Below are 119559 nucleotides of genomic sequence, written 5' to 3'. Positions count from 1 at the left end.
TCTGCACAAAGGCAGGCTCACAAACAAGAACACAGGCTGGAGACCCACTCAGGAATAAGCAGGAAACGGGTTATCTGTTCCTAGCAGATTCCTAGCATTCCTTTCCCCTCCCCCTGCTCCCTTTGTCTAGCCGGCAAAGCACACTTGTGGGTCTGTGCTCTTTCCCCGAGCCACAGCTTGTTAATCAGGATTAGAGGCACATCATGGAGAGAAGAGGATGAATAAGCAGGAACTAGATATTCTTCCAAAAATACAGCTTTGATCTCACACTGGAATGGAGCTTGGTTACATCAGGAATTTTCAAGTAGACTGTGAGACCCTTTTGAGGCTAAATCCACACAAAGATGAAGAGCTAGTCTGATGCAATTCAAAGTCTTTTTTTTAAGTAAAATTTCTTTTTTAACTTATTTTGATTTTCATCCCTATCTTGTTACAAAGGCTTACGCATCCACAAAAGGGGAAAAATATTTCCACATTTACAGTTAAAGTGGAAAAATGATTGCAGACATTGTTAGGAGAGAAAGTTGATGCGAATTACTCACCTCTCTTCTCCTTGCCCCCTTACCTTCTTCCCTATGCCCTTATGATTATGTGAAATGACTTATTAAATCCGACCATTTGGTCCATCTAGATCAGTACTGTCTGCTCTGATGGGCAGTAGCTTTCTAGAGGATCTGAAGGAGGTTTTTCCAGGATGGGATCCATTTTTTTTTTAAATTTACTTTTTAATTAAGCTTTATAACATACAACAAATAGAAATCAACAATGAACATCAACTGTAACACAACAACTAATCAATAATAGTTTACAAGTTTTGAAGAATATGAACATTACAATAACTTTTAAACAAAGCATACATAATATTACCAAATATCAGAAAACTGAGTCAACGTCTGAGCAATTCTTATTTTGGGATGTAAATCGTGCATGTCTATAAATTCAAGAGAAGGGAACCATTTCTCATAGAAATTGGAACTGGCGGGAAAGCTTTCAGCATTGAGAATATTATCATTAATTTTATCCAGGATGAAATGTTCCCATATCTTAGAGAGCCACATCTCTTTAGTTGGCACTTTCTTCAGATTCCAGACTGAAGCTATCGCTGATTTCGCTGCAACTAAAAATATTGCTATAAGATTCCTGATAGCTTTTGGGATCTGTGGAATATTCCATTGGTCTAGAAATATAATTGAAGGTGATAATGGAGTATCGTAATTCGTTATCTGTTGGATCCATTTTTTGAGCTTGCAGGTGTTCTGCTACTGAGCTAGAGCCCCACCTAGCACTCTGATGCCACGTCCATTTAGACCGTATGCAAAGCCTGACTTGAATATGCAGGTCTGGGGTGATGCATGTTGTCATCCTGCAAGGGTTGTCAACCTCCAGGTGAGGCCTGGAGACCTCCTGGAATTACATCTGATCCCCAGACTACAGAGATCAGTTCCTCGGGGGGGGGGGGGGGAATGGCTGATTTGAAGGGTGGCCTCTGCAGCATTACACACTGCAGAGGTCCTTCCTCAGGCGCCTCCAAACCTCTAGAAATTTCCCAATCCAAAGTTGGCAACCTAGGCGTTCATGGTTCAAAAGATACACATCAGGCTTCCTGGCCATGTCTCAACAAACGCCTGGCTGCATGTAATTGTGCACGACCCATAAATTGTTCCCCAGCACCTTGGGCTGGAAGCACTCCCTCTCATTGCATCTGGAGTTACAGACACAGAAGGAATCATTGATAGAGCAGAATCTCTTGGATATACAGAATTTTCTCCTCGGGGTTCACAGATAAAAAGCAAACTGGAAATAAGAAAAATACACAGGGCAAGTGAGACTTCAGCTTTATGATGTTAATGTTTATAGTGTGAGAGGCAAGTTTTTCAGGTGTTATTGATCAAGAAAAAGGAAAGTGTCATCGTAGGGGTGAGATTTACTTTGCTGTATGTTATCAGAACAACAAAAATGCAAGCAGGGCTTGATTTGGCTCATCCCAAGAACACATGTGCTCAGGCTGCCATCCTGAAAAGAGAGCTTCTGAGCATGGGGGGAGTGCATTTCCTTCGCCTGTGTATAATAACCATTCCATGACCCACAGATCTGGAATTAGGGAGATTCCAGAATGGTTGGAATCTGAACACCTCTTCTTTTACAATTTAGCAACCAGAAGCATGAAGCAAATATTTAGGCAATATTGCAATAACTTGGTCTTATTGATGAAATTCAAGTTGGAGATTTAGGACTGCCGAGGGCACTCTCCACTACCACTCTGGCTCAGTAAATTCCCGGATGTTTGGGGGTGGAGCCTGGGGAGGGACCTCCACAGGGTATAATGCCAGAGTCCACCCTCTAAAGCTCCCATTTTCTCCAGGGGAACTTTTGTAGTCTGGAGATCATTTGTATTTCCAGATCATCTCTACACCCCTCTTGTAGATGGCATCCCTAGATGCATTGTTCCCCCTGCCATTTTATTCTCACAGGTAGTCTACTGTGACAGTTCCAGAATCTATTGCGGCACCTGAAATACTAACCAAGTTTATTTCCGCAAAAGTGCTTGTGAGGCCTCACTTTTTGAGGTGCAGAAAATCTTTTACAGAGATTTTGATAACCAGCATTGCAGAAAGTGGGCAGGGAGAAAGAGGAGTTGTATCAGAGAGAAACCTGTTGTAATTCTGAGGGGTGAGAGTGCTTGTGTAAGGGACTGGCACAAATTTGGTTAAAGAAATCTCTGTAAAAGGATTTCCCACACAACTTGCTTCTGATGAAGTGAGTCCTGACTCATGACAGCTTCAAAGTGTCACTGGACTTCTATTTTATTCAACTATCCGATGAGATAGGTTAGGCTAAGAAATTGGATTAAGATCACCCAGTTGCATGGTAAAGTGAGCATTTGGGCCCAGGTCTCCCTTTATCTTACCTACTAAGCCCTATACCACACTAGTTCTCCATTTTATGCTACAGCAGGCAGGAAAGCAGCAGGAAAACCACCTATTTGCAAATCTCAGTGTACTTACATATATACAAATAACAGCTCTTGTTGACTATCACAGGGAAGAGGAAGAGAAATATGTGCTGATTTAAATGTGAACCAGGGACCTTGCTCTCACAGGAGTGGCAAAAGAATTTGCTAGTAAACAGGATGATAGCACTCGAGCACCCTGGCCTTGCTACCAGATGTCTGACAAAAGGACTTTATTTGATGGCCAGTCCATCGATACCCATCTTGACACTATATTTCCCTTATCCAAAAGCACTGCAAAGTTGATTTCTTTTGAAAATTAACCTGTCTTGGGGGTAAGGGCTGCCAAACTCCAGGGTGGGGAAGTTCTCCTGGAATTACAACTGATCTCCAAAATACAGAGATCAATTCCTCTGGAAGAAATGGCAGCTTCAAAGGGTGGACTGTGTTGGTATCACATCCCCATTGGACTCCTTCCCTTGCTCTCTCCAAATCTCCAGGAATTTCTCAAGCCAGAGTTGGCAACCCTGCTTGGGGGATGTAGTCATATGAACTTCCCAGATTCTAATTTCAGATTTAAACACTACCAGTTTATCTTTCTAGGAGCAAAAATAATGTGGCTTAAGATAACCCCTTGTGGACATTACTCCTGCCTCTGTGAAAGCCAGTGAAGTGCAGTAGTTGAAGTAGTACACTAGTATGGACTGAATCCCCATTCAGCTATGAAGCGTACTGAGCCTTGGAGTAGTTACTCTCTCACACCCCAAGGTTTAAGGGGAGAACTGTGTACATTCGTCAGAGCTCCTTGGAAGAAGGTCAGGAGCAAAGCCAGATAACAGAGAGTGTCCCATCTCCTCCACGCAATCTTTCCCACCTGTAACACAGGCAAGTAGGAGTAACTTAAGAACAGCCACAGTAACGGAGCTGAGATGTAATAGACTTGGCATTTTTCATCTAAGTGCTGTCAGCCACAGTCCTCTTAAGTGCTATCAAAAGCACTTACTTGTTAGGCATCGTAAGAAAGGAACCTTTAGTGCTCACAGCTAGACAGAACTTCCATGCTCTGGGGCAGTATATCAGTTGCTGAGGAGCAACAGTGGGCTGCTTCCTCCATGACCTGCCTGTGAGCTTCCTCCATGCATCTGGTTGGCCACCATGGGAAACAGGATGCTGGATGAGTTTGACATTTGGCCCAATGCAGCAAGGCTGCTCTTATGTTCTTATCAGCTGCTACGAGATATGGCAAGGGAGCACTCCTCTCCTCTCCTTCCCCCCCCCCAATCTGTTCCCAGAAATCAACACAGTGGAAGCAGTTACAGCTTGTTTGTGAAAAAGCAAATGGAAGTGTCTCTTGGCTCTTCGCTGGCTTTTCCCTGAGGGCGGCTATTCTGGGAACACCCGCTCATAGCCACCCTGAGGAAGCCCACAGAAGAACAGCCCAATGGCTGAAGAAAAGAGCGGTTGTTTGAGCCAGTGAGGTGAAGTCACTAGAGTGACAGAGCAGGATGCAGGCGACTCAGGTTCAAGTCCCCACTCTGCCATGGAAGTTTGCTGGATACTTGGGGCAGTCACAGACTCTCGGCGTAACCTACCTTGCAGGATTATTGTGAGGAAAAAATGGGAGGAAAGCACAATGATGTAAGCTCCTTTGGTCCCCATTGGGGAGAAGGGCAGGGTATAAATGAAGTGAAAATAAAAAAAACAAAAATATGTAAAATCCTGTGCTGATTTAGGGCATCTTTTCTCAAGGTGGGAGCCCCCCCCCCTCCGCCCCAGGTCTTAGCCCAGCAATTTCTTGACCTGGTTGTGATGCTGCTTCCCTCTCTGCCAAGCAATACTTTGCGGGAAACATTCTCTAGAGGGGCTCTCACTATGCTGTAGGGTTGCCAACCTCCAGGTGGGGTCTGGAAATCTGGAATTACAAGTAATCTCTGGACAACAGACATAAGTTCCCCTGGAGAAAAAGGCCTCTGTGGAGGGTGATCTCTATGGCATTATACCTCACTGAGTTCCTTCCCAAACCTCACTGTCTCCAGGCTCTACCCCCCAAATCTCCAAAAATTTCTCAACCCTAAGCTGGCAACCCTACGCAGGTACAGACATTTGAGGACCCAACCTGCCCAGCCCCTTGTTCTGGAACTCCAGGGAGTTTGTAAAAAAAACCTTCTTTATACAGCTGATAAGAGAATGCCTAGCAGTTACCCTGGGGGGAGAGAGAGTTGTTTAGCAAGAAAAAAAACTTTAGACAATGATTGCAGAGCTCAAAGGCTGGCTTGTTAGTGCAAGCCAAGAGTGCCAGCCCCAGGAAGACAGGGAGGGAGATGATTAGTTCAAGGCTGAGATCCACCTCCCATTGCAAAGAGGATAAAAGCTTCTTTGTCCTCCAGCCTACAGTGGGAAGTTACCCAACATTACATTTGTCACCAGCTGCCCTGCTGCCTCTTTTCCACTAACGTTATCACAGACAAAGTTACAACTGGCCAAAGTGACGCTAATGCTCCAGCCCTTCTAGACTGTGTTCAGTAGACCTGCGTCCTTGCAGTCCCTATTGAGAAGCAGAATTGGGTCTGCTTGTAAAGGTTTTGCAGGTGCCGCGGCTCCTATTCAGGCTGCATCTGCCAATGTGCAATTTGATATCACACACACACAAATGGATGAAGTTGCCTTACACTGAGTCAGAACACAGGTCTGCTCCAGTTGCCTGTGGCTCTGCAGACACAGAAAGATCTTGCTCACCCCTGCAACCTGATATCTTTGTAACTGGAAACTCTGGGGACTGAACCTGGGACTTTCTACATGCAAATCCAGTGTTGCCATCCCACTAGATCAATATCAGTTTCCTCACCACGCCTACCAATGCCTGATGCGCTCTGACTGAATCTGTTCCAAACACTGGAGTTAATTAGTTGGCAGCATTGATTTGGCTAGCACAATATAGCCAGCCATACTGTCAGGAGGCCTATTGGTCTGCATGACTTGGCTCCACCAGAGCATTTAGGAGGAGGGAAAGATTTCCACCCACAGAGCACAACTTTCTTGGTCATCTCCAGACGGCCCATGAGAAGGTCAATCTGTTTGGGCTGACAAATTCTTATGAATGATTCTTGTCTATCCTACAAATACTTTCTTCTTTCAAAAGTTAAGATGTAGGGCCAACGGAAAGCTTTAAAAATAAAGCATGATCATTTTTTAAAAAGAGTGGTGAAAATTGGGCAGTATAGAGGAAATTATATGGGGAGATAAACATGAAGTTTTGCTCTAGTTTTCATTCTTCAAATGTACATCCATGCTAAGGTTGTCCCTTTTAGACTCCTCACTCCCTGCTTGATGGTTCTCATTTCATGAGACGATTTTAAGATGATTTTAATGGCATGGTATTAAGAGCATAGGGAGTTAGCGCTCTGGTAGGTTAAGCATCAGCCAGGTCATGTTCAGTCTACATTTTTGTTGGCCTTTCCTCTATTCCACCTTCTGAACAGACAAATCAGCCTTCTTTCTCTCTCCCTTCCAATATCTTGATAGGAATGTGGTTTCTTAAATTCTGTAAACCAAGTGGCATGAAGCAACGAACAGATTCCCTCCTGTTGTATCACCCTGCCTAATTTATCAGTGCTTTGCTAAAAATCTGCAGGTTGATTAACATGTGAATATTCGCCAGCCTATGTCTGGCATTTGTGAGCCAGCCACTGCAGCTAAACCTTAACAAACAGAATTTGCCTTTCTAATCCAAACACAATGACTAAGCCTGTTGATATTGCCACTATTTTCACCAATTGATGCCTTTTGTGATAAGAACCAGAGAAAAGATAATGATTTTATAACATACCAAGACATGATAAACCCTCAAGGAAAGATAAAATCATGGCAAGAAATTCAAGATGAAGGGGGAAAAAATGCAATGGCTGATATATTTTCAGGCAGTTTCCAGAATACAAGAAGCCCAGAAGGAACTCAGAGGACAGTTAAGGAATCTTACCGACTTTGAGAAAATAATCATGCAGAAAAAGGAACACATCTTGGGTCTAATATATAAACTTTTACTCTAATATGATACCAAATAAGAAAAAGTTAGAGTGTGCATGATAATGTGGATGCAAAATTTTGGAGAAGAAATAACATTTCAACAGTGGGAGAGTTGATACAAGATGTTCTTTAGATGGTACATTACACCAAAAGACACTGAGAAAATGGACAAGAAATATGGGGGGTTATGTTGGAAATGTAAAGAAGCAGATGGTTCCTTCTATCACATGTGGTGGACTTGCTCAAAAGCAAATATTTCTGGAAAGAAATACATGCTGAGATGCAAAAGATTTTAAAATACTACCAGAAAAGATTTTAGAATACTACCAAAAAATGCAGACAGAAAATTACTCAAACTATTTAGATATTTATTGACGGCAGCAAGGGTGGTATTTGCTACCAGATGGAAGGAAGAAGAATGCCCAACTAGGGAAACCTGGAGAGATAAGATGGCAGAATACGTAGCGATGGCAAAACTAACAAGCTATTTAAACAGAAGACCAATGAGAGAATTCGAAGAGAAATGGGGGAATTACTTTACTTACAAAGGATAACATGCATAAAATGTCTTAGTTTTAGAAACCTGAATAAGATGGTATACTGATATATTGTAACAGATTGAATATAAGGTTAGGATCTGATGAGAATGGTTAAATATTAGTGATGAGGTAGAATGTATGAATGGAAACTTTGGCATAACAGTTAAGTTAAATAGAAATGATCTGTATAGAAGCATTAGATCATATTAAGATATAGCAGTAAGAATGTATATGGAGACTGCTTGTTTTGACCTTTAGTTGATCTAAAATTGAATACTGTGTAGGAAAAAGATTGTATTTAGTTTGAGAAGATACACAGGAGTTGGAATAGGTGATGTAATATTGATGAACTCTGATTAAGATATGTCTTGGAACTCTGTATTTTATCATAACAACTGTTGTAGTGCAAAATATTATTGTTCCTTTGACGCTATTATCCCTTCTTTTTCCTGTATCCCTCTTTGCTTTGAAAAAGGGGAGAAAGATTTTTTAAAAAACACAATGACCTAGTTCAGATGGAACACCAAATCATGGATGACCTTTATGTGAACAAACAAGCCAGAGGCACTTCCATATTCCCCTCCTCCATAACCTAATTAAATATTTCTGTTTTTGTGGCAAACTATCATTTGCCACCAAGTGTGGCTTGTTCTGGCCTTGAAAACCAGGATTCTAAACCAGGATTAAACAACGGTTTGTAATCCTAAATTGCAGGGCAGTCACAAACCATAGTTTTGAAGTTCCAACATGATGACAAAATAATGATTTACTGCAATAGCTGAAGTCTTATATCTTAAAACAGGAGAGGAAATAGACTCTGTGCTCCTGAGTATCCCCCAAGCTCATTCATGTAGTGGTATACTATGACTGTTAAATTTGGAACATGCTGCTAATATTTTTCAGTGCAGGCAGTTCATGGAGTATATCTGCATGTGTGAAGGGGTCAAGCTGCTTGGATCACCTGTGCCTGGAACTGAGAACGTGGCTCGTCTCTGAAGCTTTCCAACACCCCAATCCTAAGGATGATTGCACCAGCAAAAACTGTGGATAGGGTGAACTGCTGAAGTACTGATGCGGAGAGAGTGCCACACTGATAGTGCAGTGCTAGTACTAACACCCATCTGCAGACAGGGTTGCCAACCTCCAGGTGGTGGCTGGTGATCTCCTGGAATTACAAACAATCTCCTGGCCACAGAAATCAGTTCCCCTGGAGGGTAGACCCTATACTCTACTGAGGACCTACCCCTCCCTCAATCCCACCCTCTCCAGGCTCCACCCTCAAAATCTCCAAGAATTTCCCAATCTGCAGCTGATAGAGCCCATTCCTGCCCCATGACACCGGCATAGTTTAGCCTTTTAAGGACTCGTGTCTGTGCTGTTGTGTACTCCATTCTATGCAAAAATCCTAGCATGGACCTGACAGAGCAGGCTGGTTCCAGGTAAGATGGGCTCCACTGGGCCCCTGGCCAGGCCACCTGTGATGCAGAGAGAGATCAGGCATGGAAACAGTAATTGCCACTCCCGGTTGCCACTAATTCTCACTCACCTGCTTGGGTGATTGCACAGCTGCTGACACCACTAAGAATGGCAGCAGCCACTTGCTTGCCTTCCCTCTCCCTCTTGTTGGCAGTGGCAGATGAGGGAACAGTGCCCAGCAACAAGCAGAGGGTAGGCAGCTGTGGCAGCTACCAAGGTTCTGGGGCATTGGCATCTGCCCAGTGATGGCAACCAACCTCTGACGCTGGCCTTGCTGATGGAGGAGGAGGCAGTATGCTGTGCTTGGCTTTGACACCACCTTAGCCTCTTGGGCTATGCTGGGTGCTGCTTTTGCTGTTGTGTGTCTCCTGCTGCCATCGTTGGTGGTGGTGGAAAGTACCATCAAGTCAGAGGTGACTTATGGCGACCCCTACTGGGGTTTTCTAGGCAAGAGACTAACAGAAGTGGTTTGCCTGCCTCTGCATAGCGACCTTGGTCTTCTTTGAGGTCTCTTACCAATTATTATCCCAAGCCAACCCTGCCTAGCTTGCAAGATCTAACAAGATTGGCCTTGCCTGAGCTATCCAGGCCAAGGTGCTGCCAATAGTTATATGAAGGCCTAAGATTGGCATGTGAGGAATTTGACCTGTTGCTTATGCATCCAAGATAAAAATAGACCCACAGAAAGCTTAATTTTGCAAATAATGTTATTTTGCAAAGCTGCCCTGAGACTGGTTTCATCTTTACCTGCAGCTTAGTGATTCTGTACATGCCAGTTTAACCCAAGTGATCCAAGGCACTTATCTGACCAGGACAGGGCACCCAACTAGCTAACTGCTATGCATCCTGGTTTGTGTGTGCTGGTGAATGAGCTGGCAGGATGGAGTGTACTGCTTCAGATTGCAGGGTATGGATTCCTGCTTAGACAGGTCCTTTGCACTGAAACTAAACTTCCATGCAAATAGAAAACTTGGACATCAGGAAGAAAAGTTCTACTGCCTCTGCATGCTTGCTGAGCTGGTTTTCTGTTTGCAGGGAGTTTTTAGCATACAAGAACATTCCAAAATATGACCCCCCCCCCACCTGCAGTACGAAGAAGTACAGACCATTATTCCACCACGGCTCTCTACTACCTTGTTGCCAATTCATTTCCCCTGCATGTGTGATCCCGGTCTCAGTTATTGTGCCTTCACTAGAATTAGTACTGTGCTGCAGCTTTGGGAACCATCTAGCTAAAGATAATCATGACAGCAAAGCATTTTTAACTGTCTAAGCAGGGTTGGCCTCAGTTTTTTGCTGCCTGCATGTGAAAAATTGTCACACTCTGGTCTTTTCTTCCACCCTACATCTTTCAGCTTCTACCTGGTTATGGTGCTGGCATAAGAACAGCAGTGTATAGCTGCTGCCACTAGTCGGCATCCTAAACAGTTTTGGCTTGAGGCTTAGGGTTGTGCTGTAATTCTCAAGAAAGTACCTCCATGGGGTTGCCAATCTCCAGGGGAAGTTGGAGCTCTCCTGGAATTACAGCTGATCTCCAGACCACAGAAATCAGTTCGCCTGGAGAAAATGGCTGCTTTGGACTCTGTGCCACTATACCCTGTTGGGGTCCCTCTCCTCCCAAATCCTGCCCACCCCAGGCTCCGCCCCCACATTTTCAGGAATTTTCGAACTCAGCGTTGGCAAACTTAACTACCAGGCATAATTATGGTAGCAGTATTCCACCTTTCCAGTAGAGATCTCTACATTGATGGGAGAAAGCTATTCCACATCACAGGGCTGTACAGCTTTTCAGTGAACCTCTCTCCTCTCTACTTTGTGATAATGGGATATGATATTGCATTATGCCCCGTAAGTGCTGGCCCAAATCAGCAGTAAAAGAAATAACTAGATTTCTTGTCATCTGCAAAGATGGATACCGGAGAAGAGGGATGTACCAAGAGCAGAGCAAAGAACAAGAAACAATGGTGCAGTGACTCTCAAACCATTCCTACTTCCTTCACTCTGCACTGCTTGGAGAAGAAACTCAGCACAGTTTAGTAGTCCATGTGATAAAATATTGCCTTGGCCATGATCCACTTTTCTGTGGTCCCCGTACCTAGCTGGTACCCAGCTGGATTAGAAAGCCTGAGTTCAAATTCACATTCTGTCATGAAGGCTCCTGGATGGCCTTGGGCCCATCACCGCCTCTCAGGCTTATGTACCACGCAGGATTATTGCTGAGTAGGTAAGGTGAGAGTGGGGATCGGGTGTGCTGTTCTGAGCTCCTTGGAGGAAGGATGTAATAAATATGTAATGAATCCCAAAGGATCTGCGCACTTTAAGCACAGTTCACCAGATGTTGCTACCACACATTTGGGTACATAACTATTGTGGAGGGGTTTCCTCCTAAATGTTGAATCTTAGACATTTCTCAGTTCTGAAGAATTTCCTAGGGTGTTTTTCAGACTCCTTATCTTCAGTGTTTCTAATACCACTAACGCTGTCACTTTATGCTAGTAATATGCTAGGTGCTGTATAGAACACCGAAGAAATTTTAACCCTGCCTGAGGGTTTATATCTTACTCTGTCTTGATGCACTGGATAGCACATTCTTATATTATCAGCACTAAGTTAAAATGAGCAATTCGAATTATGCTTGCAAACAAACTGGCAGCCGGTGCAGCTCTTCAAGTTCTGGTGAAATATGTAGCTATATTTCTCGAAAAGCTGAAGTTTCCAACTGCTTTTCAAAGGCAGCTCCTCATATAATACCATATCTCTGAAAAGCATTTGGAAACTTCAGTGCTTCCAAACATGGAAAAATGAGCCAAGATCATTTCTTGCCAGGAGGCAACACTGGAAGCGCACCAGCCATCAAGAGCGAAAGGCAATCTAGTGTCACAGACATCATTTAGGTGTCTATAAACAAAGCTGGATCTAACAGCACTTCCAAGTTGAAGGGCTGACCTTCAAAAATTGAAGTGCAACTCCGTTCAACACAAGCTGTTTACCTCCTCTGGGGTCAAGTGACCATCTAACCTGCATTGTTTGGATTAAGCTCCAGTTTGTGAGCGCCCACGGACAAGGCTGAAGGTGGTTCTCAGTTCCTTATTTGCACATATAGGCCATTTCCACACGCGTTGAATAATGCACTTTCAATGCACTTTCGTAATCCTTTAGAAGTGGATTTTTTGTTCCACACATGGGAAATCAGTTTCAAATCTTCACTAAAGAGTATTGAAAGTGGATTACCCAACATGTGTGGAAGCAGCAACAGTCAGTGTGGTGTCCTGGTGAGACTGTTGAACTAGGATCTGGAAGACCCAGGTTTGAATCCCCACTCTACCTTGGAAGCTTGCTGGGTGACCTTGGGCTAGTCACAGACTCCCCAGCTAACCTACCTCACAGAGCTGTGGTGAGGATAACAGTGAGGGGAACAATGTAAGCCACTTTGGATCCCCCACTGGGGAGGGAGGCAGGCAGGATATAAAAGAAGTATATAAATAAATAAAAATATTGATGATATTTTAAATGTTCTGCATCCCAGAGTAAGCTTTGGACCACCACAAATCTTACATCTCCAGACTTCGGGGCCTTTGCCCTACCAGCTCATCATCACTATTTGTGGTTGTGTCTGCAAGTAAGAAACTGGGAACCAGCTTCAGCCTCGTTCCCATCCAATCCATTACTGTCTCCAAACGCTTGTTGAGGGAATCCGCCTCCTGAATCAAGTTTAAGGAAAAGATGGCGTCATCTGTCATCTGCATACTCATGATACCGCATTGCAACATATGAAAGTCATAAATCAAGTGTGTATCTCTGAGCATCTGTAGAATTCATTCTGTTCACCACTGAACACTATTATCCACCCTCTCCTCTCAGATCCCACACCAAGAATTGCTCATCTGGCTTTCCGGGTTGAAGAGCAATCCTGAGCCCTCTTTTAATGGTATTTTCCAATGGAGGCCTTTTTTGGCACACCCCTTCCATACAACTTCCTCAAAAACCATTCTCTGAGCACTAATAGTGCAATAGTCAGTCCAGGCAAGGCGAACAGGGCCTGTACCCAATGCATAGACTGCTATTCAACCCCATCACATCCCCAATACATGTATACATCCATCCATGAACACATGATCTATACTAAGTCACACCATTGGTCTGCCTAAGGAATTGGACTTGGGACCATCTGCAGGCAAAGTAGATGCTTTACCTCTGAGCTATGGACCCACCACTCCCAAGAGGTGAAATACTGCCCCCTATAATTTAGCATTTAAATCAGACAGGAGGGATATTCCTGCTGGAAGGAACTTTGGAAATCAACCGCTTCTTGAGAACAGGAAAGGAGGCCATGTATGTCTATGTGAGAAATCAGAACAGTTCCCATAATACCTTTTATTAGGACCAACCAAATGACACATAACAGTATGCAAGCTTTAGAGTTCACTAAAGCCCTTCATCAGGCTTCATTAGGCACTGTGGTGTAGCAGCTGGAGTGTCAAACTAGGATTTGGGAGACCCAGGTTTGAATCTCCCCTCTGCCATAGAAGCTCACTGGGTGACCTTGGGCCGGCCACACTCTCTCAGCCTAACCTACTTCACAAGGTTGTTGTGAGAATAAAACGAGGAGAGGAGAATGATGTAAGCAGCCCTGAATCCTCACTAGGGAGAAAGGCAGAGTACAAATGTAGTAAACAAACACAGTAAATAATGTTACAAAAGTATTTTTTTAAGAAAGAAAAACTCCTTGAGACCTACATGGCTACTAACAACGTATGTCTATGACATCTTATTAGTAAGGATGTTTCAGAAATGAATTAAAGACCAAAATGTGTTGTGCCACCTTAAACTCTTATCCTGGCATAAACTTTCCTGGATCGGATCCCATTTCACTAGATCAAGTACATTCCCGAGGGTATCCTTGTTAGTCTGTCGCCCCCGAACCAGAGGGGGACCTGGTGCATAAGGCAAGTTATCCTCGCCCCACCTTTCCTTTCCTGCCAAGGGGAAGCCTCCCCTTCTCTTCCCACCCACGCGTTTGTTAAAAGAGAAATCAAGGAACCGCCCTTACCTGACTCGGACACAAAGCTGCTGGACCCCTTCGAGATCGACCCAAGAGTTTCTGATTCCCGCAAAGGGATGAAATTTCACCGGCTATTGTTTTAAGCTCCCTAGTTTGGGAAAGAGCGGGATCGGGTGGCAGGAGCGGCCAATGGAGAATGGCGTTTACCCAAAGCGTTCCCTCCCACCCCAAAGGATTTGGCCATACAAGGCGAAAGAATGCTGCGCGCCGAGGGATGGCAGCAGCCCAGCTGCGGGACGCGGGATTTGGGGCTGGGAGAGGAAAGAAGCGGAGAGGGCGGGGGGGCCGAGAGACTCTGCCTTATATAGATGCAAGGGCGTCGAGGGCGGGGGCTGCGGAGGTCCCGGTGCGCTCCGAGCCGCCGGCCTCGGGGAGTCCGAGAGCCAGCTTCCTTTATAAGGGTACGGGCCGTGCGAAAGACACGCTTTGATGCTGCTTGGCTGCAGGCGCTTTAAACAAAGATGTAAAAATAAAAGGAGGAAACAAGGCAGAGGCGGCGAGGGCATTGGCATAGCTGGCGTTTTTTCCTACGCGCAGTTTTTCACTGCAAGGCTCAGATGTCTCCTGCTCTTTCCTTGTACAGAAGAGTTGGGGGGGGGGGCGGACCAGGTAAAAAGTTTTCCACGAGGTGCGATTTGCCTGCGCTCGACCTCTCCCCAGTTAGAGAGAGCGCAGGACCCCACGCAGGCCCCCTCCTGGCAGAGAATGGTATTGTAGCTGTGGCAAACTGCGCTACCACCAAATTCCCACTTTAAAGTGTGTGAATGGAATGCTTCAGAAAAATGCAGAAACTTGGAACAAAGGAGCCTGGTTTTTATTTTGTGCCACTTCTCATTCTTGCTAACAAACTTGTGGACTATGATATATCACATTTTTATTCTCTCTTCCAGCAACATACCTGTTTCTCCCCTCCTGGAGAACCCCTGGAATTACAACTGCTCGCCAGGTCACAAAGCTCAGTTCCCCTGGAGAACATGGCTGCTATGGAGGGTGATCACTATAGCATTATACTCTGCTGAGGTCCCTCTCCAAACCCCACCGTCTCTAGGCTCCACCCCCAAAACCTCCAGGAATTTCCCAACCTGGAGTTGGCAACCCTTCCCATGAGTAGACTAGGCAGAGATGAAGTGACTGATCCAAGGTCACTCAGTGAGTGTTGTGACTTGAGACACTCGAGATCTGAACTCCAGTTTCTCCATTTTGGCTCTCTAACCGTTACATTAACCTAATCACTACATATCTATGTGGACCTGTTGTATCTGCCTTGCACAGAGCTCAAGGTAGACTGTCTGGATTTAGAAAAAAGGAGATGTTTCTTTATCCCATTTTTATCCTGCCCATTTTCAGCCCCTTCCTTTTATCTTCACAACAATTCTGTGGGGTAAGTGAGGCTGAGAGAAAGTAATTGACTTAAAGTCAATGGGTGAACTTCACAGTTGAAGTAGGATTTGAACCTGGAGTTTCCTTGCCCTGGGAACTGGATTCCCTTCAATCCAGTTAGAGGTGTGATATCATCAGGAGGTGTTCTTCTCTCACCCCACCCCCCAGTCAATTTGCCCAGGAAGAGTCCCATATACACACAGTATGGAGAACTCAGCCATGGCTGAGCTGTTAAAAACCTGCTTATAGTCCTCTCTGTACAGCTCAGGAGACAGAAGGGGCAGCGGGGAGGCAAAAGAACCATTTAAAGCTCATACAAGGCCAGCAGTTATTTGTTCAAAGAATCTATATCTACACTCGGCTGGCAATTGTGTCTACAGAATCCAGAGGCCAAACATTGAAAAAGGAAAACAAAAACTGGTGGCTCACCAAGGTAGCCCTTGAAGCTCAAATCTGATCACAGGCATGGCCATCGCTGAGTAGGGCAATCTAATGTAAAGTGGATAAAGGGAGCCTGTGGCTTTTGCAGTTCAGCCCTATGCATGTTTACTGAGAAGCACATCCCACTGAGCTCACAGTAAGCATGTGTAACATTGCTGCCCAAGGGTTAAATAAAGGAGGGAATCTTGTCATTCAGAGGAACTGCTGTGCAGTTGTTGATTTATTTATTTTGCTATGTTTCAAGTCTGCCTTTCTCACTGAGACTGGATCTCGGTCTTCCTTTTTCATTGGGTCTACGCAGGTAAAAGTGAAGGGTTCTATCGTAGAACGGTGTATGGCTTTGCTATATAGCCATTATTACAATTAATCTTGGATAAACTAAAAACACATCTCATTTACTTTTAAACCACAATATAATATATTTTATTGCTGCCACCTAATGGTCATCACACACATTCCATTTCACTCTGGATTCATCAAAGACACCCCATGAAGATTGGCAATGCAAAAATGGCATCAGATACATCACTTCCTTGCCTTTGTTAGGGCAATTTATTTATGCTGCAGGGCGGAAATCCCAGGCCTCTGTGCCCTGTTTGTTGGCCCTCCAGGGCAACTGGTTGGGCACTGTGTAAAACTAGGTGCTGGTCTAGGTAGAACATTGGTCTGACCCAGCAGGGCTCTTCTTAGGTTCTTAGTCTTGAGTAAACCCTAAATAAATAAAATCAAATGTTAACTAAAATTAAGCTTTTGATGCTATACCGTTGATTCAAATAAAATGTTTTCTGTCTAAATATACAGAAGCCCCATGCCCTGTCATATCTGCTTGGCTGGCCTGCTTGGATGAGAGCCATATTTTTGTGTTAAAAATGCTCCACTTGTTGAAATATGGAGCATCTCTCAGTGAATATTTAGATATGGCCTTATCCTTTTTTTAAAAAAAAGTCTTCAACCTATCTGAGGAAATCACAGGAACTTCGATTTTTCAGTGCAAGGATTTCAGTGCCCTATATCTCTTTGCCTTTTACCACAACTAGAAAAAAACCGAATAAATTTTACAAAATTAGGAAATACGTGCACGTTTGTTTTTTATTTATAAACACCTGAAAATCCAGCTTTTCTCGCAGCACTATCCTACATAGAATTACATTCTTCTAAGTTCATTGAATTCAGTGCTTAGGATGGCACCAAAGGATACAGACTCTTGTTTAAAAATGGCAAAATATTCACAGCTCCAAGCTTTGTCTCCTGAAAGACACAAGCAGGGCTTTTTTTCAGCTGGAACGCGGTGGAACAGAGTTCCGGAATCTCTTGAAAATGGTCACATGGCTGGTGGCCCCGCCCCCTGATCTCTGGAGATCGGGGCGGGGCCACCAGCCATGTGACCATTTTCTCTGAGGGCAACCCACTGAGTTCCGCCACCTCTTTTCCCAGAAAAAAAGCCCTGGACACAAGCATTAATGGCTAACATTTGTATTGTTAAGGATAGGACGTTTTGGAGATCTTTCCTTAATAGGGTTGCCATAGGTTGGAGACAACTTGATGGCACATAACACACATAACACATGTCCAGGCTAGAAATGGCTTGGCAGAGAAGGTGTCAATTAAACTAAATCAATCACACAATATAGAATTAGTGAAACAGAAGGGTAGCAATAAGGTGTTTGCTCTACATGTGGGTCCCTTTAAGTGCACAGTGCTGTGTACTTGTCAGATTTTGACAGGGGAAAACAGGTACAGCTGCAACCAAGCAGCCTCTTCAAAAGGCATTCCTAGGCAAGTACATGCAGATTTGATGGATGAGTTCATTGATTAAAATTCATGTGATCAATCGGCTTGAATGTCTTTTATTGGGTGACAGCCCCAGTCTGAATCACGTACACCACAGTAGCTTTTTCATCTAATCTTCAAGAAAGTTAGGAGAAATGTGCCATCCAAATGAGGACAGGTAAATTCCTGGATTAGGTACAAAAGCAATAGATAACTACAAGCTGTGTGTGCAGCAAGGAAGTACTTTCCAGAGTGTGTGCTTTGGGTGGCTTCTGCCAAGTTGCCCTTCTGACAGGTTTCTTTCCTCTTTTGTCCTCTGCAGTGGTTTTTATTGCTTTTCTTTTCCTGCTCACAGCCCAGCCCAGCCCAACAGGAGGTTGTTTTTATTTAACTAAACCCACAGGAAAGTTTGGCTTTGACACTGTTGCAGAAACAGCCCAACACTTCACTGTTTTGCTACAGAGGAGCCTTAAGCACAGTATAGTTTGTAGGAGCTCTGTTCCTACTGGGAAACCAGTGGGTTAAGCAAATGTTGTAAATTCCTTAGTGCCTTTTATCTCTAATGGCTGCATTTGCAACCCTAACAAAAAAGAGGCTCCCCTGGGGAAGGCAGAAGAATGGGCAATTGTAGAAGCCTTGCAAGACTATACCTTTCTGCCACCTTGTGGCAAATGAACATAGTAAAAGAGATCTATGGAGAATTGCTGAGTCTGAAGGTCCTCATGAGAAAGCAGCCGAGTGGACATTGTTGTTTTGATTGGAAATGCACACACTTCCTCCAAGAGGTTCAAGGCAGCTTGTTCTCATTATCCTCATAACGCCCCTATTATGAGCAAGTGGCCTGGAGGGGAAAAAATCTCTCTCTTTAATAGAGGGTTAATATATCAAAATGGGCAGTTGAAGCTTTTCATGGCATAAAGGTTAATAAGATTACCTGGGATCCAGTTGGCCGGCCTGAAAAGGTCAAGAAAGCTCCCACTCTCCTGGCTTTCTACAAACTGTACAAAACCGAATTATTCAGGAGGGCCTTGGTAAAGGGCATTGGTAAAGGCATAGGTATGCTGCTGTGTACTGTTTTTTTGCTGCAAGTATGCTCCTACTGGATTGTTCTGTGTGCTTAATATATCATAGCAATCTGCTTATACATTGCTTCAACATTTTCCCCTCAGCTCTGTATCAGATTCCTGCCTCGTTTACAAAATTTGGCTATCCTTACCCGGATGTATTGTCTATTGAATGTCCCGGTTGTTGATTGTACTGACTTTTGCGGTGTAACCTGCCCTTTGCTAAAGGGACAAGGTATTTTTTTCCCAAGTCACTTGGCAACCATACTTACAAAGGATGGATAAGTGTTAGCTTCATTGCTGGACTATGCCTCCCCCAACAGGGGCATCCCATCATATGGAAATGGGAGCTAGGGATACTGCAAAAGCACCACATGCAGAGAAAGGGAGCTCACTCGTAGTTTGCTGCGACTCCTGGACTTCACTCATTATTGCTACCAGGAGGACTCTTTACAAGGAGCCCTCCAAGAGAGGCAAAGGCCAGGATGGAGCCCCTTCACAGTGCAATGCTAACCATCTGCTGAGCCAGCTCTACCTGCTCCGTGATTGGGTTACCAACTTTTTTGTTCTAGCCTGGATCCTTCAACAATGCAAGCTACTTAAAGGACAGGGGGTTGACCTGGGCAGTTATCCCTCTCACAGGCATGCAGTGAGCCTAATGCTGTTCAATCAATGTATGGATCCTCTCACAGCTGCCTGTCATATTGGGGGGATCAGCTCCCACACCATGATCCAGACTGACCTGCACCATCTTCAGCATGGGAGACTGAGGGCTCATTCAATACTTGTGGAGGGCTTGGATGGCTCTCAAAGACTACCCCACGAATACTGCAGGAGAACAGTAACTGGAGGATTACTGGGCGAACTGATTGGTATGTGGATAGCCAATCAACAAGAGCCGCTCACCCTCAGTAGCTTTGTCTGACAATGCAAAAATTTTGCAGAGTCTGGAATTCTTTCCAGGACTAACCTGTACCCAGCTCCATTTGGTGTTGGAGCTAGTATAGAGTTGCCAAATCCAGGTTGGGAAATTCTTGGAGATTTTGGGGGTGGAGCCTAGAGAGGACAGGGTTTGGGGAGGGGAAAAGGCCTCAGTGGGGTATAATGCCATAGAATTGACCCTTCAGAGCAGCCATTTTCTCCAGGGGAACTGGTCTCTGTTACCTGCAGATCAGTTGTAATTCTGGAAGATCTCCAGCTACCACCTGGAGGCAACCCTAGGCTAGTAGCTGGAGTCAGCGCTGTAGTTATTGAGGGGTGCCTAGTGCCCTGTGTAGTCCCTTATTCCTGCATGCCCAGGTGGGTGTGTGAATGATAGGAGACTGCTTCTGACTTGTGTGAAGCATCAGTTTTAGTTTAGCCTTTTCTGCCTGTTTTGCTGCTGATCAGTCAATTGCTAGGCAAAAGGTAGGATCTGCCTTTCTGGTGGCACAGGAGGGATCCAAACCTGTTTACCAAGTGGGCCAATTTTCCAGGAAACAATACCTGAGGAAAGGTCCCACCGAACACAGTGGAAATTGACTCTGAATGAACATCCCACTGCCAGCCTGGGATTTTAGACTGCAAATAAGAACCTAAAGGGCATCCTGCTAGATCATCTCAGTGGTCCAACTGGTGATGTCAATTTGTCAATTGCCAAGGAGGGTCACCAAACAGGGCTGGGTCAAAATCACTGCTTTGTTGGAAAGGCTGCGGCAAAATAGGATCATTTGCACATTGTTGGTGGGAATGCCCTCTAATTGAAAACTTTTGGAAGGATATATTGAAACACATAAAAGAAATAACAGGCTATACAATTCCCCTTGCACCAGAAATATTCTTAGATCAATGGGGCACAGTTATGATCCCCAAAATTAGAAGAGATCTAATTAATAACTTATTAGTGGTGGCCAAGAGTTTAATAGCCACAAACTGGAAATCACAAAAAATCCCATCGATTGATAGCTGGTTGGCGAAAGTTTGGGATCATTACGTACAAGAAAAAAAAATCATGATAAGACTATATCAAGCAGTTTCTGAAAGAAACTGACTTTTTGACAAAATGGTATCCATTTTTTGAGTATGTAACTGAAAACAATCTACAACCTCCCAGAAATCTACTTTATACTATTTTAAATCAGTGAGACTGAGAGTCAAGTTACAAGTGACTTTTTTCACACGTAGAACACTTGATCGTTTCCGCAAGTTTTCCTGGGAACTGAAGTCCCAGTGTCCTTCCCCTCTCTGCAGCAGCAGCTTTTGCAAATCATTCCTCCAGTCACATGCCTGCTCTCAATGATCTTTGGGGGCGGCCAGCTGCAGCTTTCTCCCTGGGTGTCTTGCTCCCCGGGAGCTGCTCTGGATTTGCAAAAGCTGCTGCTGCAGCCAGCTTTCTCTGGCTCTTCAGGCAGCGATTCTAACAGAGAGGGGAAGGGCACTGGGACTTCAGTTCCCAGGAAAATTTGCAAAAACGATCAAGTGTTCTATGCGTGAAAAAAGTCACTTGTAGCTTGGCTCTCAGTAAAGTAACACACAATATAATTGAGTAACATAACATTGTAATAAGGAACAGAGTCAAATTATTTTTAACGACTTTATTGTGTTGTGTTGCATCTAACTGGAAATCATAAGGATTTAATTGTTTTACTTTTTTACTGTTATCTGTTTGTTATGCATATTATGGTAAAACCCATTAAAAAAATTTTAAAACAGGGTTGGGTGGCCATGCCCACCACCCCAACGTAGGACTGGAATCAACAGGTTGACTCTCCCTAGACGCGGAGGTTATAGGAGCCAAGGCTACCGATTTGAAACCAGCCTTCTGATTCCCCATGTGTTTCTTGGAAAGGTACAAAGCGCTGGAGGGCGCGTTGTCATTGGTGGGCCCTCAGTTGCCACGCGCTTGCCCTGCCATGAACCCGCGCTCGCCTCCAGTTTCGACATGATCTTCTCCTCTCCCCGTAGCCGGCTCATCTCACGTGATGAGAGACACGTGACCAAAGTCGCTGCGATTGGCCTGGCTGAGGGGCCGGCGCTCACGTGGCCGTGCGGGTGGCTTCTGTGCCGTGATCGCGGGGCGCGCTGAGTGCGGGGCCGGGTGGGGGACGATGAGCGGCGGCCGGCGGAAGGAGGAGCAGACGACGCACTCGCAGCAGCACCTGGTGGCCAACGGCGGCGGGGGCGGCGCCGGCCTGCGGGGCTCGCTGTGGAGCAAGGCGGTGCGGAGCGACTCCGTCTGGGAGGACAAGGTGAGGCCGGGCGAGGAGGCCTTGCAGCTGGCTCAGCCCTTCGCAGAATCGCTCTGCCGCTACCTCCAGACAGAGGAAGTCGCAGTCGGGAAGGGGCTAGTTGGGGCTGGGTGACTCGCAAGGGAGAAGGGAAAGCTGGCCTGGCGCGGAGGCCCCTTGGCAAGCGGACCATTGGAGAGAGTTGGGCTCGGCTCAAGAAAAGGGCTCGTCACGGAGGGCAGCCGCGTGAGTCTGCCGGCGCAAAACCAAAAAGCAGCCTCTGCTTATCTTAGACCTCGCCACTATGCTGCCTTACGTACCAGCTGTTGCTTTAAAAGTCAGCCCTAGAATTGCTGATGTTCTGTTTCAGCATTTCTTCAACTCTATATTGGGTTCTTGCTAATGTTATGTCTTTGTAAACTTGTTTGTTTACGAAATTGTCCTTGATACTGAGTGTACTACTCTCACAGTGAGAAAGGTGGACCATAAATGACATAAATAAATAAAAATAAATGTTGGAAGGATCCAGAGTGCCATACTAAGCAGAGAATTGCATTCCTAGGTTTTCAAGGGAATTCAGGGAATGGCTGCAGTACACTTTGTGAGGTACATGAAGCATGGCCTCACTTCAGCAGAGATATGATATAAATACACATGGACAATGCTGCTTCTTGCTGTAAATGATTCAGCAGTTCTTTACGTACAGCTGAGCATTACTTAGAAACGTTGCAGAGTATATATCTTGCATTTTGTGGCCTTTTTTCATTTTCTGTTTTTTATGTTGAACAGTTTTCACAACAAAGCAAGCAATGCAACAGCTTACCTAACTAGCATAATTACAAACAGTGAATAAATCCGAGTAACAACACAAGCCTTATGAAGTTTGCACGTATTATGCAAGAAGTAGGTAACCATTGCATGGCCTTTTAACCTCACTGCTAAGTTTTTTTGTTTTGGTATCCACATGTTTGCTAGCTGAGAAGAACACACTTCATGCATCTGATGAGCGTCGGCTTTAAGCCATAAAAGCTTACACTCCAGTAAAAATGATGGTTTTTGCAGTACCATGACACTTTTTCTTAAAGGTAGCATGGCTTCTGTTTATGGTGTTCTTTTAAGATCATGTGAAATTGAACTTGTTCACAGAGGATGGGCCTGTCAACAGCAGTTGGTCAGATGTTTTTGACGATGCATTTCTCAATAATTATCCAGAATTCTGAACAAGTCCAAGTTTCTTCAGACTTCAGAGCCTATTCTCCCCCCACCTATTATCACAGGAGTCACTCTGGAAGATATGATGTGTATGAATTATAGGCATGTTTAGAAATGTCAAATTCTGATCTTGTCTTTTCTCTGCAGGATGAGTTTCTAGATGTGATTTATTGGTTCCGGCAGATCATTGCTGTTATTTTGGGAGTGATCTGGGGCATTGTTCCACTAAAGGGATTTATAGGCATAGCAATGTAAGTTTTTTTTCTATTGTTAAATATTGTAGAGTTGGAAACACTAATAGGTTAAATACTTGAACTGGCCAGGTGATAAAAATCCTTTCTCCATTAAATTTGCTGTATGTCATTAACTTTTAAATTGTGAGAGTCTGTGGTCTTCTTGCATTGGACTTTGTAAGTGGTACAGAAGTGTTAATGGCAGAGAGGGTGATTAATGCTTGCTCAGTGCAGATGGGATAAAAGAAAGCCAAAATATTGGTGGCTTCTTGTGGTAAAAACATTGGTTAATAGTTATTAAGGGCAATAATATTAAATTTTTACTTACAAAAGAATAAGGATTTTTTAAAAAAAACTCTTGCTCTGTTCATGGAGAGTTTTCAGTTAAAAGCCTACAGCTGCTGCATTGGATCCAGCCTAAATTTTCCAGCGGCAGAATAGAACTTGCCTGCCTCCCATCTCCAGCTGAAGCCCATTGATCTGCATGGAATGCTGCTCCTAGGGGAATAGGGTAGGGGACCCTGAGGAATGATATATATGTAGGGGTTCTGTTAGAGAAAGGAGATTCAGTGGAAATTGCTATGTTAGCCTGGATCCAATACACTGTCTTAAGAAACTAAAATATTAGATGACAGTCATTTTGATGCTTAAGAACTTTATACAGTTCAGCTGTATGAGCTTGTACACAAACTGGTAGCTTTGGCTGAGTTTATACTGGTATCTTGGAAATCCATTTTTTCTATTTCTAGTAATAAGTAATTCTAAGAAACAGAGGGTGCAAACAGCAATTAGTAAACAAAGTACATAGGGAGACCTTGTGCACGTTTCATTTATCCAGCTTAGCCAGCTTTACTGTTTTACAAAAGAGAGCACTTGGGGATTTCTAGCTGGTGTTTGATGGGGCTCTTGAGGTTTTGTCTGTCTGCCTTATGGGCTTCAGGCCACCAGAAGATATCCCATTCATACCGTATAGAAATGCATGGGAGCAGTTCTTGCAAGCATCTTCTGTTAATTTCAGTGAGGCTGTACAGATGATCTTTTTGACAGCTCCTGCCTGAAGTATTTTAATGTTTTTATAGTATAATTTGAAAATGGTTGCTTTCAGTGGCTCTTCTTTTCTTCCTTTCCAGATTCTGCCTCATAAATGCCGGTGTCCTGTACCTCTATTTTAGTAGCTTCCAGCAGATAGATGAAGAAGAGTATGGGGGAACATGGGAGCTTACAAAGGAAGGGTTCATGACGTCTTTTGCATTGTTTTTGGTAATCTATATTACATATTCATAGATATGCACAGAGCCAGTATAGTAAATAAGAGGCAGATAATCACTCCAGGAAACTTAAAAATCTTTAACTAGTGGGGAAAGACACAGAAGAAGTGAAGGAACAAAAAGATAAGTTGCACAATATGATTGTAGAATTGTATGCATTCTTGGTCATAGCTAAGGATTTAAGAAGTTGATAGGTACATTAGAAGAATTGGGTGGGCAAAACGTCCTGGATAGTATAACTTCAGGCTGAAGATGCTTTTGTGCTCATGTGTGCATGTACTTGACTGCCAGAAAAAAAATGCCTGCACATTAAAAAGCTCACCCAAGTCTTCTCCCTGTCACATTGTCCTGTTTATACGGAGCTAATGGGAGATGTTAAAATGTGGTATCTTTATCCTGTACCACTTTGAACTGCAGGTCAAGAAGAACTTCACCATTTAACTGTACTGACTGTGCAAACTAGCCTAAAATACTAGTGATCAGAGGAGGCCAACATTTTCTGGAGTTTAAGTCCTATGTAGAGTTATTCTAGTGGCCAGACCAGAGTAACAGCGTAAGATTGCTCTGTTCAGTTATTTAGAAGATGAGCCCATCATATTGCTGAAGTTGTGGGTACGTTTTGGATTTAAACATGGGCACTATCCTTATACACATTTTGTGTCAGTGTACGCCAGAGAAACAAATACCTGGAGAGAAAGTAGTTCTTCCTCACTACTTTAAACAGGGTCATTTCTAACAAAAGAAATGCTGATTCTTTGTGTAAAGTATCTTCCTGGCTACAGACTAGGGTGATGTTTTGTTGTTCAAAAAGAAGAAAGCATAATAGGGTTTTTGAGAACACTGGTGGTAATGAGTAAGAACTGTTGCTGATGTTCCCTTTTTTGTGCTCCCTTCTAGGTTGTCTGGATAATCTTCTACACTGCCATCCATTATGATTGACAAGCCAGATCAATTATCATAAAAGATAAAAGAACACTTTAAGAAACAGCCTCTGATGCCTGGGGGGGAGGTAAAATAAACCTGCTTTGATACCCAAGGTCCGAAGAGATAGGACAGGCTTCATGGCTCCTGAGAAGAGAAATTGAGTCTGTGTTGATTATTTTAAAAAGTGTTGCTTTTCTGGAACTTAAAAAAGCCATCACAATATTAAGCAGTTCAAGACTGTTCAACCTTTGAATTCTTTTTGTGACCTTATCCACTACAGTGACAACAAACTTCTCTTTGCTAAAGGGCGAACAGTAATTTGTGCCCATTTTGTTGTCCTCTCCAAATGAGATCTGTTCAATTTATGACTTGTCTTCCATTTGACAATATACGGTTTTAAAATAGTAGCCATCATGAGGATCTTGGCAGGAGGAGAAAACTATGGAATTTATTATAGAGCACAGAATTTGATGGTTGTCCTCGGCTTGTTTTAAGAAAATTAAAGGTCTGATTTCAGTAAACTGATTGTATTAAGTATTAATGTTTTTAAGCGGGTAATTGAGGGTTCCTTAAAATCTGGTTGCTTACTTCAGCTATAACCAGCTATAAACTGATTTCCTAAAACTTTCAGATTATAACCCGTATTGATGATCATTGGGTGTACCTGGCTTGATTGTTAAACTTTTAAAAAGTCACCATTTTAAGAGCACCTTAATGTTTTATTAGCCAATTAACTTCTCAGAGCCTACCTCAGAGTTCAGTGGTCTAAATGCACAAAATAACTCAAAGACATATTTCAGAACTCATTTACTTAGGGGTTTATACTGGTGTTTGGAATACAAACACAGTTCAGTTACCAGTTTTAATACATAATTGAAGAAAATTAATATAATGAAGGCAGCTAATGTCTTGCACATGGAACTATTCCATCCATGGTGGGAATAGATTGGACTACAGTTTTGATCTTTGTGATAATTATAGGTATTGTCGGTAGAAATAATGCATTGGTAACTATACAATAGTTTAGGCTACTTATGATTCTTATTAATAGATCTTGTCCAGGAATATTTTTAAAAATACATACATTACTATCTACATGAGTCTCTTCAGGAACTAGACCCTGGCTTTCTAGTCTTAATTGAAGATTAATGAGCAGAGGAAGGAGGTTTGCACTAAGACTGCCTTATGGTGAGAACCTGACCTGAGTCTTAATACACTAGGGATGGATTCTTATGTTGTTCTTGCTCCTCTGTCAACCCCTCTTTTTGGCATACTTCACTTTCCAGTCAACTTTCTAGGTATCATAAATACCAACTTGTCTCCCTCCTCCTCTCTGCTCAGTTCTAGCATCAAAGGAGAATTCTGTCATAGGAAAGGCAGAAGTGCTATAAGTGCTGAGAGCCATAGCAGGGGCTTTTCTTGCAAGTCTTCATTGCCAACTTTTACTGAATAGTTTTACATTCAGTCTGCTCTTCTGTTGTGTGGATTAATCTGTCATTCTCCCCTAAAACTTGATTTCTGCTAGTATTTAAATTACATTTCTCAATCAGCATCTGATTGTATTTACTTAAAGCTATAGTCTCCCCCAATATATTAGATCATTTTATACATGAACATGCTCTAATAAATGTCACATGGTTATGAAGTTGGTATGGCTTTTTCATTTGTATTAGCATTCTTTTATATCTGATAAGTATTAAAGCTTCAGGGTTGACTTGTTACTTAAATGGATCTGTTGACTTTGGAAAGGATGGGTACCACTTACATTTAGCTAAATCTGGCCATAAATATGCTTGCTTGCTTTAGCATTTTGACATCGCTTTTCCATGACCAAGAAGTGTAATCCTATAGTGGCATGTAACTGGGTCCTGTAGAAGGAGGAAAGCAGGCAAAAAACTGTTTAAATAAATGTGCTGGCAGAAGATCTGTAGAAGTATTGTTTTCTGTGATAGGTATAGGCTTTATTTTGAGCCTGTGCTCAAGTCTGTGATCTATTCTGAGTGCTCAAGAATTGTTCTGGAGCATGTGAAAGATACCTTTCCTCGACTGGGAGTATATTATGACCTGACCCACATGGTTGGGGCTGCACGGCTGGCATACGGTGAACTGATGAACCAGTGGCAATGGATTTTATTTTAAACATTTGTATCTCGTCCTACAATCAAAAAATGGTTCTCATACTCAAAATAATTCAAATCACAACAGTAAAATCTAAAAGGTAAAGTATCAAAAATGTCATACGACTAGCAGATAAAAAACACAGAATATTTTAAAAATCCCAGTACAAAACAGAAGGAAAGCCAAACATATGTCATCTAATAGTTTATGGAAATATCTAGATCTTCTCTTGATACTGTAAGGACAAAAAGTTTCTAGTCCCGTAAGAGCATTCCGTTTGTCATTTACCTGGCAACATTCATAAGCATGAATCCCAGCATCAAAAAGGCTATGTTCTCTAGCTCTTTATTAATGTAATATATTAGTGGTTGAGACATTCTGAACTTTTAGCACAGACAGCAGTTTTACCTGAAAATGTCTGTGTGCTTTGCTTTCTGCTGTCATCTGGAATGTTTGTGTGCTTTGCTTTCTGCAGTCACTTTACCAATATGAACCTGATTTTCTGAAATGCAGTCTTTTACGAGGGTGTGACACTGTATGCAGTGCATTTCTTTGCTCTGTCTCTCCAACTCTCTGTCACACCAGTCCTCCTCCTCCTCAGCTCCATGAGGAGACTCCCTTTTATATCCCTTGGCTCCAGGGCAGCCAGTCCCCTGGGTTGTCCTATCTTCTGTGCCACCCTCCCCTGGGGAGGGGTTACATGATAGAACTGCGGCCCTCCATCCCCACTTGCTCTGACCTCTCTCAGGGCCTGTTGCCCAGTGGTGTTCAGTTTGCTCAGCTGTGCCTCACCCCTTTGGGGCTGGAAGCCTCCCTCCCTCCGCCTTGGTTGTGCCCGCCCAGGTAGCTGAGGGCTGGGCTTGGCCCAGTAGGGCTCACCAGCTACTGGGGCAGGGCTTGCCCAGGCCAGCTGGGAGCTCTATGGCAGGCCCCTCAAGTCCGTTATCTTTGAGACAGTTTCGGGCAGTTGCTGACAGTACCCTTTCTTGAGGTCCAAGGCTGATAGGAACCTGGTGGTGCCCAGTTGGTCAATGAGCAGGTGCATGGCATGGGGTAGGCATCAAACTTGACAATCTCATTTACCTGCTGATAATCCACACAGAACCAAACGAACCCAAAGAGCTTGGGCACAAGTACGATGAGGCTCCGCCAGGCACTCTGGGAGGACTCGATGATGTCAAGTCACAACATGTACTCCACTTCTCGGGTGACAGTATCCCAGCGCTTCTGGGGCAGGGGCTGCCATAGTACCCAGGCTACCTTTCCAGGTGCGGTGGAGATGGCGTGGGTCATAATGGGGGTACAGCCCAGTTGCTGAGAAAAGTTTCGTGGTTGTCACCACAGAACCTCTAGTACCTATGCGTGTTGCATGGTAGTCAGTCCGCTGTTGAGCTGCAGGTCCATGGGCTGTTTGGGGCTGGGGCTCCAAAACAGGTCGCCCTCCAGTAGATCTAAGGGATCCTCCACTAGTTGACAATGAGCCGGACGCGGTTCGTGCCAGGTCTTAAGATCATTGATGTACAGCCTTTTCTGCTGCCGTCACAGAGTCCCACACTAGACTTCATATGAAAGTGGGCCCAGGACTTTTGTAATGGGGAAGGGGCCCCTCCAGGAGTCACCCAGGCCCAACGTCATCACCTGGTGGCTTACCAGGACCCAATTGCCAAGGCATAGGGTTCAGGTTTGCAATCTCTTGTACTGGGCCTTTTGCGTTGCCCAGACTTCTGTGAGGTGCTGTTGGACTTCCTCCCTTACTTTTTCCAGCCATGCCCGCAGCTCTTGCACATAAGAGGGCACTGGAGTGGAGTTTGGGACAGTCACAGGGTTCCCACCACTCCTCCACGGAGTCTAAGATCCCTCGGGACTTACACTATACAAGAGCTCAAAACGGGGCAAATCCCGTCGAGGCTTGCAGTGTTTAGTGAACAGTAGGGGGTCTATGAAGAGATCCCACTGGGTGGGCTTATTATGAACCAGCTTTCACAGCATGGTCTTCGGGGTTTGGTTAAACTGCTCCATACGCCTATCAGTCTGGGGGTATACACTGGTGGAAAATCTACCAAAACCCAGAGTGTCTGGCACAGCTGCCTGGTCAGTGCGGTGGTGAATGGGGTTCCACAGTCAGTTAAGATTTCCTGGGCAGCCTGACCTGAGCAAAGAACTGGAGGATGACCCAAGCCACCCCTGTCCCCTTCATGTCACAGAGGGGCACATAATCCATCAAGACTAGTATGTAGTGGGTCCCCAACAGGATGTGGAGTAGGGGACCCACAAATAGCAATTCTCTCAAAGGGCTCCTGTATCTCTGGGTAGTGGGGCCAGAGGGGGTGGCTACACTGAAGCTCTCTGGCAGAGGGGACAGTTTGGCAATACTGGTAGGTATCCCAGGAGGCTGGCAGCCCAGAGAAGTTTGGGGCGAGCCGCCCCAGATAGTTAGCAATAACTTGCTTTGAAGCAAAGGTTAATGCCATGTAAAAATGGCTGAAGACCCAGAGATTATAGAATTATTTGGCTAGAAGCAAGCACTGAACTGCCTTCATAGTCTTCAAGGGACTATATAGCTTCTGTCCTCTATGGAAAGGTAGTGGAATCATTGTCTTTGAACTTTCAAAGTCTCTGTCCCCAAGAGCTTAAAACTAAGGAGAGGGTTTAGTTTCTGAACTAAGTGTTGAATTTTAGTTGTTGGTACATGAATGTGTAGGAATCACAAAAGAATCTTCTAGACAATTCATCCATGTGCTTGGTATCAACAGTAGAAATCTGCTCTGGTGACATTGCCAGGTAGTGTCCAAGCTGAGGACAGGTCTTCACTGTGGGAATGTGCGATCTTTTCTCATGCCCTAAAGAAACACACAATCGATGTATTGTCGAAGGCTTTCACGGCCGGAGAACGATGGTTGTTGTGGGTTTTCCGGGCTGTATTGCCGTGGTCTTGGCATTGTAGTTCCTGACGTTTCGCCAGCAGCTGTGGCTGGCATCTTCAGAGGTGTAGCACCAAAAGACAGAGATCTCTTAGTGAGAGATCAACCAAACACACAATCCGTCAACAGGACATGAAAAATGAAGAAACTTAACATTAGGCTGGGGAACAGCCATCTACTAAGGGGCTAAGTAACGCTTATCAGTGCTTTGGAAGAAATTAATAAGGCTAATTTTAATATTAAAACTTTAAACATCTAGTTGAAAAAATGTACAATTTTAAAACCAAAAAAGTAAAATCTACCCCAAATCACTGCTACCAGTATTTTGTTTAGATTTTTTAAATGTCTAGATGAGGGGTCTCCCAGTGTGGCACCTTTCCTTGTGCCTGCTACTTCTTTTTAGAAAGTAGGTGGGGCTCCTGCACAATAGGGCTTCTGATTGGCTGTGCAGATTAAAATGACATTGTTCCAGCAGCAGCAACCACCCCAGCACTAGTGTTTATTTTCTCTCATTCCTCTTTCTCAGTTTTTAAATTCTTCTCCTATACACTTGGGCTTCCTCTGTGTGCCTTTTGTGGCAGCCATTTTGTGGCTGTGCCCACCACCTTTGGTCAGAATTCCAAAGCTGCTCACAGGCTGAAAAACTTTGAGGACTCCAGGTCTAGATCAGGGATCTCCAACAGGCAGCTCATGAACTACCCGATCTAAGGGATCCTCCGTTAGTTGACAATGAGTCGGCCGCGGTTCGTGCCAGTAGCTCAAAGGCTTGTGTATCTTCTAGAAGAGTGGTTCTCAACCTTTTGTATCTTATGTCTCATCAGTCCCCTGTCAAAGAACCTAGGTCCCACTGCGATAGAAACAAAAAGCCCACTTTTCCGTGAAGGACACGTTTTTACAGACATTCTATTATTATATTTATCATGTACATCAGTATTAAGGACAGAAAAAAACGCAGAAGCCTAATAGATCATTTCTGGCAGGTAGAATTGGCAGGAATTTGGACATTAAAGATACTTGCTGGACTACTTATGCATCCCCTAGTGGTACACATACTACTGATTGAGAACTATTTCCTGAGAAGACCAGGTTGTATGGAGTTGCACTTCCCCTAACAGAGCAGGTTCATAGCTTGGGGGGTGCTTGGGGGGTGCTCCTGGACCCAGGCCTCCTGTTGGATAAACAGGTGGCCTGGGTCATCAGCTTCAGCCCTTTCTTGGGGGAGGGGAATCTTGCCACTATGGTGCATACCCTGTCAACAACTAGATTAGATTACTGCAATGCAGTCTGTGTGGGGCTGCCCTTGAAGACTGGAAACTAGTTGGTACAGAATGCTGTGACCAGAGTGTTGAATGGATTGGGTCATAGGGATTGTATCACTCCAGTCTTGTGTTGTTCCATCTGTACAGCCTCTCAAATTGCTTCTGGGCTCAACTGAAGCTTCTAGTATCAACCTTTAAAGCCTTTGGGGCCAGCATCCCGTAAGGGCCTTCCATATGAATCTACCTGTTCACTGCAGTAATCTTCAGAGGCCCTGCATTGGGTGCCCCTACCATCTGAAGCTAGATGAATAGCAACCCAAGGAAAGGCCTTTCTTGTCATGGCACCCAAACTTTGGAACTCCCTCTCCAGGGAGATTGTATGTCTTCCTCTATCACGGTCTTATGCCAGTGGGTGTTTAATTTGGTGTACCCCCAGTAACTCGGATTGACCCTCCTCCCTGGTTTTGGTATTGTGTTTATATGTTTTTATAGAATTATTTCATATTTTTAAATGCTGCTTTAATATTTTCATGTTTTCTGCCTTGGGGATCCTATTCGAGTGGAAAGGTGATATAAAAATGTTTAAAATAAATACAAACAAGCCCCAAGATGCTGACTTACATGATCGGCCAGCCATGCTGTCAAAGAAAAGCCAGGATTGTCTGGAAGTGCTGTATCTAACAAAAGCTACGTAATGGTTACTCTCTATGCACAAAACTGCAAAGAGCTCCAGCATCTGAGACTTAGTGGAGGAGCTATTGAGTGTTTGCTCTGTGCAGGAATGCTTCTGTCTGGGCTGATGAGAATGTGCCTGGAAGAACCAAGCAGACAGCAGTCAGTTTGGGGGAGGTGGGGAGAGGGATGTGAGATTTCAGAATTGCAGAAAATGTATTTTTCCCTAATGACAACCCAAAGTGGCTTACAACATTGTCTCTCCTCCACCCTTTTAAACTCATTACAACTACCTAATGAGGTGGGTTAGGCTAAGAGAAAGTAACTGGCTCAAGGTCACCCAGCAAGCTTCCATGGCCAAATGGGGATTTAAACCTCTGTCTGAATTCTCTCTACTCCAGCACAGCGGCTGTACCCACTAAAGTAGATTTATCACCTTTTTAGAATTCCTGTACCGGTAACAGCTGTATGAAACTTAACGGGTGATTTTTGCCATTTCACGCTAAGAGGAGCTGCTGCCTGTTGCAAAAAACGTTGGCACCTTGTTCTTTCTCTGTCAGAAATCAAACAGTAGCAACTCTGCAGCAAATTGCATCAGGAACCTTAGTGAGGCCAAGCTGAAGTTAACCATTTGGCTGCCTCCATATCTGGAACTGACCTTTGCTCCTGCCTTTCCAAAGCTCCTCCCTTTCCCCCTGGCATTTCCACCTTCAGTGTTTCTACCTTCTTAGCAATGCTCCTCGATGGTTTCATGTGGTTTGGGTTCAGGAGGGAATCCAAGTGGCACCATGAACATCCAGCTGTTGCTTGCCCACCACATACACAACACATCTGAGGAGCTACAATAATACAAGGACCCAGGTTTATTACAGTCTTCAGAGGTGGCTGCTATACTATAGTACCAACATTTTACTCTGACTCCATGAATATTGCCTTGAAAAGCTGTCCTACATGTTGCTAATTTTCTCCATCCTGTAACTATAGGATTGTAGAAGATAACTGCTGCTGTTGCAGCTACCACTTAACATTAACACCAACACAACTTACTGTGAACTCCATATCTGACACAATGCCTGTCGAAAAGGCTTCACAAGCTATGCTACTTGGACAACACAAAGCCCTGCCAGTAAGAGATATCTTGTGATGCACCACAGTGTTGCACCCATCTAAGCTCACTGACCTCAAGGCAGTTAGAAAGCTGTGACTCCAGTTGGATGGTGAAAGTCAGAGGGTGGTGCTATGGACACAGTTCTGGTGCTATAGACACAGTTCTGGTCCAGTGAGGGGGTAGGTTGCCAGTGGAGCCCTTAGCACTATGAACAAGGCTCTGGCATAGATACTGAACAGTGTGAACAAGACCACATCCAGAAAGGAGATGTGTAATTTCTACATATAGTTTCCCTGCCCCGATCCCCAAGCAGCAGCTATTCCCTTCCCCTCTGACCGCACCAGCAATTTTTCCCGATTTTTTAAAAAACTGGCAATTAAATATCAGGTTCTCTGAATCCCTTCTTTTTATCTAAAGGGGAAAAAAAGATTAAATTTCTAGCGTGCTGGTGTAGTTCTCCAGGGGCCGGAGTTCTGAGGCCAATCACAACCAGGCAGCAAAGAGTAAACAGAGTCAGTCCAACTGACAGGGGTTCCAGAAAAGCCAAAAGTCAGGTCCAGTCCAAAGGTCAGAGTTCCAGGGAAGCCTCAAGTCAGGTCTAGTCCAAGGGTCAGAGTTCCAGAGTTTAGGTAACAGCAAGAACAGTGGAGCAGCCATAAAGTGTACTTGTTGCATCCACAAAGTGCTGCTTTTTCCAGGCGTTTTTATGGCCAAGCCCTAACGAGCTAAATTCTCCGCCAATTGCTTGGCAGTCATTCTGAAACTACTCATCCATCTCAGTAGTTGACAGTTGACTATGGCTCATGAGTCTAGCAATCCTACGTTCTTGGAGTTCTACCCATCTCTGACAGCATTGGTGCCGCAAGGGTGTAGGAGAAGTGGGAGGACTGGGACAGGCTTCTGCAGCCTTGTTGACTGCTTCAGAGTTTCCTGACACTGAGTCTGTTTCAGGCAATGCTTTCCATTTAGCTGGTAACTTGATGTGTTGTTGTTCTTCATCTGACTCAAAGTCAGCTGGAGCTGGGTCAATTTGCGGGCTAACTGCAGGCAGCTCTTTGTCTGATGAATCGTCTGATGAAGCTGACTAACAACATCTAGCCCCTTTCATTGTGGCCTCAAATCTCCATGATAAAAGGGGCTAGTGACTTTTTGAAAAAATGAAAGCTGGGAATTCAGAGAACCTGATACACAGATTGTTAGATCATTATAACAAAACTCAATTACAAAACAAAATATGAACAGAAAAGCCCCTAGAAGTGGAGGGAGGAAATGGGTGCTGAAGGGATGGGGCAGGGAAAATGTGAACTGTCTCACCCAGATGGCAGCCATCCAGGCTTTTGTTGCGATCTTTCCCAAAACTTTGCAACAAAGCAAGATTGGAGGTGTGAGGGGGCGGGGGGAGGAAACCCTGAGAAAAGCACAAATGCACTATGATGCTGTAGAGAAGCAGGAACCCCCCTGCTTTCTATCAGCATTGAACCTAGAGAAAATAAACTGGGTGGTAATGGCCACAGTGGCCTGTCTAGGGAACAGAAGCATGCTGGATGCTCTGGCAGCCATCAGGCTGAGTTTAGAGGCTCACAATGTGATAGCCAAGCTCTCTATGGTAAGTGCTCCTTAAGAAATGTGAGCTGGGCAGGGATCAATAAGCACGCGGTCATTTCCTGCTGCATCTATGTAGATAATGAAAAAAGCGACCCAACATTATGTATGTATGTATGTATGTGAGGGAGAGGGAGAGAAGATAGATAGCTCTTCAAATACATTTTGCTTCATAGTGTAATCATTAGCAGCAGGGGTAGCCTGCCCACTAGGTGAACCTAGGCAATTGCCTAGGGCACTGGAGGGCAAGGGCTCCAAAAGATGCTTGCTGGGGTAAGTGGCAGCCTCATATGGTGCCCTAGCCTGGCATGCCTTTCTCTGCTCTGCCCCTGCAAAGGGAAAAAGGAAGAAAGGAAGAGCAGGCAGGCACCATCTCCACCAAGCTCCTTTCCTTTGACTTCACAGATGCTCACCTGGCCTGCCTTCCTCCCACCCTAACCTGCAAAGAGCAGGTGAATGCCTAGGCCCACAAAGGCCCTGGACGAGCCCTGATTAGCAGATGGTTGAATTGTGTGCAATCTTGCTGGGTTAGTGGGTCATATGTTTGGCAAAGATCTCAAACTCAGCTAGCATAAAATCTTAGATATGCTTACAAGTTTGCTTACCTTGGTCCACTAAGCCTGTGAGATCAAGCTTCAGAGAAGGATACACTGATGAGAATGTCTTAAACCTCTTTCCAAAACTTGGCATCTGTAAGATGAGGCATGAAGGAGTCTGAAAGAGAAGAGCCTTTCTGAAGTGTGGCTGTTAACAGATGTTCCAGAAGTTGGCTCAAGGAAGACTGGACAACAAACAAGGATTTCTACACTGGTTTTTGTTGATATTTCCATTTATCTTAGAAAATCTAGTTATCTAGCCTAAAAGATACTCTTGAATTTTGGTAGATTTGGAAATGCAGTACATCGTGTCACTTGGATTTAGGTTCCAATTTGAGCTCAGCCAAGAGATCTCTGTAAGGCCAGGTCACAAACAAACAAGAATATCTTAGCTTCACTTTCCCATCTGTACAGCTGGAATAATAGCAATTTACAGGGTCATGACTGGACTATACAAAATAAATGTTAAGAGGTACAGCACATATTAAAAGTGCTACAGAAATTGCATATAGCAAACTTGTTCCTGATGACAAGAATTCTCCCTAGCACAGCCACAATGATCCCTACTCACTCCCACCCAGCTCTGCACTGTAGCCTCGTGGAGAATGTGTGGTCTGTCTGTTTCTCCCACATCCCAATACAGTTTCCCCTTCCTGCACCGTTCCTCAAGCTTCTGGGAAAGAAGGGAGAAACAGGGCTCTGTTGATGCCTATGGAGCTCCCTGTGCCCACGTACACTGCTTGGGCTAGGAAGGATCATAGTCTGCAAAAGGGGACGACACAATGTTACCTGCATCAGTTACCTACATCAACAAACTTCAGGTCGTATGAGAGCAGAGATTTGTCCAGTAACTGCTGCATGGTGGGCATTTGGACCATACCATCTCTCTCCACAAGGATTTGATAACAATTATACTCCAGCACTTGGTCGCCTGCCCTAAGGTTTCACAGCAAAGGAATGCAAAGTTGTTTAGAAGCATACAGTGTCTTTTCTCCCCGACAAGTGCATTAGCTGGTATCAATGTATGTATGAAACAGATATAAAGGAAGCACCTCTGAGTTCAGTGAGATTTTTATGCCAAAACTAACTAATTAGCTAACAAAACTATCCACAAGAACATATTTATTGTGTTTGAAGAGAAAAGGGCAATGAGCCTTTTCAAAGTACCACCCAGGAGAGCTGTGAGCGTTTTCCTCCATTCAGGATGTGCCTGCCTGTTGGGCTAGGAGGTGGCGAGTTTGGGCCAGTCCATTCCCAACAACAACCCACAACCAACCACCCACACCAACCACCACAACAACGTTCGATTTATATACCGCCCTTCAGGATGACTTTATACCCACTCAGAGTGGTTTACAAAGTATGTCATTATTATCCCCACAACAACAACACCCCATGAGGTAGGTGGGGCTAAGAGAGCTCCTAGAAGCTGTGACTGACCCAAAGTCACCCAGGTGGCTTCAAGAGGAGGAGTGGGGAATCAAACTCGGTTCTCCAGATTAGAGTCCCACGCTCTTAACCACTACACCAAACTAGCTCCTCACCCAGTCAGTGAATCGACATCAGGCCAATTCACATTCTACACGTGTCCCTCATGTGGATTGTTGACAGATGTGAGTTGGGAGTTCCTTGTGTGGAAGTTAATTCGCAGGCAGGAGGGGACCCAAGTTGGATCATGACTGCAGCATGTGGGGAGAAGGGACTTATGACTCTGTTCCCCTTCCATGCTGTTTTCTCTACCTGACACAGCCCTAGGAAATGCTATTTGCCCTTTGTAGAAACTAACATGTACCCCAATGTGTATGTAAGTTTCCATAAGGGGGTAAAGAGCAGCTCCTGGGGCTGTTCCAGATTGGGAGAACAGTGTGTGGGGAAGGTCTTAAACCCCCTCTCCCTGCATGTCATGGTGCTGATTCAAATCAAGCCCATGTACACTTGGGAATTAAGTTCATGCATGGATCTCCCAGAGCATGTCTGGCTGAAAATCCATATGGCAGCCACAAGGACTTTGCAATGTGTGACTCAGCCCATCATCTGCCAGTGTTCCATTGGTTCTTTTTGTTCATTGTCAGTGTTAAGGTCACTGTTGAATGAAATTGGACAGGGCATCTTTTGTTTGCTTTCAAGCCAGTTCCCAAAACCACAAGGGATAAGGCTTTTCCCTCCTTAGCCATTTTTTTTAAAAAAAGCTAAACATTAAGTGAATAGACAGTTTTTTGTGCAAGACTTAATTCCTCTCCCTCCAACTTGTCCAGAACTACTGGGCTCCACCTCTAGGCTCTGTCTAGATATTGGTGTTTTTTTTAATTCCAAGAGCTGGCAGCCCTAAGCCATGAAGTCAGACGCTGTGTGCGTGACCAGAGTGGTATTCAGACAGATGACATAAAACAATCAACATATCAAATTCTTACTTGATCTTGAGCAAGGGTTCTATAGCCAGGACCTCTCCTAGAAGGACATTTAGGAATTCCTCTGGATCTATAAATCAAATCAGCCATTAGGGTAGCAAAAAGCTTGAAGCTGATGTAGCATAGTGGCTAAGAATGAGCTGGGACCTGGGAGTTCCTGGCCCAAGTTTCATCTTTACCACAAACTCAATGGGTGGCCGTAGCCAAGCCACTCATGTTCAACTCCATTGGCAACATGGAGATAATGACCCTGGCCTGCCTTCCAGGGCTGTCCTAAGGATTACTCCGCTAACAATGAACTCACATATTATTATCAAAGCAATATGCTAAAATTTGTTACCCAAGCTGATATTCTGGACACAGTTTTGTTACATGTATTGTAGCAAGCTTGGATTCTGGTCACTGTGGCTCATTCTGTCTTGTGGGCTTGGTTGAAAGTAACATCTGGGGGAAACCGGACGCCATGATGAAAGGAATGGTAATGCTTCATAATGATATTACTTTAGTAAACCTTAATGGTTAAGAAATGGCTCTGTCCAAGCACCCATCAGGGCTCGAAAGATGTGACCCTGCCCCTGCCCTAAAGAGGTGCTTCTATTTGTGCTGTACTAGTACACCTACAATTAAAATAAATAGTACAAAAAGCCACTCAACCACTCCTCCAAAAGGAATCAATCCAAGTAAGCACTCCCTTTAAAATTTCCCACTGCTCAGGAAACTGGGAGGGTGTAATGATATTCAGAGGCATCTGAATATGCACCCTTAGGGAGGGAAGTGTGATACAGCAAGCCCACTCTACCCAATGAAGATATCCCACTCTTGTCACTCACCTTTCTCTTCTGTAATGAAACTGTCTGATCGCAGCAGCCTCCTTAAATTCATCACACTCTCAGCTCCCACGTAGCCATGCCTGGAAAGGAGCAGTATCGTTACAACATTACAAGTGTTTAGCAATGCAGGCCAACCGAGAGTGCAGGATTATAGCTACCTGGAAGGGTGGGGGTGAGATCAGTGTGCTGGTGGGTAGGTGAGGAGGAGGCAATTTGGTGTTTGGCCAGAGAAAACAAAGTTTGAGTTTCTAGAATTGCACAGCAAAAAGCAGTCTTCGGGAACAGCTATAACATGCCATTCCTGGGGTGGTATTGCACAGCCTGCCAGCACCCTGTTGCTTCACTTGCCTATTTGCGAAGCCAACACCCTTCTAACTTTTTGTTACATCTAGTGTAGAGTAGTAGTTAGGGTATCAGACTAAGATCTAGGAGCAGGTTTAATGGTAGAACAGGGACCCAGGTTCAGATCCCTGCTCTACCATGAAGCCTGCTTCATGAACTTGGGCCAGTTACTCTCCCTTAGCTTAACCTACTTCACAGGGTGGTGGTTGTTGTGAGGATAAAATGGAGGAGGGAAGAATGGTATTTACCACCTTGAGCTCCTTAGAAAATGAGTGGGGAAGATGTAGTAACTGCTGTCCCTCCTCTCACAATGGGGCTGACCCTGAAACTTCCTATTTCTTGGGGAACTGAGATGCAAGAAACATGAAGGGTAATTGCTAGGAGAGCCATTGAACTCAAGCCTCAGTCTTGCTGATAAATCAGCTCATTCAATAAAGCTAAACAATATTTAAAAACTGCGATGGGAAATGAATACATAGGGATTTGCAGGATAAAACCATGATTTCTACCCAGAATGAGGTGGAAAAATATTTTCCATGGTTATGTGCCATTAAATTTATACAACATAACGAACAATGCCACCCACCACTGCAAAACAATCTTTTGGAGGCTTTGACAGATTAAGAGGCTTTAGTCAATTAACTCCACTGACTTCAAACAACTAGCTCATCTATGAAACACAATGGTTTCTCACAACACAGGATATTGCAAAATGATTAGTTAGTCTAAGCTCATAAACACAGATCAGCAATTTGAGCAACCGTCATCTTGGTAATAATTAATCAAGTTGGCATTCTGATTGATGCTTTTAACTGTCCTGCTTTCACCATCCATTGAAAAGATTTCTTGTTCTGTGTATATTTTACACAATCCAGATGATTATATATTTTAATGGTCTAATGTATTAGGACAGAATGAACTGCTTTAATGAAAAATCAGGGCTTGGAGTTTTCTACTCACACAGGGGAACTTCCACTTGGCAGGAGGGAAGCATTTCTACTTTCTTCCTCCCCTTATTGCAGACCCCCACATGGCAGCTAGTGCAATTCCTGGGGCGTCCCCACTCCCCACACAGCATGGGGGGCACACAGGACTGCAGCAGAGAAGGGAGCTGAGAAATTTCTGTTATTCTCTTTGAGTTCCTCTTGTGCTACTTTGGATCCAAGCCAATGAGCCCATGGCATAAGCATTTAAACTGGCTGGGCCACATTTTCAGAGGCTGACACACCAGGACCTTTCTGTTTAAGCTTTCCAGTTCCAGGATACCCAGGACTCATCATTTCTCTTGTCCACTCATCTGCAGTAGTGGTTGATCTGGGTTTAAACAGACTTTTGATTATACTTCGCACTGCTGGAAGTCCATCCCTTATCTCTCCTTCCTGTAGAGCAACAAGCATTTCAAAAATGGCATGGCGTAAATTTCATCTTCTCTTCCCAAGATTAAAAGTGCCTCTACTGATGTTCAGTAGCTATTGTCTATGCAGTAAATAACATACTGTAGTCCAATACTGAAAACCCGACAGCATAAAAAATAAAATTCTTCAGTGCAGTACAGACACTTGAGAAATGTGTTGGAACTTACTGTCTCAATGGTTTCACAATCTGCTGCCTCAGTATTTGCTGTGCTGTTGTATCATGCACCTCAGCAGAATCAAGAATGCTATCTGAGGCAGAGGAGAAACTAAATAAACTGCAAAGAAAAACACACAGGATATGTACACGACAATATAAAGTAGATTTGATCACAGTAGCAACCTCAGAGCACAGCACACTACTCTCTGTCCAGTTAGCCACTTTTCAAGGGATGAGGAAAAAGAATATTCCAAAATGTCCAAAACATTTCTTTGAAAGAGACAACGGACATAACAAATTAAAGGAAAGGGAAGCCATTGGTTTGGGTCCCAGTCAGAGACTGTTAGCAGTCAGACCCCTCCTCTCACTGAGGGGCAGCTTAAGCACAAGACACTGCCTGGCCTAAAAATGAAACAAAATGGATGCCAGCCAGGTAAGAGCCTGAGAAAACATTTTAGAAGGGGAGTGAGAGCATCTGACTGACTAATAGCCCCCTCCACACCCCGGAGAGACATAATTTAGGACAATGGATCTCCCAAGACACTCTTAACAAATCTCATCAACCCTTGGCCTTACTTCACCTTACCCATTTACCTTAATTAAGCAACACTTAACACCATTCACCAAACCTGGTAGCTTTTCCTGTCTGGCACTCACAGGATTATCAAGCAACATTTACACCTATTATCCACCTCCAGAAGACCCATCAAGTTATTGTTTTGTCAGTTTACCTCAGGCAGCATTTTATCCTATATCTGGAGTCCTTAGTCACCAGTGTAGACTGGTAATTATAGCCTCTCTCTAAATTGCTTTCTCTCCCCTCCTCCCTGATTTCCTCTTAGTTAGCCTTGTATGTGTTCTGCGTGGGTTGTATGTTTGCCCTTTTATTTCTCCTTTTAATAAAAACCTTACCAGGTGAACATCTTATTTTGAGAGTTCTCTTAAGGGAAAAATCCCTGTAAACATTAGTGGAGAATCCCAGTTACCCCCTCTCTCTTTGTCTCCTTTAAGCTAATTTCCCCCAACTAATTAGGAGATTGCCTGTTTGGGTAACAGGACAGTGTGGAGAGGAAACACACAAACCACAGAATTGAGCCCTCATTCAGAGCTAGCACACAGCAAACCTGAAAAGGGTTGTGTCTAGGTAACAGGAATTGCAGTGTCCCTGGATTCCCTTCATAGCACCTTGCTTCTTCAGCAAAACTTCGTGTTGCCAGGCTGCCTCAGTGTGGTTTTCTGCCCAGTTCTGAATTAGGCAACTGTCTTCTAGAAAAACAGTATGCATTTGTTTAGCCCTATTAGAAAGAAGAATCAATCCAACTTTACTATAACAACTAGATGCTTAAAATGACCACTTCACTGGACTGGAACCTCACAAAACAAGCGTATCTCATATTTAAAAGTTGTTGTCAAATGAAGATTTCAGAAAACAGGAGCTTTGGAACACATTCCACTAGGTTTTATGGAGCTGTAGCCTAGCTTAGCCCAAGTTCATCAGCGCTTGGGAGCTAAGCAGGGTTGGCCACAATGTTTGGATGGAAGACTGGGGAAAACCAGGCTTGCTGCAGAAGCTGGTAATGGCAAACCACCTCTGCTTGTCTTTTGTTTGAACACCCCATTGGTTGGGGTTGCTGTGTGTCAGCTGCAACTTGAAGGTACATTCTTCTTCAATCTTCTTATAATGGGTTAATTTAAAAAACAAGCATCTTCTTATAAAAATATATTAATGAATAAAAGGAGTAAGTTGTGCATGCAGCAAACCACTTCATCGAAAGCAACTAAAATATATTTGTATTTCAAACTAATTTCTCTCTATATGACTTGTCTATTTTATCTGATGAAATTTTCTGTGTAAATCTTGAAAATCTATATTCTCTTACACACAAAAACACCTGCCAGTGTATTGAAAATGCTTTTGGCATTTTATATTTCTTTTGTCATCTTTTACATACACACACACACACACACACACAGGGAGAGAGGGAGATGAAATTAATGTAAAAATAAAATATTTTTAAAATAAAAGTGGATCCTATGTGTCAAGCTGGGCTTAAAGAAGTACCTTCTGTCTGTTATGTTTTGATGATACCCTTCCTACAAGATGTCTAGGGAGGCATTTGTAGTTCTACCCTCCTCCGTTTTATCCTCACCACAACTCTGTGAGGTAGACTGAGCTGAGAGATGACTGACCCTCAATGACCATCATGGCAGAGTGGGGATTCAAACCAGTTCCCCCTATTCCTAGTTACGCACTAACCTGTACAACATCCTGACTCTTACCATTGGAATGGCTGCTAAAGCTATCTTCTGTTCATCATATAGCAAATGACCAGTTGATATTGTTCAGCCTCTTTCCATGTTATTAAGTCCTTCTGTTAGTAGAACAACAGCACAAAGACTTTGAAGCAGACATTCAAGGGGAGGTTTGTGTCTTATAGTCTCATATTTGCCCATTTCTCCTCATGACCACAGTACATAGGCGGAAGCAGCTGCAGCTTTCTGCTATATGTTGTTTCATCCTCCTAAACTGCCCCAAAGATCCACTATTGGTTTGTTTGAAAAATCATGTTACTTACATAGCTACGTGTAAGTTTTTGCAATAGAACCAACAGCAGCTCCATGTGGCAATTTATGTAATTAGTAGACTCGTAGATTGCTATGACAGGTAACAAGGTACAAACAAAACTGAATTTTTAGCCGGTCATGTGGTCAAGGGGTTCGCCGGTTCTTACCCTTCTTGTGGGATGTTTCGTCAATTTCTTTGCAGGAGGGGGAAATGGTGATACTGGAGCTAACCCTCATGATCTTACTGGCATCAACCTTCAGTCTAGAGAAGCTGTTACTGAGAGCAAGAATGCTCGGATCCTGACGCAGAGAGAAACAGAGAGAATAGGCAACATGAAAAGAGGCATTTTTGTCAAGCAAAAATCTTATTGAAGACTGGTCGCAACATGTGATGCCATTTGCAGAATCTAATATATATTTTAGAACAGATGTGTGTGGTAAAGGATGAGGGACACAAAGGCGCATAGATTAGAAAAGACCTAGTGATTAAGAGTTGTGGAAAGACAAATGGGGAGAGTCAAAGCACCGTACCAGAAGCTTCCAGTCACCAGAAGGCACAGAACGCTGCTGAGAACACGCTGATCCTGGTATTGTTAGGTCCTCACCAGCAGCTCCACCTCAATGAGAACCATCTTCAGCTCTCCAGCGCCAAGATTCCGGAGCCGTTCCCAGAAGCCTCTCACAATGCCAGCGGTCATCACCCTGCTACACCTCAGCTGTACCACATCATGGATTTTCAGGTTGCAAATGGAAGTGAAGAGCTGCTCATTGCAAAACAGGCTGTACCTCTTTTGTGAGCTCTCAATGGAGAGCAAGATGGCAGCCTGATGGCGGTTTAATGGTTTTATGTGATTGCTCATCAGGGCTATGACAGGCCTAGATTTCCAGTCAACAATGCAGCCCATGTTGTAATTTCCCTCAGTGAAATACCCGATAGACCCCAAAGGGATCTTCTTTCTGTCTGCATGGATCTTTTGAGTCACAATGAAGGCCTCTTTCTTCTCAAGAGCAAATTCCATGACTGGCAACAAACCTGCACAAATGGAAAAACATGATGGAAAAAGGTTGTTTCAAAAATGTGCAATTCTGTCTAAATCCATAAACAATTGACAGGGTTGTATAGTACTGTTATAACAACAAGCTTGGATCCTATGAATGAGTTCCATGCTGTAGATTGCACTTCCTTTTCCACTAAAACTTCAGCTTGCCCAAAATCAGTGGTTTTCAATGGACCCTTATACAAACAGAAGTGCTACCAGAAGAGGGAAAATGTATTCAAGCCTTAGCATTTAAATATCACTTTTCCTGAGTGCTCAAAGCACACTATCTACATTATCTCAATAATCCACAAAGCTAATCTGTAAATTAGAACAGTACCTTTTCCATATTGAGAAATGGAGAGATCATAGCTGTATGGAGATTTGGATTCCAGCTCTTATCTCACACTTTTAACCAATGGGCTGGATGAGATTCATAAAGGCTCACCCATTGTGTGAAAGGTAAGATCAAGACTCTTAAGGCGAAATCTTACACAACTTTTGCCTTATCACATGGCACACAGGAACTTACTTGTCTCACAATACACAGCAGATCTAAAATTAAGGAGGGGTTTGGTAGGGGGGTTTGCACAAAGGTAACAGAAACTACAAAACTGAGCAGTGACAAGGGATGGCAGGGGATTTTAACCATGGTTCACATCTGTGAGATGGTTGGCAAGGAGGCACAAAGGTAGTAATATGGTTAAGTGAACCTTTACACAGGGCTCTTCCTCAGTCCTTTTTATGGCATTATTTTACTTTATCTGAAGGGACACCATGGTCACCTGCAAAACAGCACCTCCTGCCCAGTTTTCTGATGTCTTCATTGATCATTGCCAATACCCAGTCTATGTATTCTGACTGGCCATTGAGTTGTATGCTAACAGAAAAAATAAACAATATAAAAACTGTGTGCATACTAAATATGTTGAGAATCCTTAAAGCATGCCGCAGACCTCAACAAGGCACTCAGTGAAGTCTTTGTTCCTACCCTCAGTTTTGATTGTATGTCTCTATAGAACCAAATGTTGACTCACTCTCTCTCTCTCACACACACACACACAGATGGATAGATGGATAGATAGATAGATGGATAGACGTGTGTGGGACCAGTGGCTACCATAAGGTCTAGTTTGGCCCTTAGTTAGTAGTGTTACTCTACCTGTTGATTTCAGTTTCTCTTGCTGGGGGTAAAAGTGACAGCCGACACATTTAGAGTATACACTTCAATTTACAAAATTTACAAAGAAAAAAAACATGGAGGGATGTAAAAAAAGTTGTTTACAGTGCAACCCTAAGTAGAGTTATTCCAGTCTAAGCCCATTGATTTCAATAGGCTTAGACTACGGAAACTGCTTAGAATTGCACAGTCAGGAATGTACAGAGTTGTAGAAAGCTAAAAAGCAAGTTCTGTCAGTTCCCCTGACACACACACACACACACACACACACACACACACACACTTATCTGGGTCAGTTTAGCTCTACTTTTTGGACAAGAGTTTTAGCAGAAGCACATGCCAAAGACATTTGCAGCTAAAAAAGATGAGAAAATGTTCAGTTTTTAAACAATGAAAATCTCCTGATTTTTTCTAGCTTTATAATTCATGTGGAAGGGATGAAGGATAGTTACATTTCTTTGAAATTCCTAAACAGCAGTAGTTCAGAAAGCAATCACAGCATAGTGTTAAAAAATCAACTCTCTAAACTTGCTAACCCAACACTATAAGCAAATACTTGACACAAGAATCACAACTTATTCTCCGTTGAAGTTCAAGCACTGGGGGAGGGGAGAGAACATAACCATTTAATGAAATAGCTAATTTCAAATGCAGATCATATATAATAGGAATGCTTTGGTTAGCTCATACCCAAAGAGGTCAAAATTCCCACACTTCATCTGCTTTACATAAAACCCAGTGAAATCTATCTGTCCTATCCCATAACGTTACACAGCAGAACTTTGCGTACCTGGTCTGGGAAGGGATCTGATTTCTGTTTTGGTGGTGACTGGCAAGAGCTTGGTTTGCTCTTTTTATAAATAGCTCCAAGGGTGTGTCCTGCTTCTTCTGGAGTAGGCCAGCCTCCAGGCAGGATTTTAAAAATACACGCAGCATTGGTAGGTCTTACTTCTGCCCTTACCCTTGGCAATGAGCTCCATACTATTTTTAAAGTGCAACAACCGATCATTCACATTGCACATTTAGCAGGCAAACTGCTGAACAACACTTTCGTGTGTGGCTTCCCTTCCCTGCATTTTTAAAGGTGCAAGCAGAAATGTCCTTCTTCTGTAAACCTAGCCGCAATGCAGCAACTTTTCCCCTGCTCCACTATTATATTATTACATATATTATGATATGTTGTGATTTGGCATTGTTTTTTTCAGCACTATATCAAATTTCTACTGTTGTTTCAGCTTTGTTTTTCAGTTCTGTATTGAATTTCTACTAGTTTTCAAATATCTGCTATCCTTACCCTATATTGTATTGTTTATTAAATGTCCTACCCTTTGATTGTGTTGACATTTTATGTCATCACACTTCAGGCTCAGTGAGAAAGGCAGGCTATAAATAATGTAAATAAATAAAGAGCACCCTGGTGGCCCCCATTTTAAGGAATGGCCTGCCTGAAAAGATCAGGAAAGCTCCCACTCTCCTGGCTTTCCTCAAACTATGCAAAACTAAATTATTCAGGAGGACTTTTCTACACTGGTAATAGGACTGTGCTGTAAGGAAATGGTTCAGAGTGATGCATCGGTAAAGGCACATGGACTGTAGACTATACTACTGCAGTGCATACCATCTGTTGCTACTACTGGATAGTTTTTGTGTTGTATAATATTCCATGGTAAATTGCACATGCTTTGTTTCTGCAATGTTTCAGCTCTGTATCAGATTTCTGCTTGTTTCCATATTCTGCAATCCATGTCCTCTTTAAGAATGTCACAGCTAGGGCTTTTTTTCAGCTGGAACACGGTGGAAGAGAGTTCTGGCACCTCTTGTAAATGGTCACATGGCCGGTGGCCCCACCCCCTCATCTCCAGACAGAGGGGAGTTTAGATTGCCCTCCGCACTGCAGCATGGAGGGCGATCTAAACTTGTTCAGGAGAGTATTTTTATAAAGAATAGGATTGTAATTAATATCTGTGAATTTCTAGACAATTTCCATTGCAGTGTCACTATATATATTACACTGCTTTTGTCACATTGTTCTTCAATTTTGTAATCCAGTCTTATTACACTGTTTATTGTATATAATATACTGTTGTCTTCTGGAGTTGTTTAGCTACTACTCTGCTAAAAATGGGAGGCTGGATACAGGTTTATAATTATTTAGAACTGTGGCAAATTGATTTTTAAAAAACTACTGTAGTGCTTATACCACAGCAGCTGAAGTGATAACATAGGATTGGGTGGCCCTTTATTCCGGCCTGGGCTCTTGTTGGCAATAACCTGTTTCACAGTTGCAATCTGATATTTAAATTAGAAGCACAAATTACTCTGTCCACTGCTTTCCATTTGACCTAGATGCCTGGCCCCTTCCTGTTCTGACTCATTTCATCCTCATTTCAAAGGTGTGCATTGCAAAAAAAAAAAATCAGAGACATTGCAACTCTTCCCTTTAAAAATAATATATTTGCAAAAACAATGTTATGAGTAACGGGCAACTCCTAAACTATCTTGACATGGGATGTGACTTAACTGAGCTAGTTTTGACATAATTATCAGATTATCAGGCCAACTGATTCTGTGGAAAAATATGTGAACTGTACTCAAAATGGTAGCCCTGACCTGGATACCCCAGGTGAGCTTGATCTCATCAGATCTCAGAAGCTAAGTAGGGTCAGCCTTGGTTAGTGATTGGATGGAAGTCCTCCAACAAAGACCGGGTTTGTGGAGGCAGGCAATGGCAAACCACCTCTGTTAGTCTCTTCCCATGAAAGCCCCACCAGGGGTTGCCATAAGTCAGCTATGACTTGAGGGCATTCTCTACCACCTCTCAAAATGTTAATTATTGTTTACAGTAGTTTAATTCATCATGTTTAGTGTTTCTTTATGGTTTCTTGGAGACATATGCAATAACCTGTACATTATATAGATCAATTATTAATGAGGTCATTTAGAACGGGGACTTTGGCGCAGAGTTACTTGCTGTGACAAATTAATCCCATTCAAAGGCTGAACAAGATGTTACAAGAAACAGAACTATCAGATATCATAACAAATTGTGTGATGTGATGTCATCATGCTGTGTGATTCCCTACCTCACACAATTGGCTGGAGGGGGAACAGCTCCACGTTCTTTATCATGTCTAATTCCACCCAAATTAATCAAGGTGATCATTTTCCTGACTGTAAGCGAGCAAACTAATGACAGCTAACTGGCATCTTAGGGACCAAATCTAGCCCAGGAGTTCCTGATAGGCCCCCTAGCACTATGCCTGATTCTAAGAACGCCTTATTCCATACACTCTGTGCAGAGTAGGATTGTGGAGATCCAGGTTCAAATTCTTATTCTACCATGAAGTTCACTTGAATCAGTGACTTTCTCTCATCCTTACTTGACAGCATTGCTATGAGAATAAAAGAGATCATGTGCACCACTTTGAGATCCTTGGAGCAAAGGTGAGATAAAAATTAAAGAAAGCTGAGACACAGGTGAACAATTCTTTAACTTCCTGTGTATAAACACAGACAGGGTCTATCAGAGTTCTCCTGTTATAATTCTAAGGTGTTAGCCAAAACTTAGGCAAATAGGAGGAAGTGGATCAGAAGAGCTCTTCCAAAACCGCAGCCGATATTCATACTGGAGGGGAAGGGAATTCAAGGGTCTCGGCTTGTAAGACTGAGTCACTGCGAGGAGTTAATTATGCTTGTCCAGTTTAAATGATGGTCCCTCTTTGGTAAAAATGAAAAAAACTGGCACACTTTAGAAAGCCAGTGTGGTGTAGAATGCCAGCAATGAAGATCACATGGTGTAATTTTCTTTTCGACCTACCTACTTCAAATTTCCCTGAACTGGATAGGCCAAGTGAGCCTGATCTCATCAGATCTCAGAAGCTAAGCAGGGTCAGCCTTGGTTAGTAATGGGATGGGGGACTTCCAATGAAGACCAGGGTTGCAGAGGCAGGCAATGGCAAACCACCTCTGTTAGTCTCTTGCCATGAAAACTCCACCAGGAGTCTCCATAAATCAGCTATGACTTGAGGGCACTCACCCCCCCACCACTTCAGATTATTCTTGTGTTGATAATGGGGGGGGGAGGCAGAATAAAGATGCTCTGAGCTCCTTGGAAGAAGGGCAGGACAAAGATGTAGCATGCACACAGACCCCGCCACTATCACAGAAATTTCATGCTCTCTGTGAAGGGAGATGCAAATACTTTGCCCACACATGGGAATTCCTCCAGGATATATGAGATATATGATTTGTTTCAGTAGTAGAGCACATGCCTTGCATGCAGAAGGTCCCAGGTTCAATCCTTGCCAGCTCCAGTGGAAAGATTGTTGGGTAGCAGCTGGTGGGAAGGATTCCTCTTTGCCCCAGACTCTGGCAACAGCAGCTGCTAATCAAAGTACGCAGCACTGATCAAAACAGACTCCCTATAAAGCAGCTCCGTATGTCCATTGCTCTCTCAGTGGCACAAGGAAAAGAGTCACGCAATCCCATGTGTTCCCAAAAGATGCGAGATTTCAACTTTTCTTTCAGAAATAATCATGTAGGTTGTTACAATGTGTGTTATAGCTATATTAAGCACACTCAGACTTTGAACAAAATTTAAACTTTATGATACTCATTTACAGTTTTAGCCTTTCTCCTTCTCCCGGGCCCAGTAGAGGGGTGACAGAAAGTGAGTGTTGCAGTTGCCTACTTCCTGGATCCTCCCAGGAACTACAACTAAATCAGCTTTTTGCTACAGAGGTCAGTGGTTTTCATACTGTAGGTTGCAGCCCTCTCGCAGGTGGATTGTTATTGTGAGGCCAGGAGGGAGAGCTGGGAGAGGAGGCTTTCTAGGCCTGCCTCCTAATGGCAGGAGAAGGATTAAAGGAGGAGGAGCAAGGGGAAAGTAATTGAAATTTCTTATTGGCTGGCGTGTGCTCTGTCTCTTTGACAGTGGAAACCATATGTTACATTTTTAGAGGTACATCTACTATTTTAAGCATGTACCTAAAAATACAAAGAGAGATTTGCATTCATATCTTTTGAAATGTGAGCAGTAGATAACACACTTATTAGGAAGATGAGTTTGACTGCCACTTTTGTATACTCTACGGCAAATGTAGATTTACCTCCTCTGCATACCATGCAAAATGGCCGTGAGATTTTTATACAGCCTGTTGATCAATATTGCCATATTTCATTTATAAATCTTAAAAATTAAAAATAAGAGGTAAACACTCTTAATCAATGTGAGTTTATTATGTTTCATGTCAGGGAGGGGGGGAAAGTAGCATACAGATATTTTTAAGGTGGGTCCCCAAAGGCAGAATAAGTTTCAAAGCGGGTCCCACTTTAAAAGTTTGGAAACTACTGAATTTAAAGGCTTTAGAGCTTAGCCAAATCCAGAGCCTTTGCTTGGAATCATTGTTAAGCCTTTAAATTGGGATGGCAATTAAGAGCCAAGATGGTTTGGGGATTTTACCTTTAGATATTTTGGGTTTGGTTTGGTTTAACTGAATACCTAGTATGCGTATGTGTGTGCGTGTGTATATTTAACTTCTTGCATCATGCCTCTGAGAGGTTGGTTGAGCCACGTTTGACATTTGAACAAAGAAATAAAGATGACAACAATACACTACAAATCTTACAACATACTGAATAATTTTTAAATATTTTGACAGCATGTTACATAACAGTAAACAAACCCAGGGAACAAGTTGTTCCCACCCATATGTATTTGTAATTACATTACCATAGCTAAGAATGAAAGTATCGTCTTACTTTTATTAGCAGTTATGGGAACTGGAATGTGCAGAACAGAGTTCTTTTTGTTCAAATAATTTAATAATGAGATCGTGCTTGGCAGTGAAATTAATTTTAGAGGCCTTTTCTCTATGTCCCTACTTTCAGGTAGTTGGCTGTTAACTCATGTGCATTTCACACATCCCATATACTGTATTCTGACTACTGTAACTCGCTCTACACGGGGCTTTCCTTGGGCCTGATCCGGAAACTGCAGCTGGTTCAGAATGCAGCTGCACGAGTGGTTGTCAGAGCTCCAATCATGGCACATATAACACCTATCCTCCATCAACTGCACTGGTTACCAGTTGAGTACCAGGTCCGGTTCAAGGTTTTGGTGTTGACCTATAAACCCCTATGCAGACTGGGTCCAGCATACCTTCGGGACCGCCTCTCCCCATATGTTCCCCAGAGGTCGCTTCGATCAGCTAATAAGCAGTTGCTGATGGTCCCTGGTCCCAGGGAGGTCCGTCTGGCCTCTACCTTTTCAGTCCTGGCTCCGACCTGGTGGAACTCTCTGTCTAAGGAGACTAGGTCCCAGTGGGATTTGTTATCTTTCCGCCAGGCCTGCAAGATGGAGATGTTCCGCCAGGCATTTGGTGGGGCCTAGGCTGTCCTCTTGCCGACCATACCATTGAAGACCGTCCACCACCCATGCAGGAGCTCATAAAGTGTGACGCAGGTCATTATGTGAGAACTAAGCACTGCGCCTAAAATGCTGAATTTTAATACTTATATCCGCCATTTGAGAAATTTTATTGCACATGAAATGTTTTAAATGTTTATTTATAATGTTTTTATTGCTTTAAGCTGTATGTTATACATTGTATGTTGTTACACCACCCTGAGCCCATTCAACAGGGAGGGTGGTCTTGTAATGTAATAAATAAATACCTCACTAATAAAGCCTGGTCTACCCATTCAACAAAGTGAGTGGCAATAAAGTGGTAGAGTGCCAAGCTGGTAGATTGGTCTATATTACCTCAAACTGCAGGTGGTTTTTACATTGATCAGAGTTCTATATTAATAATTCCCCCTGTATATCTGCTCCCGTGTCTTCTCAGTTGGGTACCACTGCTACTTCTTTTAAGTTACCACCTTTTCACCCCTGTCTGCTCCCTCAGGACCCTCCCTCTGGGTGTCTAAGATGCCATCTTGGTTGCCAGTCACCATCAAAGACACATGATGGCCTATGGTGGCAAGGGCTCTCTCTACATGCTTTGGGTTGCTCAGTCATCTATACCCAAAGAGTGAGTTCAGGGCCACCTGGTTTTCCCTGAAGGGTACAGCCTAAAGAGCAGCCAGGCTACCATGACCACTATATGTATGGATTTTTCTGGTTGTGGTACCTCATTTTTCGCACACCCTCCCTGTAGCCATCCAAAATGCAAAGTTTGTTAGGCACCCAATAAAAATATTCTTCTTCTCCCATTCCATTGTGGTTTGATGTTGAAAGTGATTGGTATTGTTTGTGGCTATTCAAACCTGTGGTTTTTTAAAAACATGTTCAGTCTGACCTCTGGCCTGTCTTATATTTATGCCCTCCCCATTTGACTCTTGGAAACAATGATTTTGTGCTACAGTTTTCTGTTGTTTATACGACTGCTTTACTGTTGGTTTTATGTGTTATTTTAAAATTGTTTTACAGTGCAGTCTTAAGCAGAGTTGCACCCATCTAAGCCCATTGAATTTAATAGACTTCAAAGGGTGTAAAGGTTGCACTGATTTTTTACATTTTTATAAACCACCCTGAGAGTTTTTTAGCTGGAAGAATGGGGTGAAAATGTTCTAAGGAAATGATTTTTTAATCAACATTTTTTAAAAAAAGGTTCAGATCAACGGTTTATCTACTGTCACCATTGCAGGAGCCCTTAAGCAACCTAACAAATAAAAATGGCAGTACCACCATACCCATCTCTGACCACTGCACCAATGCTCTGGCCTTTGGTGAACATTTTAAATTTAGTTCTTTGAAGACTGTGCATTCTCCTGTTGTGCTGCTACAGCACAAATCTATCACCACCACCACCCCACAATTAGCAGAATCTTTACAGACAGAAGCTCATGTGACAAAACTTTCCTTGATTGCTTTAGATTATATATAGCAGAGTTATGATTGAACACTCCCCCCCCCTTATTGCGCATAGAAATCTAGATGCCAGGAAGAAGGGCCCTGGTCTTAGCCTTCTTCCTGAAAAGCTAATTGTTGTTTTTGCTGTGCAAGGCTTGTTTCCCGCCCGCCCCCTCCATACGGGAGCATTCAAACATGCAATGAACGACCTCTTCTCACCACCCTTCCTACATTTTGAAGTGGTGCAGTCCAGGGACATCTGCTGTTTGTGCCTTGAACTTTTAAAAATAGTAAGTCACTGTAACCCCTGAAAGATTCTGAATGTTATGGGGATGGGATAATGCAGTGCGGCTATGCTCCCTGTTGGGTTTTTGCCTGTAAACTTACAGGTATTTCATCCCTCCATTATGCCCTATTTAAACACCCCATCAGCAGTCTGTATGGCTGGAGGCAAGGTTGCTCTCTCACACCAATTGCTGCTGTATAGTTGAATATTCTTGGTTGTGAATGTCTGCTAGAGTTGTCAACTCTGGGTTGGGAAATTCCAGGAGATTTGGAGGTGAAAATTGGGAAGGGTGGAGTTTGGGGAAGGAACTCAGTAGAAATGTGATGCCCCAGAGACCACTTTCAAAGCTGCCACTTTCTCCAAGTGAGCTGCTCTCTGTAGGAAAAATCCACCTGGAGGTTGGCAGCTCTATTAACTCTTTTCCTGGGTGGTTCAAATAGCTCACATGGGAAATAGCAGTGCACAGCCATTCCTCCCTTGGGGAGCTTGCACTGCTAGCGTGAGAACTTCTGCCATACTCCGGCATTGGCATGCAGGATAAATGTTCTTGCAGCCAAGCAAAGTCACGGGCATGTGATAGCGGGTTGGAGCGGCAACCGCCCCACTAAAATGGGTATCCGAATAGGATCGCCTCTTCTTGCAGGGCATCAAAGAAACTGCGCTGGTGAGCATTTTACCCCACTTGTGCATTGTACGTCTGTTAAGTCCCTGACGACCTCTTGGCAGGATTTGCCCATTTCTTCCTCAGTGCCTAACGCCTGGTTCACACAGGACGGCAAAACCCCGAGACCGTGTTGGACTGCATCGCTTGAGTGCAAGCGCAGGGTTCCAGCTTTGAATAGCCTTTTGCCTAAAAACGCTCCACGCCAACAGAAAACTGACACGCGAGGGAGGAAGGCGCTCCCCCTCCTCGTGGCTTGCGCTGCCGCTCTTCTGTACTCAGGGAGCTTTGGAAAACGGCGGCGCATTCCGCAACGAGAGCCTCTCGGAAGTTCCACCTCCTTCCGCATCCCTTGCACGTGGGGATCGAGTCCAAAGGGGAGGGGGATGTTCCACCGACTCCTCGGGTCGTCTGCTGGAGCTCCACGAGCCGGGGGCGGTCGCTGGGTTGCAAGCGCCGCCTCCTCGCCCCCTCCCGGCCAAAGCCCGCCAGCGCGCCGGCCGACCCTCGGCGAGCACCTGCTCGGGCAGGCAGTCACTTCCGGAGCAGGGCCCGCCTGGCTGGAGAGGCGCGGGCAGGATGGCGGCGGCAGCAAGCGCGGCCGAGAAGGAGGCGAGCCAGCAGAGCAGCCTGGGCGCCTACTCGCCCGTGGACTACATGAGCATCACCAGCTTTCCCCGCTTGCCCGAGGACGAGGCGAGCGGCGCCGGCGGTGCGGCCGAGAGCTGCCTGCGCTCCAGGAAGGAGGAGGATGCGTTCCTGGCGGAGCAGGACACCGGTGAGAGCGGCCGCCCGCCCACCTGCCTCCATCCGACAACCCACCCACCCACCTGTCCGTCCAGCCGTGACTCGGTGCATCCTCTGGCCCTCCGGCTCCCCGGCACCTCTCCTGCCGCCCGCCCGCCTGCCCGTGCCTGCCTTTCCGGACGCCCCCTGCCTGCGTCATGCCTCCTCCTTCTCCTCCCCAGAGGCGTTTGGCCCCGGCCCAGCCCCCTCTGCGCCGTGCAGCCATCGCAGCATGCCTGGCCTCGGCGCAGCCGCCCGACCTCCCTCCGTCCGTCCCTGGGGCGCGCTCCTTGGCGTGTCCCGTGAGCCTGGAGCCCTCTTGCCTGCAGCCATCTTTGCCTCCTTGGCCCTCCCTCCGAGGGGAGATGAGGCTCTGAGCATCTTTCCGTGCATGTAGCCTTATGCTGTTCCTGCCGCTTCCTTCCACATCTCCCTTCTTGTTCTTTCCTGGCCTTCTCCTCCATCTCCCATTTCATTCTCCACTCCCTCTCACTATTTTCCTCTGCTGGAGCAACGAAGTAAGTGACTTTACCTCTTCTCTTCCTCCAAAGCTTGCAGCCTGCAGACGCACCTGCTGCACACACTTGTTCTCTTCCAATAAACCAGCCTGCCCCAGTCCTCACCACCTTCTTAACTTCCACTTCTGTTGAAAAATTCCCAAGCGCTGTTTAAGGTTGCTCTCTGGATCTTACGATTTTCCTTCTCCTTTTTTGCTCATGGGGTAGTTAGGTGAGATGTCCCTGAATATTGATCTTTGGAGCGCTGCCAAGTTAAATGCTGAGCCTAGTCACTTCCAAACAAACACTGGTCTTCTATGGAATCTTTTTGTCCTCGACCTCTAATGCATGCAAAAGAAATGGAAATGGTTAGGGAGGATATACGAGAAAAGAAAAAGAAACCATTGCAAACCTATTCCACATCTGTGGTCTAACCAACCATAGATAACACCAAAGAATATATCTTTAGAGAATCCACATACTACAAGAACCAAACCCTGACCTGGATAGCCCAGGCAAAGCCCGATCTAGTCAAATCTCAGAAGCTAAGCAGGGTTGGCCTTGGTTAGTAATTGGATGGGAGACCTCCAACGAAGACCAGGGTTGCAGAGGCAGACAATGGAAAGCCACCTCAGTCTCATGCCAGGAAACCCCACCAGGGGTCGCCATAAATCAACTATGACTTGACAGCACTCACCACCTCAAGCACCAGATGGAATTAATCAGGAGTGCTCAAAACAACACACTTCCTAATTTCAGGGTGTGCTGCTTATTGAAATACAATGTTATTGATTTATTTAGCGCATGTTTAGCTTGCCCTTCCTCCAAGGAGCTTGGGATCATTTGTGGTTCTCCCCAGTTTATCTTCTCACAACCCAGGGAAGTAGGTTAGGCTAAGAGAGAATGACTGTCCCAAGGTCACCCAGTAAGTTGTATAGCAAGTGGGCAAATGAACCTGGGTCTCCCCACTCATAATCCAGGACTCTTAACCACTGTGCCATGCTGGCTCTCAGGGATTACATGCAGAGGGTAGAGTTTCTTATGTGTAACAGGCAAGACTGAAGCAAAACGTGCCTTTCCCCCAAACTGACAAAAGAAGTAAAAGTTCTCCACCAGCTGTGTAATGATACGCAGAGGAAGTGCTTGTCTTCTTTCCCAGAGCCATCTATTGTTTTAGAGGTGGGGTACAGCTCAGTGGTACAGCATCCTCTTTGTATACAGAAGATCCCTGGTTTGATCCCTGCCTTATCCAGTTAAAAGAATTTAGGTAGTAGGTGATGTGAAAGACCCTTCTCCGAGATGACCCCGATAGACCAATGATTTGCCTTGCTTTAAGGTAACTTCATGTGCTCCCCTTAATTTGGCCAGATCACATCAGCCTCTTGAAACAAGTGCATTTGTGGGTGCGCGTTTAATATTTTATTACCCTTTCATGTCTTTGAAACCTGAAAAAATAAACATTTAATTTCATACTCGTGTTTTTATGTCAATATTGTAGCCACATCTGTCCTCATGCGCTCATGCATCCTTCGATTTGAATGCTGAAGGATTTCCTGTTTGAAGTTTGATGGTGTGTCAGCTCAAAAAGTTATGAAGCATCTTGCCAGGATCTCTATTTCTGTCTTAGTTTTGTGGACTTTTATTAAAAGTCCTCTGTTTTTTATAATAATTTTGCTTTACAATAATACTTTGTGTGGCCCATTTCAAAATAGCCCATCTCCAAAGCATATCACATGCCTAATCTTAGTAATCACAGGAGCCCATAGACAATCTGGTTTTGCTTCTCTATTTAGATCTAGGGCCAAGCTACACATGACGAATGACACTTGAACGGCAAGTGGATTGAGTGGAGGGCAAGTGAACAGGGAGAAATACACTTGCCATTCAAGTGTCATTCGTCATGTGTAGCTTGGCCCTCAGTCTTCATTTAAAGGTACTTCCAGATCTTAACTTTTCTAATGATGGTAGCCTCAAAACAGAAAGTACTTTACATATCTATATGTCTTGGGTGGGTATGTGGAGTTAATCCTGTTGAGACATGGTTTTGTGTCATAGTTGCTTCTTCTTGCCCCTCCTACGATGATCCTGCTGGCATAGTTTGTACTGATGTCACTCACGCTGCATACAGCACCCTCTCCCATAGTTGGTGAGCCTTTGTGAAAGACAGATAGCAGTTTTAAGCAACTGGAATAATAACTGAATCTCCACCTTTTCTGTTTTTTTATGTCAACTGAAAAAGAAATACTCTATCTGAAGCACGTTTTTAGTCCTCCCGCAATTTTTGCTGTGTGTATTTGGGAATGACTTTCATATTTTGATGTCTCTTCCTTGTATACAACTATCAATTTGCACTCTATTAATAGAGAAGCAGAGCTCCCTTATTCAGTTCCTCCCATTTTGCTATGATTGGGATCGTCTGCCATATGTCTGTTTCTCTCTGTTCCCCCCACCCAGCTCCAGGGACACGGACGAGGCTAGGGGAAATCCTCATTTTGTTGTGTGTTGTGGAACATTACTATGAACAAAAATCTCCATGGTGGTGAAATTACTATGAACAAAAATCTCCATGGTGGTGAAATTTCTAGGGTTTTCCTGTGAAAATGGCAGTTTGACCAGCATGGATGAAATTAATAAGGCTTTCTTTGGATTTTCTTCTTCACATCGAAGGAGGGGCCATGGCTGAGTGGTAGAACACCTGCTTGACATGCAAAAGGTCCAGTCCCCAGCATCTCCAGTTAAAACGATCAGGTTGTAGGCGATATGAAAGACTTCTGCCTGTGGAGAGCTGCCCTCAGTCTGAGTAGACGACGCTGGCCTTGATCCAGCATAAAGCAGCTGCATGTGTGTCCAGCTTGTCAGTTTCACTGGCATCAAGGTAGTAAAAGGAGATAACAAAGGAGTAAGTAGGTAGGCAATGCAGAAAGGAGCCTTATGTACTGTCGCCAAGCAAGGTGTGATGGGATCGGAGTACTGTGTTCACAGGGAAATAATCAGCCTCTATCCAGGTAAGATAGGGGAGGAGTTGTGGCTCGATGGGAGAGCATCGTCTTTCAGTGCTGAGGGTTTCAAAATTCAATTGGCAGCATCTCCAATTAAAAGGATCAAGTCGGTGGAGGAAAAGACCTGAAACCCTGGAAAGCTGCTGCCAGTCAGAGTACAATACTGTCCTTGACAGGCCAATGGTCTGAGCCAATATAAGGCAACTTCTTGTGTTAATCAGTGGAGCATATCTTTTCCCATGCTAGCTGGAGATATTGGTGGGGGGGAGCATAATTAGTGAACGATGGTAGAGCATCAACTGTGGCAAAGGAAGACTTAAATTTGCTTGAAAATGCACAGCATGCGATCAACAGAGTTGATGTCAGCCTGCAGAAGATGTCTCTGTTCTAGTTATTTGCAAAAGCACTACAATTGCTAAAGAAAACTGATGTCTGGAACCACCTTACTAATACAACTAGACAAAATGCTGGAAATCTACAGTAGGATCTTCAGACATCTATTTATAAACAACTACTGTTATGGAAGAAGGAATTTGGATCAGGGTTGCAGCACTGAGGTTCAGGGGATGTTTCTTTTTCTCTACAAGAAATTGCATGGGCCGAGCCCCTGGCTACATCCACCTGTCATTAGATATTGCAAGTATCTTTGCTCGGTAACAAACTGTTCATTTGCTGGATTGTCTTGTCTATGTGGGAAAATGCAGCTGAGAATTAATGCTACCATGAAATATCCAATAATGTGTGGATGTAGCCCCTGAATAGCTATTAGCCCTGGCCTTGCAAAAAGGTACACTTTGATGATGAATGAAGTGCTTTTTAATGTATGGAAAGATGAGTCTGTTATTCGTGTTCTTGGGTAAGCAGAAATAGGTTAAACCAATTTTTATGCGGTCTGTATCACTCCTAGTGCCATAACAGCCTGTTCTGCAGAACTATTTTGAAATGAGCAAAGAAACACGTGAGTGTCAAAAAAAATAGAAGGTTGCTTGCTCCCATTACTCACTAGCCCTGATAGTCATCACAAAAGGTGGAGCCCACAATTCCCTGTGCTATACTAATGGGAAATGTGGGATGATGTTCAAGATACACATTGGAGAAGGGTCAGGAAGGAACATTCTTGGTTTCTTTTGAGTTTCTGGCAATTTTGCTATTCTTCCTTAGAGTCTGGGGTCACAAGTCAGGGATCTGCAAGGATTTGTGGGGCATCTCATTTCCCCCACCATATCCTCTTTCCCTTCCCTGGTCCCCCATATCCTTTCTCTGCTTCCTTCTCTCCTCCTCACCTACCTTGGTCTGCTCCCATCTTCACCTTTTCCCCTCCTTGCCACAGCCTCTCCCCTATAGCCCAGTTGTGCGGTGCTGGCCGAGCCAGGCCCAGTTGCATGGTGGGAACGTGCTAGGACTTACAGGGTGTACTACTTTTCCCTGTATCCTCTTCCCCACACTATTTCCTCTTTCCCTTTTCTTGGCAGCCTCCATATGCTCACCTTTCCCTACATCCTTCTGCCCTTCAAACCCACTATTTATTTATTTATGTCATCTATAGTGCCTTTCTCACTGAGACTCAAGGTAGATTACACATTGTGAGTCAGTACAGTCAATATCAAAGACATTTTAATAAACGTAAAGATTTATACATGTAAATTTGCAAAGATTTAAAAAAACAAATCCAATACAGAGCTGAAAAATGTTGAAAAAAACATAAGCAATTTCATGACTCTCATTTTAAACAACATAGGAACTATCCAGTTGGATCATAATTATAGAAATCTATGGTCCCTCCATAAACAACCTACCTTTTATCTACCCCCAATCTTCACCTCTGTTTCTTAATTTACTTCATTTATATACCATATTTCTCCACAATGGTTACCTAAAGCAGCTTACATCATTCTCCCTGCCTCCACATTATCCTCACAACAACTCTGAGAGGTTGGCTAGGCTGAGTGTGTAACTGTCATTCAATGAGCTTCCACAGCTGTGGTGATTTGAACTTGGATTTCTCAGATCCTACTCTGAAACTGTAACCACTACACTAAACTGGCTTGCGGGGGTGGGGTGGGGGCTGTTAAACAGTAACAAGCTGCCCGGCCTGGATGAATCTTGCAAGGCATATGGTATCAAGCATTCTGGTGGCTGCTTTTGGGCTTGGCTGCAATGAGTCCTCCCTTCAAGGCTTAAACAGCCCTGGAAAGGGTCCTGCCCCCTCCCCTTTACTGACAGAAACCAAGCCTGGAATACTGGCTAAACTGTTACAGTTGTCTAGCAACAGCCACTGAGGGTTAAAGCTACAGGTGCTCCTTTTACCATTTGGGGTTTTTTAAACCTCCCCCATTTTTTTAAAAAAAAGATTTCAGATTTTTCCACAAGCCTAGGGCATTGTTCATGTGTGTAGGAAGAGCCATCTGGTGTGTTCATGGCTCCAGTCTCCAGATTTAAGTATCCACAGATCAGGGCTACTTGGCTTTTAGTTTATAAGATTCACAGTTTTAGAGATTCCAATGTCTATTGAGTCCAAATCCCTTTGCTTTTACTACACTGATTACCTGTTCTGATAGAGGAAGCATGGGGTTGTATCCAAACTAGCATTTTTGCTGATACATTCTTCCATTCATGGAGCATGATTTTCCTACACACACACAGGGGCTCCTATGGGGGGGGCAGCAAAATCACACCCTATGGGTGGCAGTCCTCACACCTGTGGAAATGTTAGTCTCGATCCAGGCTATTGTCAGGAATCCATCTCCTTTCTTCCTGGGTGCTGGCGTTGCTGATGCACATTGTTTGGTGGGAGGGCCTAGCTGCATGTTCTCCTTAGATCCATGCAGTCAAACGTATTGTGTGTTCCATACTGGGATGCAAACTTAATTCCAGGCTTGTGTAGGATTGATTGGTGTAGAGATCATAATATGATAAAAAAAGGGTGCTTCAGCCTTACCCTTGTGATAGATTGGCTCAGTAGTTACAGTGTAGCATGAGTGTGTGTGTACTGAGGAATAAACATCCTCGTGAAGCCTGCATTATCTTTAGCAAAGAAATTTGAGTCCTTTGCTTAAGAAACTCCACTCAGGATAGGAAAGGAGTAGAGAGAGGCTCGCATTCTGTTTGAACTATCTAGACTAGGATGCTAAGATATGCAGAAGGCAGGTCCTGCCCTCCTGGTACAAGATGGAGAACAGAGTGAGGAGAGGAAGGTAAAGGAAGGAAGTCCTTGAGAGCAGCAACCTACTCTTCAAATAGTAAAGAGTCCAGTAGCACTTTTAAGACTAACTAACTTTATTATAGCATGTTTTCGAGAACCACAATTCTCTTCATCAGCATCTGATAAAGAGAACTGTGGTTTTCGAAAGCTTATGCTACAATAAAGTTGGTTAGTCTTAAAGGTGCTACTGGACCGTTTACTATTTTGTGACTACAGACTAACACGGCTAACTCCTCTGGATCTACTCTTCAAAGAGATAGCTCCAGACCAGAGAGAGAGAGGATGGAAAGGCCCTGACCTTTCTATCTCCCTGACTCTATATAGTCCCCTTCCGCAATCTGTGACTTGGAGATAGCATAAACAGTCCTTCACTTTCAACACCCCCTATTGAAACAGCTTTGAGGATGCTGTTTGCCCCATGGGGTCTCTGATGGGGTACATCTAGATATCCTTAATTGAGAAATTTCATGTTCTCCATGTTTGGGAAGTTTTAAAGGAAATGAACCACGATAGAACTGAATTGACTACTTATTGGTGCGAGTGTTCATGCATTGTGGTGTTCAGCCATCACTGATCAGTGTCCTTATGGCGGACAGGGCAACCGCCTGAACAGTTTAGATAGGAAGTGCTGTCAGTGAGTTTCATGGACACTTCTGATGCTTCTGGGAAACATTCAAACTGAAGGACTCAGTCATACAAATGCACAATATATTCACGATTCCCGTTCTGTGAAGGGTAGCATTCCTCCTAACAATCCCCACTCTGCTGTTAAAGTTGCTGGGTGACTTTGGGCCAGCCACTCTCAACCAAACCTATCTCACAGGGCTGTTGTGATGTGAGGATAAAACTAGCTGGGGAAGAACATGTATGCTGCTATCTTAGGGTGGGTTAAAAATGTGCTAGACAGATAGATAGGTGACCCAGACTGAATTGAGCATCAGTGGCATATAAGGTTTCTCTTTTTAATTTAGAGATCCACATATTTAGATTGCACTGAGAATCTTAAGATGATATTAAGGCACAGACACAATGTAAAGTATGTCCGTATAACTGGTAGTTTCAGGTGGATGGCCGTGTTGGTCTGTAGTAGAAGAGAAGGATTCAGGTTCAATAGCACCTTAAAGACCTCAAGGGAAGCTCTGACTCTCCAAAGCTCATACCTTGGAAATCTAGTTAGTCTTTAAGGTGCTACTGGACCTGAATTTTAGATTTCTAAGGTATGAGCTTTTGAGAGTCAAAGTTCCCTTATAACCAAAGTTCCCAAAGAGCGAAGGGAGATTCAGCATGTATTCCTCCACCAGGAGGAGCCCTTTCCTTTTCAATTATTTACTTAGTTTTATTCTAAGTTGTCTCCAAACAAGACATGAAATTTGTGATTTTACCAGCTTGTCTGACAAATCATTCTAAGAATGCATGTAGGGTGTGAGGAGTTTCATCTTTCATAGCTTTTGTATCATCCATGCTTCAGGGGAGCATCACATTTTTGGTTCTATGTGCAGAGTTACTATTCCAAAGAATTACATGGGATTCTATGCAAAGTAGAGTCCTTGCCTTAATAATAATAAATAAATACGAGAGTGATTCTTCGACTTTGGTAACAAAGTAAAAAAAAAGTTACCATAGCAAAAGTGCTTCCTTTTTTCAATTGAATTGTGTCTGTATTTGAGGCTGCATTTACCCATCATTGGATATTGTACTACAATAACCATTCACAAATTGATTGACTTGTCCACACAGGAAAATTCTGTTGCAGATAGTCACTGTAGCTCATTGCACAATATCCATCAGAGTGTGGATGCAGCCAAAGACTAGTTATTTAAATTGTATTGAGCATCTTGCCTCTGTACTGAAATGTTACTTGGCATCCCTACATCTGCCATGTTCCTTCATAACTGTCCATGATCTCAATATACGAAGATGTGGCAGGCAGGGTCAGAGTGCAAGCAATGACCTTGAACAGCAGGTGCAAAAAACAAGTGATGCCATGAAGCTGCCTTCTATTAATCTGTCAAGGTCAGTATTGTTTACTCTGAGTGACAGGGCCTCTCCAGGGTCTCAGACCAGAGGTTTTTTGACCTGGGACCTTCCTCATGCCAAGCAGATGTTCTAGCACGAGTGGTCACCAACCTTTCTGAGCCTGTGGGCACATTTGGAATTCTGACACAGTGTGGTGGGCACAGCTGTTTTGAAGTGTGTTATCTCTATCTTTATATTAAACGTACTCAGTCTTTGAACAAACTGTAAACTTTATGGTAATAACATATTTACAGAGCTCTCTCTGTCTCAACCTTCTCTCTTTCTATACAGTTCCTAACTGAGGAGATACTAAGGTTACCAGTCCCCTGGTGGAGGGGGGGGATCCCCCGCTTTCAACCTCTGCCCCCACCACCTCTCACCTGGCTGGTGGGGGGGAAAGGTGTGGGGAATGGGCTCAAGAGTTCTGCAGCGCACTCCTGTGTGCTCCAGAGCACTTCCTTGTCATGCCAGGAATGATGTCATTCTCGGAATGATAAGGAAGGAACTACAACTTAACCAGTTCTTTCTATATTGCTACAGCAGCAACAAAAGGAGTTGGAGTTAGCCATAAAATGGCTGCTACAACTTACCATCAGTCGCATCACATCAGATGTGGTATCCGTTGCTAGCAAAGCAATGTTTTTAAAAATCTGCACAGCCAATCAATGCTCCAATTTCCAATCAGAGTCCCTGATTTACAAAATTTGCGCCTGGCCCCACCCATTTTCTAAAGATACTTGGCAGGCATCACAAAAGTTATTGACTGGTACAATTGTGCCCATGGGCAACAAGTTAGGGGCCCCTGTTCTACTGCTTAGCCACAGATCCTCTACTAAGGTGTACACTGTCCCATTTCACTATAATGCTTCTTTAAGACTGCTAAGAGTTAATGGACAGACTATGTAAGATGACCCTATAATAGCTGCAACTGAGCCAGAAATTCTGAAAGCACCAGCTAAGAAAGAAGGCAACAGGCTCTGGAACAGGTACAGGTGTAACAGGTGTGTCTGCATATCTTTGGAATAAGAAGAATCAGTTTGTGCCTATTCAGCATCTCACTTCCACTTGCCTCTCTCTCTCCCCTCCCTCACCTTCTAAATGAAGATCCAGACTCCTTCTTAAAATCCGCTCGCCTTCAGCGTCTGCCTTCATCTTCCTCGGAGATGGGCAGTCAGGATGTCTCACCGCTCCGGGAGACCACCAAGGACCCATTCTCTGGGGACTGCAGCTGTCGCCAGGATGGCCTGACTGTGATCATCACCGCCTGCCTAACGTTTGCTACAGGAGTCACGGTGGCCTTAATCATGCAGATCTATTTTGGTGACCCCCAGGTAAGAAGAGGCATTTGTTTCCCCGCCCCCCCCCTTTGGATGGGAACATCGTACTGACTTTCACATGAATAAGAGCAGAATCTGCTCTTGCTTGGATCAGTTACCATGTCCTCTGCAAACAACAGTATAATTGTAAGAGTAATCAGGAACTGCCACCCGTCCCCTACAGTGCCTCTTTGAGATCAAGTAAGATTTTGTTGCTTATAGTAATTATTAGGTACAATTGTGAGTGCTTGGAACTCTTTTTGGATTTGGATTTCTTTGAATGTGCTCTGTTGTTTGCACAAAGTAGCCTGACTGACTGGACCCCTCGGTGATGCACCTCTGTGAGCGCAACTTGGGCACATAGCTTTCAGGTAGCCCATGAAGGTACATCCAGAAGATATTTTCATGAGACACGCCCAGGATGCTCCCACATTGATTAGAATGTGCATTCCATTTAAAAAGGCGTGAGACAGATTAAATGAAAACGTCCCCTGTGAAAACACCTGTAAGGCCTTACCTAAACAGCATACTCAAATACATGTAATAAAATCCCAACAGCCTGCTTTTTAGAGAAAAGCTATTTCTGGAGAGAGGGCGATTTGGAGTAGAGAAATGGGTCAGTGAATACTTTATACCTTTTCATGCTTGTCATTTCTGTGCTCCAAATCTCTCCCCTCCAAGCCATTACCTCCCTGCTGTGCTGGATTCCAAAACACATTTGCACTTGCAAATATGCAGTTTGAACTCCATAGTGGAAAGAGCAGCTTAGGGGGCAGGTTGGAGTGGAGAAAAGGTGAACAGGAAAAGAAGTCAAGCACCCTTATTACTTCTCTATTCCAGTAGTTGTCCCTCTCCCAAGCAGCTTCTCTGTCTCAAAAAAAGGGAAAGTATTTAAACTAAGCCCGTTTGCACGTTGAGTCCAAGTGTACACATGAGCTTCCCCAACAGGCCAAATAGTGTCCTCCTCAACAAACTATTTCAGGTTAGAAAAAGGTGTGCGCTGAAGCAAGGAAATGCCCTGTTTTGAACAATTTTTTTAAATTACAAAAATAAAACACTTTTAAAAAGTTCAACTAATGGCTCAGAGATGGGAGGGGTATTGGGTTTGCTGATCATCGTTGCACTACCCGATTTGTGCCCTTAATCCTTACGCAGTTTCATTTCTCAAGGAACTTAGTACCACCGCTGATCAACTAGGTGGATGGTAAAAAAAAAATAATCATATTTTCTCCGTAAAAAAATTCTGTTGCAGATAGTAAAAAAAATGTTTCTGTTCAATTACCTGGACAATCTGTTCTCACAAAATGGCTTCTTGCAGATATTCCATCAAGGTGCCGTGGTCACTGATGCGGCCCACTGCACCGCATTGGGGATCGAGGTACTGAACAAGCAAGGCTCCTCGGTGGATGCAGCCATCACCTCTGCCTTATGCTCAGGAATTATTAACCCCCACACAGCTGGTATTGGAGGGTAAGTGTTCTCCATAATTCCTTTGCGTATAATTTGCCAGCTTTTTATCTCACACCAGGAAGCCTCATTAGAGCTATATTTTTTGTAGCTGTTAGAGCTATATTTTTTTTTTATCTCCACCCTTGACTGGTGGGGAAATGGTTTTAGTCCTGTAAATCCTCTTAGAGTCTCGGACAGTAAGGTGGACTATAAGTAAAGCAAACAGGTGCACAAAGAAATACTTATTTTAATGAAATGAGTCTTGTTATCCTCAAGTGAAACTCTTCTGAAAAAGTGTTTCAGCCATTTTGCAGATAGCAAATCCAAATTGTTCAGTCAAGTGGTAACTTGGAGGCTGCCATGTTTCTTCCATGGGAGTTTTTTAAAAAGGGGAAACAAGCCATTTCTTCATAACCCACAGAAACTTCTGCGAGCCTAACACCAAGACCAAATGTCTATTTATTTATGTTATTTATAGTCTACCTTTCTCTATGAACTGTTAGTATCAGAAACATATCAGGAGAAAAGGAACAGTTATTGTCAAGTTCAGAAACTTTTACCTACTTAAAATAAATACCTTCCTTAAATATAACAACTTACTTTAAGGTTTTCCTTTTTTCCCTTTAAGCATTTTGCCAAAGTCACAGAACAGGGGCTATAATCACTTAAACATACAAGCGCTCTTGAAAGCTCAAAATTTGGATCCAGCCACCACTGGCATTTTTTAGAACCAGAATCTCCCCCTCCCCCTCCACTTCTCAAAATAAGTTCTCTTGATGTATTGTCGAAGGCTTTCACGGCCGGAGAACGATGGTTGTTGTGGGTTCTCCGGGCTGTATTGCCGTGGTCTTGGCATTGTAGTTCCTGACGTTTCGCCAGCAGCTGTGGCTGGCATCTTCAGAGGTGTAGCACCAAAAGACAGAGATCTCTCAGTGACACTGAGAGATCTCTGTCTTTTGGTGCTACACCTCTGAAGATGCCAGCCACAGCTGCTGGCGAAACGTCAGGAACTACAATGCCAAGACCACGGCAATACAGCCTGGAAAACCCACAACAACCATAAGTTCTCTTGGTTGGGTTTTTTTTTAATCGTAGGTAGGGCAAATCCAAACCAGGTTGGATAATACACCCTTTGACCCAACTGTGGTGACGGCCCAGAGTGCATCATGGGTGAAAAATGCATTCTATTGGATTTTGTAACCAAACCATTAATTACAAGCTAATTATACAACTGCATATAAACTGCTCAAATGGCTAGTGACTGCGAATGCAGTCTTTAAGAGCTGGCTCATACTAAATCTCCTTCCATTCTTAATACAACTGCAGTACTTTGTACTACTCTTGAGTTTATATGGTGTAAAAACCAGAAACTTATTTCTGTGGAATGAAACATGACTTGAATGTTACCCCCGACTTGCTAAAAGCAGGACATGCAATGGTTACTGTTCTTTTCAGTGCTTCCGTGAAAATACTGAACAGAATGACCAGATGGTGGTTCCCCATGTTCCCAGTTCAATGTTGTCCCACACAACTAATGGCATAGGAAATTTCCTAGGGAACGGCAGGCACCTCCCTTCCATACCTCCATACTCAGATATTTGGATGGCAGAGACAGCTGTCAGTCCATATCAGCCACATCCAGATATTCTATCTCTCCCTGTTCTCTTGTGCCATCTTTAGAAAGCACAGTTTCCTACAATTTTCCTATTTTTGCTTCTTAGAAGATGCCTCATAAAATGTTGTGGTTGCTAGAAATTAAATCTCTGACTGGGTGGATGCATATGAGATTGAATGCCATGATCCATCTGTGGCATGTACTGATGTTCACCAATCTTCCTGATATTCCCCAGGGCCAGCCCAATGATTTTAGGCACACTAGGCAACTTGGGTCCCCAAGTTTCCCCCTACACACACACACACACACACACAGAGCAGGGAGATGGCAGTCACCCTCTTCAGCCCCTGCCTGGCTTGTGGGGAGGGGAGTCAACACCTGCCTCAGCCCCCCACCATGGAGACATAGAGAGCAGCAGCACTCAAGTCCAATCTCTTCACTTCCCACCAAAACTCCTCACTCCCCCCACACACACACTACCCCAGGGCAGGAAGCCACCGCCCCTCACCTTCCTGCACAATGACCAGGTGAGGTAGAAAAGAAGGGAGGAGGAGGGGTGGAAGCAGGCAAAGTGTAGGCTCCTTGCAGTCACCCACTGGGCCATGGGAGTACCTTCTGGTCTCCTGCTTGCCACAGTGACTGGATGCTGTGGACAATGAGAGAGGATGTCAGAGGGCTGGTTGGCACACCTCGATGGCTGCCACCCTAGGGCTGCATAGCAGATGCGACAGCCCTGATGTTCCCCTCTGCCCAGTAGCTCTTTCCAGCCTGAGTAAAGTTTACTCACAGCATCGTAGGACTTGCAAGGACTAATAGCCAAACAGGTCAGAAGGCTGAAGTTGACTGAGGGAAGGGGGCAAAAACAGCCCCTTCTTCCTCTTCTGTCAGTGACACTCTACTGGGAAATGGAAAGCTGGAAGGATCTGCATTCCTTGCACAGACCTGGAGTAGGATCTCTTTGTCTCTTGCACACATCCATGTAAAGGCCCATGCATGAATACCATTTCTCACACTGCAGCTGCTGAGATCTATACTGGATTGTTGATAAAATGTTGTGAGATAACTATGTTTTTCTACCGTATCTCTCCAAAAATATCATCAGTATCTTGACTTTTGATTCAATAGGAGGGAAGCTGTTGCAGAGGAATGACTATAGCACAGAGTACGTAAATAAAGGGAGGGAGGGAGACTTGTGAAATGATCTTAGTATAAGAATAAAGGTATTGTAAGAATGCCCTTTTTATCATCTGTGAAATGTTGAAGGGTATGCAAGTGGTTTGGTGGTAGATTATAATGTGTTGAAATATCTCAAATCTTTCGACTACAGGGACTGGAAGTTTTGAAAAGAGACACCCAGTTCCCTGAATCATAGTAGTCTTGATGCACCTTAAGGCATGTTGTCTCTGTCTCTTTGTTGGTCATCCCTACTGGAGAAGTTCAGGTCCTGATTTGACAATTGACCCCTCACCAGTGTGTGTTATGTGCTGTCAAGTCATCTCTGACCTATGGTGACCCTATGAAGGAAAGACCTCCAGAACGTCCTGTTATTAAATCTTGCTCAGATCCTGCAAACTGGAGGGTGTGGCTTCTTTTATTGAGTCAAGCCATCTCGTTTTAGTTCCTCTTCTTTTCCTACTGCCTCCCACTTTTCCTAGCATTATTGACTTTTCCAGAGAATCTTGTCTTCTCATGATGTGACTAAAGTACGATAGCCTCAGTTTTGTCATTTTAGCTTCTAGGGAGAATTCAGGTTTGATTTGATCTAGTACCCACTTATTTGTCTTTTTGGCTGTCCATGGTATCCGCAAAACTCTCCTCCAGCATCACATTTCAAATGAATCAATTTTCTTCCTGTCAGCTTTCTTCACTGTCCAACTTTCACATCCATACATAGTAATGGGGAATACCATAGTTTGGAATATCGTGATTTTGGTTCCCAGAGAGACATCTTTATCTTTAAGGATCTTCTCTAGCTCCCTCACAGCTGCTCTTCCAAGTCTTCTTCTTCTGATTTCTTCATTGCAGTCTCCCTTTTGGTTGATGGCTGGGCCAAGGAATAGAAAATCTTGAACAATTTCAATTTCCTCATTGTCAACTTTAAAATAGTGTAATTCCTCAGTAGTCATTACTTTTGTCTTCTTGATGTTCAGATGTAATCCTGCTTTGGTGCTTTCTCCTTTAATCTTCATCAGTAGTTGTTTCAAGTCTTTACTGTTTTCTGCCAGTAACATGGTGTTATCTGCATATTTCAAATGGTTAATTTTCCTTCCACTAATATTTACTCCAGTTTCTTCTAGATCTAATCCAGCTTTCCTTATAATATACTCTGCATAGAGGTTGAACAGTTGGCATCCTTGTCTGACACCCTTGCCAACTAGAAACCATTCTGTTTCCCCATAATCTGTTCTAACCATAGCCTCTTGTCCAGAGAACATATTGCACATCAAAACAATCAGATGTCGTGGCATCCCCATTTCTTTTAACAACAACAACAACAACAACAACAACATCAACAACATCAACAACAACAACAACACATTCGATTTATATACCGCCCTTCAGGACAACTTAATGCCCATTCAGAGTAGTTGACAAAGTATGTAATTATTATCCCCACAACAAAACACCCTGTGAGGTGGGTGGGGCTGAGAGAGCTTCAGAGAGCTGTGACTAGCCCAAGGTCACCCAGCTGGCTTCAAGTGGAACAGTGGGGAATCAAACCCGGCTCTCCAGATTAGAGTCCTGCACTCTTAACCACTAAACCCGGCCCTCCAGATTAGAGTCCTGCACTCTTAACCACTACACCAAACTGGATCTCCATAGCTTTTCAGGATCCACACAGTCAAAAACTTTGCTGTAAGCTGTAAAAAACAGACTGGTTTTCTTCTGAAATTCCCTGGTATGTTCCACTAGCCATCATAAATTTGCAATGTGATCTCTAGCGCCTCTTCCTTTTCTGAATCCAACTTGAACATCTGGCATTTCTCATTCCATATATGGTAAGATTTTTTGCTATAGAATTTTGAGCATCACTTTGTTTGTATAGGAAATTAACGCAATAGTCCAATTGTTGCTGCACTCCTTGGCATCCCCCTTTTTTGGAATTGGAATGTAGACTGAAAGTTTCCAGTCCATGGGGCATTGTTTTGTTTTCCATATATGTTGACAGATTTTTGTTAAGATTCTGATGGACTCCATTTCTGTGGCTTGAAATAGCTCTACTGGTATTCCATCTACTCCGGGTGCTTTGTTTCTCTCAATTGATTTAAGTGCAGCTTTTACTTCACTTTCTAGGATTTCTGGTTCTTCATCAAAAGATTCTTCGTCAAAAGTATCTGTCATCCTTCCATCTCTTTTGTATAGTTCTTCAGTGTACTGTTTCCATCTTTCCTTTATTTTGTCCTGATTAGATACTGTATTTCCATGTTGATCTTTCAGCATCCCAAGCCGTGGCTTGAATTTCCCTTTGATTTCTCGGATCTTTTGGAACAAGTCTCTTGTTCTTCCTTTTTTGTTGTTCTCTTCTATTTCTTTGCACTGGTTATTATATTAGATTTCTTTGTCTCTGTGTGCAAGCTGCTGAAAAGCTGCATTTAGAGTTTTGACCCTATTTCTGTTGCCTTTTGCTTTTGCTTCTCATCTATCTTTAGAAATTTTAAGAATTTCCTCAGTCATCCATTTAGGCTTCTCCTTTCTTTTGGCTACAGGAATAGTCTTTGCACATTCTTCCTTGATAATATCTCTGGTTTCAGCCCATAGTTCTCCTGGCTCACAATCAATTAAACTTAGTATTGCAAATCTGTTCCTTATCTGGTCTTTAAATTCTTCAGGAATATTATTTAGATTGTATTTTGGCACTGTGATGCTTGTAGTGTTTCTCTTTAGCTTTATTCTAATTTTTTTGTATTAGCAACTCATGATCTGTATTGCAATCAGCTCCTGGTCTTGTTTTAGCTGAGAGAATAGAGCTTCTCCATTTTCAGCTTCCAATTATATAATCTATTTGGTTCCTGTATTGGTCTCCCAGTGATTTCCACATATACAATCATCTTTTTGGTTGCTTGAAGCATGTATTAGCAATGAACAGGTTGTTGGCTTCACAAAATTCTGTGAGTTGCTCTCCTGCTTCATTTCGTGATCCTAGTTCAAATTTTCCAGTGTGTCTGGTGATGTCACAATCTTATACAGCCCAAAACTAAATATTTGGAACTTCACTGGCCTTGCCACATAAAGAGTTAAATAAATAAAACTATGGAAGAATTGATATGTACCTTATCTAAAAGACGAGCATTTGTCCTGTAATCTGGCATATAATTTGCTTATCCTTGGCATTAAACAATGCAAACCTTATGATTTCTGCACTCTTTAAGGCCAAATTTAACTAATCATTTCATCAGACTTTGCTGTCTATAAACCTGGCCTAGAGCCATTGCCTTTCTCTCTTCCTCTCTCATGGTGTTTGTTTTAAAGAGGCATTATGCAAGAGCAATTTGAAGTTTTAGATGGTGAGAACACCAGGAAGTTTCAGGGTATATTACATAAACAGTGTTACTCGATAATGGCCTGTCAGATGAGATTTCAGAAAACTTTTGTTGAAACTGGAAGCCCTAGTTTGGTTCCAAAGCTGCTTAATAAAAAATCATGCTCAGGATTAAAAACAAAAATACCAAAAACCCCATAAAGGATAAGGCTAACTGAGATTGCCAGTTGATTTAATGCACCAATTTGGTTAGTTTTAATTGGGGATTAAAGTATCAGGTGAACACCTACAGCTTAAGTAGTGAAATACATATTAAGCTTCTTTCCTGTTCATACTAAGTCCTGTATAGAAAACTCTGATCGCCTAGAAATGGTAGGGATATGAAACAATTCTGTCTGCTCCCATTTGGGGTAGGAGTGTGTGCTTTTACTGTAGACTTTCCAGATGTTACCTCACACAGCTATAGTATAGGAGGTGTACTGTGGCCGTCGTCACACGGGCTTTTATTTAGCGCTAAAATGGCGCTATTTCCCGGCAAACACCCACCTTATTCCAACACTGTAGCGATTTTCTTTCTTCTGTTTTGTGCTTGATAGTCGCGCTATTTTGTGCCTCAGTGTGAATGCCTCACATCGATGTATTTCGCCTCGCAATGTCCTATGCCCTCCCTTCAATCCCAGAATCCATTTCTTCCTGCGACTCCCCTTTTTTTATTTTATTATGTCCTTATAACGCCATAACGACATAACACAATGCAAACTTTCTGCTGAAGTAAAAATGACTCAATCGCCATGGCAGAGTCTTCAGCGATGGGGATCACGTCAGACAGGGAGTTTTCGGCGGGCAAAGGGCTATTTATATAATTTCAAAGTTGGAAAAACAAAAGGGCGTAATGTTTTGCTCTAACGGAATGTTTATATGCTGTTATTCCGTTATAGCGGAATTAAACGCCAGAATAATAAAAAAAAGGGGGGGGCAGGAGCTGCTTCTGCGCGGTTAGAGAGAACAGAACAGAAGTGCTTCAGTGTGGACAGCTGGTGGCGCGAAGAGCTGTTAGGTGACCCAAAGAAACGTTACTGTGCCGATAACAGGTAGGACGCTATATGCTGTAAATTTAACAGAAGAGATGCCCATGTGACGACGGCCTGTGTGAGTGAGTCACGTGCTCAGAGTCAGGAATAGTTTTTCAGCCAAGCCACTCATACATCTGCTGGGAGTGGCACAATGAAGAAGGGCACCAGTACACCACAAAGGCTTGGCTTGTTGCAGGTCATCAACAGCACAACAACCCAAGCCTATTCATAATTTGTTTAGGTAACTGGGTGTAGATATGTAGTGTTTTTAAAAAACTGAAACTGATTTATGCCTTTGTTATACAGCTAGTGGTGACACATATTGAAACTGCTAGAAGGAGGGTACCCATGAGGAAAGATGGTAGGATATTCAGAAGGGCAAAGTTATTTGATAAAAATGTTATCATAGAGCCATACCTGAATTTTGTCAAGGAACCTCTTATTATCGCAAAGACCAAATTACTGATCATAATACCACCAGGGGTATAGAACTGGAGGAGATTAACAGTCTCCCAAATGAAAAGGTGGTGGACTACTTCTTCCAGATGGGCTGATGCTGAGCCAGTTCTAGCTAGCTTGGGCCTTTTCTACACAGGTTATTTGCATCTGGTTATCTGCTGCCAGGGGACTATGGCAGGTAAACTGTGGGTAAACCTGCCATGTGGAAACCCCATTGCCACTGTACTGTGTGAGTAGCTGCAGCAGCAACAGAGAAGCCACCTAAGCTTGTCCCCATGTGGAAATGGCCCTGATGTTGTGTGTATTACCAATGAACTGTGACAGTGATAAACTGGCATTCCTAGTCCATAAAGGATAAATACACCTGGCTCGTCACTGGGTACTTTTGTCCTCTTTCAAATCATGAATATGAATGGAAAACTAAGCCTAAACAGATCATTGGTAGGTCATATATTTGTAAATTATTCTTTCAATGAAAAGGTGGTTTATAATACAGTAAAATACACTAAAGATCAATACATACCCAGAAAAATACATAAAATTAAATCACACAAGCCATAAAATACCGTAATGATCAATAAAAGTCAGTGTACTTTGGGGGCAGCTTTAGGATGCTGTAAGTACATGGAGCAGGTTCCTTGTACTGGAGCACAATGTAGGAAGTCATCCCATAACTGGAAAGATATTCTCAATATATGTTTCACTCTTGTATGGCTCTGTTGTTGCAGTGGAGGAGTAATGCTGGTTCATGACATCAGGAAGAACGAGAGCCGTGTGATTGATTTCCGAGAGACAGCCCCCTTCAGCATCCAAGAAGAGGGCCTTAGAAAGGCTTGGGAAACAAAGGTGTGAGAGAGCCTTTACTGTTTTGGGGCAGGGTAGTTGTTGGTAAAAATCTTCATTAATCTTCTAAAATGTACCTGTTTTGGTTCCTCATAATAATATAAACACTATGAACAGAGGCATATCCCAACTTTGATGGACACTTGCAGTGAAATCCTAAGCAGGTCTACTCAGAATCCTACTGAAGTTGTACTCTCAGGGAAGTGGATTGCACTGTTGGTGACATTTCTGGTATCTTCAACTCCATTAGGGCACATCTGTATTAAAATTGCATCGCCTCCATACATCATCCCTCTTGTTTTCCATTAGAGATCTACAAAAACGCATTCAAAATTTTATATCCCATTTAACTAATTCAGTCTAATCCAACCTGAGCTCTTTACTCTTTCATTGTATTTTTCCATTTTGTCTAGCCGGGTCTCTTGGTTGGGGTTCCAGGCATGATCAAAGGACTCCACGAAGCACATCAGTCTTATGGAAGGTAAGAACATTTCCCATACTTTCGCATTCCCATGGCCAATTCCAGTGGGAAGACTGAAAGAAATATGTCATAACAATGCATGTAATAACACTGTACAGATGAACTCACTTCATCCAGGTTAATTATACCATTAGTGCCAGTTTGATCCATTTCATACATTATATTTTAAGGTATTCCTATAAAATGGGTTTACCTGTACACGCAGAAATAAAACATGAATATGACAAACGCACTGGCACATGTGTGTTTCATACAGGCATACTGTTAAGGGAACTGAGACTGGTCATACACACTATGCCAAGAACAGGTTGTCTGTCACACCATGCAGTGGGTGAAATGGCTCAATAAGCCCCTCCGATGCAAAATCTAGCTTTTGCTAGTTTCTGTTCTGTTCAGTTATTTGCTGGGTTGCATTTTCAGCCAGTCTTATCTTAACTACTGGATTGCTACTTGTGGATTGCCAAGTCATGCCCATGTTTCCTTGTTTGCCAGACTGCCCTGGAGAGAGTTGCTGGGCTTTGCTGCAGATGTGGCCGAGGGTGGATTCAATGTCACACACGATTTAGGTGAGTGCATTCATGGAAACGAGGTGCAAAGCAAAATTAAAGTTAGAGCTGGAGTAGCAAAATGGCTTGTGAAATTGCCAGTACAAATCTCATTTCAGCCTTAAACTCACTAGATGCCCTTAGGCAATATATTTTCTCTAAGTACAGCCTTTCTGGGTCTGCCCTGAATTAAACCAGATGTGGGATGTTCCATATTTGGAGCTCCCAGTGATTTTTGAAACTTATTTCTCAGGCACGTGGGGACCTGATTTGTATAATGATTATGGTGGCCAGGTAGGAGAGGGCTTAAATCTTCCTGACTTGGAGGCCCTGGTGAGTTGCTATTTGGTCCATTGGGAAGCTTAAATGTACCAATGGGTGCAGAGGAGCAGCCAGAAAAATTAGGGGACTGGAGTAAGAGAGTGAAACTGCTCCGTCTGTATGTGTCTTATGCCAGTAGAATTCCACTGAGGGGGACAAACAATAGGACAGTTTCACCCCCTCTCCTTGCAGTGTCCAACCCACATGGCTATTGTTCTGCACAAGTCCAGTGTCCACAGGAATTATCTTTCCATATGTTGGAAGAGGCTGCAGGAACAGAGAAGAATGCTGAAAAACCCTCATGCGCCATTTGTGTACCGATAGTAGGAATGAAATAAAAATAATTTAAATAATAATAAAATATGATGGTTGTTTTTGTTCTCAGTTATTCAAAGCAAACAAATTCCTTGACAAGTGTAGAGACTATATTCCAAATTAGCATATGTTTCTATTGTCCCAGTTTACTGGGGACAGTCTATAGGACAAACAAAATTAGTCTGAAATTCTTCAGAACTGAAGAATTTACCTGTGGCTCATGAAAGCTCATACCTTACCACTAATTTTGTTAGTCTTATAGGTGCTACTGGACTCTTGCTCTTTTCCACTGCTACAGACAGACTAACATGGCTACCCATCTTAGTCTTATCTTATGTCCCAGATATTTAATTGTTCCTATTTTCTTCCTATTTTTGCTTTTTGGTTATTTTTTTGTGTGAAAGTTGTCATTCTTCAGGGTTCAGCTCCTTCCTCAAAGTCTGTAAGAATTAAATCTCAGAATGCTGAATCTAGCCTGTCCAAAATAGATCACTATGGACTAAGAATATTTTAGCTGGAAATGCTACTGCAGGCTTTACTTCTTTCTTTGATAAGGCTTCATTGCCAAGATGGCCAGATCTTTTGTATTCAAGTACTCCTAATTAAATTATGTTTGAGGCCAAGCTAGGTGAAAACAGGGGCTTGTTTCTTTCTGAAGCTTTGTCTCTGTTGTGTGTGGTGAGATCAAGGCGGGATGATCCTACTTGCCGTTAGGGCTGATTCACATGTTACAAAAACCTCAAGGCTGCCTTTAGGGCTTTCAACAGATGGATTTCCCCACTGGGAACTTAATTCCAAGGAGTACATGGGCCCAGTTTGGATTGGGACCACAGCACAAGGAGAAAAGGGGCTTCAACCTTCTACGAGCATCATTTTCCCAACCCAGATCAGCCCAGAGTAGCCCAACAGTGACTAGCTACTCAGGAGGACCATTTCAGACTGGAAAAACAACGTGCAGGAAGTGGAAAGCTGAAGCCCCTTCTCAGTCCCTAGTCTGAACTGGGACTGCAGGCCATGGAATTAAGTTCCCGGTGTGGAATTCCCGGCTCTTATCTGATCAAAAGTCCATGTGGCAGCCATATGGCAACTATGTGGTAAATCGATCTTAACAGATATTGTGAAATTCATGTTCTGACATGTTGTAAGTGGCATTAAGATGGAACAGGGAAGCAAAAGGCTAACAAAAGAGAGGCTTTATGACAACACTGAGCTCACCTTTCCGTGATTTCTGTCCCAGGTTGAACTGGTAATCTTTTGTAGTAATTTATTCTTCTGTTGGTCTTTTTCCCCGGTTGTCTATAGCTATGGCGATCGAAGAAGTGAGGCAACAGCACAACTACTCCGAAAAGTTCAGAAAGACCTTCCTTCCAGATGGACAGCCTTTGCTGCCTGGTACATTTATGAAAAGACCAGACTTGGCTGCTCTTTTAAACTTGCTCGGGTCAAGAGGGGTCTCAGTTTTCTACAGCGGAAATGTGACAGAAGAGATCATTTCTGAGGTGAGTCATCTCAGTTATTTTCAGTGTGTGGATTGTTTTATCTTTTGATTCTAGATAGGCATTGATGTCCCATAGCCTGTATTTTGCTTCTTTATAAAAATGTCCTGAAAGAGGATGACTCATGAGTTCGGTTCCATTTTAATGAATCAAAAGTTGATTCCCAAGGCATTTTACAAAGGGATGAAGTCCTGGCAAATTCAAGTTGTCTACTGAAGGTTTTCCAAATCAGGAAGTTTTTAGTCATGCTTTGGGTGTGAATGGAAGAGAGAGGAATGAGTAGGAATAATCCCATCAGAGACAAGCATACATTTGTCATGACATCTGTTTAATAAAGAGTAGTGAATTAAAATCCATAAAATACTAAAAGCAGCAATAAATAAACAAAATAGCACTTAAAAGCCATAAATACAGCAATAAATAAAAGGCAAATCAATGTAATCCTTTCATAAAATAAAGTATTTATTTTTATTTACATTATTTATAGTCCACCTTTCTCACTAAGACTCAAGGCAGATTACAGTGTAAGTAACGTCATCTGATAAAACAACAAGAAGATAAAAAATTCAGCAATGAAAGAAACTCCATATTAAACAATATAAATATAAAATCACCACATCAGTAGGAAAAAATCAACATCCATTAGCTCAGTTATAAAGTTCCAGAAGAAGCTACCAAACTGCATAGTTCACCTTGCAGCTGATTTAGGATATATGAACACTGTCTTTATGGGAGAAAATTATTCCTAGTTTCCAGACTCAGGCAGTTTGTTTTGTGAATTGTCATAAGCTTCTTGACTTAAATAATTTGGCACTTGAAAAAAACAAACACCACACACACAACTTGTACTGTATATTTATTTAATCAACAGGAACTCACTCTTTATTTCCTGAGGAGAGAGGAGAAGGTGGGGGAGGGCATTGCAAGTGAGAGTGACTAAGGGCCTAACTGATACGACAGCATCCAGGGGTCTGACCTGTGGACACTTCCATTTTAAAGCAATTTAAAAATGCCATGGAGCCCAATCCTGCAGTGTGGTGGGATGAAGCACTCTTGTCCCCTCCCCCCACATCTTTTCAAATGCTGAAACAGGTGGGGAGGCACTGTTGTGTCTAGTTTGGCCTCAGATATACACATTTAATTTAAATTGGGATGAACTGTCCTTCTATACAATCCTGTCTTGGTAATCCTCTGGACATATGGCTGCCATGGACAAGGAGCTCTAGAAATTACCTTTCTATGGGCACTAACATGATGACAAATTATTAAAAACTGAGCTCTAGAAATTACCAAGCACTGGGCTCAAATTTAGGAGGCAGTACTCTAAACGGTATGGCAGTTCAAAAACTTTAGGGATATTATGGAAGAAATGCTTCAGAATGTGTGTGTTTTTATTATTGAGATATATTTATTCTAGCAGTGTTTGAATATTAATACTTTGGATTGGAGCCTACCAGCTTTTTCCTGGCAGAAGCTTCATTCCCTGCCTACCCTTTGCCAAGCATGACCTTTTTTTTTTATAAAGTTTTTTATTTTTTCAATATCTAACATAAAAAACTACAAAAAACTACAAAAGTATAAAGGGGAAGGGAAAGAAAAAAAAGGGGGGGGAAGGGAAAACTGGGAAAAGGACAAATCAACATACAAACAACAGACAATACTCTACATGTCTTGTATTCCCTTCATACTGCAATTTTTCTTAAGAGTTAACTTTCTAATATGCTATCAGATTGGTAGGTCTTATACAATACAAATTATAATCAGGATCAGCACCTCTTCCCCCCCCCCTTTGCGTCTCGGTCTCAGTTCTCTCTGCGCAGCTGGAGCAGCTGTGCCCGCTCTCTCCTCCCCCCCACTTTCCCCTTCAGACTTCGAACTTTCTTCCTGCTGGAACTCCTGATGGTTAAACAAAAACTCTGTCAGCTGCACGTCCGATGTAATCTTGTAGGTTTGATCTTTATATCTGAACCAGACGCCTTCTGGAAACAGCCATTTATATTTTATATCGCATTTCCTCAAGGAAGCCGCAAGTCCCTTGTACTTGAATCTCCTTTTACGAGCCAAAAATGGAACATCCTTCAATATTTTAACCTTATTGCCCAAATAGTCCAAGTCCACATTATACGAATTATATAAGATGGTGTCCCGAGTCTTCTTAGATGAAAAGTCAATAATAATCTCGCGAGGCAGCTGCCGCTTCATTGCATACTTTGAAGATATCCGCCGGACTTCCAAGATGTCGTTTTTAATCTCTTCTTTAGTTGCCTTTGCGAATGGCGCCAAAAGTCCAGACACCAAATCTTTTAAATTTTCACTTTGCTCTTCTTTTACATTTTGAAGACACAATACCGTTTGGGCACGGTCCACTTGTAATCCTATTATTTGATTCTCCAAAAGCTTCACTTCCTTACTTGTTGCTTTCATGAGTACTGCGTTCTCGTGTGCAGACTGCTCTGCTCTGGTCGCTGTTTCTTTAATGGCTTTCACCTCGCTCTCCACAGAATCAACCTTTTGCCCCATTTCATTCAGTTTCGCTACAAAAGGCTGCACAGCATCGAAAACTGCTCGTCTCACCAGCTCTTCCAGCGTTTCCCCCTTCCCTTGTAGCGTTGCCGTCACCGATTTACTCATTGCTGGGCTCTGCTTTCTCGTCGCCATCTTAGGGGGGGGGGGCGCCAACTTAGTTCCGAAACTCGGTGCAGGGGAAGAAGTCTGCGCCTTTTAGCTTCAATTCCCACCGATCCTTCGCATACGCTTAAAAATCAGAAGGGATTCACTTACTTACAGGTCTTCACCTTAAATCTGCTTATTGCCGTTCTCCATGGCCCGGCCGCACACGCGGTGCTGCGCAAGTCTGCCGGCCTCCGTTGGGGCAAACGGGCAATTTACCCCCTGCATTGCTTCCAGGGGGTTCTTCCCGCAGCGCCCTGGATCCAGGCTCCCTCCCTGGGAGCCCTGGAGGTTAACCCTCGCGGGTCAACCGCCCAGTCAGCCTGCTCAGACAGTTCCCCCCGAGCCTGCGGAGAGGAACGTCCGACATGGCCGGGAAAACGAAACCGAATCTCGCCAAGCATGCCCTTTTGACGCTCCCTAAACAATGCCAGGACTAGTGGGAAGACCACCATGTGGGGAGGAAAGGGCAAGAGGTGAAATCACCCCCATCTCACTCTTGTGCCAATAGAAATTTTACAACATTCGATGATTTAAATGCATTAAATCACCAAAGTCCATCAAAATTTCTCTTCTCAGTTCTGAAAGAAATCCATTGATCAGTATCCTTGGGCCAGGTTAGATATGACAGTGACCACAGGTTCAACCTGTGGCACAGTGGGGAACAAGAGCACCTCAACCCACTGCTCTTTCCTCGCAACAGTTTTAATTCTAATCTGAATTGTCTGTGAAAAGCTCAAGGTCAATTTACAAGAAAAATATATATTGACATACCCTGACCTGGATAGCCCAGGTGAGCCTGATCTTGTCAGATCTCAGAAGATAAACAGGGTTGGCCTTGGCTAGTAATTAGACAAGGGCACGAACCACAAAAAACTCAAACCATGTGGTTTGTGGGTTTCCACGAACCAGGAACCATGAACTCCCACGAACTGGGGGAAGTTCCTGAACCAGTTTGGGGGGTTTGGGCGTTTAAAGGGCCCCGCCGCTTGCAAGCAGCGGGTCCCTTTAAATTATCAGCTGGCAGGTGGTGAGGGGGGGATCCCCCTCTGCCGCCTGCTAGCTGATAGTTTAAAGGGACCCGCTGCTTGCAAGCAGCAGGAAAAGTTTAAATGGCCATTTCCCTTTAATACGAATCAAATGAACCAGTAGACCAGTTCGTGGAAGTTTGTGGAAATAAGCTTCCACGAACCACGGTTCATGGGGGGGTTTGGCTCGTATTCAGGTTTGTGCCCATCTCTATTAGTAATTGGATGGGAAACCTCCAACAAAGACCAGGGTTGCAGAAGTAGGCAATGGCAAACCACTTCTGATAGGTTCTTGCCATGAAAACCCTACCAGGGGTTGCCATAAGTCAACTCTGACTTGAGAGCATCGCGCACACACATACGTACAATAGTGAAAACACACTGAATTTTTTTTAAACGTTGAATTTTTATAAATAGTGCTTCAATCATCCCTGAACATATGAGCAAAATTAAGCGTATTCTTGTTAAACCAAATAATATATTCTGTTTTGGCTATTGCAATTCTGCCTGAAGTTCTCTTGGAATTACAACTGATCTCCCGCCTACAGAGATCAGTTCACCTGGAGAAAATGGTGGCTCTAGAGGGAGATTTCTACGGCATAACACCCCACTGAGTTCCTGTTCCTCCTCAAACCCCACCCTTCTTAAGCTTGACCCCCAATTCCCAGGAATTTCTGAACCTGGAGTTTGCAACCCTACTGCCTTGCCTATGTGAATGTGAAAAGAATTTGATGTTTCAGATTAATTAACATGGAATAGTGGTTTTAGACTGTTTTCTGGGCGACTCTGTGGTTCCTCAGAGGCTTATCAAGGATTCTTATTGAGAAAAGCAGTCATAATGGACAAAAATCCTGAAAAGACTGGGTTTTCAAGCCATAGCCAGCAATCCCTAGGAGGAAATGGTGTGCTGGTATGCACAAAGCACTCCTGGTAAAAATTGCAAGTGACATGGTGGACACCATAGAGTTTTTGCAAAATGACAGAGCATCTTCTATGTTCCATCTGGTTTTTACTGGAAGTGACATGTGCACCAGTGAACATTCTTCCCACCCTGCCCATTTCCTCCCACCAGTATCCTTATTGAAAGTCAACTTGCCAACCGCTACTGATCTTCTGTAACAAGCATATTATATTGTGCACTGTCAAGTGTGCTCATTTTATGCAGGACAGAGACGAGGCCCTACAGGTCTGGCTGGTGAGCCCCAGAACTCGCTCTAGTACCCTCTGTAATGTGCAAAAGTTGTTTGGCAGACAGGTTGATATGGTTCTCTGAATATAGATTAAGAAACCCCTAATCTAGAATAAAAAGTTATGACCTTGTGAATTCCTTTTCTGTTAGTTTTGGAATCTCTGAATGATATTTTGACAAGAAAATAGTAGTAGTTACGTTTTCACTCAGTCTCACATAATTTTCCTCTTTACTACAGCATCCTAGTCCTATCCCACATGATTTTTGTTCAGGCATGTCCCATGATCTCTAGAATAGCCTATTTGGTAGCCCAAAGGGATCCCACAGAGCAATCCTAAGCAGAGTTACTCCAGTCTAAGCCCATTGATTTAAATGGGCTTAGACTGGCATAACTCTTCTTAGAATTGCACTGCCAGACTTTCACCCTTTTTTACCAGTGGAAAAGCTAGTTGGATCCCGCCCAAAAAGTTATAATTGTTCTTTTGATTAGCCTTTTACAAATTGGTTGCTTTGATCTTCTGTCTAGGTTCGTAATTTTGGTGGTACCTTGTCAGAAGAAGACTTTAGTAACTACACTGTCTTGGTGGAAAATCCTGTCCATACAGTATACCAAGGTAAAAAGACTTGTTATCACAAAACTATGACATCTGGGTTAATGCTTTCTAAACACCATGTGGTTTGTTTAAAAGTCTCTCAATTTTAGATGGAAAAGGTGGGTTTGGGAATCAGAGCCTTCTATCATAACAGAAGTGCTGGTATCCTTGAAGCCAGAATCGGATCTTTTGACAACACCATTCCCCAGTCCTTCTTTGGGGTTCTTTTGCAATTGCACACTACCTCTCCAACAGTTTTCAACTACTTGCAAATCTGAGAGGAGTGAAGCCCTGTGAAATGACATGGATGTTTTGTGAAGTAACGTATTTTTATCAGTGTCCTCTTTATCCTCATCCACATATTCAAAACATACCATTGTCTCAGACCTGATTTAAAGATGATACTGGTGAGGTAAAAGTCCTTTTTCAGGGACTTCACACTTACGCAGCATCTCATTTAAACTGGGCTTCTCTGCTTTTACAATACTCTATCTTCACTCCTAGCTTGTGGCTTTATGCACACTTACTTGTGATGGGAATCCTGTGAGAATGAATCCAAAGAATTCAGTTACAGGTGCATAGGGCTGTTATTCTTTGGGCCTGATTTATTCTTGAAAAAGATCTTTGACTGACGGAAATAAATAGGATTTGATATGGACCATCTAAGGCCCTAGCTCAAACATTTAAGTGCATTATAGTAGAAATGCTGCAGAATGTGTACTTCTGTCACTGAAATATATTTAGATGATCTGGTAGTGTCTGAATGCTAATACTGTGGACTGAATTCTAGCATTAAAAAGTGGAGTGAGTGGTCCCTGACTATTTTAAATGGAAAAGACATATTTGAGAGATGTATGCAGCTTGACCTTTCATAGCTAATGTGGTATGTGTTGTATATAGATTGTCCTCTACGTTTGTGGGTGGGGTATTTGCTTAGTGGTAAAGTATCTGCTCTACATACATGAAGTCCCAGGTATGAGCCATACTATCGTTAGTTAAAAGGATCAAGTAGGTGATGTGAAAGACCTATGTCTAAAACCCCAGAAAGCTCAAGTACAAAACATTTCAAGAGAAGAACTGCTTAGATTAAACAGCTCATAGACCCTTTGATGATCCATCCCCTGCTCTCCTAGCCCAAGAGCAAGAGTGTGCTAAGTTTTTTAACCCTTTCCCCTTGGGTGTGTGTTGCGCGGGGGGGGGGGGGGCTCTGACCTATCCTGAACTGGGGGCTGAGTTTTCCCTGATTCCACCATAGCCCTTCTATCCAGTCATAAAGTGGTGCATGTCCCTGTAGTCAGAATATCCAAAACAGTGGTTTGTCTTGCATCTTTATTTATTTATTTTTTCAATTTATATACCGCCCATCCCCAGGGGCTCTGGGCGGTGAACAGTTAAAATCAATAAAAACAAAAATTCAAATCAATATACAAATAATAAAACAAAGCAGATGGGGAAAAGGTGGTCTCTGTCTGGTTCATTTGTCTCCATAATTTTTATTTATGTGGAACCCATCTCCTTTCAGCCTGCAACCTAAGAAGTTTATGGCTTTGTTCCTAGGAAAGAGACCAATGCCTCTTGTGTGTTAATTAACGTATCCTGCATTCCTTTATGACAACAGATCTCTCTGTCACTGCATGTGGCTGGAGCACATATAACCAAATGAAGCTACCTTGTAGTGACCATTGGTTATAAAGTTTACTCTGACTTACAGAAGCTTTCCAGGGTCTCATGTCTTCACATTACCTACCACCTGGTCCTTTTAACTAGAGATGTTAAAGACTGAACCTGAGACCTTTCACATGTAAAGCACATATTCTATCTCTGAGCCATTTCTGTTCTGCTTAAGGTTCCTACCCCAACAGCTTTTGACTAGTCTGCACTATTTTTGAATGGCCAAGCCACTAGACACTGTAAACTCTGGTTATCAGCTCCAGCATGGAGTTCATAGGTTGGAGAAGCACTATCACCACATCCGTAATTGTCAAGTTGGAGACTCTCTAGCCAGGAGATCCAGAGGAGTTGGCTGTGTTAGTCTGTAGTAGCAAAATAGCAAAGAGTCCAGTAGCACCTTTAAGACTAACCAACTTTATTGTAGCATAAGCTTTCGAGAGCCACAGCTCTCTTTGTCTCTCTCTTTCATGCATCTGATGAAGAGAGCTGTGGCTCTCAAAAGCTTATGCTACAATAAACTTTAGTCTTAATAAGTGGTTAGTCTTAAAGGTGCTCCTGGACTCTTTACTATCTAGCCAGGAGGTTTTTCTTTTCTTTTTTAAAGGAGGGATCCCATAAGCTGCTTTGGCTTTTGCAAAAAACTTGGATTAACCTGGTGGTAGTTTCAGCTTTTTCACCCTTTGAACAAAGGATTCCTTTATCATATCACAAACTGCTTTTGAAATGGCACTTCTTGTAACTAGTTTCCAAGCTGTAGAATGGCAGCAGAATGGTGCTACAATTCTAAAGCCCCCTTGGACTCACCAACCTAGTTCCATATTTCCTTAGGTTGTGGCTAAAAGTTGGGGGGAAACTAGCTTTTCTGCAGCTTTCTTTTTGTTGTTGTGCCTTAACAGGTCATCTTGTTCTCAGTCCATCACCTCCACATGTAGGCCCTGCACTGATCACAGCTCTCAACATTCTTGAAGGTTTCAATATCACCAGCCAGGTAGCCAGAGAAAACATCCTCCACTGGATGGCAGAGGTAAGACACCCCTATCAGTGTGTCTTGCTTTTGGTAATGTTGCAACTGGGCCTTCTGTTCTCAGTTATTCTTACAGAGAATTTAGTGATGTTTATCCAGGGAGGGAGTGTCTTTAAATGGTAGCAACTGAGGCCCAAGTAGGGTTGCCAACTCTGGATTGGGACGTTCCTGGAGAATTGGGAATAGAACTTGGGGAGGGCAGGGTTTGGGATAAGAAAGGACCTCAGTGGGACATGATGCCATAGAATCCCTTTTCTAAACAGCCAATTTCTCCAGAGAAACTGATCTCTGTAGTCTGGACAGCAGTTGTAATTCTGGGACATCTCCGGTCCCCACCTGGAATTTGCCCCCCTAGATCTGAGCCACATTTTACAGGTGGACGCTCAACGTTTTCTTTAATATAAAACAAGGGGTTCTCCAAAAGTTTTCTTTAACATAAAAAATAGCTGCCAAGAGCTCCAATTTAGATTGAGGTTGTAGTGCTAGGAGGTGGGTTCATCTTTTGTTCCATTTCCTTGACAGAAATTCTCTTCCCTGAGCTACTGTTAACCCCAATAATGGAAAAAAAATACAGATACAAGAGGAACGTCTGTCTTTCCCCTTCTATGGGGCTAATGTAGCTTCCAGGAAGGGGGGAAATGTTAAGGAAACAGTGCAGGGGCTGAGATGGGGAAAGGTCGAATCCTTCTAGTGCTGCAGCCCCCATCAAAATCAGAATTATGTGCTGACAATTGCCTTTTTCTCATGTCTGCTTTTAATTTTTTCAAAAATTATATGGAGATTTGGTCATGGATTTCCACTGTAGCTTATAGTTTAGCCTTGATTGCTCATTCACAGTTCCCTGAAATGGGAGTTGTATGATGACACTTCCTCAGTTGTGGGTTATGTGTTCCTATAGGCTGGAACTGAAATTGGAGTTATTCAACTAGTAATACGCTAAAAGGAAAATATTACAGCATCCACTTAGATTGGCCTTTCTAACCGTTTGTTGTAATTAGTATCTATAATTGCTGCTTCTGGGAGCCACTTCATGCCCCCTTTTGAGAGGAACAGCAGGGTACAAATATTTTCATAAATGAATTAATTAACATTTATTCTCCTTCTGCCGGGCCTGTAAGATAGAGATGTTCCACCAGGCATATGGCGGAGGCTAGGCTGGGCCCCCGCTGGCCATACTTGACTTGACTTGAAAAGATCTGTCCACCACCCTATATAATATCTATAGATATGAATATATGGGCCATGTCTGAAATGAAGTAACTCTTCCATCGCCATCTGAGGAGAAGTTTTTATTGTATGTAGTGTTTTAAATTTTATTGTAACGTTTTATCTGCTTTTATGTGTTTTTATGTAAATTAAAATGTTGTGCTCTGCCCTGAGCCCACCCGGTGGGGAGGGTGGACTAACAATCTAATATATAAAAAATAAATAATAATAAATATTCTGGAAAGCCTCACATGTAGATTCAGCATTCAGTATGCTCATCAATTTGCATACATTTCTATTAGCACTTTGATGAACTACTCCTTATATTTAATGAGGAATAACAATATATTTCAAGATGTATTTTACATTTTTGTAAGTTGCCTCTGGTAGAAGGGCTGAGTATAAATGTAGTTAAACAAATAATATATTAAAATATAAAAATGATATAAATGATATAGCTGCATTCAAGTCATTCATGGTAAATATCTGCACTAAAATACCTTTACTCTGAGATGGTATGGTTTTCAATTTTTGGAGGAACAAATTATATGAACTCTTTCTTTGTCATCTTCTCATTTATCTTTTCCTCCTGTACCATGAATGACTTGTCAATCCTATTTTAGCAAACATATATAGGCTAAAACACCTCCTTATGGCATATTTCTTATACTGTTTATTACTAGTACTCCTAATCTAACCTTCTATAAGGCTTCAAAAAGCCCCTCATAGCCTTTTATCGTTAGCAAACTTGGTTATAGCTATTTATCTGACACATAGTTGGAAATATAGTTAGTAACAAATTAGAATTAGTATTGGCTGTGGCATACAAAGCTCTTCACGGCCTTGGTCCAGCATACCTAGGGTGCTGCCTCTCTCCCTATGTTCCCCAATAGCAGCTTCATTCATTGACCAGGGTCTCCTGCAGGTACCACCCTGCATATGGGCAAAAGCAAGAACTGCTTGTACACATGCATTCTCTGTGGTGGCCGCTGCCCTGTGGAACAGCCTGCCTGAAGAGGTCAGGAGTAGATATGGCCTGGGCACGAACAGAAAAGAAAAACAAACATGGTGTTCATTGTATTGTCGAAGGCATTCACGGCCGGAGAACGATGGTTGTTGTGGGTTTTCCGGGCTGTATTGCCGTGGTCTTGGCATTGTAGTTCCTGACGTTTCGCCAGCAGCTGTGGCTGGCATCTTCAGAGGTGACACTGAGAGATCTCTGTCTTTTGGTGCTACACCTCTGAAGATGCCAGCCACAGCTGCTGGCGAAACGTCAGGAACTACAATGCCAAGACCACGGCAATACAGCCCGGAAAACCCACAACAACCATGGTGTTCGTTGTTCGTTGCCATCCACGAACAACGAACATTGACGAACATTATCCTGTCCATGAATATGTTTGTTGTTCATGGGGGCCAGCAGGCTCTCCTCAAGCCATCAAGATCCCTACCACACCACTCCCAGAAACCCTACCTGAGCAGGCAGGAGGAAATGTACCAATAATAAATAATAGCTTGGCCCCAGAGCCTGACAGCAACCCTGGAACCTGAAGGGGTAGATCCCTATTCCACCACACACAAAGAAAATTCAAGCTCCAATGCACTCACCCTGTCTGACTAACAGCAGCTCTCTCCCCCTGAAAGCCAGAGCTGGGAGCCCCCCTCCCCCCTGGTCTTTTCCTCTTGTAACAAATTTGGAGCTCCAGTCCACACTTGGAAGGAAGACCTGCCTATCAAGCTAAATTGGGCTTAGATTGGGGTTTCTAGGGCAACAGCAGGAGTTCAGACAGAGTTCAGGCAATCCCTGCCTAAGTTGCCAAGGGAATTGCTTGCAGGTGCCAGACTGTCTGGCAACGACCACCTGTTCGGTTAGAATGGGGCCTCACGAACAGCTTGTTTGCAAACAGCAGATTGGGCTGTTCGTAGGGTTTTTTAGTTCGTATTGCTGTTCGTGCCCATCTCTAGTCAGGAGAGTCCCCACTCTCCTGGCTTTCTGCAAACAATGCAAAACTTAATTATTCAAAAGGGCTTTTTTACTCAGATAGGAGGGCTGTATTGTAGGAAGGGGAGTCTCAAAGATAAGCTTCACTAACAAATTAGGGACCATAGATTTCACCACTATGTTGCCTTACATCTTATCTGTTGCTTTAAATATGTGTTCTTATACTACCTGTGCTTTAAGTATTATTCTACTAGGTAGTTCTGTGTTGTCAAATGTCAGTCCTAGAATTGTTTATGCTCTGTTTCAGCATTTCTTCAACTCTGTATTGGATTTTGCTAATGTTTTGTCTTTGTAAACATGCATTTACTTACTTTATGGCATTGTTTATTGAAATGTCCTTAATATTGACTGTACTAATTTCACATTAGGTAATCCACCTTGAGTCTCAGTGAGAAAGATGTACTATAAATAACATAAACAAACAAACAAACAAACATAAACATTCTTGTGGAAACAACACTGGCCAGGCTGAAGGGTTTCCCCATTAGTGCTATGGAGAGTCACAGTGGGCCCCCAGCCAAAGTTACCCTCTGGTTTCCCACTCACATTTGGAAGCACACACCCAAGATGTTTTAATGGAACAGATATACTGCTTTTATCGCTCAACAGCACCTTGCCCAGTTCTCCTAACCCCCAGGGCAACATGGGTCCTCACAATTTTGTACCCCGAGCTCCACCTTTTGACAGCCTTGCTCCATATATCTTTGCAGAAGTGAAATGATTTATACACATATTCATACAGCCCTTGGCTAATTCAGAAAAATCTACATTGCATATCGTATTATTTTAATATTATTTATAATACTTTAATACTGCCTTTCAATCAAAAAAGAACTCACAAGGTAATTTTACAGATTAAAACCCAACAAAAAATACGGCAAGTTTGAGCAACTACATTTTTAAAAGTCTGGTAAAGGACTTTTTTTTTTCATTTAATTTTTTTCTACAGAGAAATATCCTTCATGTAGACTGTCAGCTGTTTTGTTGTGTGAACACACATAAGATGGAATACACAGTGGCCTCCACACATGCATCGTTGTGGCATCACAGACCCTTTTGAGATGTTAAGCACCCCTAATAATGTAGTAGATTATGCAAGAAAGTTGGAAGGCTAGACATAAGGTTAGACATAAAGGAAGGTTAGACATAAAACAAGTGCCATGGGAGGAAATGCCTCTCACTTCTGTAACAGAAAGGGAGGCTGTGTGGGCCAACTTCATATTTTCCTTGTTTTCTCCATTTTTATTTGTCATTTTGGTTTGCAGCGCACAATGAGAGGATGTGATTCTTTTCCCTGCTCTTTTCCCTCCCCCAGCAGTTTCCTGAAACCTCTAAAATGCTGATTATGGAGGCTGTGGGATTCAAATTGACAAATTTGAATCCCACAGCCACATGGAGGGAGAATAAAAAAATCACCCCTCTTCCTCCTCTGTGAGAGAAAAAGGAGAGGGCAGAAAATAATTGCAGCCATGCTCCATTGTTTCAAAACATAACATTCACACCCCCATCTCCTGAAGGAACCATCAAGGTCCTGAGGGAAACCAGCTGAGGCAGTCCCTCTCCTGTCTTCAAAGCTTGTGCTCTGAAGGGAAGGCGAGATAGCTCATTCCATCAACCCCTGTGAAGGCAACTTATAGCCTGAGAGTTAAACTCCTTACTTTTTTGTCTGTTCACTCATTAAATTATAAATTGCCTCAGATGCTATTGACAGAAAGGAAGAATATAAATGTTTTCAATAAATAATAAACAGTGACCACTTTTCATCAAAGTAGTCTATGTAATTCTGAGTCATAGCCTGACATCTAACACAATATCTTAATCTCTGTGCAGTTTCCAGATTCTATTAAGCACTGAAGGTGCTTCTTTTTTTTTTTTTTCTAATTAGCCACAATACATATTTTACTTGCTGAGGGATTAATAATTAGTTCCAAGTAAGTCCATCTCATCAATTGAACACTTAAAATAAAATGGAAGTACTATCTTGGGATCCAGTGACATTAAATAAGTTGTCATTTCATATAATTAAATCCATAACTTTAGCTGAACCTTCATATTGTCATTTGTATTTCCTTTCTGTTTAATGTAGACATTAAAAATAGTGCTGGCTCTTGCTAGCAGTTTGGGGGATCCTTTCTATGATGCGTCCGTCTCTCATATTGCAGAAGAAATGATGAGGTAAGTCTAAATTATAACAATAAATAAAAGTACTTAAATCATGTTAATGTGTGCATCCTTTTCACCACTTAGTTCCGAGACTGCCAGGCCAACTTCTGTATTCTCAAGGGTCAGTCTATTCGCCAGGGAATAGTGTTGGAGTTGGAAATGTCTGATCCATTCATTGTTGGTCAAGCTGTATAAAAGTTTTAGTCGTTGCTTTGAAATTGGATCTGAAGTATCCTGAAAGATCCCTTGAAGAGATAGACTGGCAATGACACTTTTCTTTTCTAGAATGCATATGAAATAGCAATACAACAAAATGCGTAGGAGATACCCTTAGCAACTAATCTTTTCATTACAAATGCAATTATGAGTCATTCCAGGTGGGGGCAGAGGGGTGAGATAAAATGATTCCATAGACTGGAACCATGCTGCAAGCTGCCAGTTAACCTTCCTCAAGAAAGTTTTTAATAGAGATGCTCTTGAACAATGTCTGATCAGTGTAATATGTGGATCAAAACTGCATAACCTAATATTGCCAAGCTTCTAAAGACAAATAAGATGGTAAAATTTCTCAAAAGTGCTCTTGAAAAACACTTTCAGATCTGCAAATGAAATGTGGGAATATTAGCTAACTATAATATAAATACACTTGCAACAGAGCCCATTGTGTGGAAAAATACAATGGGCATTAAAAACTGATTTGGTGGGCCCCTGCTGCAGGGCCCTGGGAGGGCCACACCACTGCACCAGGTCTCCCCACCACCTCTGTGGCTGCTGCAGGGCTTGGGAGAGCTACCCCATTGTGCTGGGCCTCCCTGATGCCTCCACAACCCTCATAGGCCTGGTGCAGATGGCAGGGAGGCCTGGTGTGGCAGTGCAGCCCTCCCAAGGCCCAGCAGTGGCTGAACTGCTGCTCCAGGCCTTCCCACCACCACACCGGCCTCCTCAAGGCCTCCAGAGGGCTGTGCCGCCACGTCAAGCTTTCCCTCCGAGACAAGTCTTGTTGCCAACAACTCACTTTTTATCCCCATGGAGGGGGCTGAGAGTGTGCTTGCACGGGGATAAAAAGTGAGTTGTCACCAATATGGCTTGCCTTTTATGTAGTAGGATGAAGCTGCCTTATACTGAATCAGACCATTGGTCTATTAAAGTCAGCAGTGTCAGACTGGCAATTGCTCTCCAGGGTCTTAGACAGAGGTCTCTCACATCGCCTACTACAAGATCCTTTTAACTAGAGATACCAAATAATGAACCTGGGACCTTTTGCATGCCAAGCAGATGCTCTTCTGTGGAGCAATGCCCCCCCCCCCCACCACCACAGAGAGCAGTGTTAATGCTATCAGGTGACTCCCAGAATCTTTCACTACCTGTCTGGAATCTGTTTATGTGTAACAAAGTACTAATAAAATGTTTATTAGTAACCAGTGGTTAATAGAATACTAGTTATTAGACTGACATGTGGGAGTACTGTCAAGGAGAAGAGATTGTTGGATGTAGGCTAAGAGTAATTGTAGGTGAGAGTCTGTACAGCAGAATAGCTGTTATTATTGAGTTGTTTTCTTGTTAATATTGTGTTAGGTATTGTACAGATTAAGAACAAAATATAGTTTCTTCCTTCAGGCTTTTTGGTCCACATTCTAGTTTGCCACTTCATTATATTCAAGATCCATTATGTTCCCATAGCCCAAACACCACCAAGAGTTGGACTGGAATTACATTGGAAATCAGAGGTCATTCAGGTCTTTGCTCCACCATTCAGGGTCCCTTAATATAGAACTTTCTACTTCTAAACAGCCATCCCTGTTCTTCTCTCCTAATCATTAAGAAGTACAAGACTGACATTTTCCAAGTGTTTTTAAAGACTTTGTTGCTGGTGTCCCAAATACAATTTTCCTTTCGCTCCCAATTTTCTCTTTGATTTTTTCTACCAGTGCTTCTTAACCTGCTTGGCCATGGCCATTTTGTTTCTTCTATTAGAATGAAGACCCAGACCTCTTCTTGTTTGCCATATGATAACCATAAGGCTTGTGAATAAGCTGTATGACTGGACTTGGGCATTCCTGTTTTTAAAATGCACCATTCTTTCTTCTGTCTCTTCTTGATGCAGTCAATCAACTGCAAACTTGCTACGTCAACTGATTAACGATTCCCAGTCTTCTCCCCCTGATCATCACGTCCCACATTTCTCCATAGAAAGTGGTCCCTCTGCTAGCCAGGTCCTTGTTATGGGACCTGATGACTACATTGTTGCAATTGTAAGGTAAGATAGTTTACTTTCTCTGTGTGCAAGATCAAAGGTGGGTCTCTATTTTTAAGTACAGTGTGTCATAGACAGGACCGATTTACCCACAGACTGTTAACTATGGTCATCAGTAGCCATTACTGCCCAGTGCCTTATGCAAAATACTATCTTAGATCTCCATTAGGCAGTTGGAGTTAGGGCTCAGTGGTTCCTGGCAGACTCATGATTGACTCAAAGATTTCAATGTATGAAGGTCAAAGAAGATGTGAAGGTACATGTCATATTTATTTTGTAATTCAATATATTTAAACCTCAATGAAAAAAAGTTTTCAAGGTCACTTCCAATGGTATCGAAACTCAATTACCAAGGAAATGAAACACAATATAAAATCATTTAAAAATAAAGAGCAGTAAACAGTGGGTGGATCAACAAAGGAAAGGATTGCAGGCCATTCCTGCAGTTTTATTCCCTCCCCACATAGGAACAGCCTTCCACTGAAAGATCAGATCTAGAGGGGAGCCTTGCTGCCACATTTTGTGCCAACTGAAGTTTCCAAGACTGTCCTGTGCTCTGTAGTTAGGCCTGGCTGAGACTTCCCTGGAGTAGGGCCTCAGGCCTGGCTAGTGAGACTTGGGAGCATTGACTGGGGCTGGAGGCAAGGTGCTTGGAACTGGAGGCAAGGAACTAGAAGCTTGGAGCCCTGGGCTTGCACCTTGCAGACCAGTTGATTCAGCAAGGCAGTCCCCCCCAGGCCTTGCCTTAAGTAGACTGGGAGGTAACTGGGCACAGCTGCCCTGCTTTTAGGTGCTGAAACTCCTGAGGCTGTTCCAGAGTTGCCAACTACAGATTTGGAAATTCCTGGAGATTTGGAGGTAGAGCCTGGAGACAGCATGGTTTGGAAAGGGGAAGGCCTAGACAGGTCCCCTCCCCCTCCGGGCGGGAGGTGGAAGACCTGGCACTCACCTTTGCAGATGTGTTCGCATGCATGCTCGAGGGCTGTGCAATGATATCACTTCTGGGAAGTGACGTCATTGCGCAGAGCCTCATACCACCCCTGGGAGCACTCCCACGCTCCACAGTGGGATGACTTCGGCCCATTTGGGGCTGAATAAGGCCCATTTGGGGCCTAAATTGGCCCACTGTGAAGCACAGAAGCTCTTCGGGGCCCTCCCAGCAGTGCTCCCACATTCCACAGCCTCGTTTGGGGCCAAAATTGGCCCACTACAGAGCACAGGAGTGTGCTGTGCCACCCAGGAGCATGCACCAGCTGGTACATTCCCCCGCCTTTCCCCCTGCCAGCCAGCTAAGTGGGAGTGGAGGGTGGGAGCAAGGGACTGGCAACCCTAGGAGGGGCCTCAGCAGGGCATAATGCCATAGAATCCTCTCTCTAAAGCAGCCATTTTCTCCAGAGAAACTGATCTCTGTAGTCTGGAGATCAGTTGTAATTTTGGGATATCTCCAGGCCCCACTTGGAGGTTAACCACCCTAGGCTGTGCTATGCTCTGGCCAAGAGCCTACGAGGAATTATTGCTCTCAGAATTATTGCTCTTTGGCAACTGCCTCCTTTGCACTACCTCACCCCAGGCCTTCCCCACTGCTGCTCTTGTGAAGTGGGAGCAGGTCCTGAGGGGCTATGGGCCCAGGTTCATGTCCTGCCCAGCAGAGGCCTGGTGGCTATCTCAGAGCCTGTGGCAAGTTCTCTCTTGACAGGGTGGCCTCTGGCACTGCTGGAGCATGGTCAGCAGGTGCCTCTTCATTGTCAGGCCCTCCCTGATCCCTCTTGTCCTCCAGGTTCCCTGGCCTTGGCCCCTCAGGCTCTTACTCTGAGCACTCTGAGTCAGCATCACTGGGCTGGTCAGAGGAGACCTGACGGAGATGTTTTCAAAGGCAACCCCAACAAAGAGCACATTAAAACAGTCCAATCTGGAGGTTAGTGTAGCATGGATCAGCAATAGCCAAGTCAGCAAAGTCTAGATAAGGAGCCAGTTTTTGAACTTGATGCAAGAAAGGCACTCCTAGCAATAGCACCAACCTGCTTATCCATTAACAAGGCAGGGTCCAGGGGCACCCCCAAGCTCTTAACTTGTTCTGCTATGGAAAGCTTGATCCCTCTAAGTCTGGCCAATCAACGCCAGCTAAACATTCTCCCTTCCCAACCAGAATCACCCCCATCTTGTCCGGATTAAGCTTCTGTTTGCTTACAAGTCAACATCAGCCTCAAGACACTGGCTTAGGATGTTCACAGCAGCCTTCTGGGGCTTGGATAATGAGATCTAAAGCTGGGTGTCATCAGCATAGTGGGTGACAACCCACTTCAAAACTCCTGATGATCTCAGCCAAAGGTCTTACAAGAGATTAAAGTGTATTGTGGATAAAATGGATCTTTGTGGTGCCCCACACATCAGGTCTCAACTAGCTGACTCTGCCCCATAACTCTTTGTTTCCTGAGAGCAAGAACCACCAGTAGAGAGCAGACCCTTTTTATCCCAAACAGTGATTGCAGTCAATCCACCAAAATATCATGGTTGACTGTATCAGGTGCTGCTAGATTGCCCTTATTCAATTGCCTTCTGAGGATATTGAGCAAAAGAAAAACGTATTAGAGAATATATGGAGCAGAACTAGGAGGCTTAAAGTGACAGACGAATCAGTTGGTGGGTTTAGTTTCTCACAAGCTTACTTTGTTTTTCTCTTTAGTTCCTTGAACCGGCCATTCGGAAGTGGAATAATGACCTCTTCTGGAATCCTTTTGAACAGCCAGATGTTGGATTTTTCTTGGGTGAATAGCACAGGGAACCATACCTTGGTAATACTTTATAATCTGGCTCATATAATGGAAGGAGGAATAACTGTATATGATGGCTTAATCCAAGATTCGGTCTGCTTAGTCTGATCTCTTCAATTTTCTCAAAATGCAGTCATGGGGCAGGAGCTTATTTAGATTGGAGCCATGATGTTGGGACAGGGGTTTATGGATGTTTAACACTCTCTATTGCACCATTTCCCTCAAAGAAATAAAATTTCCCTTGATGCTTTAAAACCTAGCATGGAAAAACAAACGGCCATCTATTTTCCCTACCCAGGCTTTAGTCAGCTTGGAGGCACTTGGTTTTCCTGGGGAAATGACATGGAGAGGAAGGGTTAAGCCCATGATTGCCACATCCCTGATCTGAAGTGGGTCACCCAGTGGCTGCTTTCTGAGAACAGTGAAGATGTCAGGAAACCCAGTCATGGACCTTCCACATCTCATTTAATGAAGTCCTCAAGAGTAGTACAAAATAATAAAGGCAGATAAGGATGTTTTGGGAGACTCTTCTTTTAATGATGGCTTTGGTTTCAAATAATTTGAAGTCATGAAGTCCCATAGGACTCATGATTTGGTGCTGGAAATTAACTGACACTAAACTTTCCAGCTACTTATCCCTTTGTGCTAATGGACCTGCTCATCCTTTGTATGGCATATGAAAGTCTTTACAAGATATAAAAAATTTGTGTGCACCAAAAGCCTCCCTGCACACCCATGCACCTGCCTGGAAGACACTGCTGAACTGGGTGAATGAGTGTTTAAGACAGCATGTACATTGACATGCTCTTTCACACGACAGTATCACTGTGGAGTGGGGTTCTTGCTGTGTAAGCTTTCCAAAAGCATGTAGGTTTTGACATGGGGTCATTTTGGAACAAGCAGTCTCCCAACTTGTACATTTGAGATAGAAAAGTACACCATACACCTTGAATGTTGAGATGGTGCAACCATTTACTCTAAATAAATGATACTATTCTCTGCACACAAAATTGTTTTACACACCTTAAAGGGATTCTAAGGACCAAGCCAGGGAGGGAAGGTGGCATGGTATAACCTGATCTTGTCAAATCTCAGAAGCTAAGCAGGGTCAGTACTTGGATGAGCTACCACCAAGGAAGATTCTGCAGAAGGTGGCAATGGCAAACCACCTCTGTTTTGCACTTGCTATGAAAGCCCCTTGCTGGGGTCATCATAAGTTGATTGTGACTTGACAGCACTTATACACACTCAGGGACCAAGCCACATGTAATATGTGATGCATTCTTTTTACCTTAAAAACAGCTTGTAAAAGGAGGATGTAATTCTTTCCCCTGTGCAATTCCTGGTAGAAATCCCTCTCTCTGCTGCAGGTACTATAATCCCATTAAGGAAAAAAATCTAGTGAAACATCTGTATTTTCCCCCTTCCATGGCTAATAGAAGTTGAAGGGGAGCTATTTCTGTCAGGAAACAGTGTGTAGGAAAGGCTTAAACACTGCTCCCCAACTCCATGATCTGTAGCTATACCACCTCCCTCCCAAATGTGACTCCTTTTTAGAAGTGAAAACAGGACTTTTTTTCTGGGAAAAGAGGTGGTGGAACTCAAGACCGCACAATGACACTTTGGGTCAGCTGGAACAAGGGGGGAGTTTTTTAAAGTTTAAATTGCCCTCGGTGAAAATGGTCACATGGCCGGTGGCCCCGTCCCCTGATCTCCAGACAGAGGGGAGTTTAGATTGGCCTCTGCGCCAATCTGTCTGGAGATCAGGGGGCAGGGCCACCGGCCATGTGACCACTTTTAAGAGGTGCCGGAACTCTGTTCCACCGCACTCCTGCTGAAAAAAAGCCCTGAGTAAAAATACATTAAAAGATCGGATCACAAATTTCCTGAGTAATGATGAGTTTGTCCTTAAGACCGAGTGCTTAGCTTGCTGGCAAGTCCGGCTGGCAAGTCCGGCTGGCAAGTCCGGCTCTCTGAGGCCATCGATGAAATCGCCCCCCGTCGTCCTCTTCGCTGCCGGAATCGCCGGGCTCCTTGGTATACGGAGGAGCTGCGGCAACAGAAACGGGAGCTAAGACGACTTGAACGCGTGTGGCGGCGATCTCGGGACGAGGAAGCAAGAACATCTTATAGGCTGTTTATGAAGTCCTATGAGATGGCGGTGAAAGCTGTGAAGAAAGAGTATTATGCAGCTTCCATCGCATCAGCTAGCTCTCGCCCAGCTAAATTATTTAATGTGGTCCGTTCATTGGTCTCCCAATTAGGTGGAGACCATCAAAAGTTGAATTTGGAGATAAGCTGTGAGGCTTTTGCGAGCTTTTTTACTGATAAGATCTTGCTTCTCCGCCGCGACTTACCAGCCACAGTTGATACAGTAAATGAACTAGAGGCCCCTTGGCCGTCTTCGGGACCCATATTAGATCATTTCAGCCCTCTTTTCGGGGAAGAGGTGGACAGGATTCTGCAGGTGGTACGGCCTACCACGTGCCCCTTGGACCCGTGCCCGTCATGGCTGGTGAAAGCCAGTGTTGACGGGTTTCGGAATTCCTTGGAGGCGATTATAAACCTGTCCTTGAGCTCTGGGGTTTTTCCCAAGGCGCTGAAGGAAGCTGTGGTACGGCCTCTTCTGAAGAAATCATCATTAGATCCTGCTGACCTGCTCAATTACCGACCAGTTTCCAACCTTCCGTTTTTGGGGAAGGTGATTGAGCGGGCGGCAGAGAAGCAACTGCAGAATTTCCTGAAGGAGACCTCAGCCCTAGACCCCTTCCAGTCTGGTTTCCGCCCGGGACATGGGGTCGAGACATTGTTGGTCGCCCTCACAGACGATCTCCGCAGACATCTGGATCAGGGCGGATCAGCACTGCTGATTTTGCTGGATCTGTCAGCAGCGTTTGATACGGTCGATCATGAGCTTTTGACCCACCGCCTTGCCGATGTGGGGATTCAGGGGACAGCACTGCAGTGGCTGGTCTCCTTTCTCCACGATCGGGGACAGAGGGTGGCGCTCGGGGAGAGGGTGTCATCTCGTAGGCCACTGGTTTGTGGTGTGCCACAGGGAGCGATACTCTCTCCATTATTATTTAATATCTATATGCGCCCCCTCGCCCAGCTGGTGCGGAGTTTCGGGCTTGGGTGTCACCAATACGCGGATGACACCCAGCTTTATCTGTTGTTGGACGGGCAGCCTGGATCGGCCCCTGATGCCCTGGAGCGTGCTTTTGAGGCTGTGGCTGGTTGGTTGAGACAAAGTCGGCTGAAATTGAATCCCACGAAGACGGAGGTCCTGTATGTGGGTCGTGGGGAGATGGCTTTGGGACCCCAGCTTCCTACACTTGATGGGGCAGCACTTACACTGGCCCCGAGGGTTAGGAGCCTGGGGGTGATTCTGGATTCCTCCTTGAAGATGGAGGACCAGATCACTGCAGTTGCCAGGTCTTCCTTTTATTATCTTCGGCAGGCCAGGCAGCTTGCCCCTTATTTGTCTCCCCGTGACATGACTACAGTGGTCCAAGCAATGGTCACCTCTAGGTTGGATTACTGTAACGCGCTCTACGCTGGGCTTCCCATGGGCCTGATCCGGCGGTTACAGCTGGTACAGAATGCAGCAGCGCGGGTCATTGCTGGAGCACCGGTGTGGGAGCATATTACACCGGTGCTACGCCAGCTGCATTGGCTGCCAGTGGAGTACCGAATCAGGTTCAAGGTTTTGGTGTTAACCTACAAAGCCCTACGCGGACTGGGACCGACGTATCTGAGGGACCGTCTCTCACCATATGAGCCCCGGAGGACTCTCCGCTCTGGCGGAAAACATCTTTTAAGTGTCCCTGGCCCTAGGGAGGCCCACCTGGCGTCGACCAGGGCCAGGGCCTTTTCAGTCCTGGCCCCGACCTGGTGGAATGCTCTGTCTTGCGAGACAAGGGCCCGGCAAGATTTGCTTGCATTTCGCCGGGCCTGTAAGACAGAGCTATTCCGCCAGGCATATGGCTAACGCCGGGCAGTGCCCGCCCCCCCCCATGAAGGGGGGGTTAAACCATCACCCCTATGCAAACACAGAGGCATGTATGAACCACTGGGCAGCATGAATTGTTATATTTAATGTTTTTAAATGTTTTTTAAATGTATTATTTAATGTTTTTAAATGTTTTTAAACATGTTTGTATTTGTTATCCGCCCTGAGCCTGCGAAAGCAGGGAGGGCGGAATATAAATATAATAAATTAAATTAAATTAATTAAATTGGAAAGCCCCTTCAGTCAGTTTGTAGTGGGTACGGTATGTAATTAATTAATGGCCTTGCTTTTCCCGCAGAGAAGATTATTAGATATGTTTGATATGATATTATCCAAGTAGGTGCTTTGAATGATATGTTCAAAGCAATTATCTGGAAATCTGGTAAGAATGTTTATTGCCTTGGAAACATGAAGTTAATCAAAGGGAAGATAGTCCCCTGGCGGGTAAAAAAATCACTAATGTATTTAATAATGTTTTGTGAATTTCTTTTTCCTACAGAGGAATTTTATTCAGCCTGGTAAGAGACCTTTGTCTTTCTTACTACCCACTGTTGTTCGGCCATCAGAAGGAATGTGTGGGACTTACCTTTGTCTGGGAGCCAATGGTGGAGAAAAAGCATTGAGCAGCATTACACAGGTCAGTTCTGAACACTGTAGCATGTCGTCTAAGAAGTAGCACAGAGGTCTCCAATCATATAAAGCCTATGTGCATAGTTAGAATTTTGAGTCACAAATGGCTGCTGTGGAAGGCAGGAATGGTTTCAAAATTGCTGCTATATGGGGCAATTACAAAATGTTTGAAAGTTCCCAAACATCTTACAGTGATAGATACATTTATTTCTGAACTGGTACTCTCTTTAGATCCAAAGCTGATGCTTCCTGCTCCACTGACGTAAAGCAAAGCAGAAGTGTTTAGGGGAAGAATCAAATGAGTACTAGGAAACACATGAGTAGGCCCTAGGGTTTCCATTTACTTGATCTGGGAGGGAGAACTCCTGCCTGGACCCTCCATTCTCCACCCTGCCACTTGACAGGGCAGTTTGGTGTTGTGCCAATGCCACCATGTCACTTCTGTTTCGAACTGGAAGTGATGTCATTGCATCGGCATGATGCTCTAGGATTCACCCAAAACTCTGAATCCTAGAGTGTTGCACTGATACTATAATGTTATTTCCAGTTCATACCAGAAATAAAAATGCTATGACACTGATCTGGTAGGTCCCCGCCCTAGGCTTGCTAGGTCCCCACTTGTGGTAGACAATCTCCTGGCAATCCATGTCTCTGCCTACTGACCATAAGCAGATTGACTGGAGGAGGTAGGCTGGAGAAATGGTGTGTGAGGGTGCCTGTTGTCACCATCTGATGCCGTTGCTTCCAGGTTGTGTTGGAAGTGACATCATTGGATGATGATCCAATGACATCCTATCCTAGACATAGGTTTTCAGACCCCCTTCATTCTTCTCTACCCACCATATATAGGGGAGGAGGTGCAAGTTGGTATCATCCTGCTGTAGCTTTATATGTTGGGGGGGGGGGTGCAGATGACTATATATTTTTGCGGGGGGGATTTTTTTTAATGCCAAATTATATTATTAAGGTATTGTTTCACTCCAAACAAGTGTGGGGTGGCATGGGATGTTACTGTACACAGTCAGGTAACATACAATTGTTATGATTTTTTTCTGGGGAGAGGGTCCATACCTTTCATCTCAAAGGGGTCTGTGACCCCAAAAATGTTAAGGACCACTGCCCTAGGCCCTGTGAGTTTGTATCTTAGTCCTACCTTCTCCTTGGCACCTCCTTTCTCCAACACCATGTATTATTTCCTTGAAGCCTCGGTATTCAAAGTAATGTTTACTTTGGCCCCTGTCTGTTAGGCATTTGGACCTGTCCAGCACTCTCTCATCTCCCCATAGCATTCAGCTCATTTACCTATAAGCTCAGGATGCTTTTTCATCCCAAAGTTCCTTCTGTTACTAGTCCCTCCTTGCCTCTGTTCTCTGTCTTTGCTCTTTTCTCAAGCCACTTTCTCCTTCAGCTACCCTTCCGTCTGGCTCTTCTTAGGGCCTTGCTTCTCTGTACCTTTCCTTCAGACATCCTGTCTTTTAGCTTTCTTACCACTTGAAATCCTGCCCTAGATCTTAGCCAACCCTACCAATCTATTCCTGTTTCTAGTGTATATGTGACGTTTTAATCCCTGCCAAACCAAAAACTTTTACTTTTCCTTCCTTCTCGGAATTTAAGAGTTGAAATGTTCATAAGCATTTTGCATTTATCGTATTAGTTCAGCCAACCAGTATCAAAGGCTTCACCGCCACAATATGAGGCAAGGTGCTTGTTATCAGCCTGTTCACTGGCTTCCATGCAACCAAATGTTTAAAGTGTACATGTGCAGGAAACTGCTGCAGCAGACCCTGCCCCCTCAGCACACCTGACCTCCACAAGTTGCATGGCATTTTCACATAACGGTCTACCCTTATAAGTGCTTGTTGTAAGATCTCTGTACCCATTTCTCTGAGCACGCACTTAGTACATGCAAGCACATGTGCATGCGTGTGTATACCATATGCATAGGCCACTGTGCAGACATGCCCTCCAACACGAGGATCCTGGGTGTGCCTTCTGCCTTCTGCCATGATCATCTCCCCACCAGCAGAAATGATTTATCAAATCTGTTAATACCTGGGTTTATTTTTAAAACAGGTATTAGTAAATGTTTTAACATACAACAAGAACCTGAGTGAGAGCCTTTCCTTAGGCCGACTTCATCCTCAGCTTCATCCTAATGTCCTGGAAGTTGACAGTAAGTATGGGAAATGTGGAACTTCAATTTTGGGTTTCTCTTCTGCTTTTATATTATTTTACACATAAAGAAGGGAAGAATTTTTGTAACAATCCTGTGATTACTCTGTAATCTTTCTCATCTGGACATGGGAGTAGATCCTAAGTATGGGTTGGATCCAGCCAGTTTTTTCACCACGCCATCTCTACTTCTACCAGTGGGAAAATGGGAGCTTTCTTGCTGATTTCACCCTGGCACTGTAGACCCTGCTTAGCATCTCCACTCTGTTATCAGATACTTGTCAATTCCTGAAAGGCATAGCTTAGGTGGCATTGCAGGCTTCATGAGGCACCCAGTGCTTTTTGGGGGTGAGAGCAATGCTTGCAGGCTCTGTGCATGGTGGAATGTGAGAGATGACAGACTGGAAAAGGATTTCCTTTGATATCCTCTGAATTGAAACTTACCATCTCAAGAGCAGAGAGCGTTTTTTGGAAGTCAGTTAAGATCTATATGCAAAACTTTATTTTCTCTAAGATCAGTGTTACTTCCTTAAAAGTTCATTATTCTTTGCTCTTCTCTGCCCCCTCCCTTCTCTTGAGAAATAATTGGGAAACCTGCTTTCTTCCACTTGCAAAACATTTGCTTTGCAATTAAGTATTGAACGTTACTTTTCTAAGGCACGTATTTTGGGGGAATAGATTGATAATGACCAGCATGGGCTGTGCCTTCTTCCCCTCTCCATTGAGTATGGAATCTTATGAACATTTGCCCCTTTCTCCACTGTTCGTTGCAGTTCCCAAACAGGAGGGTAGGAAGCTGCTGGTCTTTAATGTGTCAACAACAAAAACCAAAAAAGCACGCCTAAGACGGAAAGAAAATCAACCGTGAGGTATAATGAAAATGCAATATTTCATGAAAGTTACACGTTACAATACAAAATCCTAAGGACATACAAGAATAAAGACAGTGTACATATATATCAGATAAATTTTATCAAAGTCCAAAGGAAAACAGAGCAAAGTTGCCGAAATGATAGTTCGTCCAACTGCAATCAATAAACCTCCCAAATCCACGTGGCGAAAAATAAACGCGCTGTGGAACAAGAGGCAGGCGCTTGTGGAGCTGCTGCAAGGCAAGGGCTTGAGCTGCTGCGAGAAGGAGGGCAACGAGCGTCAGCCGGCCAAAAAATTCCTTTTTCTCGTTTCAGACTGAGGGTCCTTCTTCAGGCCACCAATCTAGAAATTAATATCAGACAGTGATATCCCCGCTATACATACTGAAAAAAGCCCCAATTGGGGCTAGATTTTACTTTTAATTTTCTACAAACCTGGTACATGGCTCCATTGTGTGTATTTTTAAAATCCACATTCTGGGAATATATTGGGGCAATTCAGCCCCAATTGGGGCTTTTTTCAGTATGTATAGCGGGGATATCACTGTCTGATATTAATTTCTAGATTGGTGGCCTGAAGAAGGACCCTCAGTCTGAAATGAGAAAAAGGAATTTTTTGGCCGGCTGACGCTCGTTGCCCTCCTTCTCGCAGCAGCTCAAGCCCTTGCCTTGCAGCAGCTCCACAAGCGCCTGCCTCTTGTTCCACAGCGCGTTTATTTTTCGCCACGTGGATTTGGGAGGTTTATTGATTGCAGTTGGACGAACTATCATTTCGGCAACTTTGCTCTGTTTTCCTTTGGACTTTGATAAAATTTATCTGATATATATGTACACTGTCTTTATTCCTGTATGTCCTTAGGATTTTGTATTGTAACGTGTAACTTTCATGAAATATTGCATTTTCATTATACCTCACGGTTGATTTCCTTCCGTCTTAGGCGTGCTTTTTTGGTTTTTGTTGTTGAACTAGTCGGAAACTTATCACCCCTCCCCTGTGTTGGGGTCTTTAATGTGTAGCATAATGGTTCTAATGCATGAAAAGGAGGGGGACATAAAAGATGCTGTATAGAAAATAGCCTCTTCTAAAATTCCCTGTCAGGTGAGTTTCCTGAAGAAGATATGAAGTACTTGAGAGCCCAGGGTCAAGATGTGGAAAGAGTTGAGGTCCTCTCTCTAGTTCATGGAGCCAGAAGAACCAACAACTTCATAATTGGTGTGAAGGACCCAAGAAGTATGGACGCAGAAGGAGCCACAATCTTATAGCAACTCCTGGATGAGTTTGTTCATGAAATAAGGCTTTCCCCCAAAATACAATGTGCATGTTCCCAAACAGTCCCTTTATCATTCCTTCTGGTGTGGAACAAACAGTGCTTGTTGTGGGATTCTACATTGCTAAATAGACCCCTCTGTTTTTCCATAACTGAAACAAAGCAGCAACAAAGGCAGATAAATCCACAATATAGCCCTTAGACTTTTTGTTGTTGTCTGTTGATCTTGAGTTATAAGAATCTCAGGCATTATTATATTGGGAACATAGGGAACAAGTTTAATTTTGGTATCATTTTGTTTAGGATTGATTCTATCTATTTAATGTACCACAGAGAGAAATTTCTAAATTAAGCAGTGGGAGCACTTGAGAAGAAAGTCACCCATTGGAGTTTTGCTGCTCTGTAAATATACATACTTCTTTTGTCCCACAGCAAGATGTTTCAAAAACCAGTCATGTAGATTTGAGTTTAAATGGGGAAGATCTATCTGTAAAGGGAGGCTTCACAGTGCCTGGTTTATGTTATATCACAAACCTATCTTCCTCCCGTCTAATTTCTGCAGCGGTCTTGCAATTTTTCAGTTCGCGTTTGTGATTTTATTTCTTTGTCAGGTGAATATAAACACACAGATGTAAACAGAAGTACCTAAAAAACACAACAGCCTGCCTGACTCATGAATTAAGGTAATAAACTGGTGGGTGATCCAGCATTTGACCTCCTACTATGCTTCAGAATCAGGGTGAATTGGGTTCTTGTTGCAGGTGAAGAAACTACTTTGAGTGTGGCATAAATAAGCTCTCTTGGTGTTACCCATAAAGATAACAAATAGTTTAATCCTCAGATACTTTGCCAACACAGAATATCCTCAGTCCAGCATGTTGAGAATCAGGAAGATTATCTGTCTGTGTCTAATACACTTAGTAATAAACTATCTCCTTTCTGAATGTCTGTTTCCCAAACAGATGTGAATAAGAAGCAAAGGTTAGCCTTGGGCATTCCTGAATATTTCCCATGATTTAAGAGATTTGTATCACCATACATGGTCCAATAATATATCTATGTATTCATTTATATATTTTATAGCCTTTTGCCTTGTTGTCTGGAGGTGATACTTACTCTTCGTGGCATCAGATTTATGATGTCTTGCTACTAATTTCAACAAGATGTAGATAACATATCAAACAGTTTTGACACAGTACTCAACATAGCTTCCTATGGATTTGGGCTGTGCATCAGGCTGCATCCCTACTGGGGAATAAATGATACACAGTTTCCTAGTGCTGGTTTCCAGAATAGCTCTACCAGTGAAATAACACTGCAAAATCTAATGCAGAAATTACTCAGGCACATCACTGCTACCTTGCACTGAGTTATTTCATTGTAGCCTTGCTGTTTGTTCCTTGAGTCCACAATGCTGCAAGTCCATTTCAGTTTATTTTAGAATTTGGGGGGGGGGGCAATACAAAGGCAATTCAACCAAGGCAAGGCCCAGCATGACAAAAATGCAACCTTGTTTAATTCCCTTCTCACCTAAATGTAGTCTAAGGTTACAGTTTTTAAACCTTTATCTTTGACAAACAAATGGCAAGAGATTGATTGAAGCTCATCCACATTCATAGGTATGCACCATCTCTTGATCCAGCATTTCTTTTTCTTGATCTGTCTAACACAATAATAACAACATTCGATTTAGATACTGCCCTTCAGGACAACTTAACGCCCACTCATAGCAGTTTACAAAGTGTGTTATTATTATTCTCACCACAATCACCCTGTGAAGTGGGTGGGGCTGAGAGAGCTCTGAGAGAGCTGTGACTGACCCAAAGTCACCCAGCTGGGTGACTAAGCTTCATGTACAAAGTGGGCTTTTAGCTATATGAAAGCCAGTTCCCAATGTTCTAGATGCCATACTCTAGCATGACCAAGAAATAGTCATATGTAGGGCTACCAGGATGAAGCCAGCAACCCCCAGGAGGAAATGCAGGGCAGCGTGCTGGCGTGCCTATGTCACTTTCAGGAAAAAATTATAACTGACATGGCAGATGCTCTAGCATTTTGCAAAAAATCTATGGCAAGACCTCTATGGTTTTTACCAGAAGTGTCCAGGTGCAAATCTGACACACCACTAGGCCTTTGCCCCCCACTCAAGGTGCTGGCAAGCAACAAGGCAAGAAGCCAGGAGGCCTCCCGCCATAGCCATTCCTAGTCATAGGCCTTGTTTATACATACAAGAGAATGAGAAAGGAATGAAAGGATAGGTTGCTGACATGGTAGAATGAACTGCAGCACTCCAAACTACAAGCAGAAATCTCTGGAAATAGAAAACCAGCACAGGGCAGGGCGTGGGTATAGATAGATTCTTTCTCCCTGCTGTGCTTGCTTTCTATGTTCAGGGAGATTTTCTTTGCAAAGGAAGATTCAAAGCTGAAACATGAGGTAATACGGGTCATTCTATAATATAGAATGACCCGTATAATATAGAATCTATATGCTCCATCACCTCCTGCTACTTAATTCTCCTGCATGTGTGAACCAGGTATGGGGCTGCTTAGATGGAAGAGTGGGAGTATGCTGCTAGGGCAAGACTCTGTTCTAAATAGCAGCCTGGAGAACAATACCTGGGGAAACCTCCTTCCTGCCCACTAGGTACAGGTTTAACTTTCACTCCAGTGGTGTTCCTTATTCCTTTTACTTTCTTCCATATATGTGAATGCTTGTCATTCTCCAGGGAAAAGTAAAGTGCTGCATTTGGGGACAGCTATGTAATGAGGTCAAAAACTGCCTTCCATGCCTGACACTGGGTGCCCTGACCTCTGTGACCAGCAGCCTCCATGGCAAGGCACAATGCATCTTTGAGCACAGAACATACAGAAAACCAGGGCTTTTGTCCAGCTGGAACGCAGTGGAACGGAGTTCTGGAACCTCTTGAAAATGGTCACATGGCTGGTGGCCATGCAGCACACATTAAGATGAACATGCATTGCCCACCAGCACAGGGAAGGCTTTTTTGACAACAACCATCATTAGTAAGTGGCAGGTAAGCTAGCCAACAGGTCAACGGTGACAGCATTGATGTGTTAGATAGGGCAGGGGAACCTGGACTGATTTAGGTGACGTATTTCTACTGTAAAAATGATGGCATTAAGATATAACTAGTTGCTAGGTAAAACATTAAAATTATTAGGATAGATTTTCATTAGCTTTTTTAGAGATTTGCTTTTCAACTTGAATCAGAACTTTCAGGAATATGTTTGTTCCCAGCCTTAGCATTTGTTAAATTCCTTGGTTGCAGAATAACCAAGGTTTTTTAGAAGCTGCGGATCAATGGGATTTACAGGGGAGTGAAATCCCATCCCTCCACTTTCTATCTTCCCGAGCTTTTCTCTGAGTCCTCACCTTTTCTCCCATTCTTTCTTTCTTCTCTCCATTTAGCATGCACATACTCTCTCTGTATCTGTGCTTTACCCTGCTTTTCTCTTCCTCTCCCAGTTGTTGCTGCTACTGCTTTCCCCTAGCATTTTGCTAGGTTGCCCAGACCCAAGCTACAGCATTTGGGTTGCTAAGGCAACCCCAGAGTGCAGACTGTGATCTTGCAAGATTTTGCTAGAGTATCTCAGGCGACATTCTCAGTTTGTGGGGAATTTTAAGGAGCCCCCCTTTTTTTTTACTTTTAATTTTCTACAAACCTGGTACATGGCTCCATTGTGTGTATTTTTAAAATACACATTCTGGGAATATATTCAGAATTAGATATAAAAGTGGAGGACCTGAGATTCTTGTAGGTAGCATCCCACTCCTCACTTGCTCTCTGGGCCACCTTTTTGCCAGCCAGCCTGCTCACCTGCAGAACCACCACCTCTGCCTCCCTGGCTCATCTGGCAGCAGCTCCCACTCCTCCCTCCTTCTGCTGCCCTCTTGCAGTTTCTCTGTCTGCATGCCTGTGCCTGGGTGGCTCATGTGGTGGTGGTGGGGGGCTGCAATTATGGTCATTCCTGCTCTCCTGCCAATCTGTCTGCAGCACAATCGCCTCACCTGCCTGATGTCACAGTGGTGGTGGGCAGTGGCTCTTTCTCCCCTCCACAGTGGCTGTGTTGTTGGTACTACTTACCTGGCTCATACAGTGGGGGCTTCTCTTCCCCTTTTTCCTCCCCTTCGGTCCCCATCGTGGGGGCAAGTGGGGGCTTCTCTTCCCCTTATTTTTGATTTTTTTGTAAACTGGAGGCTGACCCAGGGAAACTCTCCCTATTCTGTTCCTGGCCCCAGTATGTAGATTTAATGATCTGCTGCGGTCTTAGTTCAGAATTAGATATATGATTCTTCCTAAGAGTTCAAGACAGCATACATGATTTTCCCTTTCCCCTTTTATCTTCACAACAGTCTTGTGAGGTAGGATAGGCTCATAGTAACTGGTCCAAGGTCACAGTGTGCTTCAGGGCACTGAGGATTTGAAACTAGGTCTCCCTGGTGCTAGTCTAACTAGTATGTCAAACATGATTTAGGTTATGTGGATAATAAGGGTATTTGAATCTATACCAATATCTACCAAAGAACATACATTTCTAGAAAGGTGGTTTTTCACAAGATTTTTCCAGAGAAAGCTGCTCTGATTTGTTAAGTGCTCATCTTAAAAGCTCTCACTCAAGATCACAACAGTTTTGTATTACTCCTGAACACATTTAAACAATAGCACAGGGTGCTGAGGGCCTGAAACCACTGGTTTAGTGTTCCTGATTACTGCTATGTGGTCATGCATTGGTCTTCACAGCTAGCAGCCTGCAGAGAGTTCATTATTTACTGATTCCAATGGTCACTGCAGGGACAGCCTAAGTGTCTGTCTTTACTAGATAGGGAAAGTGCCTGCCTTTTCTCATGCATGGGAATACCTTTGTATTCCTCACTATATGCAACCGTCCAGTTTATACGTGCAGGAGCCATTGCCTAGAATGTACTAAAATCAGATTAATAGAAGGTAGTTAAGAGGCAATATTTCTTCACCTGTTTAGTACATGGTTATAGAGGGAGATGGAACTCTAAACAATGTTCATAACTCTGAATTCGTAATTGGGGTTAGTAGTTATCAAGGACTTATCCTCTTGGCCACCTCTTTCTCTTCCCAGTGAGCAAATGAGAGAGCTTGGTACATTCATTTTGGGGTGTCCCCAACCCTTTTAAATAAATCTTTTTCTTCCCAGTCTCCCTCCTGAAGATCTTCTTGAGCATCTTCCCCAATCCCCTCCAGTGTCAGTTCATTAGAGATGAGGTGTGTGTGTGTGTGAGAGAGAGAGAGAGAGGGGGGGGGCGGGGAATGGACTTATCTTGAGCTGCCTCTGAAGCTTGGCTAGGTCTTAGTATTTTTGCATGGTAAAGCAACTAGGCACATAGGTGAGGGCTGAAAGCAGTCAGATCACACTAATCAGATCTCTTTAAGAGAAAAGATATTTAAGAACAGCGCAAATTCTACTTAAGCCAAAACACACGTATATAAGAATTAATTAGAACACAGCTATACGTCTTTCAGATTATAGAAAGAAACCAAAAAGGCAGTAACTAGCTAATCGGAAACTTATCAGTATATTACCTCACCATTTCTATGCTGGAAATGGGAGCAAGACAGCAGAAATGTTGACAAAGACTATTCTCCATTCTTGGCCCTCTCCCAATTTTCCTCCCCCTTCAGTATCTTTTGGCATGCATTGCCAAACCATGCCAACAGATTTAACCGTTCACCTCCAGCTTGGTATTGTTTTTGTGGACTTAATCAAACCTTTGTAGGCTCAGGTGAACACTTCATGCCAAGCCACTACTGACTAATCATCCAAAAGTTGTGATAAGCATTTGATTCGGATGTCTGAGCTATCATCAAATCATCCATGTTGGTTCTTGGACAGTTGAGCCAACTAGCAGTTTGGGCTCCACAAACCATCCTGTTTCCCAGCTCATCTGTCACTCTCTATTTTCCTCTCCCTCTCTGGATAGTAGTAAAGAGTCCAGTAGCACCTTTAAGACTAACCGACGTTATTGTAGCATAAACTACAATAGTGTAAACTGTGGTTCTCTAAAGCTTATGCTACAATAAAGCTGGTTAGTATTAAAGGTGCTTCTGGGCTCTTTACTATTTTGCGACTACAGACTAACCCAGCTAACTCCTCTGGAGAATTTCTTAAATTGTGTTTGCATCTTGCAACCAAGGTTGTGTGTTGTGCATTGTTTCAAGGCATATTTCGAGCTATTCCTTCATATTAGTTAGTTGAGATTAGTGGGGAAAGGGCACGATCCATGTATAAGTGGCATAAAACAATGAACAAGCCTTCAGTGTTATGCAATTCTTCCACAGCATCTCCTCTATTCCACAGGGGTTCCCAGACTACATTATACAGCAGGGCTCTACAGGACAGGTGCCTCCTTTTCTAGGAAAATTCTGTGAACTGCACATTGTTTTAGTTCATGTCTTCTTATTTCTAAGCAAAATTTGTTTTGAAGTGTTAGTGACTGAACAACATACAGTGTTGGACCTACCAGCTTTTTTTGATGGCCAAAGATACCCCCTTTGGCCACCAAAAAGGCTGTGCGTGGGATCGTGGACTTGCACATAGGGTGGGGACTGTAATGAGAATGAGAGGCCAAATGAAAAAAGCCAGCCAGATCTAGCCCACAGACTGAGAAGATTAACAAACCAACCCCCAATGGACTGTATCCCCCTCCCCCATGTACTTTCTGTCACTGATCAAGTGTGTTGACCACATATGCATACTTTGCTGCTGGGAACCAAAATGTTTAATTACCCCTGAAGGTAAAATGCAAGATTTCTTTTTTTAAAAAAAACACAAAAGTTATGTAATGTTAACTTTGAAAAAACAGAGTTCATGAATACAAATGTAAAGATGTCATGTTTATTGTATTGTTTTTATTTGAAAATGACAGATACAAAAATGCATTGTAATAACTGTGACTTTAATTGTACAGAAAACAAATGTATCCATGCATTTTCCCACCAATAACAAAAAGGCTGAAATAAAGACAATTTTCTTTTTGTATTACATGACTGCAAAGTATATCTTGTATGCTGTTCCGTTTTGGATTGTTACAGTGGTAATCCTGAAACCAATAACTCATAAGTACATCACTGGAATGAATTGCAGAATTAGTAGTGTGCAGTAAGTTTAAAGACTGTATGTTCCCAGTACTTCATTTCTGAAATAAAATGTTCTACCCATAGGCACGTATCTACCATTTGAACATACGTGAGCAGATTCTGAACAGTACCCTTCAAGATTGTTCTAACTGTGCCTATACTTTCAGACCCCCTAATCAAAACTAGCTGTTTTGCTATTTTTTTTACATCAATAATTTTTTGATGTTCTGTTGCTATTTTATAGTTGGGTCCAGTCGTGAGATAAATTCTCACATATAAAAACAGGAATAATGGCAGCAAAACACTTGAGTTTTGTCATCTCTCAAGCCTTACCCTAGCCATCACACACTAGGGTCCAATTAAGCTCTTGACCCGAGACAGAGACAGGCAAGGGCTGGGCACTACCCTATTGCAACTCCTTTCCTCTCTTCTGAGCTGGGAGCCAGAGCTGATCTGTCTCCACAAGCCTCTTCCCTCAAGCCCTTTAAAGGCCCTAGTCATGCCTGGGGTCCTCGTACCCAGTGACCTTTCTCTACCCAGAAGCGCTATAGGTGCATGGGGTGTAAAGGGCCAATTGTGCCTTCTGAGCAATTTTTGTTCCTCTGTCAAGGACATGTGAGAACACAAAGAGTTTGCTGGTTCAGAAAGTGCCTCCTCAGAGGATCATAGGGTTGCCAGGTCCTCTGATGCTCCTGGTTGGGGGGGGGCACTTATGCCCTTGATGTCATTGTGTGAGTGCTTTGAGCATGCGTGCTCCCAGTGTGGTGTGATAATGTCACTTCTGGGTATGATGTCATTGTGCAGGCCCCAAATGGGCCCAGCATGAAGCCTGGGAGTCCTGCTGGGGCCTACAAAATGACATCACTCTTGGGAGTGATGTCATCGTACCGTACCAGAAGCGCACTCTGGGAAGCCTGTTCCCATGCCTTTTCCCCTACTGGCCAGGTGAGTGGTGGCAGGGGAGGAGGCTGGGAGCAGGGGATTGGCAACCCTAGAGGATCCCCTGACTCCAGCCTTGGTTACTGCCACTAATTCCACTACTCTAAGGCCTAGTTCTGAGGCTGGGGAACTAAGCCTGTAGCCGTGTTTCTCAATCTTTTTTCCAAGGAAGAACCTGTGAATTAATTTTTCACCTATGAAAACTTTTTTTACCTATGAAAACTTTTACACATCAGAAAAGGTTGATGGTGGGGAGCAGAATTCAATTACGGCTACGTTGTGGTCACGAAAATTTATTTGTAAAGAGCACCTCTGTTTCAAGTCAGCTTACATAACCTTAATAACTACAATATTTTGCAGGATATTTGGAATTTGTAACAGTATTTCACAAATTTTATTTATTTATTCCACAATTTCTCAGACAACATAGTGTGGTCTCGCAAGGTTCTGTGGAATCTGGGTTGGGAAACACTGATGTAGCCTTACTGGATCATACCTGGGAGTCAGCAAAGCTAAGCGCTGCCCAAAAAGTTACAAAGGTAGCAGAGTGCCAAAGTTGGCCAATTCACTGATTCAGATGGAAGCCACAAACCAATGAAACACCATACAGCTGTAAAATACATATTTATTATTAAGGTGAATAAATGCTAATTTTTAGAGTGTATGAGAAAAAGATAGCTAAAACAACAAAAGCTACATAACCTAACACTTAAACATACCTGGCAGAGTATCTTGCCAGCCTGAGTATGACGACAACTTGTAAAGATAATACAGCTTCCAGGTCTCAAAGCATAATTGCCAAGAAAAAGTGGCCAATGGAAAGAAACCCTGACCAGACCTGACTTGAGACAAAGGCATAACAGAACTCCAATTTATCCCAAATTGTCTGGCAACAGGGGAAGATCTCATGGACCAATCAGGGCACTGCAATGACAAGTGAGGATGACACGCTACAGCTGTGTCACCGTGTCCACCCCTCACTACTCTGAGCACGTGCCAGCTGGCAGCTTCTCTTGAGAACCGAAACTAGGCTTACATAAACTTGAATCTTTGGGACTCCCACCCATAACGGCCTCAGATCTTGTACCAGGGTTGGGTTGGGAGGAGCAAGTCTCATCACGTCTCTGGAAATTTCTTCACTGTTTGGCAATGCTTACCCATAATCCATTTCAACTTTGACCAATGCATGCCTATGCTTTAATCCAGCCAAAGCAGGCCCGATTCTTCACACCCTCCCCTTCCCAACACCCGGGGTGGAGCTTCCAACAGCTGATTATCAGACAGTTATCTGTAAAGGGCCACCCGTCAGTGCTTGACTGACACTTAAATGGCCAGCTACCATTGATCAGCTGGTTGATGTATCTTTACAAGGTGCATCTGTGATCCCTCTGGGCCTAGATGTGGGGCTTGAAAATGTGGGGGACTGAGAAGCAGGGGAGCCTGGTGTTGTCTCTGCCCCCCATCCAAGAGCACCCCTCCCCATCCAAAATAGTGTTTAAGTGGTGTTGAAAAAAGCAAGTTAGGGTTACATGGAGTTGGTCTTAACTTTCAGCCAGCAGTTTCATTAAATAAGAGATCTATTTATTCAGATGGGGCATAAATTCAGGACTAATGGAAAATCAAAAACGATGCCATGTATTTTCACCAATACACAGTCCTAGGAGCAAAAATAAACAAAGGCTAACACGATTTCAGTTACATTATAAAATAAAACGAATTAAAACACAATAAATTTTTGTTAGGCTTTAATGTTCCACAAGATTCCTGTTTATTTTTGCTGCCACATACTAACAATGCAATCCTATGCAGAGTTATTCCAGTTTAAACCCATTGACTTCAGTAGACATACGGGGGAGAAACTCTGTACAGGATTGCACTGTTAATCTGTGGCAGCAATAGTAAACAGGAATCTTATGGCACATAAAAGTTTAGCATTTTATTTAATGTATAATGTTTTATAATTATTATTTTACTGTTCTTAAAATACAGTGCCCTTTTACAGCTGCTGTGCTTTTTTATTACTTCACCACATGTAATTGAACATATGTGTTCTCTATATGAAATTGACCCCCAAACACATTAAAATGGCTTTAGAGCACCAATGTGGAGAAATCTCCTCTGCAGCCTCTCTCACTCTCCACCCATACAGCAGCTGGCTCAGATACTAACCCAGCCAAAATCACAGGCTAATAGTCCCAGAAGTGGTACCCTTAAATGTTCTCCAGGATCCAATAACCCTAAAAACACCAATTGAAAGTAATGACCCATGTGTCAGCATTAAGGATATTTGGGTGTTGAAGCATTACCACAAGAGCTGAAGAAAGCCCACATAATATTAAAATCAGAAATAATCTTTATTCACTGAGAATCATACAAGGTATGTAGAGTAATTAGCAGATCTGATTGAGAGATTGATTCCAAGTACCAAGAGCATGAGCAAGTTACCCCACTCCAACAGAAGAACAAGAAGCAGGGAATAAGAGAAGACTGACAAGAGGGAGAAAGAGCTGTGAATCTTGAGACCCACTGGAGAATCCAACAGCGATGAAAGAAATTCAGGTGATGGTGCAACTAGTAAATCCAAGGGGGTGGGGACTTCCTATCCTGTGCAAGATGGCAGTTTGGGCAGTTTTCAAGATACAAGAAGGCAAGCACAAGCAAACTTTGGTTAAAGATTCTTTCCCCAGTTATAGGGCAAGCGAGAGAAAATATTCTTTTATTTCTGGACACGAAAACAAAAGGGGGAGGTGTAATCCAAACTGCACCAATCCTGGAGCAAATTGAACAGATTTCCTCAGAGGAAAGGCAAAAGATAGTAATTTATTTGGACAAATTCAAACAATGTACTATTTGGTTGGCCCTTGGTAGGGGGAATTTCCCCCCTTCATAGACAAGGGTGAGGCATCATCTCAGATTCCCCCCCCCTCATATTTCTTTGTCTCAGATTTTTTTCCCAGATTATCTGCACCAGAGCTTGAATTTGGTGTGATTCCTTTCTTTCCCTCTATCTCTGGTTTTGTTCTTTGCAGGCTAGAGGTGTTTTTTTGTTTTGCTTTTGCATAACAATGACCCAAGTTTGATGCACATTAGGGACAAAGCAAACATCAACACCAGAACTAGGGGCAACAGCTGCTCCTGTTTTTTATTTCTGCTTATAAACTTCTTTTAAATATTATGGTGCTATGATTATTGTTAATCAGTTGTAGATTTAACTTTGCATTTTATTTTTTAATGGCCAAGAAATATATTAAGAGTTTGTGCAGAAAGAAGATGCTAGCTTCTTTTTACTATAAGCAGTTGATCATTTATAGAAGAAACTATTAAGTGAAAATGCTAGTTGTACTTATCCAATGATAATCTGAAAGTGCCTTATGAATAGATTGCTCAAGAATATGAATACAGTGTCAGTTCCTAAAAGTGGGCGGACTTTAGGGTGGGTAGCTGATATGAGCTTGAAGATAAGGACATGTACACACTATTACTTGCCTTTTAACAGATATTTCTAACTAGATTATTGATGAATGGTTGGAATTTCCCACACTGTCAATAGACATTTATGTATTGAGTGGGGATAATAATACAGGTTGGTGGCTGTGAATAAAGAACCACGTTATATAGCTATTCTGAATTAATCAACAGAATAGATCAAAGATTTGATGCTGTGTACGAAGTAAGTTTTCCCTTTCATGCAAGATGGAATGTGGGAGTTTATTCACTTGAGAACAGACCTATCCTCAGTTTATTCATTTGAGAAGAGACCTGTACCTTTTCAAACTAAGAGTATTTATTGCTGAGGCATCTGCTTTCAACTGGAAGTGGGTTTTAAGATGTAGTTCATACCACATTTAATATAGCACTATATGACTATTAAAACCCTCCTGTATAGTGAGATTCAGAGTATGTTTAAGTCCCATTCAGTGGCCATCAGCAGTACTGCAACCGATCCTTAATAATTTCCTCATCTCTTTTCCTTTTTCCAGTCCATTTTCTCTTTGTTTTAATTGGTCTGCAGTCACAATATTGCACTGTTCAGCACTCAGAGATGAAAATCATTTTATAATATGCCACTTTATGAGCAAAAAGCCAAATAGTGTATGAGTTCATGCTTCCTCCTATACATGTTGGTGTAATTGGCCTGTTAACTGAACATTTTCTGATTTAATTTCTTGTCTGCAATCTCAGGTTGTTTAAAAGTAATGAAGGAAGAAACTGTGATACAGAACACTTTAAAATGCAGTATAATCAGAATTACCTACCAGGTCACCGACTGGCCACTTACCCTGCTAGGAACTTAGATAGCACTTTGCCAGTTGACTGACTAGCACCACAGTTCTGTTCAAAAATACTACCAGGTCTGAAAAGAATCTCCTCAAAACTGTTAGTTTTTTAGTAGTGCCCAAGATTACTCATCAATAGGGATGTGCGTTTCGGCTTTCTGAATGCCGAAAGAAAGCCGAAACAAAAGTGTTTCGGCTTCTTTTGGGTTAGCCGAAACGTTTCAGAGAAAGCCGAAATGTTTCGGCTAGCCGAAAGAAAAAAAGCCGAAACGTTTCGGCTTCTTTCGGCTTTCTTTCGGCTTTTCAATGGGAAAATGCCTCCGTCTTCCCGGACGTCTGGGGGAGGCATTTTCCCACCGAATCAGCCCAAAATTGGTGGGGACCTTCCTATAACCCCTCTCTAAAAAACCCCCAAGTTTCAGACCGATTGGACTTTGGGGGGCCATGTTATGGCCCCCCAAAGCAGGTCCCCCTATCCTCCCATAAGAAAGCGAAGGAGCAGCATATTGTTAGCATGCTGCTGCTCATCTTCTTCATTATTTCCTATGGGGAAAAAATGAAGAAGCAGGCTTCCTTTGCCAGGGGTGGCATTTTGTATGCAAAATGCCCCCCAGCCCTCAGGGGCCCTTCTCCCGCCCTTCCTCCCACCCCCCACCAAGGCTCAGACTGCTCCCACTTGGGGGGGCATTTCATGGCCTCCCCAAGTAGGTGCTCTGCTCTCATCTCTACCACTGACAGCTGGGGGAGGCTTGTCTTGCCAGGGGTGGCATTTTGCATGCAAAATGCCCCCCAGCCCTCAGGGGCCCTTCTCCCACCCCTCCTCCCACCCCCCACCAAGGCTCAGCCTGCTCCCACTTGGGGGGGCCATTTCATGGCCTCCCCAAGTAGGTCCTCTCAGCCCCTAAAGTCCACCCCTTACAGCCCCACACAAACCCAATTCCCCCCCAGCTGCCACACACAGACCCAAATCCCCACATTAGCCCCTCACAGACCCAAATCCACCCCCACCTGCCCCACACCCATAACCCCAGGAACAGGCTGGCAAAGGCCAGCCCTCTCCCTTTGTTCCCTATGCTGGGAACTTCTAAACTCTCTTTCCCTGGGCAATTCTGCACAGCCCAGGGGTGCCACAATGGTGGGCACACTTCTGAGTGCCAGCTGGTCCCTGTGAAAGAGCACCTGAACCACAGACACCCTCCCTCAAATTCCCCCACCACCTACAGAGATGGCTGGCCA

At 43.5% G+C, this 119559-nt stretch overlaps 4 protein-coding genes across 4 annotated transcripts in view; 2 read left to right on the top strand and 2 right to left on the bottom strand.

Moving 5' to 3' along the window:
• The window catches only part of MYL9 (myosin light chain 9), a 30662-nt gene extending 16444 nt beyond the window's left edge, over positions 1-14218 (bottom strand). The window contains exon 1 of the mRNA XM_054979198.1: positions 14039-14218. The gene's annotated coding sequence lies outside the window, so the exon portion shown is untranslated. The remainder of the gene's footprint in view (positions 1-14038) is intronic.
• A 7501-nt stretch (positions 14219-21719) lies between these two features.
• On the top strand, positions 21720-27470 carry RAB5IF (RAB5 interacting factor). Its single transcript, XM_054980629.1, has 4 exons — positions 21720-21932; positions 23271-23374; positions 24487-24616; positions 25522-27470. Exons 1-4 carry the CDS (start codon positions 21792-21794, stop codon positions 25561-25563), a joined length of 417 nt encoding a protein of 138 aa, XP_054836604.1. The 5' UTR covers positions 21720-21791; the 3' UTR covers positions 25564-27470.
• Positions 27471-30417: 2947 nt separating this feature from the next.
• LOC129330554 (ubiquitin carboxyl-terminal hydrolase CYLD-like) lies at positions 30418-44100 on the bottom strand. Its single transcript, XM_054980628.1, has 9 exons — positions 44073-44100; positions 43709-43841; positions 42101-42242; positions 40987-41094; positions 39063-39142; positions 38236-38302; positions 36631-36760; positions 35834-35942; positions 30418-33357 (listed from the first exon to the last, which is right to left on the bottom strand). Exons 2-9 carry the CDS (start codon positions 43776-43778, stop codon positions 33122-33124), a joined length of 942 nt encoding a protein of 313 aa, XP_054836603.1. The 5' UTR covers positions 43779-43841; positions 44073-44100; the 3' UTR covers positions 30418-33121.
• An 11018-nt stretch (positions 44101-55118) lies between these two features.
• GGT7 (gamma-glutamyltransferase 7) lies at positions 55119-105970 on the top strand. Its single transcript, XM_054980844.1, has 15 exons — positions 55119-55335; positions 65162-65388; positions 66692-66843; positions 75178-75295; positions 75706-75773; positions 76266-76339; positions 78257-78453; positions 83864-83951; positions 86498-86625; positions 91920-92008; positions 94101-94253; positions 96934-97042; positions 101533-101670; positions 103737-103836; positions 105807-105970. Exons 1-15 carry the CDS (start codon positions 55137-55139, stop codon positions 105968-105970), a joined length of 2004 nt encoding a protein of 667 aa, XP_054836819.1. The 5' UTR covers positions 55119-55136.
• The last annotated feature ends 13589 nt before the right edge of the window (positions 105971-119559 follow it).

Source organism: Eublepharis macularius, chromosome 5, assembly GCF_028583425.1.
Source record: "Eublepharis macularius isolate TG4126 chromosome 5, MPM_Emac_v1.0, whole genome shotgun sequence".
Taxonomy (NCBI): Eukaryota; Metazoa; Chordata; class Lepidosauria; order Squamata; family Eublepharidae; genus Eublepharis; species Eublepharis macularius.
This window is presented reverse-complemented; position numbering and strand designations above follow the sequence as displayed.

What these genes read in the sequence shown, in the direction of transcription:
- RAB5IF (XM_054980629.1), top strand. Translation starts at nt 21,792, where the DNA reads ATGAGCGGCGGCCGGCGGAAGGAGGAGCAGACGACGCACTCGCAGCAG. An exon ending in ACTCCGTCTGGGAGGACAAG is followed by an intron (nt 21,933 to 23,270) that starts GTGAGGCCGGGC and finishes TTTTCTCTGCAG; the next exon opens with GATGAGTTTCTAGATGTGAT. An exon ending in CGTCTTTTGCATTGTTTTTG is followed by an intron (nt 24,617 to 25,521) that starts GTAATCTATATT and finishes GCTCCCTTCTAG; the next exon opens with GTTGTCTGGATAATCTTCTA.
- LOC129330554 (XM_054980628.1), bottom strand. Translation starts at nt 43,778, where the DNA reads ATGAGGGTTAGCTCCAGTATCACCATTTCCCCCTCCTGCAAAGAAATT. An exon ending in CTAGACACAACCCTTTTCAG is followed by an intron (nt 41,095 to 42,100) that starts GTTTGCTGTGTG and finishes TTTTCTTTGCAG; the next exon opens with TTTATTTAGTTTCTCCTCTG. An exon ending in ATTGTGAAACCATTGAGACA is followed by an intron (nt 39,143 to 40,986) that starts GTAAGTTCCAAC and finishes GCTCCTTTCCAG; the next exon opens with GCATGGCTACGTGGGAGCTG.
- GGT7 (XM_054980844.1), top strand. Translation starts at nt 55,137, where the DNA reads ATGGCGGCGGCAGCAAGCGCGGCCGAGAAGGAGGCGAGCCAGCAGAGC. An exon ending in CCTGGCGGAGCAGGACACCG is followed by an intron (nt 55,336 to 65,161) that starts GTGAGAGCGGCC and finishes TTCTAAATGAAG; the next exon opens with ATCCAGACTCCTTCTTAAAA. An exon ending in GCACATCAGTCTTATGGAAG is followed by an intron (nt 75,774 to 76,265) that starts GTAAGAACATTT and finishes CTTGTTTGCCAG; the next exon opens with ACTGCCCTGGAGAGAGTTGC.